Genomic DNA, 109,274 nt, shown 5'->3' with positions numbered 1-109,274 from the left:
CCTCCCACCCCAACCCCCAATCGAAAGCTCTCAGCCTCTCACAGTCGCGCTCTCCTCTCACAGTTGCGCCGGTGCATCTAGCCACTGAGCCACCCACGTTTTCTGTAGTCGCGCTCTCCTCTCACGGAAGCGAACCCACGTTCCTCCCAGTCTCCCACCACCTCGCAGCGGACAGAACGAAGCCCCAGCGACAGCTTAAACGACCCTCGTCCCTCGCACCCAGTAGTATCAGAGCATGACCCAACCACCGATTCAAGTCTCCCACCTAGTCACCGATTCAAAAACAGCACCCGCCAGTTACCGATCAACACAGCACCCACGTTCCTCCCAGTCTCCCACCCAACCACCGATTCAAGTTAGATATGGAGCCCGAGTCACCGAGTCAGGTATGTAATTTGGTTAAATCGTTGATTAATTGTTGCTGTTTGTTGTTATTGGTGTTGTTTACTAGTGTAAAACTCGATTTTGTTTAACCTTGCTATTGGTATTGTTTGCTATTGGTATTTTTTTACCTTATTGTTACTATCAATTTTGTTAAATTATACTCAACATTGGTGTTGTTTACTTTATTGTTCGTATTATTGTTTGTTGATTCATTGTTGCTGACTTGCTATTTGTTGAATTATTGTTTGCTGTTTGTTAGGTAATGTTCTCTTTGTTGAATTATTTTAATCATTGCTATTTATTGATTCATAGCTGGTTATTGATTCATTTATGTAGTTTGATGTCAGTTCAATTGAAAATATGGGCGACACTGGATTGCCGCCAGTTCCTCTACTGAATGAATCAGCAAGCATCATATCTCCAACTGCATTGCCTGCTGTGCCAGCTCCTCATAGAAACACAAGGAAGCTTGTTAGTAGAGGCCAAGGGAAAAGGCGGGGTGTTGAATAAGCTCCTGTTGATGACTCCGCTGAAACTGAGACCGACGAAGGTAAGAGAAAGCCTTGTAGACCTAGGTCTTGGACATGGGATCACTTTACTAAAGATGAAACTAGTAATCCAATACCCTATAGCTAAATGTAATTGGTGTGGGGCTAGTTATGCTTGTGATACACATAAAAATAGCACCAGTAACATAAAAAATCACTTGTTGTCACAATGCAAAAAATTTTCAAAATAGGCATTAGATCCTACCCAAAAGATTCTTTATTTTCAAGATGCGATAAAAGATGATAAGGGATAGGTAGTTCACTTTCTGCCATGTCTTTTGATGTTGATCGTTATAGACAAGCGCTTGCTAGAATGATTATTGTGGATGAATTACCTTTTTCGAATGTTGAGGGGGAGGGTTTCGTTATTATACGAGTTGTTTGCAACCCAAGTTTCCAATTCCTGGAAGGCTCACAATTGCTAGGGATTGTTGGAGGCTTTATTTGAATGAAAAAATTAAGTTGAAGTCTGTTTTTAATCAACCAAATCAAAATGTTTGTTTGACAACTGATTGTTGGTCATCTGTGCAAAACTTGAACTACCTTTGCCTTACTGCTCATTACATTGATGTTAATTGGAAACTGCAAAAAAGAATCTTGAATTTTTGTGCTATCAAGAAAATGATCCGGTGCTTTCAAGCATCATTGAGAAAATGAAGTCCAAGTATGATAAGTATTGGGGAAATATAAAATACACAAACATGATGATTTTCATTGCAGTGGTTCTTGATCCTAGGTATAAGCTTCAATTGATTAAGTGGACTTTTGAAAAATTGTATGAAAAAGAAGATGTTGAATTCTTGACTTCAAAGGTGAAGGAGACTCTTTTCAAGTTGTTTGATAGCTATAGGCTGTTTGGTGGGATTGGTAACTATCAAAGATCTACTCACCAAGATTCTCCTAAAATTGGCACACAAGAGCTTAAGGCACATGAAATTTCTTTTGCTATGGAATTTGAGAAGGAAATGCAATTCAATGAGAGTGTTAACAAGAATGAGGTGGAGTTATATCTTATGGAGACCTTAGAGAAGAGTGGCATGCAATTTGACATTCTAAATTGGTGGAAAGTGAATTCCACTAAATATCCAATTATTGGGCAAATTGCAAGAGACGTCTTAGTCATGCCAGTTTCCATAGTTACTTCAGAATTGGCATTTAGTACTGGAGAAAGTGTACTGAATAATTATAGGAGATCTCTAACTCCAATGACAGCTGAAGCGTTAATATGTAAACAAAATTGGCTCCGAAATTCTCCAAAACTTGTTCTTGAGGAACTCATCGAGGAGTTGGAGAAGTTGGAATTAGGTATAGTTAAGCTTCGACTTATAATTTTTTATTTTAATCTAGTTTTTATTTATATATATAATTTGTTATGATTATTTCTTGTTTTATATATTTTGTAGAAGTTGCACCCACTCCTAACCCTAATGAAGAAGATTATGGTGTTGAGTCTGATTGAGTACATCTTGTTATAGTATGAATTGTTCTCTTTATTATTAGAATATATAACTAAATTAGAATGTTTTTCTACTAGTGTTATATTATTATTATTGTTGTTATTATTATGTAACTACTTTTTTATTTCAGATTGGTTTGCATTAAGAAGTTTAGCTATTTTATTCGAGAAGACACCATAACTTAGCTATCTTTTAATGGAATTTTATTTTTATTTTTAGTTCTGTTGACTGTTGAACTTTTAAACTTCTTTAATTGTTGTATTTGAATTCCTTTTGTCGTTAAATTTCATTAGACCAAGACTTTGTTAGCTATTGTGTATTTGTGTTGGTCGATTTTAATGTTATGACTTTGTAAAATAGTATGGTAGTATTTTTTTGAATTGATTGAAAAAATCGAACCAAATCAAACCGCAGTTTAATTAGACGATCGGATCGGATGGCTTTTTCCTCAAAAACCAAACCAAATCGCACCGCGAACACCCCTAGTAATGGCCACTAAAAGTGAATAACATTGTGATTTTAGAATTACTTTTGGTGGCCATATAAATTACCAAGAAAATGGCCACTAAAAGTTATATACTTTTTATGGCCATTAAGAATGTCTTTACCGACAAATATTATAATTGCCGCTAAAATCTTTTAGCGACAAAGCATAAGACGGCTAATATCTAATTGCCAGTAAATGTATTAGCGACTATTTTTATTGCCACTAAAAATAAAATAAATGGCCGCTAAAAGTGATTTTTTGTAGTGTCAATAATGCAATTAAGCATTTATCTCCTCTACGTTTGCTCTCAGTTTCTCTCAATCTTAGTGTTCTAGTTTTGTTCCTTTGAACCTGGATTTAATACATTTATAGTATCAGAACTTCTATAATAGAAGGTTTATATATGGAGTTGCCACAAATTTGAGTTTTTTGTCAAGTCTTAAATTTTGGAAGCAATACAAGTACACTAAAGGGAGCATTTCGCTAAGAATGGAAAGCAACATTTGAGAATTCTAAAATTGGATTATGCTTGTAGCTTTTAAGCTGTTTTACTTCTTTTCTTTCATGGTTATTCATTGAACATTTTGTTTTCTTCAAAGCCAAAAATTATGTCATTATTTTTTGTAATCTTTCCTGTTTTGTTTATTGAACCTGAGATTTTCCTTACTAAGTTGGGTAAGCATTTAGTGTTGAGAGTCTGAAGAGTAAACCTAGTCAAATCAAGATTGGTCAAAAGTTTCATTTGTTCAGTATTGGGTAGAATTCTTGGGAATTAGTATTTGTAATCTTTGAAAAGATTATGAAATCCTACTATAATTGTGGTGGAGATTGGATGTATGCCACATTGCACAAGGTGGTTGAACTATGATACATGACTGTGCTTTTTTCTCCTCTGTTTTATTTTTGTTTCATTCGTTATGAGACAAAATTAAATTATCTCTTACATAATTCATCTCGTAGATACAACAAAATTAATGTTGTAGAATTTGGCTTACTATTCAAGTTTAAAAGCATAAAAAGAGGCCGCAGATTCAACCTCTCTAGGCCATTCAAAATATTCAACTAAAAATATTATCATATACTAAATTTAGGTTGCTCTTTATTATACTTTTATTTTTTTCAACTTTATTTACCTTTTTATGTTATATTTTAATTGAATTTCTTTTGTATATTATTTTTTTCAACTTTATTTATTTGTTTATTATAGAAGTGAACTACCAATCCGACCCTATCCATTTTTTAAAAATGATAACGCGACCTCTCAAAATAAAAACAATCCATTTTGCTCCCTGTCTTTTACTTTCGTAACACAACGCGATCCACGCGGACATTTTTCTGTCAAGTCTCGACGAAAAATGCTAACATGTCACAGTGGCACTCTAACTTAGCACGTTAGCTAGATGACGTGTTCGTTAGGTGCTTAGTTGGGCAATGTGAAATAGATAGGAGCTAAACTGTTCACATCTACGTCGTTAAAAACGACTTCATTTGCCGTGGAGGAAAACCTTTCAATTGCTTCTTAGATGGTGGATTTTCATAAAACTCCGTCAACAAAACATTACAATTATAAGAAAACCCTAGGAGAGAAACTTGTGACTGTGGAGACAGTTGTTGATGCTTGGTAGGTCGAGGGAGGCGTTGACGTCGCTGCTGACAAGGGTGTTAATGGAGCTTCTTTGACGATAGTTCGATGGAGTTGTTAACGGAATTTGATGGAGTTCGTTGACGATGTTTCGTACAGTAAAGGTCAGTAATTTTCTCAACGCATGTACTTGTCTCTTGTGCTTTGTATGATTCTACAACATAATTTAAATTTGGATAAATCACCATTATTATTTGCAATCTATTGTAATCCTGGTTATAGAAACTATAAATACAAATAAATATTGTATATTTTATTAAAAAATAAATTAGTATGCAGTTTTATGGGACAACCAATTATTTTAATAGGAAACTAAATAATGCAATCATAGTTAACTATTTGTTAAGATATATGTTATTAAGATTTGTTATTAAAGTTGAATAAATAAAATTGTGCTATTGTATTGTACTACAGATAACTGAATATATGGTTATTCTTGTGTTTTATTATGGGGGAATTGCAGAGACTTTAAGGAAAGTCTCCGAAGAAACAATTAAAAAAATGATTGGCCTAAAAAATTATAATACATTATTAATGGTCAAAATGTAACAATTGAAATTTCAACTCAGATCATAGGGACAAAAATTCTTTTAATTAAGCACTATACTATAATTCAATTTTAAAGTTAAATGCATCATTATATAATATATAAAAATTTTAAAATTTTCTAAGAAGATCATAACCTCCATTGGCCCTCTAAATCTGCCCCTTGCTGAATAACCAATTAAAATAGGAAAAGTATGAGGAGTCAATAGAATATTTGTACAATGTGTATAATGGAGGTTTAGGGAGTATTAGAGATATCATCATTAGTGTTACTTTTTTCTATCAGCGAAAGCTTTTGGGATGTTCTAGATTCGAAAGGTCAAGAGTTCGATTCTTGGTGAACCCGAAAATCAGTTTAAGCTTTTGGGAAGATGTTTATTATTCTTAGTACTCGAATGGTTATTCTAGATATTATGGAAAATGTTCATTTTGTAACTCATAGCTTATTGTACACATTGTACAAATAAACTGTTGTCTTCCTAGTGATTAAATATTAAAATGATAAATTTAATATTTAGTTGCAAATTATTTATATTATATGATCCTTTAAATACTGATATAAAATTTTATTAGACCAAAATTAAAATTAAAATGAAATCAAACATTAAAAATACTCAAAATACTCTAAATCTCACACCTTTTTTGTGACTTAGGAATTAGGACTAATAAAAAAAAAGACAGCAAGTAAAAGAAAAAATAAAACCAGACAAAAGAGAAACTCCCTAACTTCTATCTTAAATAAAAAGATATTTTAAGATAGTATTTGTTTTCAAAAATTAGAGAAACTGAAACTCTATTTTATTTGATGGTCAAATAAATTACCACACCCTTTTATCAATACCAGAGCAGATTAAAACTGAAAAAAGACAAATGTTAAAATTGAATGACAGAAAATTCAAGACATTTGTGAGGTAACGTGCTTTTGAGAACAATTGATACATGAGAGCTTAGGCAAGAGATTTCCATATATTCAAACAAATGTTTTCCTTACTAGGATCATTACAAGTGAATCGAGGACAAGTTATCAAACTATATTGAAGAGAATGGAGTAGTTTTCAAGGAGCACGAGTCTATTTTTCTATTGTTAATAAGTATAAATCATATATTGTTAGAAATTTGGGTATTATTTATGGGTTTCAAAAACTCATCTCGAATAATACGAGATACTTGATATTGTGTTTAAAGAAAATGACTTTTCCTTCATAATAATTAATTTGTAAAGTGTGGTTCTCTATTATCTTTAATAATGATATAGAGTCAGATTGTTAGAAGTACAAAAATGGTTGCTTGTGTATTGTTAATAATTTGGGTATTGCTAAAAATATTATCATATATTAAATTTAGGTTGCTCTTTATTACACTTTTATTTTTATCAACTTAAAAATTATTTTTAATATAGAGATGAAGATAATATTTCAATTGAATATTAATATTTAAAATGTATTACAGCAATGTAGAAGTATAAAAATATGTCAAACACGCATCTTACGTATTATTAGGATGATGACACATGTCCTGTGTATTGTCAAAATTATGACACGTATGTAACACGCACTCCTACAAAATTCACTTACATGTAATTATACTAAATAATTTAATTTTTAACAAAAATACTAATATTTTTTCATATAAAAAAAATGAGTCACTTTATTTACTTTTTTAATTTTATATTTTAGTTGAATTTTCTTTTATATATATTATTTTATTTTTTAGTTGCCTTTTGCTTTTATTTGTTTATTATATGTACTTTCCTAACAGCCCTCTATGTACATTAATAAGATAGAAACAAAGAACGTGTTAGGTTGGGCATGAGCTATACCAATAATTAATTCTAAAAGTGACAAATTTTATTTATTAGTTAGACGCATCTTATGGAAACTTCCAACTTAACAATAATTGGATTATACATATGCATGGTTGTTAATAATTTATGTTCTTATAATGTATCCAATTACGTAAACAAAGCACTTTAATTTCCCCCCTCCAACGTGTTTTATCTTTGAATTCTTTTATCCTAAAGTAATAAATTCTCAACATACATATATAAAGAAGTTAAAAACTTATCTACTATGCTTTCAAGTTATTTTTGGTTGAGATCTAGGCTTACAAGTTAAGAAAATTATCAGACATATTATTAGGAAAATAAAAAACATATACTTATCACTGAAATATATATGTAATTACTTAACGTATAGTACTGTTAACTTTGTTCTTAATCTTTAGATTATTGATAATAATGGGGCATCTTCAACCTACAAATGGGTCGATGCATATATAGTACGTTATTGTTTATACATAAGAGTATGATTTTCTTATAATTAATTATAATTAGATTGATTGATATGAAATGACAAAAGATAAAATTTTTTATATATACTTTAATTTATATCAATGAAAGAAAAATTAAAGGAAGTCTGCTACAAAAAAAAAAAAAAAATGGCAAAAGGAAGAAGGAAAACGGAAAAAGCAGTTGATGAATCATATATATGCATCATGCTATAACCTTGTATTATAATTAACATTCAAAAGTTGGTAACAAAGTTGAACAAAAGTTACATAAAGGAGGAAGAACGCATGACAAAGAAAGGCAGTTAGGTAGGTAGCCTAAGATTATTTTGATGCATAATTATTGGTATTAAAAAGTTTAAAATAATTATGAGTATTTGAGAAGCTAAATTTGAATGAATTCAGTCAATTCATCATACAATTATTAACGTATATTGGAGATTGAAGTGTTGTAATTGTAAATTTGGGGATGTATAAGCTTTATTTGGATAACATTTGTTTTTATAAATTGAAATTAGACGAATGAGATTCAGTAATATATTTAATGATTAGTAATTAACTAAAATTTTAGTTCTTTAACACAAAATTTCGGTCTCTTTTAAAAATTTTTAAGATAAAAACTAAAATTTTAATAATACATATTCTTAAAAATATTTTTATTTAATTTTTTAAATTCTAAATTTATTTTTTAATTTTTATATTTATTTTAAATTAAATATAATACTAATCCAATTTAATATATTTTATATTAAATATAATATAAAAACTTTTATTAATTTTTATCTTTAATCTTAATTTTTTAATTTCAGTCTTTTTTTAAACGCAGTTCAGAAAAAGATTAAAATCTATATTTTATTATAATAATATTAAGTAAATACTTGGCTAATAACACTGACAATGATATTAACAATGTCAATCAAATGATGATTGGTGAATTTTGTCAAATATGATTTATTTCTTTAATTTAAGAATTATTTTATTAAATTTAAACTTTTAAAATTTATTTGTCCTATATTATATGACTTAGCTAATAAGTCATATAATATAGGAATTATTATTATTATATAAATATTTATAGTATAAAAATTCAAATATTTTGGTAAATACTTTAGAAGTATATCCTGTTTTTTAGCATTATTGATTACTACTGACTAAACCCAACTAAAATTTAAATTACAAGAAATTTTAATTAAGTGGCACATGAACAATAATAGAAAGACCAACTAAAAAATGGTATTAATAAAAGCAAAATGGAAGGTGGACCAAAGAAAAAAAATATGTTTTTTTAGATTAGGTTGATGTAGAAGATGAGCTTTCATTATTAGTACATGGACTTTGACACACATAAGTCTAAAGAAGAAAAACCCAATCGCCTAGAAGTTATCTAGTTGTACAATATACACAATTCAATGATTAAATAATTTCAGCCTAACAAACATCATATCATATATTTTCCTATATGATACTGTAATGTGGAATATGAGCTGGAATAGTGGCAGGTGTTGGTGTTTAATTTGTTTATTTTTTGCAAAAATAGCAATATGTATTAAAGAAAATAACCAATCTAATATATAGTTAAAAATTGAATAAAATTAAGTTTTTAAAACACATATTAAATATATTTTAGAATTACACAAGTATTTCATAAATTTTAGTCTAATAAAAAACAAAAGTATAATAAATTAATTATTTAGAATTGAATTGTCTATTAAAATTTAATTACCAAATTTACCATATATTTATATTTTTTAATAAAATAATTAATCATTAGAATAAGCATACTTTTTATAACAATCTAATAAATTTTTATGTACATTATATATATATATACCCCTGTACTAATTGATAATTAACTTTTGCTATTTATATAGTATGATATTTTTTCTTGCATAAGGGAAATAAGAAAACAATTGCAACATATGTATATAACAAATTAATCACTATATTTTATGCGTATTTTTTTTGGGAAATATGTACTTAAATTATTTTATATATTTTTATTATATATTTTGTATTATAATATTTAATTTTGTATATGAATAATTTATTTGTTGGTTAATTTATACCGTGGATATATTATTTCTTATAAACAAAACTACATTAATTAATTGCATTGATTTTTATATATTATAAATATAAAATAATTTTATACGTAATTATAATTATATATTAATAAAAATAATTATTTTTTATATTGGTCGATCATTTAAAAGATCAACTACGATTACATGACTGTGTTCAACGCATTAGAATTAAACTAAATTGAAATGAAAAGTTAAAGCAATAAATAAAGAAAAAGATAAAAAAGTGAAAAGAAAAAGGAAATGGATTTGTTTTGGTGCGTCAGAAACAACCAATCTAAACCCACAGACCAAACCACAATGACGGCAAATGGAAAGAAAGAAAGACAGAAACTAAGACACTGGTGACTCCGTTTTGAAGCCTGTGACATCCTGACCGTCCATCTCCATCTCCATCTTCACTCACTCTTTCTCTTCCTTTCTTCATTTACTATCACATTTCTGCTTTTCCTTTCAGATTACTAATCACTCCTTTCGCTTGGCTTGCTTTGCTTTGCTTTTACTCTCTCCTCAATTTCTCGTTTCAATTTCCCCTGTTCCAACTTTCAATTTATCGTTCATTTCTTGAAAATCGCGACGTCAGAAGCTTAGGGTTAGAAACAGGAAGAGAGAGTGAGCTGATTTGATTCGATTGCGGAATTTCATTTGCTTTTCTTATGGTTAGTAGTTTCGGTTTTAGATCCGATCGTTGATTCGCGATCTGAGCTGAACAGTAGCTGAAAAACAGAAAAGAGAAGTTGATTTTGGAATCTTGAAACCCTAGTTTCTGCTAAATCCTAAATCTGGCAGCTTTATCAGAGTGAAGGGGAGAATTTGCCCCAAGAAAGTGTGGCTAGGGTACTGCGTCATGTAGGTTATCCCCTGCGTGGTGGGATTAATAAGGTTGATGGTAGTATGAGGGATATGCACAGGAGTGGGAGTCTTTCAAGGAATTCCACTGGTAATAGTAGTAACAATAACGGTAGTGGTAGTAATAGGCCTGCGCCATTGAGGCTTTCGTCGCCTCAGCAATCGCTGCGCCGGCTGGGGTTGTGTTCCCCAATTGGAACGGCCGAGCACAAGTCCCCAGTCGTGTTCCCGGAGAAGCGAAGCAAAGCCAAGGCTTCGAGGAGGAGTGGGGAGGTTGGCAGTGGTGCCCCTGTGACGGGGAGGCAGGATGATCAGGATATGAGCAAAGGTTTTGATCATCGAATTGATATTGGTGGTGGTGGTGGAGGAGGAGGAGACGAGAAGTCGGATTTGTTAGGATATGTTGTATACTCTGGGAAGCTTGTTTTGGATAAGAGAAAGATTGCTGTAGATAGTAGTAGTGGTTCTCAGCTTGCTTCTCTTGAGGTTGCTGACCAAGAAGCTGTGGATGCCAAACTAACAAGCAAGGCATTGGTTTGGGGATCACATGTGCTGCACCTCGATGATGTCGTTTCGGTAATATATTGCTTTTAGTGTGAGATGGATGGTCGGATCAAATATGTTTGCTATTTACTCTTATTTGGTTGCTAGGGGAAGATAATATATTTGACTAATTAGTTTTAGTCCATGTTCTAAACAGGTTTCTTATTATTCTGGTCTCAGACATTTCACGGTGCACTCATACCCATTTAAAAAGCCTTCGTGTGGCCTTTCTTGTTTTGTGAAAGCTCAAAGAAGTCGCAAGGACTATCGCTTTGTTGCTTCTACCAAAGAAGAGGCAATTCAATGGGTTGGTGGATTTGCAGATCAACAGTGTTTTGTGAATTGTCTTCCCCACCCTTTAGTGTCTTCAAAGAAGCAAGCTTCTTCAGAATTACTTCCTTCTGATACCCCTCCTGAATTGCTCTTTAGATGTAAAACCCCACCTAAGATGCTCGTAATTTTAAACCCACGCTCAGGGCGAGGCCGTTCTAGCAAAGTTTTCCATAATATTGTGGAACCAATATTTAAGGTATGACATACTCTTTGATTGTTTAAGCTGCATAGGCTTGTTGGTGCACTTATGTTTATCATGGTATGCGATGCCAAATTTAGATATGAAGTTTCAAAGTTTACTACATAAAACACTAGAGTATCCTATAAGATTGATAATAATATTAGTATTTATATTTTATATAGTTTTTCATTGCTCTGTCAATATATTACTCTTGAACTATTATTATTTCACATCTGTTTTTATCAGAATACTTAAGTCCATATGGTTGGAGTATGTGCATCATTTTATATATAAGATACAATTGGACAATGCAGCATGTATAATTTCCTACTTATTATGTTTGGCATGTTCTATGACAGCTTGCTGGGTTTAGATTGGAGGTAGTCAATACAACACATGCTGGTCATGCTAAAAAGCTTGCATCAACTGTGGACATCAGTACCTGCCCTGACGGTACAGTCTTCTACAGTTTAAATATGTATTGATTATAGTTTTCTTTATCACCTTTGTGGATTTTTTATTACTATTATCTGTTCTTGAAATTGGTGTTTTTTTTTCAGGAATAATCTGTGTTGGTGGTGATGGGATAATCAATGAGGTCAGCAGGCTATTTTGATGATTTGCCGGTTTGTTTGATGGAATTAGTATCTTCTTTGTGTTTATTGCCTCTTTTTTTTCTCCTAAAAGCCTTTTGAACATTATCTACGACTAGATTTTAAGCTGTCCAGGACTGATTGAAGACACTTGGTTATCTTCCTTGTTCATCCCAGTGCTAATAGCACTTTTATATCTAAATATACTAATGGTAGGGTTTTAACAGCCAGCATGGGGAAACTGAGATGTGTCTCCCCTCTCTAAACTGATATATTAGATCAGTGGGGTCTAGTATGTCTTTGAAAAGAAAGTAAGAAACACAATGATAATCATGGCATTCAAGAGGCGCGTTTCTTTCCCAACAATTCTCTTGGCGACTTCTTCGCTAATCTCTCTGATCTGTGTACTTTTCTCTTCTATCAACACATATCATATCAGAAATTCTTCCCCTTTTGTACTCTGTCAACTTGGTTGCTAGTTAGTATCGGTTACAATGTGTCCTTGCCCACTTTAGTCTTGGATTCCTTGTAGATCATGTTAGTCATTCTTACAAATACATTAGTGATAGGAAGCCTGCTAACTTTTTCATGGGAACTAAAGTGAATTAATAATCTAATGTGGCTCAATAGCATAAGTTTCTCACAAAGTATTTTTAAAGTTCTGTCTTTAGATTTAATATGATTTTTTATTGGATTACCCTTTCTTCTGTTAAGTGAAAAGCACATTACTTTTTAATAGAAGAAAAAATACAAATTATTATGGTTATTTTTTGTTAGAAGTAAACAAGATTTTATTGTCTCTGGTGTTACTTGAAGAATTATCAAGAATTACAAGATAGAAAGGATACTAGAGAAATTTTACTGAAATGACTATGCACCCTATCACTTCTATATATACTAATCATGTCACTAAATGATTATAACTAATTACTTTTAACTAACCTTTTCCATAACAAAAAACTTCCTTTCCATTAGAGTTTCACCAGTTACTCATGAATACATGGAAATCATTTAAAAAATGTGGTATTGTACTCTGTATTATCATGAAACGGCCATTCATAAACCAAAAAGCTTCTTAAACAAGGATTTTCAGTCATGCTCATTGCAGAAATCGAACTTCTCTTTCATAGTTTGGAACACAAATATATGCACATGTTGTGAATATATATGCTATTTATTTATATATTGTGGTTGATTTTGTAGGTTCTCAATGGTCTCCTTTGTAGAGACAATCAAAAGGAAGGAATATCGATACCCATTGGAATTATACCAGCTGGTTCTGATAACTCTCTGGTATGGACTGTTCTTGGTGTCAGAGATCCAGTATCTGCAGCAATGGCTATTGTAAAGGTAGCATTCTTTCTTTCCGATCTCAAATAATTGATGGGTGTAACTAATTCAAATATTACAAGTTGGGAATAGACAAATAGACATTGATAATTGTGAAATTTGTATCCATGTTTGGACGTAGGCCATATTTCCTTTGTATATTATCGCCTTTCACTAGATATTATGTTCTCCTGCTATTTTTTCTTTAAGATTGATCCGTATAGATTTTTTGATTTATTATAGTCCATATATCCTTGCAGTTAATATTCATTCTATTTTCTTGCTTCAGGGGGGCCTTACTGCTACAGATGTTTTTGCTGTCGAATGGATTCAGAGTAATAAGATTCATTATGGATTGACAGTTTCATACTATGGTTTTGTTAGTGATGGTAAGTCGATGCCATTTACAAAACTTACTACTTTGCATAATTCTTGTTTGAGAATCCACTTCTTATTGGTGTTCGCTGAAGTTTTAGTATAAAATAGGGAAATGGCTTGGTTTGTGTTACCTTTTCCGGGATACTTTGTTTCTTGTTGCTAATATACTCTCGGGTCCATATTTTTCTGAACATGTTTCTTTTATGAGTTTGTGTGGCTAGAATTACCTCTGGGTTTAAATGATTTGTATTGAGATCCAACCATTCCAAAACCTTAAGCTATTAAATAGAAAGTTCATGAATGATTTTTATATTAAAGATGGGCCGTTGATGCAAGAGCTGTTTGGGCTTGAGGCATGGTCAATGTCATGTTTGTCCTGCCTTGTGCTAATATATGCAATACACATGATCAATTCTCACAGTTAATCAAAATGTGGTTGTATGAGTTGGGGGTAGGGAGTGAAGAAATCACGTTTTAGGAAGATAGATAGATCGTTGTCTGACACAATCAGTAATGCCCACTTTCGAATTGGCTTTATGTACTTGTGTATTCTTTATGTTACAGTGTTGGAACTTTCTGAAAAGTATCAGCAGCGCTTTGGCCCACTGCGGTATTTTGTTGCTGGATTCCTCAAGTTCTTATGCTTACCGCGGTACAGCTATGAAGTTGAATATCTTCCAGCATCAAAAACTGAGAGAGAAGGAAAGCTGTCTGGTGAACGGGAAGTAGTTGATATTGCAGATCTGTATACAGACGTCATGGGCAGATTGAATAAGGATGGATTGCCCAGAGCATCTAGTCTTTCAAGTATTGACTCAATAATGACTCCAAATCGACTGTCTGGTGGAGACATGGATACCTGTAGTAGTACTCATGCTAGTACTGAACCTTCAGAATTGGTGCGTGGCATAGATCCAAAGTCAAAGCGTTTGTCGTCTGGAAGAGGAAATGTAACATCAGAACCTGAAGTTATTCATCCTCAACTGCCTCTATCAACAACACCAAACTGGCCAAGAACCAGGTCTAAGTCAAGGAATGATAAATGGACTGGATTGACCACTACACATGATAACTCTAGATGGGCCAACGGTGGGACAAATGATAGAGAGGATATATCATCAACACTTTCTGATCCTGGTCCTATATGGGATGCTGAACCAAAGTGGGATCCCGAGGCTAATTGGGATGTAGAAAACCCAATTGAGTTGCCAGGGCCTCCAGATGATACAGAAGTAGGACCCACAAAGGAGGTTGTGCCTCGATTTGGAGACAAATGGGTTGTCTCGAAGGGACATTTCCTTGGCATTCTGGTTTGCAACCATGCATGTAGAACTGTTCAAAGCTCGCAGGTGGTTGCTCCTAAAGCTGAGTTTGATGACAACACACTAGATATGCTCTTGGTTCATGGGGTTGGAAGGTTGCGGCTATTGAGATTTTTTGTACTTCTGCAGATGGGTCGACACCTTTCCTTGCCATATGTTGAATATGTAAAGGTATTTGCATTAATATTTTTTAAAATGAAATTGTTTAGACTGCATTATACACATCATTAGTTCTTAAAACAGTGCATATTATTGTGGTGATTAACTGGTAGAGTTGCCTTTAAATAATGTTACCGTGTTCCAATCTTTGCTTGCTTTTGTCTAATGAAATTTAGAATACTACAGTCAACAATTGCTATTAGTTCTGAGCTGTGTCATGAAAAAATATTGGTTGGCTTTATCTGGTTAGGTTCTTTAGTGTCCGGATTGTCTTATTATCCTGGTTTTTATTATTTCTGTATTTGTTCATTGTATGACTGTCTGTTTGGATGCAGGTAAAGTCTGTGAGGATAAAGTCAGGGAAGCACACTCATAATGGATGTGGTATTGATGGTGAGCTTTTTCCACTCAATGGACAAGTAGTTTCGACTATGCTTCCGGAACAGTGCAGGCTAATTGGCCGTTCTCGTATACGATAACAGTGAGTCATTTTCAATTTTTTGATGGGTTCTGGAAAGAAGCTCATTTACTTCTGTCAAATATACAAGTCCAGATACCCAATTTGTCCATGTGAAATTCCCTATCTTCGCTGTAACAGCTGAGGCTTTTTGTAAATTTTTGTTCCGGTTATATGTATCTGTTGTTGCTTGCATATCTGTCTTCCTTATTTTTGCCCTCAGTGAAAAAAGAAAAACAACACATTTGTGCATTACTTGCAACAAGCCGCTGAATGTATTGCATTTCTCCCCATTTCCTCCACTTGGTTTGGTCCATTGATTCTCGTGTCACAATCTCTGAGATGGAAAGTTGTATTGTATCTACATTTCAAGTTTATACTGAATCTTGTAGACTGCAGTTCTCCAAATCCAGCTTCAGCAGATGGTCTAAACCTACCAAAATGGTAATACACTAATACCATTCAATTAGAAAGTGGGAATTGAAAAAGTGGTAGATTATGTGAAAGGTAGTTCACTTGAAAGTATAAATATATTATGGCAGGTTCATGTGTGACTTGATGGCAATTGTTCTTGGTACTATCCGACAGCAAGTTAGGTCAATTTATATATTGAGGTAGGAGGCTCCATTTATGAATTTTAATTGGCTTCAAAACACAGTAGAAAATGATGAATTTGACTAATAAAAGAAATTCCCAATCATAATAGACACCAGCAATTTCTGCCAAACTAGAAAATCATTAGAAAGAATCAAACGTGTATGATAAGAACAACAATGCGTAGCAAAGAAAATCTCGGAAGAATAAGGACAAAAGACCATGAGTTTAGGAGAATATCAGTTCGATATAGACGAACGGGTGGATAATGGATATTGTGGGTGTGTTGCAAAATCACTCACGTGTCCCCTTCCAAAGACCATATTATAGTATCCAGAAAACGTAACTAATAGGAGATTTCTGTTATTATTATCACGTAAATTATCCACTGTACTAATTTTTGGTATTTTGGGGAGTGAGTGGTTGAATTAAAAGCAGAATCAGAAAATTATCCAATATCGCATCAGTGCCACGTGCGAATCCCACATCCTTTTATTCTTGCACAGAAAAAATACAAAGGAATTTTCAACAAATTGATATATCTTTTGATCATTAAAATATAAAATCTACACAAAATAGTTTCACTTATAATACAAAGATGTGTATCAATTTAGACAAAAGTAAATATAAATATTCTTTTCCAGAGTAGAAAAAGTCGTTGGATTATATTTATGTGTTATTTTATATAATATTGACTTTTAAGTATACAGGCAGTTGTTAAGTTATAAATGTGTTGAAAAAGGTTAAAATGGATGGAGGGAGCAACTAACAAATAAGAATCATAATAATCACAACACAATAAATCAAAAATAAAATACACAGCAAAGAAGCATTGAATTGAGCAAAGAAGCATGAACATGAACATGAGCATGAGCATGAGCATGAGCATGAGCAGCAGTAGCAGTTACCTAACAAGGGCGTGTTCGCCTTCATCTTCCGTGAGCGTCTCCCCTAACTGCACTTCCTCATGGATGATTCTCCCCAAGAACCCTCTCTCACTCCCTCAACCCTCACGCGCCCTCTCACTCCCAACCCCCACGCGCCGTCCCCTAACCGGCCTCGTCAGGTGCGAGGTCGCAGTTCAACTCTCTTCTCAACAAGACGAAGAAGCAGAAGAATCTTCCAAGGTCAGCAAGGTCGGTGCGCGCGTTAGGGTGAAATCGCCACTCAAGGTCTATCATGTTCCCAAGGTTCCGGAGCTCGATCTCGACGGAATGGAAGGTCAGATCAAGCAGTACGTAGGGTTATGGAACGGGAAGCGAATCTCTGCTAACTTGCCTTATAAGGTTGAGTTTGTTACGGAAGTTGAAGGACGTGGCAAAGTGAAGTTCTTCGCGCACCTCAGGGAAGATGAATTTGAGTATGTTTAGCTTTTCTTGAACTGTGTTATATGAACTTCATCACTTTCTTGTTGTTGTTGTTGATGATGATGATGATAATGGATGAAACTGTAGGCTGATATGATAATACGGTTCTATTTTTCTCTCAAATCTCAATTTTATTGTTGTTGTTATTATTATGATTACGATTATTATTGAGTAAATAATGACATGGCTCCTTCTGTGCAGTAAGATGATGTATGTATATAATTCAGCTTCCATTAACTTCTTGTTCTTGTTCTTGTTCTTGTTCTTGTTATTCTTATGTGCTTAAAGTTGTTAGCCATGAGCTTGAGTTTTGACCCATGCTTTCGGCTCAATTGTTGCTGGTAAATGCTACTAGTTAGAATAATTTTGTTAGAATCTGTGGCAGATAGGTGTTGAATAGAATCAATGATGTGATAGGACCGACTATCGATAGCATAGCATATCATATCAAATCATTCTGGGAACTTGACTCTAGCTTTCCATCATTTTAGTTGTATTTTCTCTGTTATCAATTGTGTGGGGTGGTTGTGGTTGTGGCTTTTAGGAGGGTTTTTCTTGTTTAATCTGATCTTGAAGTTGTAACTTTCTTCTTGATGATGTTCTGCTTCTATCGGTGCTTTCGACACCCTGGTGTTGTGATTCTGATCCTGTAGCAATATAAAACGTGAGCAGAGGCATTCCTCTTGGCCTGCGTTTTCGTTAAGGGAGGGAAGGGAAAGGGAATAAGTTATAACAGAAGAGTGCAAAATAGGGGGAAAAAGAAAAAGCATGGGAGTTTGATACTTGTTTCCGTTTCCTTCCATTTTTTGGATACGAAAAAGGAAATTGAAATATTAACAAAGAATTATATTTGCTCTCTTTTTATAGAACTTAAATTGTGTAAGGCTTTCTGGAAACATATTCTTTTTCTTTCCTTCACATCAAACATCCACGCAGACTTTTGGATGGAAAAGAGAAGTGGAAAAAAGAAGAGAACAGAAGAGAATGTAGAAAAATTAATTTGAAATATGCAGAAAATTGGATAGTGTAGAGATTTGGAAGATTATCTGATTGGCTCTCATATTCTTCCTTTCGTGAATGCTATGTTATGTACTGTGATTCATTTTCAAATCAGTAGTTTAATTAGAAGTCAAATTCAATCAATCAAAATTCATAATTGCTCTATCACCGAGTAGAAGGAGATGCACTGTTGCACTTGGAAGCTATCGATATTGAAAGGAGATAGGCCAAATGAATCTTACCATGAGTTCATCTTTTCTGTAAACTGGTTAGTTGTGCAGACTTATGTTTGTTGTTGCTAAATCCTTTCAACGTGTTCATTTTCTCTTGACAGAAGACGCCCAAATTACTTTTCTTTTATTAGGGGTACTTTTTATTCATAAAGGCAATTGTGTTCTTTGAATTTGCAAGATTGGAGTTGGACAATGAAGGATGAACTCTGAAGTTTTTTGTACTTTGTGATTTGTCTATCGTGTGCATTTTATCCACCGAAAAAGATGCAAATATTGTTTCTTTGGTTGGTATAGTTATTTTGGAGATTTTCATCAAGCAATTGAACTGGTGGTTTTCAAATATTGTGTGTACTTTTTTTGTTAGCACCATATCATCTGGCCAGAAGCGGAATCTCAGTTGGTGAGAGTTGGAGAGAGCTATCTTGCGGTGAACCTAGGCAAGAGGTTTTGCTAAGTATTTATTAAACTATCAATCGTTGTTTGGCTCAGTTGGATTAATACATTGTAGGCTTGTAATTGTTTCTAGAAATGGGTCACTCTTGCCTGACTTCTCTGCATCTTTCCAATCACAGCTCTTGTATTCGTTAGTAATGTGGCTTAATGAGTTGTGTAGTCGGGTCCAAGTCTTTCACTGCATTCTTTTCTTGAATTATTGTACTTGTTAGAAATATTGATGTGTTGTTTTATGCTCTCTTGACATTGCACATTTGATCCATTAAATCAGAAGGGAAATGAATAGAAAGCATAAAGAAACACTTCCCAAAATTTTCGTTCATTTTAAAATTTGCAATTTTAGGCATGGAAGTTTGAACTTCGTTGAAATTGTCGATGTTTCAACAGATTTGAGAACTTGTTATTTTTCCTTCCATGGGAGTTTACATATTCGAGATGTTAGATATAGTGATACAATATTACATTACATTGTGAAGCATTCTTCCAAACATTGTCTTTTGTCATATGTTGCATTGCTATTGACCGCCAACTACTTTCCCATCGGTTTCTCTAAATGTGTTCCCAATCTAGAGTTATACTATTTTTACCCTGATTTTCCAGCTTTATATTTTTGTTGAATTTCAAAAACTTTATATTCATCGGAAACCTGATATCATATTTAAATGACATGGCCCCTGGCCAACTCGCTGTCTGCAATTTTTCTGTGTTGAATTATTCAGTCAATTCTGGTGTTGGTTATTATTTGGCTTCATGTAAACACAAAATAGTAAAATAGGCATTTTACCTTGCCAGTCACGCAAAGGTTTTTTTTTTTTTTTTAATGGCTATTCCTCTTGGTTTCGTGAACAACTGCAGTGCGCATATTGAGTGAGCAAATACCCCGTTGTGGTAATGGGGATAGAAATTCATATAATCATATAGCACAAATGAAAATTCTCAACTTGTGTGTGACAATGCCAAGTAAATATCAATCTGATCCTTGCATTGAAACTATCACGCAATGATACCTAAATGAATAATATTTGTTAAGAGTCTCAACATTGGGAAGCTAGTTCAGATTGTGAACTATTTTGTGTATCAATAAGGTCAACAGACTTTGCTGAAGGTATTCTGTGACGCATCAAAATTCTAGAAGTGGCAACTTTTGCGACTTCATAGTTCAAGGCAATGACACGATCATCTTCCAAATCAAATCGCACGCTCTCTGTGCTACAGTTTTCAACAAGTTGACATAAATGTTCTAGGTTGTCAATCTCTGTTCCATTAACCTTCAAAACCTGGGAATCAGAATCATACATCAAAACAAATATTCGGCGAAAAAGGTTCTGTTCATGCGAACAATCTTAACTTGTAATAAATGGTCAAAATATGTACAAGTCATATCCACTATCCAGCATTGATGTGAACCCTAAACTGTTTAGTCGATTATATAAACAAATAAATTGGCACCTGTAGTTCTGCAAGACGCTCATATCCAGCATTGATATCGTCCATAAGAACCTTAAAAACAAGTAAAATATAATTAATAGAAGCATTCCCTGGATCAAACATCAGCATCCATATGCAGAAATCAACTAAAATGAAGAATGTGCGAGTTAAACGATGCTAACCTGAGATAGGATCACAAGTTGTTGATTTGCTTTCTTGGGCAATTCCCTCAGGGCTCGTTCACACAAACGACGAGGTGATGTATTATACCAGTCTTCTCCATACTCATGAAGGTATGGTTGAGTTAGCGGAACAAATACCAGACCAGCAAAAATGTAATAACTTGGAAGTTTATCAAACTGATGAACTGGAACTAAGGGTTGGAGCTGAAATATTAACAGCAATATATTTCCATCACAACTAAATACTAGTTAAGTCTAACGATAAAGTGACAAAATATGAATGGGGAATTAAGTTAAGCGTCCTTGACAAGGAGCATATAATATATACAGTAGCTTACAGGTCTGAGAATGATATTAAGTTCATGCTCTTTCCCATCCCGCAAAACTCTGACTATTGCGTTTTCATTTGGCTGCTTCATAGACACCAAGTGATCAAATGTTATCCGCTCTCTATTTCGGAAAGGAACTGCAGCATATATGTAATCTTCTGGCTATTAAATTGTTTCATAATCACAAAGCATAAAGCAATGACAGTAATCATATGAAGAAAGTAATTTTGCATGTTTATCCTGCTCAAAGGTTATCCACAGTGAACACTGGTTGAAAACAAATCCAGAAGAAAAGAAAAGAGCACACCTGTACCATCATTTGCTATAGGCACTCCATCAAATGAAAGTATAATATCATCTTTCTTCAGAACATTGTGTGCATCTGAAAGTGGGTTAATTTTGCTTACTAGCACCCCTGTCATGTCAGGTTGCATGCCAAAATGGTTTCTGAGGTGAACATTCTCAGTTGGCTGGCACGACAAACCCAGAGAGCAAAATCCAGTATACTTTCCTTTTTCTTCTACACCATATATAAAATGCTTTATTACAGGTACAGGTATAATGTAACTGCAACATCCAATATGAAAAGGAAAGTAGTCTAGTATGAAACATTTATGTTTGATCAGGTAAACAAATATATACTGCTCCATGATAATTTAAAGATTATGCACTTTATCATGTAATTTCCAGTGAAATCTATTATCTGTTATTGTTCTTCACATAATTTTCACTCATTCTATTTTTCTTGTCATGGCTTCCTTTTCAGCACTAGCATACATGGAAATAATAAAACAACTGCCATATTAGGAGATTCATGAATCTGCTGTTTTGAAATCCATATTCATTAAGTCGAAGAAAATGAAAGGCATACCCTATATTCTCAGCTCCTGAAAGATTTTGGAATGCTACTCCAGCAACCTTATTGCCCATAATTGCTGGGCCACCACTGTTCCCTGGATTTATGGCTGCATCAATCTGTATCGCCATCAACTGGGAGGCACCATGAACATATTGTGTAGGTTCAACCCTAGAGACAACCCCTTTAGTGACTGAAATGTTGTCACCACCTGCAAACCAAAAGCTATGTGAATTATTTAATTCATATGTGAATGCATACCTTGCATTACTTCACCGTTAATAGTTAATACCACTTATTTATGAAATGTTTCAGTATTTTTTTGGAGGATCAAAAAAATCTTCAAGAGGAAATAGAAGTAGAAAAATTTGGACTGCTGATTATTCTGCTGCATTTTCCTTTTCATGAGAACGTTTTATTATCCTTCTTTGCACATTCTTTCTTTTGATGATAGTAAAAATGATTCTTTTACTGCTACATTAATGCAAAATCCCATACAAATATGCAAAGACGATTAATCAACACGATATTGCTACCTTGAGGATATCCCACAACAGAAACTGCTTCTTGTAGTAACGGGATGTCTCCAAGCTCCAATGGATTCATACCATCCCAAAACTCTTCGCTCTCAACAGCGAGTATAGCTAAGTCGCACTCGTGACCAACAGCTTTAACTTCTGCTCTATACTTGGCGGGAGAACCATGCTTCCTAACAAGCACAAACGAATGATCAGCTATCACATGAGCATTCGTGAGAATCTTCCTGCCCGGAATCACAAACCCTACATCACCATCATGGAGAATTTTGAGAGAAAAATGATTAACCACCAAACAAACTAATAGGCAAGAAAGCCAAGAGCACAAAGATGAAATAGGTCTACAGATTCCTAGAAAAATAGGCAATTCCTCCATTCAATGTCTCCCTCTTATTTCATCAACAGAATCCACAAATGTTTTAACTCATCTCAATTAAGTTCTGCCATGAACATCATAGAAATGAAGAATGAAACTCAATTAACAAGTGAATTTTAGTTACTGCATTATGAATGCAAAGATTTTTTACGGTGATCCCCCGTGCATTTGTAAGATTGCTACCTATTGACTTGGAGATTACCAGTTTGAATTGTCGAAATTGCACCTTGACTTGCTGGAGATAAGAATGCACATATTTTACCTTCACATTCATAACCTAAGCCACACTTTTCTACAATTAATATAGAGATTTTTTCTATCAACGGATCATAACTTTTTACATGTATGATGTATGTATGCTTTAAAGATTGTCATAGATAGTCTTAACTTCTTTTACACCATGACAATACATGATTGGTTGGTTGTGCAAACACAGTTTGTTCATCTGAAACATAGCATCTACTATTATTTACATTCTACTATTCTAATCCAACTAGTAGCTACCTAGCTGAAAACAAAACTCGCAAAAATATTAGATGTTAGCAGAAAATCGTTAAATAATTTCACACTACACTACATAACAAATCACATGTTCATATCTTATCTATCATCTTCACATAAAAATATTTTCATTTGAGTAACCACCGTACAGAAAACATTTCTTAGAAAGAAAAAAATGTTAATAAATAAATAAAAAAGAATGAAGTGATGACAGACCAGAACCCATGGTTTCACGCTGAGACTTGTTCTGCCATGGAAGCAAGTAGTTGGGACTGCACAAAACGCTGAAAACCTTAACCACTGAGTTCAACGCTAACTCCACCGCCGCGACGTTTCCCTTCCTCACACCAACCCTTCTCGTTCTCCATCTGCGGTCGTAGCTGCTGGAGATTGGCGCAGAGCACGGCAACATTCTCGTAACGCCGTTGGTTTTCCCGGCGAGGAGGTTAATGCTGTTGTCGGAAATCGGGGGACGCGGCGGCGCGCGAGACGCCGAAGCATTGCGAGTGGTGGAGGGTGGCGATTTCAGGTGGCCGTACTGCGAGGATGAAGAGGCGAGCTTCCGAGCTGTACGGAGGAAGGAGGCCATTTTGCGGCGCCAGAAAACGCCGGCAGTGAAGTGTAGCTCCAATTAGGGGCGGCCGGCATCTGTCATTGCTCATTATATATACTTTGTTATTCACTGTGAAACATTTCTCGCTAAAATTATGTATTTTTATATATGAAATTCTCACTAATTATTTTTGCTTCTCCTTTTTTTTTCTTTGGGACAAAATTACCATATTATATCACTAACTAGTAATTTAATTAGGATAACGAATGATTTTTTTTATGTGAAACATTTCAGTATTTCACATTATATTATGTATTTTTGAAAGTTTATATCTAATTTTACTTAACTGATCAACAATAAAAATATATTAAATTAGGAATTTACCAAAAATTTCAAGGTAACATGCAAGTGTGCAACGATGTTCAAGAAGAATAGTGATGTTTACATAATCATATCACATGCTGTGTGATTTTGATTTTTGATTAAAAAATCTCAAGTTTTTTTTTTTGGGTTTTAAAAAATTATTTTTTTGTTATGTTTGGACTCTGGATATTGAATATTACAGAATATATATTTATATTTATATATGAACAATTCATTTAACTAAATCAATTCACTTTACAAATATTTTATCTTCCTCAACAAAATCTCCAATATTTCTTTCACTTCATGATCCAAAGTTCCCAATCATTCTAAGCCCGCAAAATTCCTCTTTTATAATTAAAAAAAAAAATCACCCATTAAATTGTTGTATAAATTAGCCATCTTACCTTGTAATAAATTAACATTATAAACAGTTAAACACAATAATTCTAGTTAAATTTGATATTTCCCCCTCTGTTTCATATTCATTTATAAAAAGAAAACATTATATAAATTGTGAAAAGATATGAATTTTAATAACACGGGAGACAGAATCTGATGTTGTTTTTTCTTAGCCACCACAGAACTCTGTATAGATAAGAGGAATTAGATTTTCAAGGTTCTTGCAATGAAGGTTCTCAATCCTTGCACTCTTGTTCTTATGAACTCCATCGCTGTTCCTTCTCGTTCTCTTCCTTTCATAAAGTCCTTCAGAGCTTCTTCAAAATCATTCTCACCATTGACATGCTTCTGCAGCATCAATAACAGTAACAGTTCAGAGTCAGAAGAGAAGAGGTTTTCTCTGTCTGGGATTGTGAACGAGCAAGTTGAGGAGCTTCTGAGCAAAGAAGAGAACAAGTCACTGCTTGATGGCTTGGAGAAGGCTTCTCTGAGGGTTGACATGGCTAAGAAACAACTTGCCATCATTGAAGAACAAGAACTTGCTGCTAAGAAGTTCAGGGATTATGTCAACAAGCTTGAAAGACAAGCTTCTGAGGTATATAACTATATACTATATCATATCATATCATATTGAATCCCATGTGCTATGTTATACCCTTTTCAAATGCATTGAATTGTTGTATCATTGCTATCTTAGCAAGTTATAAAGGGCAGGTTTCTAAATTGTGGTTGCGGTTGTTGTGATTATGAGGGTATTACAAGTGTTGTGATGCACATTGTGGCCTTCAATTTTTTGTGATTGCAATTTGAATTTGAGTTAGTTGTTTAAATGAATTGGATGCTTCGCCATGACTTTGTGATCAAAAGATTTCAGCCAAAAGGGGAGGGAGACAATATATCTTTCCATGAAAAATGTAGAAATGTATTCTTAATGAATTCCTTTTTATTGAAAGTACAATTCAGATTATTGCTTGTGGTTAAAAGTACATTGAAGCATTTCTAGTGCTTTTGAAATTTTTTTATAGGTTGGTTCATACCAAGTCTATGCTGATACAAATTGAATCACTGTAATGTAAGATTGCAGAATGTCAAAGAGAAATATCTGAAGCAAAAGCCCTGGTTGAGGAAGCAGAACGCGCACTCTTAGTAAGTGAGAGTGGAGCTGAAGATGGCGAAGAAATTGACCGGGACAAAGAGAGATTGGAGTCAGTAAAAGCAGCATCCATTGCTGCCCTTGTTGGCACCCTTTCAGGGCTCCCCATATGCCTCACTCAGGTCACAGACACTACTCAGCTGCTTCTCCCTTTGGCTATCAACTTCATCAGCTGCATATTGTTTGGAGTAACTTTTCGATACGCAGTAAGGAGAAACTTGGATGATGTTAATCTTAAAACAGGGGTAGCCGCTGCTTTCGGTGTTGTTAAAGGTAATCAGTCATACTTAAAGTTGAATTAGTAAGAATTTCATGACTTCATTAACTTACATAAAAGTTTGTTCATCATCTTCTCTTCTTTTGTTGAGATAAAGTAACAAACATGTGATGCAGGCCTTGCAACCCTGGGTGGTGGACCAGTTCTTGAACTGAACCTTGACAGCTTCTTATCACATGCCCTAGATGGAACCATTTATGTATCTGAGAGTTTTTTCATTTTTGTCTGTGCTGCTGTTGCTCTAGATTACTGTTTCAAGACAAGGCTTTTGAGCCCTTTTCCAATTGATAGATCCATTTAGTAACAATTCCAGTTTTAGACATCAAACTGACATCAACTAACTACCTACATATACAAAAAGCCCTTCTCTTTACATTTGTATATGTAGGTCACTGGTGCTATTAGGCTGTCACATTAGACTAATCCGATTTTTAAGTGCTAGTTCAAGAAGAGAAGTAATATGGTTATATCTTTTAGGCTTTGCACTATGAACTTGTGTTGTTGCAGTAGTCAAGTTACTGCAATTGATGACAACCACACCCTTTGTAAACTTCGGTTAAGCTAATGAATATGTTGTTATACTGTGACACTTCTATCATAATATGATCATTTCCCATTTAAGAATTATTGCTTTTATTCTGACTTTGTTGGTTTTGATAACTTTGTATTCAAGGAGGGCAAGAAACCCTTCAACTACATTTTTGGAAGTGAAGACCTGTTTCATATGACATTGGTCATTAGTTTTGGCTGACTTTTCTATAGAGAACTTCAAAAAATTATGACAAAGTCTTCAAAAGCTACATGAATTAAGAATACAGGAAGAACTATGTACAACAGTTAGGATAATCTTTCAAGGGCCACTTTCTCTAACCCTGTTCCAGGAATGCCAATTAAGCTGTTACCGGGCACTGGTTTTTGAACCCGCCTTTCCTGCATTGATTTTCTCTCTCTGCTCATTTCATTCCATTGACCCCTGCTTGCATACATGCTTGCAAGAAGAACATAATCACTGCTATGATCTGCTTTCAGTTCCAACAGATGGCTCCTTACCTTTTTACCAAGTAGAATGTTCCCATGAACTCGACAAGCCGCCAATAACGTCCTCCACACGACAGCATCACACTCCATTGGCATGCTCTTTATTAATCTATATGCTTCTTCAACTAAACCAGCACGACCCAAAAGGTCTACCATGCAACCATAGTGCTTCATCGTCGGTTGGAGGTTATATTCTCGGTTCATAACATCAAAATACCTCCTCCCTTCCTCAACCATTCCTCCATGGCTACAAGCACACAACACTCCCAAGAGCGTAAGCTCATCTGGCCTCACTGCATTCTGCTCCAACATTCTTGCAAACAATGCCAACGCCTCTCGTCCGTCGCCATGCGTTGCAAGCCCAAAGATCATGACATTCCACGAAACAACACTCTTCCTTCTCATCCTCCAGAACGTCTCGCACGCTTCCTCCACCACCCCACACTTAGCATACATATCAATAAGCGAATTTGAAACCTCTGTAACCTCATCAAGACCTGTTTCTTGGACAAAATCATGAACCCTCCTACCAAAATCCAGCATTCCAATAGCACCACATGCAGAGAGCGTCACCACCAAAGTCGCATCATTAGGCTGCACCCCAGCATCCACCATCCTTGTGAACAACTCCAAAGCTTCCTTATACTTCCCACAATGCACATGACAATCTATAACACAGTTCCAAGTCACCAAATCCGGATCCTTCATTTCATCAAACACCTTGCGTGCAGTTTCATCCTCCCTCAACATACCATACATGTGCATGAGGGAGTTCCCAACGTAAGCATGAGTTTCAAAACCAAGCTTGACTAAATTACAGTGCAGTTGCTTCCCCAAAATAATGGGTCCGAATGAAGCAACAATTTTGAGCAAGAACGAGAATGTAAAAGTATCCGCTAGTGCTGTTTTCTCTCTCAGCATTCTGCGATAGAAATCAAAGGCCTTTTGAGGTTGTAGGGCGTTACCAAACCCCCTGATCGTGGTGTTCCAAATGAATGTATCTGGGTTGTGGACATTGTTGAAAACAGAGAGAGCATAGTTCATGTGCTTGTGAAGTGAACAGAAGAGAATGATTTGTCCTAGGACGATGTTGTCACGGTGAAAACCAGTGTGAAAAACGTGGGATTGAACCTGCTTAATGTGCTTAATGGTGGAACATCGCTTAAAAAGGGTAATGAGCGTTTGTTGAGCCTTATAAAAGGCCAAGTCTTTAGGACTCATCAGATAATGAACCCTTCTGTGTTCCCCAATTGCACTTTCTAAGAAGAAGCTATCAGTTTCAAATATCAACGCGATATACCATCAACTCATTATAATTATGTCATGATTCTTGTTATTGGATCAGTTTTTTTTCCTTTCCAGTTAAAATTTAAATTTAGTTAGAACTTGTTTAGAAACTATTTGATATGAGAAAAAAGTTCTAACTCTTTTAGGAAAAGAATTCATTGACTTCATATATTAATAAAATAGAATTAATTTTTTTTTTTTTACAATTTTATCTTTGACAAAGTTATTTTATTAATTGTAAATAAACATATTTTTAACATTTGACATATTAAATTTGAAAAGTGCAAAATTTGATTTAGAAATCAGATTTTTCAAGTCTAATTTATAAATAAAAAAAATAAGAATTAAAACGCTACCAATGAAGCCCAGACACACTTCGTTCCTTTGGTTAAAAAATACTTTGATTAAAGAATATTGGTAACCTGGACACACTTCGTACCTTTGATTAAAAAATAATATTCTTTGAATATTTTTGTGAAATTGAAAAAATAAACAAAAAAATGTTTTCAAAATTCTTCAAAAAAAATTTAAATCATTTTTTATTTTTTTAAAATAAAAAAAATCAACTCTTGACTAAATTCTAATTTCTAACCTTCCAAATATGCTCTAGGAGAAAATTCACCCTAACAAGCAGCAAATTATTTCCCCCAGTTGGAATCTAATTCGATGTACGTAAAGTTTCATTTTTGGTTAGATATATTGTATGCGTTGCGATTGGAATATGCTCAATGCTTGGATTACTACTAACATTGGTTATGTATAAAAAATCAATAGTTTAAATGGTGCCAAAGCCAACATCCAGCTTTTAACATAAATGGACCTGGTATGGAGAAAGAGGCAATTCAATTATCACAACCCAAGAACATAATTTACCCCATGACCAAAAAAAAAACATAATTTACCCAAAAAGTAAAGTTGAATGTTGCCAACATCTTCAAACTTTTTAAATTATATGAATCATCTACTGAAATCTACCTCCGAGTATGAGAAAAACAGATGTAGTTATAGTGACAAAATCGACATTGACAAGTAATAAGACACTGATGCACACACTTATTGGACAAATTACAGGACAGCTCTCATCAATTTTAGAGAATAAGGGTATGCCGAAGGGTCTTGTCCCAACTTCCAATGTTGAAACAGGTTGAAGAATCCCATGACTATTTGAATGGAATCGAACCAAAATTTTTCACATGAAATCATAATCGTCCAAAGCCTCATATCGATCACTACTAGCAAACTCATCGTCCGGTTTTTCAACAATAAGCTGTTTTTTCTTGCCACCTGCAGACAATAGACATAACAAAAGCTTTAAAGTTGCTCAAACAAAGACAAAAACCAGCACAAACAAAAATAAGAGCTTCTTTCAATCTCCTCAAAGATATTACCTTTCTTTTTTCCAGCATTGGCTTCTTTCTCTGCTTTTATCTTCTCATTTGCAATGGCAGTAACTGAAGATGCAATGTCTTTTGCATCGGCTCCTTTCAATTGAACCATAGATAGTCTCATTACAGCCTTCAGCAAACCAATATAATGATAGCTTTTCTGCATTCATCAATGAAGTCATTAGGATGCCATTTCGACAAATATTGAATACAGAGGGGAAGAAGAAGTTTCAAAGTCACCTCAAAAGCACGAAGCCTGTGTGAGATAAGCTCTGCATACTCCAAGAAATCACTCTCTGACTTGGGTATGAAAGTATCAAGGTTCTTCTCATCTTTTCCCCCACCACCAAACAATTCTTTGGTAGACTTATAATCTGCTTCTTCAACCAATCTGTTATAGAGTTTAGAGTTAGATGAGAAACATAAGCAATCCAGCAAAAGGTACTTCATCACTATCATGACTTAAAATTAAATTCAATTGGAATGATGCATCAGACAAAAATATATATCTCGTTACACCCAGCACTGATTTAAACCATAAATCAGGAGTAAGCTTTTAAGAGTTTTTCCGTGATCATTAAGTTCAAAGGCTCTAGCAGCAGTGTGGAAAAGGTTGTTCCATGGAAGTGTGGTGTGCCTACTTACTGAACTTCTGCATTTGACTTAAAAGGAACATCCTTAATCTTGCTCTGGAGTATTATTGGTCCCTTGGCCTATATATAGTACCCACCTCATAGATTAAGGTGAATCATTTTTGTGGATTGCGTCAGGTACTGTAGTGCTCATATGCATTACAGTATTTGATAGGAAGATTACTGATCGGAAAGTGCAAATATTTTACTTCCATACTAGGATCATTCATTACCTACCCCTTTAACAATCTCTCTTATCTTCTATGGATAGTTCTAACCAAAAAGTAAAAGACAGCTCTTCATCATGTAAGCAGTAAGCACCACAGTCAGTCAAAGTACACTCTAAAAATCACCGCATTAAGTGTGTCCTATAATGAAACCAAACTAGATCTAGCTCTAATAGAATGTTCATTGTACTAGACTTACAATGAGCACTTGCTCACAGCTACATCTTCCTAACCAGTATACATGGCAAACCTAAACTTGCTACCTGAGCATTTTGTATGGTATTTTACAGCTGTAAACCAAAACAATACTTAAAAAGACACGTAAGGTAAACTAATTTAATTTAAGAGAAATACCTTTGTTGTCTAAGTTTTTCAGCCACAGGATCCAACGGTTCTTCCTTTACTGGTTCTACATTCTTTCCCTTCTTTTCAGCAGCTTTTTCAGATTTTTTAGGAGCCTTTTCGGTTGTTTTAGGGGCAGGTGCCGGTGCCTGCCAATATAATGCAAAGAATACACAAATTTAATAATAAAGGAGCAAATCCCAAAAGATCGTAATTATAAGAAACGGAGCATCACTTCATAAAAGCAATCATGACACTCAAGTACAATATTTGATAAAACTGGATAACTAGAATATGGTAGACTATTATAGAGTACATGAACTCAATCCTACCCTACCCCCACAGTTATCCTCCAAAAGAACATGGATAAGCAAAACTGAAATTGAAAATCTAATAGCAAAAAGTTAAAACAAATAAATCTTATTATGTTAATATTACTATAATATATTTTACTAAAAAACCTATTAGAAATATAGACATCTGGTAATCTGCATCATGCAAAGGATTAAAAGGAAAAATGTAGTTTTGATTGCATTTAAGTATTTAAAAAAGGGCATGCGCAGTATAAGTTACACAAGTACACAACCATATTCATGCGTAATTAAGCAACATTATTTTAAATGTTCATACTGGAGCAGGCTCATCTTCATCCTCCCATGATTCCTTTACATCATTTTCATCCACATCTTCATCATCCCATTTACTTTTAGTCACTTCCTTTTTGTTAAGGTCAATAGGTGCAATTTGCTCATCCTCTAAAACAAATACACAAAATTGGTCAAATAAACAACAATACAAAATAAAATGGGATAACATATTATACTTGAATTGAATGACTATTTATTACAGTAAATTTAGTAGCACTTAGATTAGCACTGCTTTTAGCCACACAATTTGGGAATACAATTGATCAATAATGAAAATTTCAGTTCAAAAGGATAAAGGAAAGTGCGAGATTTTAATTTTTAACGTATCTTATTAGTTAAGTCCTGCCATTTTAAAAATTCCATCTATTAGCAACAAATAAAAATTAAGATTAAGATAAGTTCGTTCAGCTTGAAGTGAGGTTAAGGTTCACCATACATGTGGACATTTTTTTTTTCTTTCCAATAAAGTACATTTTTAACCAATTAAGATAAAAAAAAAATCAAACAAAAACTATGAGGAACAGCTGAAGAAAAAAACATAATCAGAATCTTACCCCAATCGTCCATTTTGCTGTGTGCACTTCTTTGACAAAACAGAATAGCAAAATAGCAGCTGATCAACTGCATAAATACGCATGAACAAATTTATTAGTAAGATATCTGAAACAAAAACGAGAGTCAACAAGAAACACCTCCTCAAGCAAACTAAAACCAATCAGGCAGATACGGAGTAGGTGATACAGGGTCATAATTCTACAAAAGCTGGCAGCCAAAAGTTTTTTCATGATTTCAAAATCATATTTTGAGGAAACATCATTATTGAACTATTCTAGATTTTACTAAGCTTGCTCTCTTCCCCCTTGTAAACCACCAACCCCCACCCCCAAAAGAAAACAACTACTATAAAAGAAAGAACCAAAAAAATTACAATGATTCTAAAATATAGAGTGAAAAAAAAAAGAGTAGAAATTCTATAGTGCTATTGCTTCCTAGCTGATTCCTCAACGAACAAACAAGCTTGCATTCTCAATGGATAACATGAAAGTTTGGAACAATCAAATAAACTAATGAGCTTAATTACAGAGGTAGCTTGCTAATCAGGGTTCTAACAACCAGGAGGAAAAAAGCGGAATTTTCTAGCATTGAAGTTCAATTCAATACAAACATTACAACCAAAACACGTATAACAAGCAAAAACCCCTATCCCAATTCAATAAAAACACTCCAAGCAAAACCCGTATCCCAATCCATGAAGAAAAAAATTCCCCCTTTAGAAATTAAGCATCTTGGAGAATTACAGCTTCTCCTAATTTCGAGCACAAAGATCCGATCCATATTACAAGGAATCCCAACAAAACTTCTCTCTGTTAGTTTTTTTTTTTTTCCAATGGGCACCACTACAGAGACACTAGTTGGAATCGATTGAAGAAGTGAATTAAACGGAAGAGAAAATCGAATAGGTAAAACAGAGAACGCAAGAAGAAAACGAATTACTTGGTGAGCTACGACGGCAGAAGCGTTGATCGGAGAGAGTGATGATGTGAAAGAGAGAGAAAGCGAGATTAGGGCACAATTGGTTTTGAGTGTGTTTGGGAATCTCTATTTCACTTTTGAGAGGGGTTTATTATCAAAATAAATTATATCTTTTTTATCTTGAAAGATCAAGAAAAATAAATAAATTAAAAGCTATCATATCTAATTTTTTTTTTTACAGTTATCATATCTAATTTTATCTTGATTGCATTTAGATATTTATATTATTCGGTTTTTCTTTCTTCCTTTCTTTCTTTATTTTTAATTTTTGTTGTGGTTTTTCTATTTTGTTTGAATTGGAGTTGAACCTCCCAAGTGAAAATCAGCACATTTTACCTTTCTAAAATATTCTGTACCATTTAATAACAAAAATTTGGGGAGATATTTTTTTATTATTTTTGGTATTAAAAAAAGAGAAAATGCTCTCAAGACTCAAGAGACTAATATTTTGCTTAGATTTTAAGAAATATCACTATTTATGACCCCCCGAAAAAGAGAAATATCACTTTTCAGGTAAAGATAATAGCTAGCATCAAAACAACATTAGCTAATGTCTCTATATAAAGATTATTCTTGTTACTTTTATGTAAATACTAAATAGTCACTTTAAAAAGTTTTATTTCAGATAAAAATTAAATTGAATCCAAAAAAAATCCATTGGAATAACTATTTATTTTTGTATTGGTTTTTCTAAGTAAAAAAGTATTTTTTAAATAAAATATTTCTATACATTTAAACATATTTAGATGTATTTTTTAAAAAGAATACTTTAAAAAAATCAAATTATTCACTTTTTAAAAAGTCAATAATATCTTACTCTTCAAAAAATAAAAGTAAAAGAAGCTTTAATACTTTATTTTTTTAAAAGTCTATCCAAATATATCTATTTAAAAGAAGATATTTAAAAAAATAAAAAATAACTTTTTTTTTCAAAATCAATCCAAATTAATCCTACCTATCTCTAAAATAAGGAAACTAATTTTTATATAAAAATATAACAGAACTGCTACACATCCATATAATTATATAACCAAGTTGGTCCAAACCCAAATAGATTCAGACGTATTAAATGGAGAGTGATAAACACGCGCTAGACACAAAAAAAAACCTCTCCTTTTCCATTCGCGCTTCATTATGAAAGAACATTACATCTTCAACACGAAACTAATACACCAAAACACTTATTCTCTTCAAATCTGTCTGAACATCACTCAAATTTCAATCACATTCTTTGCGGAAACCACTACTGCAAAGGAATCGAAAGAAGATTTCGCAAGCAACAACTAGAAACAAACGAAAACAGCAACAAAGACTACAAAAGGTATGAGAAAACTACTGTTCATTCTCGCTTAGTTTCATTTTAGTTCTATTGGTTTGATTTGCTTCGTTTAGTAGATTGAACTATTGTGAATGATTTTTACAGTATAACTAGGGTTTTAAGATATACGTGCTTGTTCTTATTGGTGTTGATAGTTTAACTAGAGCTCTGTTACTATTTTTAGTACTTCTTTTTTCATTGAAGAACACTATTCTTGTTGATTGAAAGTTGATAATGATTTATTAACTACATGAACGTTTTTCGTTCGGTGGCCTTTATAATTTTGGTTCTGTGCATGAAAGATTTTCGGTTCAGTGGGTTGTGGCATTTTAATTAACTTTATTAAGATATACATGCTTATGGTTGTTGATGTATTGAATGAGTTTTATTTAGGACAATCGACATTAGAGACAATTCTTTCGCTTTGATAAGTCATACTACTGTCAAATTGTCTCATTATATTTGATTAAGATATATGTGGTTGTTCTTATTTGTGTGAATAGTTTAGCTAGAGTTTTGAAAATGATTGTTACTATCTTCAGTACTTCTTTTGCATGGAGGAATAGTATTCTTGTTGATTGAAAGTTGATCATCATTTATTAATTACATAAATATTTTTCGGTTCGGTACCCTTTGTGATTTTGGTTCTGTGAGTGAACGATTTTCGGTTCGGTGGGTTGTGGAATTTTAATTGACTTGTTTCACATATACATGTTTGTGGTTGTTGATGTATTGAATGAGTTTTGTTTAGGACAATTCACATTAGAGACAACTCTTTTACTTTGATAAGCCATACTACTGTCAAATTGTCTCATTATATTGGATAGATTTCAGCACGAATGGTAGTTGACCTTGATACTTAAAGAAAGATAAAATAAGTTTTAGTAAGAGTTTTTAAAGAAGCCAATTTGTAAATGTCATTTTAAAAGAACACCTAATTCATGAAATTTGAAAAATTTTTTTTTGGAAGATGTTGATTTGATTAAGATATACGTGGTTGTTCTTATTTTTGTGGATAGTTTAACTAGAGTTTTGAAGTTGGTTGTTACTCTGTTCAATAGTTCTTTTCCATGCAGAAATACTATTCTTATTGATTGAAATTTGATCACCATTTATTCACCACATAAACAATTTTTGGTTCGGTGGCTCTTATAATTTTGATTCACCAAGTGAATATTTTTCGTTTCGGTGGCCTCTTTTTAATTTGTTTAGGGTTTAGGTTTACTGTGATTGCATTTTTACAGTATAACTAACGCTTTGAATGAAATTTATTGTTATTTAATGTGATTTTGATTTAATTGATATTTAATGTGTTCAGGATTCAGGATTTAGAATTATTGTGATTGCATTTTTACAAAATGATTAGGACTTTGAATGATATTGTTCTTATTTCATTTGGGTTCATTTCTTATCTAAATAATTCATTTCAATTGAAATGTAGAAAAATATTAATGAGTTCAGATACCAATATGGTCTAAATCTTGTGTTTCATGAAATGAACAAAATTAGAGACCAAGTGATTTGGAAATCTGAAACAATAAGACTCTCCAAGCCATCTACTTTCCTCTTCACCCCCTTATTGTAAATACACATCTAGCGATTTAGATAGCAAATAGCATATAATAGTTGTAATTAACAATATTTTGTTTAACTTGTTTAAAAAGTAAAAAATGCTTACTTCAAATGTATACATGTCAATGTATGTATCAAACACTGCATATAGTAGTCGTACATATTTTGTTTAACTTTTAAAAAAAGCAAACAATACTTCTTTCAAATGTATATATGTCAATGTTAATGTATATATCTATTCTTAATATCAACGTATGTATAAATTGTTAATATTTATGTTTGATTCAAGATGGATTACAAATTTGAGATGTTAATTTATATATATATTGGAACTGTCTAACTGCTGTTTTATTCTAAGTTCTCAATGATTGTAATCACTGTATTTACCAACACAATCAAACTCCAAAAGAATAGAGTGAACCGAAATTAATACACTGGACGAACCAAAAGGTAGAAACACACTGAACTCCTAAGCCCTAAACACTAAAATCAGAACCTTGAACAATGAACCCTGAACTCATAAACCCTAAATCCCTAAAACCTAAACCCTAAACCCTACACCCTAAAACCTAAACTCTAAACCCTAAACCTTGAACCCGAACCCTAAACTCTGAACGCTGAACCCTGAACGCTAAATCCTAAACCCTAAACCCGAACCCTGAACACTAAACCCTGAACCCTGAATGCTAAACTCTAAATCCTAAACCCTAAACCCCATCGTAAACCCTAAAGTCCTAAAACCTTGAACCCTGAACCCTAAACCCTAGACCCCTAAACCATAAACCCCTCAACTATGAACACGGTGAACCAAAATTAATACACGGGGCGAACTGAAAGTTTGAAACACACTGAACCTGAACCCATAATCATAAACCCTAAAATCCTAAATCCTGAAACCCTAAACCCTAAACTTTAAATCCTAAACCCTAAACCCTAAACCCTGAACTCTGAACTCTAAACCATGAACCAAAAAACAAATTCTAATTATTCAACTTAGAAATTAATACACTAGACGAATCGAAAAACTGCATATATCAATATAGAATTTCACAAAAAAGTGACTATTCATTAAAGACTATCAACATTCAGAAATTAAACTTGCTATAACCATGGTGAACCGAAATTTGCTCATGGGTGAACAAAAATTTACATTAATTCTTATGTGTACGTAAATTCTGGTTGGACAATTTAACCCAGCTGAAGCGTTTGTCTTCAAAGTTGGAGATATCTTTGATTTCCACCTCTCTTTTCTGGAGTATACAATTAGTTGATTCTTAATCTTGTCTCCGTCCTGAGTCATGTTCCTTATTTTGGTAGAAAAATCAGCAAGTTTGGAATAATGTTTGTAGAACTTTCCAACTTCTTCTAGTGTCTTGAAAATCATTCCCACCTTTGGGACAAATTTTTTATCCACAACACAGCTGGTCTGCACGGTGAACCGAAATCTTAATTACGGTGAAACAATTATATAGTGCTTAGGGAACAAAACAGAATATATTCGTCTAATTGTTTTTAGACTCCTTTTTGCTTACCGAACCGAACACATGCACATAGTGAATCAACTCTTTAATACTTACCGAATCGAAAAGTTACTCAAAATTACTCACAGCTAGTCACAGTTACTCACACTCATAGTTACATATTATCAATTCAATTAAATTCAATTCAGATATAGATCACATTAGTCCATTCAATTCACTTCAAATAAAATTAGCAATTTCATTCTATTGAATTAGATTCAAAATTCAATAGTCCAAACCTCATCAAATTCATACATTTCAGAAGAATTATCCAAATCGCACTCATTCAACTGATTTGAAGTTGATTCATTTATTGTTTCAATTCAGAAGTGCAGATCGAAGAAGAAAACGAAGAAGAAGATGAACAACGAAGGTAATTACGTTGAAGTCAATCCAAATCAATAATGCAGAGAAAAAAATGCAAATAAAGGAGAGCAACGAATTTAATTAGATTGAAAAAGAAGAAGAACGCAAAAAAGGTTGACGTTGTATGAAAAAGTTTACGTTAAAAAATGTTGATCACACAAAACAAGGATTAGATTATATACGTTATATGAGACGCATGTACACAAACAAGTGTGTGGAACGTATATCGGAAGAAACTTGAATAACATTCATTTAATTTTTACATGGAGCTTTTTCGAAAATATAAATGAAATCGTAGTAAAATATCATCACAAAAGCATTTATCTGAAGCCGTGCTTAATTGGAGTGAAAATATTGATGATTTTTCTTTTTATAAAAGTAAAAGTATTCGTGAATAAACTCAATGCACGCGTATTTATATATAAAACTTATTGGTAAAAATTCTTACAAAGTATTTTTAATAATTATTATTAAAGTAGAAGTTCTTTTCAGCTTCCTAATCTTAATTTTTTTAAAATACAGTGAAACAAACATGATCTAAATCACATGACTTATTCAATATATTTCAATGACTTAACCTAATCATACTTATCAGCTGAATCATGAATTATTCAACCAAATTATCATCAATAATTCTTATCGATATATTAGTATAGAACGAGAAAAAAAATAGAGTATAGAGTATAGACGGAGCGAAGCTGCCATAGCCTCCCAATAATTATATTTTTCTATAATAATACTAGATATTATATTTTATTAAGTAAAATAAAAAAAAGAAGGAAAAAAGAGACAAAACTTTGGATTCGTTTTAGCTAGTCAATTTATTATTTGCCTTTTCACTTCATCCATCAGTTAACTTAAATCGCCGGTTACTAATGACGAAAAGTCTAAAATGTCTAAGTAACATAAATAAATTATAATGATTACTATATTCCATTCATTTATTAATCAATTCTACTAAAATTCCAAACAACAATGAAATGGAAATTCCCTAGTTTATTCCACTATTAATATGCGGGTTTCTCAACGTCCTTAGTCAATTTAAGTCCTCTCCAGTGCAGAAAATCGGGAACCTAGCAGTAAAAAAAAAAAAACATAATGTAAAAGCAAAGTCACATACAATATTTGATAGCAAAATATTTGGCAGTGATATGCACCAATTCAACCCAAGAACTCTACCAACAAAACATGAAAACCAAACATAGTTCAAACTTCAAAGCATTGTATTGTTTCTTCTTTTGTAGCTCCTCAGAATTACCTTCTTCAACATAAACTTTTCAGAAATTGGAACGAAAGAATTAGGAAGTTTTATGGCATATAAATGATTCATCATTGGAGCTTCTGGCCAGAGTCAATCAATTCCATTCAAATGGCAAAAGCACAACATGGAGAAGCAGAATTCACTTCTAAACCATGTTAAAGTGACTGAAAACTAGTAACATTTTGTTTCCATCCAAAAAATCTCAAAGGCAAAGACATTTCCTCTCATTTACCAAAAAAAATTCAACTTAAGAAAAAGCTAATTATAAAACTAATAAATCAAGATATATAACAAATGCCATAATAATGAAGAACACATGTGACATATATCCTGGCAGGGAAAGCAAATACCATCATGAACAGAATGTGTGCACATTAATAATTCAGGATCAAACAAAAAGTAATATAATAGTTTACAAAACAATCGTAACATCTCACATTCTACAAATCATTCAGCCACATAAGATCATCAAGGTTCCATTCATAAAGCTAGCACAGCTGAAACAGCTAGCTTATGAGTAATGACAGATGATAATGCAGCTAGCATAGCACCATTGACAGGTAAGCACACTCTCCAGTTCAAAGACAACAGAAGGTGATAAACAAAACCACCAATTCGGACACATTAACCATCACACACATAAACACAAACACATGGTGCTCAAAAGAAGCCCCAGTTCCAAGCAATGGTAAGTATCAACTAAGCTTATTCTGTTAAGCTTTCACTCCAATTATTGATTTATTGAACAATAAGATATTACATCAACACTAAAGCCTCAAGCTTTGATTATATCAATAGCCTAAATTTAAATAGGTTAGCATAAAAGAGGGACAAGATTCAAACTTTGGGCACTCACCCCTTCAAAAGCTTGGAACTTTCGCATTATTTGGCGCCGGTGGTTTCCTGGGGTGTCTTGGCGACGATGGAGATAGCGTGCAACCCTGATTGGAGCTCGTCGGCGAGGAGGTCGTACACCATACGGTGTCGTTTTACGAGGCTCTGCCCATCGAATTTTGGGGAAACGATCTTCACGTTGAAATGAGTCTCGTTATCGGAGTTTCCTTTAACGGCGGCGTGTCCGGCGTGCTGATACGACACGTCGTCTACCTCCAAAACGGTGGCTTCTAGCGCCGTTTGGAGCTTCGACTTTATTCTGCTGGCCCTTGAAAGTACCACGCTAGCTCCCCGAGAAGCCATGGGAAAGGAGAAAAAGGTTTTGAATTTGGGGTTTTGCGGGCACCGTAGATCTCGCAATTTGGATTTAGAGGATCGATTGGAAGAAGAAAATGATTAAAACGGAAGAACCTAATGAAAGAGTAGGTGGTGCAAGGTGCAACTTTAGGGAAAAAGGAAAACCCTAATCGGAAAATGCAGAGAAGAAAAGAGAAAGAAAAAATGCGGTGAGCGTGGATCGAACACGCGACCTTCAGATCTTTAGTCTGACGCTCTCCCAACTGAGCTATCCCCGCAACTTGAAAATAATTTAATGTAGTTTGATGTACTAATATAACTTAGCTTAATACTCCTTTGATAAAGTAAAGTTTATTTTTCAATCTTTTGTTTACTTTCATTTCTTACTTTTATCATTCATATCAATTCTGTCCTAAATTTTGTTTAGTTGTATAATTTTTATATTATTATAAACTAATATACTAATTAAATAACGTGATAGTATATCCGATACGGAAAAGCTCTGCATACAAGCCATTAGGGCTTGTATGCTTTACAAGTTTATTAAACAATAAAATCAAAATACGCGCTGCTCCACGTACGTTGATTACACGCGCTATATAACATCCCGCGTATATCTAACTTCCAAATTTAAAATATTTGTTTCTTTCTTCGTTTTCGTTATTTTGAGATTTGGTTGTTCTTCTTCTCGCGCGTCTTCCCTCATTCTTCTCCATCGATCTTTTCCTCTCCTTTTCTCACTAGTATGTTCTTCGTTTACGTTACCTTTTTCTCTCTGTGCAACTCGAGCTTCGTTTTCTATTTTGATTTGTTGTTTTCTGAAATCAAAGTTTGAACTCGTTTTGAAGATAATGGATCATTCAACCTCAGATTGTCAGCTGAATCCAGGCGAAGTGGATTATGAATTTGAATCTAACAAAGTTCCTGAGGTTTGATTTACATAGGATTAGTATGAATTTTTTTTTAGTAATTTGTATAGCATTGTGTAGTTGAAAAATTGCTGAACATTGACTGTGAAAGTAACACGTTAACATGAATCTGTCGATTCAATGTATTAGTTGTGATTAATTACTTGGAATTTATAGCAGACGCTCGGGTGTAGATCAATTCTTCTTTGGGTGTATTTTAGCTAGAAGTGTGGGTGTATCTACACTTTACTGGTTTTTTGTTATTTTAATTGAGTTGTTGTTATTCAAGTGTATTATATTAGACATGATTGGGTGTGTTTTTATTTTTTGACATGGTGTATTCTGCAGCCTGTGTATTTACAGTTTATGGCTTTAAAGATCATTCTGTAGTTGAGTTGTTGCGGTTCGGGTGTATCATATTAGACATGATTGGGTGTATTTGAATCATATCTATGGGTGTATTCACAGTTCTGACACGGTGTATTATGCAGCCTCTCTCGGTTGTTGATGACGAGCTTGTTCCGAAGGTCAGAATGACCTTTATCACGCTTGAAGATGCTGGAAAATTTTACAGGAACTACGCCAAGGCTGCAGGTTTCTCTACAAGAGTTAGGTGCACAAATAGGAAGGGAAACGAGATTAAGAATCAACTGATTACATGTAGCAGAGAGGGAAAATGGAAATCTAAAATATATCCAACCGAGAAGACCAATCCGACAGCCGGTGTAAACTGTCCTGCAAGAATTTATATACACACATTGAAGGATGTCGGTGCTTGGATCATTTCAAAGGTTGTGCTGGATCATTCACACCCCTGCTGTCCAAGCAAAGCAGAGATGCTCAAACAGCACAGGGAACTAAGCATGTCCATTCGTCGTACGATAGAGAATAACGATAAGGCCGGTATCAGACCAAGCAAAACCTACCAATCATTTGTTGCGGCTGCCGGGGGTCACCGCGAGTTAAATTTTATCGAAAAGGACGTGAGGAATTACATTACCAGGGAAGTGCGGAATGTTTCCGAACAAGAAGATGCAAAGAAATTCGGGAAATATTTCTTAAGAATGAAAGAGAAGAATCCGAATTTCTTTTTTGAGCTCGAACTCGAGGAGGATCAATCGATTAAGCTGGCTTTTTGGGCCGATGCAAGAAGCAGAGCCGCCTTTGAGTATTTCGGAGACGTCATTTCATTCGACACCACCTACAATACAAACAGGTAACAAACTGTCCCTGTTTATGATGCTAAATTAATTTATTTTTACGAATCCGCGGCAGAAGTGTATATTGGCTGTTTCATTGGGTGTACTCGAAGCATTTGTTGGGGTGTACCTAATGATTTTGCATTCTGGACCATGGTAATTTGTTTCAGGTATAATTTGGTCTGTGGTTCTTTTGTCGGGGTGAATCACCATGGTCAGTCAACACTTCTCGGATGCTCTTTGATGAAGAACGAAGAAATTGAATCATTCAAATGGTTATTTCAATGCTGGCTTCGTTGCATGGGAGGAAACGCTCCAAAAGGGTTTCTCACCGATCAGTGCGCATCAATGAAAAGGGCTTTAGAGGCCTGTATGCCAACAACAGTTCACCGCTGGTGTATTTGGCACATCATGAAGAAGATTCCAAGCAAATTAAACGGGTACAAGGGACATGCCGATATCGAACAAGAAATGAGCCATGTTGTTTGGAACTCTCATAGCAAAGACTCATTCGATAGGAATTGGAACGATTTTCTGCTGAATTTTAGTCTTGCGGACAACAAGTGGCTTTCAGGTAATGTGTTTTTAAAATATGCAGCAGAGGTGTAAATTGTACGTTCTTTCGGGTGTATTTTACAGTCTGTGTTTGGGTGTATTATGCAGATCTGTACGAAGACCGTCACATATGGGTTCCTATCTATCTGGATCACCACTTCTGGGCAGGGATGAGAAGCACACAAAGGAGCGAGAGCATGCATTCATTTTTTAACAAGTACATTACTCGGAACAGCTCGCTTATTCAGTTCGTCAAACAGTACGATAATTGCCTCGGAAGCAGGGAGCAATCAGAGAGAGAATCAGATGCTGCAGATTTTCATACAGTCATACCGTGTGCAACCAAATCCTCCATTGAAGCTCAGTTTCAAGATGCGTACACTCATGCAAAGTTTAGGGAAGTCCAAGCGCAATTTAGAGGAAAGGCGAATTGCATCACCAGATTAAAGAATTCCGCTCTAGGCTATTCAGTATACGAAGTCGTAGAACAAGTTTCCAGCTCAATATTCAACAAGTTCGCGGTTACCTACGACTCAGTTGCAGCCGAGGTAAAATGCCAATGCTTATTATTCGAGTCGAGAGGGATACTGTGCCGTCACGCACTAAGCGTGTTAAGCTTCGAACAGGTAAGCCAAGTGTCCCCTAGATATATAGTGGAACGATGGAGCAAGAAGGTAAAGAGGCGACACACACACATCAAGAGCAGCCACGACGAGCCACTGATGGAGCCAAGAAGCAAGAGGTTCGACCAATTGGTTTTTCGTTCGCAAAATATTTGCGAATTTGCCTCCGAATCGGAGGAGCTGACTGCAATTCTGCACCGTGCGTACGATAACACCATGACCGAGATGGAAGCATTAAAAGCCAAAAGGAAGGGGACATCTTCTTTATCCCACGAAGATGCCAACTTGGAATCCGTTAACGAGCTTCAAAGCCCGCCAAGGATTCGAACAAGAGGATGTCCAAAAAACAGGCTAGGTTCAAAGCTGGAGAAACAAATTGCAAATGCCACAAAGAAGAAGAAGACGCAAGTTTTAAGCGAGGTAAAAGTAATGTTCTTTAAATTTGTGGCGATTGAGTTTATTTTTCTCGTTAATAGTTTAGCTAATGTGTGAGTGTTATATTCAGATAAACCTGTTTGATGCTGCATCAGCGGCGCATTCAAATTGCAGCCAATATCAAGGACACGTTATAAATTATCAGTTCAAGGTACCAGCAGCAGGGGATAACTCTTTGGGTGTATAGTTATATAGAATATGGGTGTAAAAGCACTGTTCTTTTTGGGTGTATTTTTGTTAATTCACAATTTACATATAGACACATATATAGATACATATAGAACAAAAGCTGTAAAAATTCGCAGGTTATGGGCGTATATTTCATTTGATGTTTTTCTTCATATTTTAGTACATGTAATTCATACATTTTGAATACAGCACAGACAGTTGGGTGTATATTTTATTCAATCTTGGGTGTATTATTAGACTTGCGTTGGGTGTAACAGTTTATAATTTATGTTTATATATGTCTTGATTTTTTGCTTCATATTTTACCACCTGTAATACAGCTTTTGAATACATTACAGGCAGTTTACCAGCACAGATAGTTTAGCTATGGGAAAAAATATACATGTAATAGAAGTTGTTGATAAATGGCAAATATTTACATCATTTGTTCAATTTACAAACTACCCAGCAGTTGGATTACCCAGTTTCTATATCAGCAGAATTAATCTGACAAAACAGACTCAATAATACAGAGGATGGCTTCGACAGCCTTATAGCACTACTCTCTCTAATTGCCCGATCTCTCTGTTTATTCATCTCACTGAATAGTATCCGGGAAGCATACTCCACTCTATAGTGGTCCACCTCCTCCTACAATTAAAAAGTATGTTATGTTTAAACAGAAATATTAATTCAGTAAAGTAATACAGAGTTATATAGTTCTAAAGACAGTTACCTGTGGCCAATTATCCCATTCATACTTCCCCTTTTTAATGTTTTCCGGCTCAATTAACTCAAGCCACTTCATTACGTAGATAGCGCAGTCATAGCTGAAAACGAAGAAAATAAATTACAAATCTCATTTAGGAAAGTTTAATGTTCAGAGTCACAAATTTATACCTTGTTTTTTGCCCTGATATTTTAACATATGATGCTTTAATTTTCTTCTCGTTCTCCCCTTTCTCCAGAGGTTCCCCGCCGGCATATGTTATCAATCTTGAAAATACATATCCCTTAAATACCAAAACAAATGAGTAATACACCCGAATGAATGGACAAGATACACCCAACTGAATGCACAATATACAACCAACATAACTAACGAAATAGACCTATCTATTAAAGTAAAGAAGATAGAGGCAACTTACAGTGAATTTATTAATGTCCTTTCTCTCATCGCTTGGAGCTTTTTTGTGTAGCGGGTCAAGTATTTGACATTTCCGCTTTGTTTTATTTATCAGTCATAACCACCAATGCCCCGAGTGGCAAACAGGAGCAAAAATCTGAAGGATTGCCACATTTCAACAGTGTGTTATTTTATTTGGCATATAAGTAAATAAGCGAACTAACAAATTTAGCAAACGAAAACTTACATATGGATGCGAACTTAATTTTTTTCTATCTATGAAGAGAATGAAACTCGGGTAGGCTTCCACCCTGAATTCCTTTTTCGTTTTCGGGGATATGAATTCCCCCTTTGGGTGATCCGAAAGTGCCATGCTCTGCAAGAATTGCGAAACAAGAAATGAAATACTGAAAATACACAACTTACACCCAATCGAACCTAAAAAATACACCCAAATCAATACAAAAAATACACCCAAAGTTCGTAGAAGTAACACTTACCACAATATCGGGGGGGAGACAGTATATTTGTTCCTGAAACCTCTTTTCATTTTTCTGGTTTAGGATGAGGCAGATGGCAGATACAATCTAGAAATATATGCCGAAATCAATTTTAAATTAATAAACATTGCAGTTGACTTTGGTGTAAAAACATTAATGTTAGTCTAATATTACCTGAGATTCTATATCACTTTTTACCTGGAGGGATGCAAGGTGCATTCTTATCAAAATGTATTCTCCTTGGCCAATCAAAGTGCAAATCTCCTCATACTCGTCAGTATTGCCATCTGCGTCTTCCTTCAGTCTCGTCCCCCAGATGTAGCACTTTTGTTTCATATCATCTGGAATTCGATTTATTCCCCCAGGAGTTTCAAGCTTTGCAGAACTTTCTCCCCCAGTCTCCCTCTGAATTTGTAGACTTTCGTCTTTTCCCTTCGCTGCACTGCTTGCTAATTTTTGGACCAAACTGTCTAATTGTTCTAGCATACTTGCAGTTTCTGGAGATTTTTCCCTTTCTATCTCCTGCGTTGACGCCCCCTCCTGGCTTGAATCAGTCAATCCAAGGCTGAATGATGGCATTCCTGGATCTGTTTTAGAAACATAGGTTGCTGTCCGTGCCATCATCAACAGGGTAGCAGCGTCTTCTGTGGCTGGATGACTGCGTCATGATGTATAAGAATAAGAGTAAGAATAAGAATATACGAATGATAAGCAAAGATTGATTTTAGTATGATGAACTTACATTTTAGTTGGAGCTGGGGGAAGTGTGGGTGTGGTTTCTTGAAGTTGTTTGGGGGGTTCAGGAGTGCTGCACAGTTACACAAAATTAATCATGGCGTAAAAAAAAATTGATCAGGAACAATATACACCCAAACTGTTAGCAAATATACACCCAAACTCTAAACAAATATACACCCAATACTATTTCTTACGTTTCTGTAGTACCTTCAATCCGTAGCATAGGGGTTGGTTCGAAATCTGTGTCAGTGGTTGTTTGGGATGCCAGCACAAAAACCTGGATCGGGACTCTAAACAAGAAGAAAAATGAAAGGTTAACAACGTATTTGAAAATAATAAGGTTATAAGGTTGAAATATTCTTGGAAAACTCACACTGCAAGCGCTTCCGACGGTGTTTGTTCCCTCACAACTATCATATTCGAATCAATCGGAATCAACCTAAAATACACCCAAAGAAGGTCAAAAAATACACCCGAACAATTCAAAAAGAAGACGGGCTTTGTTTTTTGAGAACTTACATACTTGCAGTTTTTGCTTTTTTTTGCTGCCTTTTTTTTCTTGAATAAAATAATAAAGGGCTTTTTTTTCTAAAAAAATATATACAGAATTAGAAGTAGAAGGTAATAGAAGAACAAAAATAACGGTTATTTGAAAGAGAAATTACATGCTCTGTGACTGCTGGTTTACACTACTCTGTTCTGTGCGTCCTTGAGAGGAAGGATCATCACTTCCCAAGTTCATAGCCGATAGTCTAAACAGATTTCATGTTATTCAGACAAAATAAGATACACGTATAAAATACACCCAAATGAATGCACGAGATACAACCAACCGAATGGACAATATACACCCAACAAAACAAACGACATACACCCAACTTGATCCACAAAATACACCCAAATGGTTCACAAAATACATCCAAATCTCAAATAATAACAAGATTTTATTAAATAATAAAGCTTCTTACGTTTCAGAGGACACATAGCGACCTTCTGTCGATCGCAGGTCAGCTTGGTTCTCCCTGCGAAACAAGATACAATTATTAGCAAACAAAACACACCAAAATCTGAAATACACAGCCCAGCAAGACATACCCCTCAGCAGCAGATTTATCAACGTTTTTCCTTAGCCATTCATCGAGTTCGTCACTTGATATTTCATATCTCTCACTACATTCATAAAATAAGACGTTAACAAAAATAATTACGATGATAGACCGTAATATAGCTTACGAGGTACTGTACCCGTCAAAGTATTGATCTTCTTCAGGAGGTGAATCCTCCACAACAACTTTTTTCTTTTTTTGTTGTGTTCTGGGTGGAAAAAAAGAGTACCAATCAGAAATAAAAAATTAATTTTATCACAGAATATTATCCAAAGAAGTGCTTACTTTTTTGGTGTTGTTTTTGTTTTTTTCTTTTTCTTCTCCTTCTCCGCAGGTGATGATTCTTCGCTCCTATAAGTTAATAATAGACACTTCAGTTAATACACGAAATCTTTATAATGAAGCCAAAAGAAAGGAGTAATAATTTCAGGACATTACTCATCACTTGGTTCAAATTCAGATTCTGAATCAGAATCTGACTCCTCTTGCCTCTGCTTTCTTTTTCTGGAGTCTATTCTGGAAGGCAAACAATCATCATTTAGAACATACTAAAAATACACCCAAATGAATTCACGAGATACACCCAACTGAATATACCATATACACCCAACGCAGCAAACGAAACACACCCTGCTTAATAAGCTACATACACCCAACGTGGACAAACAAAATACACCCAACCCGAAAAAGAAATTACACCCAAGTATGGTACTTACTTTTTCCCCTTTTTGCTGGGGTGTTTTCTTCCTGAATCCTCTGAGTCTTCTTGAGCCTCAGACTCTGAGGTAGAAGTGTCACTGTCAGTAGTTTCTGTCTCCGAAGACGATGTTGGAGTCGCCTTCCTTTTTTTTGTTTTTTTTATTTCTTGTTTTTTTTATTTTTTTTATTTTTTTTTATTTTTTCTCTTGTCTCTGCCATCTTCACAATCCCCTGAAACATGAGATATTTTAGTTAGCAACATTCAGGTAAATAAAATACACCCAACTTATTATGTTTACTTACCAAAATTTCCTCTCTTTCTGCAGTCATTCTTTCCACCAACTGCTCCTTAGTCCAGTTGGCAATCCAGGGCTTTGGTGGTCTTTCAGTCCTGTTCTTGCCTTTGTTTTTTGAAAGATGAAAGTAGATTATCATCAGGGTGAAGAGGCAGCCATTAATTGCCTTCTTCTTCTCCTGGTAGTCTGTGATGCCCTTGACCATGAAGGTCAAAACATGCCCTCCCAGTTTCTCTCCGATATGCCGTCCATCTTAAAAATTGGGGCCAGGTGCACGGGCGATATTTTGTTTATCGTCGTTGGCAAAAGGAACGCCATCTGTATGTAGAGGATGAATATCCTCTTGAACATCAGACGTTCCTCTTCGTTGCCAACGCCGATTTCCATCATTTCATCGGTACGACTTTTGAGGGTCTTACCCTGGAATCTTCTATAAATTATTTTGTCATCATCAGAAAGTTTCTTATACTCAACTTTCTCAGGAAATAGATCTCCTACAAAAAGGAAGACAACAAAGTATCCAAGTCGGTTCAAATACACCCAAGCATCAACTTAAATACACCCAAGCAACAACTTAATATACACCTATAATTTTAAGCTAGTTACCTGTTGCATTGATGCCAAGCGCATGACCTATTTTTTTTGTGTTATTTGGAAATAACTATATCCTGTCTTCAGTCTGTTCTCCCCAAGTTTGAAGTTGTTTGCCAGCTCCTTTAAGAGTTGGTGATCCGCCCTTAGTGGTGGGATGTGCATCAACCCACCGAATCCAAGATCCCTCACAATCGCCTTCTTCTCCTCAGTCATATTTCTGAACTTATCACTCAGGAGATGTGTGGCACACTTAAGGTCTTTTGTTTGGTTTCTTGCTGCCATTTTCTCTGAAACGAAAAATACACCCAAAGATATCAGTAAGATACACCTATATATATATGAGTCAGATACACCCATTAATAACAATAAGATACACCCATTGATAACAGTAAGATACACCCATATATATGAGTCAGATACACCCAAAGATACCAACAAGATACACCCATTGATTACAGTGAGATACACCCATAGATATTATTCAGATACATCCATATAGATATCAGTCAGATATCACTCAACCATGCTTCAATATCAAGCCACATTACAAGGTTAAGCAGTATACATCCCCCAATCTACGGAATAAACTCCCAAAAATCAACAACAATAGCAAGAGAACTTAGAACAACAACGTAGAACGACGTAGAACTTAGAAGAACGACGTAGAACTTAGAACAGTGTAACAAAGAAGCAAGAATAATAGTAAACCCTAGAAGAACGACGTAGAAGAAAAGTAAAATATACAGGAATCTTAATGAACTTACGTTGAGTATTGTTGCTTTGTTTTCTCTTCAGATTCTTCACGGAGAGTTTGATGGTGTTTTGATGGAGGTTTCGAACAACGATTTGTATATTTTGAACTTTGATTTTCGCTCGAAAATGGGAGGGTTTCCTTGTTTTCAAAGCGCTTTGAGAAGTGGAAGAAGTGGAAGAGTCTGCCATACGTAACCGTTTGAGTGTTGAGCGCGTGATTTTGACGCGCCATGTTATCTCCCTTCATGCGCGTGAGTTCTATTTGGGCTGGGCCAACTTGTAAGCTTGTAAACTTGTATGTGTAGCAGGCCCGTATCCGATACATGGTAGTGTTCGATATTAAAAAATATACGATTGTTATACGTATATTCTTATTTAAGTAAGTATTTTTTTTGAAAAGTTTGTTGATACTTTAAATATGACTTAGATATAATGTGAAATTGTTAACAGGTTTTAGAAAAGTTAATATCAGTTGTGTGAATGTTGGTAGTAGTAAATATTTGTAGTTTAACCTTTATAATTACTTGATTATCTTATAAATTTGAAAAAATATATACATATTCTATTGCGTATTTGCATGTGTCAATCATTTAAAAAATTTGGTTTGTCTCTGAATCTCATATAGTGTGATATCCCATATCTATGTCTTATAATTTATAAAAATTGGTATGATTAAGTATTTTATGTCGTTTTTATTTTATATTCGTATTAGTATTGGTGCTTTATAGTTTCTTAGTGTTTAGTCTTCTATATTTAATCATTATTTATATATAAAGTATAAACTATAAAGAACCAAAATTCAAGCTTTTATATATATATATATATCATCGGTAAATATTTTGTAGAATACTAAATTGACCCTTAAAATACATTATGTTTAAGATATGCTATCTAATCGACAGAGATACAAGGAAGAAAGTTAAATGAATCTCAATAATCTCATCTTCTTTGTTTCTAATCCGTTTGATGTAAATAAAAATGCGGTGAGCGTGGATCGAACACGCGACCTTCAGATCTTCAGTCTGACGCTCTCCCAACTGAGCTATCCCCGCAACATGTCGGATAATTTAATGAAGCCAAAATCCTCTGTTCCTGCTTCTCTAAAAAGAAAAAAAATTAATCCTTCCTATATTGGATATATCAATCGTTATGATGGATCCATTAAAACTGTGTTTTCCTTCTGTTACTTTTTCATTAGGTTCTTGTAAAGTGCAAGCTAATTACCAAAAGAAGAACAAAGGTTATGTATACAGATAGCCTCAAAAAGGCAAGATCCATGTCAATGTTGTCTTAAGTTTTGTTTAATTTTTTATTTCATTCTCAAATCACTTATTGTATAATTTATTCAATTTTTCTCATATGTTAAAGTCTTGATATAATACATTTAACTAAAATTTGGCACTGTCCTTTCTCCCAACACAAAATATTCAGAACAAAGACTCATCATACTTAACCAATTTCATTCAAATTATTAAACATTTGCAACATTATCAAGTATCAACCTTGGCAGCACCACCACGAGGATAATGAGTATTCATAATTCTTGTTACGAAAGTTCCAAGTGTAACCAATGTGACCACCACAGCCACTACTCCAATTACAACCTTAATTGCTGTCCTCTTCCTTGTTTTCAATTCACCAATGGAGGAGGAGTAATGCTCTTCAACTTTCTTTGGCATCACAATAGAGAGCACTCCATGAGATAACTTTGCACTGATTTCATTCACATTTGTGTCTTTTGGAAGCCTAATTTCTTTGTGAAAACGGCTCCATTTGTTGTTGGATGAATCTAGAGGCCTTTCTCCAAAAATAGTTAGCAACCCTTTGTTGTTGGTTTGAACCTTAAGTTGCTCCTTTTTGAAACCTGCAAAAAATTATTCAGAAGAAAGCATATCATGTTATTATATATTTTAATAGTGACTTATGATACACTTCTACATATTTTCTTAGTACCTAATTTGACACTTGGTTATAAATTTTTTAGTTGACGATATAAAAAAGTTTTATATTAGGATAATATGCATAATATGAGGTTATTTTCTAGAAAAGAACACAGAGGGAAAAAATTTTAGTACCCTTCAAATCAATCTCAACAGTGACATGTTTTTCTTCTCTAATCCATCTGCAGCAAGGTTCAAATTCCTCATATGATCCATTGATTGTAGCCCCAGCAGTGTTATTTTTTCCCATTGCAGAATAATACTAGTTGTATAGCTTCTTCTATCTTAAACTTGTGATTTTTAGTTTCCTTATTATTCCAACAAATTTTATGGGAATGGGTTGAATGAATGAATGAGAGAACCGTGATACAGATATCTCTATTTATATCAATATATATATACAAGGCTCAATGCATATAATAATTAAGAGTGTATTTGGTAATTGGGGTTCTCTTGGTTAAGAATGATTCCTTGTTGGTTTGAATAAGTTTTGTATTGTTACTTTCTTGAATCCTAGTTTTGAAGGTTCCTTCTTTTACTTCCATCTCTCAATTTCTGTTACTTTTTCTACAAACCAAGAATTGTAGCAATGTGTTCACAACAAGCTTGTGACTTAGCTTTCTATATTCTGATATTCTATAAGGGCGAAAAGCATTCAAACCTTATCACATAAACTCAATTAGGCCGTATAAGTGTAACTAATTAAAGAATTTTGGACACATGCATTATCATAAGAATAATACAGGAAAGTTCACATCATATAAGTGTTACTACTTACTACTGTTTATATTCACAGAAAAAGTAGTTAAAAGTCCCCCAAACGTCAATATTTGTCTACTCATTCATACACTAAAGTGTTGCTTATATAAAAGATGTAACCTTTCTCCATCTTTATGACTGCTAAAGTTTTAATCTAGGACAAGTTACTGCACGGGGATGAATGATAATACCGTGTGGAATTTGTATGCAATAGCAACAAGAAATCATGATGATAGTTGTACAAGGTTTCTCTTCCTCGAAAAGTAGAAATCATGATAATATTATTTTGTGTAGCTATGGATATTTTTGCAATGAAGAGGGCCCTTGGGCATGTGAGTTTTCATTTTGATAAGGCAGAGGAGGGTAATTAATTGCCTTATCTTTGGTGGGTATTGCATAATGGCATTATAGCCCAGAAAGTCCTTGATTGGACGTTGAGTTCTTAACAAATAATAATGGAGGGTCCCCATTCTTGGAGAAACTTACTCTTCATAGTTTTCTTTACAAAAGAAGGGGTGAAATGATTCCTAAAAATTTAGTAGGGATCAAAAGTAAGTGCAGTTCAACAACACCCTCATTCAGTCTTGCAATGCTTATTAGTAGCATAACCAAGGACAAAGTTTTGTCTTAATAAAAAGTAATCAAAGTGAAACACCCTTTGAATACCAAATTCCAAAGTGAAAAATCTTACAGAACAGTAGACCCCACACGGAGCATATGAGATGATAATGCAGTTTCTGTTTTATTTCTACGTTGACTGACTTTGAGAAACTTAATTATTCAGCATTGCATCTCTTCCTTTAATCACGCATTCTTGTATATATTTTTATTACTTTCTTTTAGTTTTCTGAGACTCAACACTCCCAACATTCATACAACTTTCTATCCTTCTTTCTTATCATGCCTCTGCAATCTTCCATCTCCTCCTTTTCCACCCATTCTTCTTCTTCTTCTTCCTTCGGCTATGCATGGGAGTATGATGTGTTTATTAGTTTCAGAGGCGAAGATACTCGCTATTGTTTCACTGGCAACCTCTACAAAGCTCTTTTTGATAAAGGAGTCCACACCTTCATTGATGATGAGGAGCTTCAAAGAGGACACGAAATCACACCCTCACTTCTCAAGGCAATTGAAGAGTCCAGGATTGCCATCATTGTCCTCTCTCCTAACTATGCTTCTTCTTCTTTTTGCTTAGACGAGCTTGTCCACATCCTTCACTGCATCAAGGGAAATGATCGCCTGGTTTTACCGGTTTTCTATGAGGTTGATCCTTCTGATGTGCGCCATCAAAGAAATAGTTTTGGAGAGGCAATAGCTAAGCATGAGAAGAGATACAAATATGACATGAGCAACAAGGTGGACAAATGGAAACAGGCTCTGCAGCAAGTAGCTAATTTGTCAGGATATCATTTCAAACATGGGTAAACTTCACTTCGTATACTTCTTTCTGGTCTGTAATTGTTTTTCATTTATCAAAATATTACAATTTTGCATTGTAATAAGAATCTGTCTGTATTTGGCAGGGATGGATATGAACATAAGTTTATTAGAAATATCGTGAAAGACATTTCAAGAAAGATTAGGCGTGTACCTTTGTCTGTTGTTCTTTTCCCTGTTGGACTAGATTATCGAGTGTCAAAAGTAATTTCACTTTTGAAAATAGATTCGAGTGATCAAGTTCACATGGTAGGGATTCATGGAGTTGGTGGAATAGGAAAAACATCACTTGCTTGTGCTGTTTATGACTTGATTGCTGACCATTTTGACGGTCTGTGCTTTCTTGCAAATGTAAGAGAAAACTCAAAGAGACATGGCTTGGTTTATCTTCAAAATATCCTTCTCTCTGAGATATTAGGAAAGGAGGAAATAAAGATAGTGAGTGTTCAACAAGGAACTTCTCAAATCCAACGAAGACTATGTCAAAAGAAAGTTCTTTTGATTTTAGATGACCTTGATGATCACAAGCAACTACAGGCTACTGCTGGAAAACCTGGCTGGTTTGGTCCTGGAAGCAGAGTTATTATTACAACACGAGACACACATTTGCTAAAATATCATGGTGTTGAAAACACACATGAGGTAGAGGGACTAAATGAGGCAGAGTCTTCTCAATTGCTTGTTAAACATGCATTTAAAAATGGTTATGTTAGCAACCCAAGTTATGCAGATGTTTTGACCCGTACAATAACATATGCTTCTGGTCTTCCATTGGCTTTGGAAGCAATAGGTAGTCACTTGTGTAAAAAAAAAGTAGAAGAATGGGAATCTGCATTGAATAAATTTGAAAGACATCTTGACAATAACATACATGAGATACTTCGAGTAAGTTTTGATGCTTTGGGAAAAGAAGAGCATAGTGTTTTTCTTGATATTGCCTGTTGTTTCAAAGGATATGAATTAAAGGAAGTTACAGATCTACTTCAAGCTCATTATGGAAGTTGCATGAAATATCATATTGGAGTGTTGGTTGAAAAATCTCTCATAAAGATCAATTTGTATAATCTCAGTGTGACAATGCATTCTTTGATAGAGAACATGGGCAAAGAAATTGTAGTAAAAGAATCACCTGAAATGCCTGGAAAGCGTAGCAGGTTATGGTTCTCCGAAGATATAATTAAAGTTTTACAAGATAATCTAGTAAGTAATATATTTCTCTAACAACTTTGTTGAAAGTCTTTTTTTATGCATTTGTACCTTTATTAATTCATGCTTTTAATTTTGTGTTGAAAGGGCACTAGCACCATTGAAATCATATGTTTAGAATTTCCCTTATTGGAGAGTGAAGGAGATGAAGTAAAATGGGACGGAACAGCTTTAAAAAAGATGAAAAATCTCAAAACGCTTATAATAAAAAATGGTCATTTTTCTAGAGGTCCCAAATATCTTCCAAATAGTTTAAGAGTATTGGAATGGAGGAGGTATCCATCAAGATATTTTCTCTCTAATTTTGATCCAAAAGAGCTTTCCATACTCAAGTTGCCTGATTATCTCTACATGTCACCCAAGTTGGATAGCTTATCCAAGGTGGTAAGCGTATTAAATTCATTTTTATGATTTTGTATGTTTGTAAATTCACATGATCAGGTTTATCTACTTTTATTTTAGTTTGTTCATTAATTTTATTTGTTTGTTTGTTTTTTTCCTCAGATGTTGATCACCTTGAAGGTTTTGAATTTTGATTACAGCAATTCTTTAAAAGAGATACCTGATGTGTCTAATCTTCAAACTTTAGAAGAATTTTCTTTTGAAGGATGTAGTAATTTAGTCTCAATTCACAGTTCAGTTGGCTTTTTACCTAAACTTAAAATATTGAATGCTGAAAGGTGCCCCAAACTCAGAAGTTTTCCACCTGCTATTAATTTGGCATCATTGGAAGAACTCCATCTATCTGGATGTTCAAGCCTTGAGAATTTTCCAGAAATTCCAGAAGAGATGGAAAATCTAAAAGGAATTATTTTGATTGGCACTGGCATAAAAGAGTTGCCATGTTCATTTTGTAACCTTTCTAGATTGCAGCATTTGACTTTGAAAGCTAATGAAATGTATAGAATACTAAGTGTCATTGGCATGATGCCACGCCTGTATGCGTGTGATATTGAGTTAGAAGGAAATAAGGGTCGGGTATCAGGAGAGCAGGAAGAGGGGCTTCATGGAATACTCACTCACTCCCTCCCCTCTTCAGATATGATACATCTTTATCTCAAAAACAGCAATTTGTCAGATGACTTCTTTCCACTTGCTGTTGCATGGTTTCCCAATGTGAGTCGGTTAGACCTAAGAGGCAATAATTTCACAGTCCTTCCTGAATGCATCCAACAATTTCACTTTCTATTGGGTCTCAATGTGGAAGATTGCGAGCATCTTCGGGAGATTAGAGGGATTCCACCAAACTTGGAAGAGTTCTCAGCATTAAACTGCAAATCATTGAGTCAGAGGGGCACAAGCGTGTTACTCAATCAGGTATCGTTACTTTTTAAAAATTAAGAATGCAGATGACATCATAATTCATATTAAATTAATAATGTATGCTAAACTACTGCTTCTGCATTATGAATGAATGACAGCAAGTGCACCAGGGTAGAAGCACCCACTTTGTGATGCCAGGTGGAAGGATTCCAAGGTGGTTTGAGGGGCGCAGCAGTGGAGCTTCTATTTCTTTCTGGTTTCGTGGCACCGAAATCCCTTGCAAATTTCTTTGCTTTGCAATTCTACTCAAAGATGACTTCCCTTCCCCGTTAATAGTAACCCCAATTGTGACCATCAATGGCAACCAAGATCGACGTGGACCGCGTACCTCAATGGATCAATTATTTATGTTTAGTCTGGAGAAAGAAGATTTTTATTGGGGTCATGCTGAAACACTACATCTTGAAAGAGGATGGAATCATGCGAAGCTTTCATATGATGCATATAAGGATTATGAGGATTATGGAATGGTCCCAAGTGAGTCAATTGCAAAAGAGTAGGAGTATAATGAAAGATATTCGATTCACTGACCCATACAAAATGACACAAGTAATTATAATGATGATCATGCTCTCAATAGCATTCCCCAACCGTAAGAACCACCCCTTGCTCCTCCAAACATCCATTGGTTTGTGGACCTTGCGGTTTCTAACACACACTCTTTCTGGATATTAACTGTCAGTTAGGAAGGAGGGTAGGGAGGATTCAATATCAGCATGCACACAGCTATATGGCTGTCCCCACCTGTGTATGTCAAGGTGTAATTGTTATTAATTTATTATATTATTATTATTAAGTGTGGCACTTCCCTTGCTAGTTTTGCATCTCTTCATTTGGTTGATGAGTGCAATCCATAACAGGAGGAGTTTTTTGAAAATAAGAACTGCAAAATTGTCAATATAGCAGCCTCATTTGGTAAATTCATATGATTAGTGGACATTGATGTTTCTAACACGCAAAATTTGTCTTAATGATGATTAACGATGGGGCATCACTGGCATGTGTCCAAGGTAAATTACTCATTTTAGTTGTCCCATTCATTTTGATCAATAATACTTTGAGAATCAGTTTTACATTTATATAATATATTACTTTGAAGGGCTCTTAGTATGTAACGAAATGGGTACTAACTACTAACTAGGAATACGAACAAGGTGTATGGTTTTCTCAATCCCACGCTTTCCTGAATCCTCAGTGCAATCTCACGGCTACTGTTAGGATGATGCTGTATATACATATTATGTAACAATTTTGTGAGTCGAATGGAATGGAATCTCCTTAAAAGCGTGGACTTTAAGATAAAAGGATTTCGATTATTATATTGTAAGCAGGTCCCCTTACATTTTTTATTTTGCCTTTGCCCATTGGAGTCAAGATGTGAAAGTTGTGCAGTATAAAGTTGAGATTGCCTTTCAATTTAGCACTTAATGCAAATGGTGCAATTTCTTCAGTGATATAATGTTGAGAGAGAGATTCTTTTTCAACTGAAATGGAAGAAGTGTAACACAGTTATGGTAGAAAAAAAAAAAAATCTCCATCACAACATATTTTAACTGAGAATAAACAAGACGCATCAATGAGGATTCAGTGTACAAAAGAACAAGAAAAATAAGGATTGTTGTCTACTGTGATGTAGTCTTGGCCTCCTGAGTCCCCAAGAAAAGAACAATAATAGATGAATCCAATGACAGAACAATGTAACAGTTATGCAAATTTCAAGGTAGAGGCATGCACCATTCCTTGAATTTTGACAAAAGAACAAAACATGTGGCTGATTTTACAAAGTTATTTATTCCCATTTTTATGCGGAGTAAAGGGAAGCCCAACAGTATAATGGCATGCATAACAGTGTTCTTCTTATTTGTGAACAAGAGAGGCAAGAGAATTAGAGAAAATGATTTCTATGTTGAGTGAATCTTAAGAATGTTAATACAGAGTGAGAGCTAACTACACTAGTCACCAACTTACTCTAACTTAAGCTGACTACTCCTAACAGAATCATAACAAATTAATTTCTAGCAAATAAGTTTAACACTACCAGCTTGGACAGCATTAAATTAAGAGCTATATACAACTATACTATCTAAAATGGAAACTATCAGTTATGCAATAGCCTATTTTTTAAAGCAAATATTTATTTTAGTTAAGTAAGATTAAAAGTTGGATATTTGTTTGAGATTGGAGAATATAATTTTTGTTTATGGTGGATTCTCCTAAAAGAGTAGACATAAAGGATGTTATAATTGATTAGGCATCGTAACATTGTGTTTGTTCTATTGCATGAAGTTCTGTAGTAAGTTTAGTGACTTATAGATGTTTAAAGAAATTCTCTTTATTTATTTTATTACAGAGAAAAAAGAGGAAGGAAAATTAGTATAAGAAAGTGATAATAACACTCTTCATTCTTGTTCTTGATTTTTTTCTTGGTGGCTTGAGTCCACAAGATGAGAATAATAATAGAAGAAGCAATTAATTATGCAAGGTAGTAGTAGATATCTTTCAATGAAATTTCGAGGAAAAAACAAAACACGTTGACGCATAATTTTCAACGAGTTAACATTATAAAATATCACAGCATAAAAATCAGTCATTATATAAGAATATAATTTAATATTCATAAAAAAAAAATATTCTTCTACTATGATGAGCTTAAAAGTAATCAAAGTAAAACACCCTTTGAATACCAAATTCCAAAGGTTAGGACAGTAAATGTCTTTAGATTTCAAACTCGAGCTAATACAAATCTCGAAAAGTTGAGTCACAATAAGCTACCAAAATGAAAGTGATGCCAACGACACTCAACTCTAAACACTACTGCACATACATTCCAATTTTCCTACTCTTGATGAACCGAAAAATCCAGAAAAGTAGACCCCACACGGAGCATATGAAATGATAAGGCAGTTTCTGTTTTATTTCTACGTTGACTGACTTTGAGAAACTTAATTATTCAGCATTGCATCCATTCTCACTCTTTCTTTAATCACTCACTCTTCTTTATATTTTTATTACTTTTTTTGGTTTTTCTGAGACTCAACATTCCCAACATTCATACAACTTTCTATCCTTCTTTCTTATCATGCCTCTGCAATCTTCCTTCTCCTCCTTTTCCACCCATTCTTCTTCTTCTTCTTCCTTCGGCTATGCATGGGAATATGACGTGTTTATTAGTTTCAGAGGCGAAGATACTCGCTATGGTTTCACTGGCAACCTCTACAAAGCTCTTTCTGATAAAGGAGTCCACACCTTCATTGATGATGAGGAGCTTCAAAGAGGAGACGACATCACACCCTCACTTCTCACCTCAATTGAAGAGTCCAGGATTGCCATCATTGTCCTCTCTCCTAACTATGCTTCTTCTTCTTTTTGCTTAGACGAGCTTGTCCACATCCTTCACTGCATCAAGGGAAATGATCGCCTGGTTTTACCGGTTTTCTATGAGGTTGATCCTTCTGATGTGCGCCATCAAAGAAATAGTTTTGGAGAAGCAATGGCCAAGCATGAAGAGAAATTCAAGAGTGACTTGAACAAGGTGCACAAATGGAAGCAGGCTCTGCATCAAGTTGCTAATTTGTCAGGATATCATTTCAAACACGGGTAACTTCACTTCATATACTTCTTTCTGGTCTGTAATTGTTTTTCATTTATCAAAATATTACAAGAAATAAGAATCTATGTGTATTTGGCAGGATGGATATGAACATAAGTTTATGAGAAATATTGTGGAAGAAATTTCAAGAAAGATTAGACGTGTACCTTTGTTTGTTGCTCGTTTTCCTGTTGGACTAGATTCACTAGATTCTCGAGTGTCAAAAGTAATTTCACTTTTGAAAACGGATTCGAGTGATCAAGTTCACATGGTAGGGATACATGGAGTTGGTGGAATAGGAAAAACAGCACTTGCTTGTGCTGTTTATAATTTGATTGCTGACCATTTTGACGGTACGTGCTTTCTTGAAGATGTAAGAAAAAACTCAGAAAGACATGGCTTGGCTCATCTTCAAAATATCCTTCTCTCTGAGATATTAGGAAAGGAGGAAATTAAGATAGTGAGTTTTCAACAAGGAACTTCTCGAATCCAACGAAGGCTATGTCAAAAGAAAATTCTTTTGATTTTAGATGACGTTGATGATCACAAACAACTACAGGCTATTGCTGGAAAACCTGACTGGTTTGGTCCTGGAAGCAGAGTTATTATTACAACACGGGACACACATTTGCTAAAATATCATGGTGTTGAAAACACATATGAGGTAGAGGGTTTAAATGAGGTAGAGTCTTCTCAATTGCTAGTTAAACATGCATTTAAAAATGGTTATGTTAGCAGCCCAAGTTATGCAGATGTTTTGACCCGTACAATAACATATGCTTCTGGTCTTCCATTGGCTTTGCAAGTAATAGGTAGTCACTTGTGTGGAAAAAAAGTAGAAGAATGGGAATCTGCATTGAATAAATTTGACAGACATCTTGACGATAAAATACATGAGATACTTCGAGTAAGTTTTGATGCTTTGGGAAAAGAAGAGAAGAGTGTCTTTCTAGATATTGCCTGTTGTTTCAAAGGATATGAATTAAAAGAAATTACAGATCTACTTCAAGCTCATTATGGGAGTTGCATGAAATATCATATTGGAGTGCTTTTTGAAAAATCTCTCATAAAGATCAATTTGTATGATCTCAGTGTGACAATGCATGATTTGATAGAGAACATGGGCAAAGAAATTGCACTAGAAGAATCACCAGAAATGCCTGGAATGCGTAGTAGGTTATGGTTCTACGAAGATATAGTTAAAGTTTTACAAGATAATCTAGTAAGTAATAAATTTCTCTAATGACTTTGTTGAAAGTCCTTTTTTACACACTTGTACTTTAACTAATTCATGTTTTTAATTTTGTGTTGAAAGGGCACTAGCACAATTGAAATCATATATTTGGAATTTCCCTTACTGGAAAGGGAAGGAGATGAAGATTCATTTGAAAAAGAGGGAAATAAAGAAGTTGAAGTAAAATGGGACGGAACAGCTTTTAAAGAGATGAAAAATCTCAAAACGCTTATCACAAAAAATGGTTGTTTTTCTGAATGTCCCAAATATCTTCCAAATAGTTTAAGGGTATTGGAATGGTGGAGATTTCCTTCAGAGTGGCTACCAAATGATTTTCAACCAAAGAAACTCTCCATACTCAAGTTATGGAATAATCTCTATTTGGCACACAAGTTGGATAGCTTATCCAAGGTAGTGTGTACTAAATTCTTTTTTCTGACTTTGTGTTTTAGTAACTTGATATGAAGTTTATTTGTTTGACTTTTTTCTTTGTTTTAATGTTTTTCAGAAGTTGGTGAGTTTGAAAGTTTTGAATTTTGATTACAATGATTCTTTGAAAGAAATAGCTGATGTGTCTAGTCTTCAAAGTTTAGAAGAATTTTCATTCCGAGGATGCAAAAACTTAGTTAAAGTTCACAGTTCAGTTGGGTTTCTATCTAAACTTAAAAGATTGAATGCTGAATATTGCGAGAAGCTCAGGACTTTCCCAGCAGCTATCAAATTGCCCTTACTGAAAGATTTCAGTCTATGTGGTTGCTCAAGCCTGGTCAATTTTCCAGAAATTTTAGAAGAGATGGCAAATGTAGGATGGCTTGATTTGAAAGGCACTGGCATAAAAGATTTGCCATGCTCATTTCATAATCTTTCTGGATTGCGAAATCTGGAAATTATTTGGAATGAAATGTGTAAGATACCAAGCATCATTTTTATGATGCCACAGCTATCTTCATGTTATATTGAGGGAGGAGGCAAGAAAAGGAGGGTATCATCGGAAAAGCCGGAGGAGGATGAGGAGGAGGGGCTTCAAGGAATACTCACTCACTCCCTCCCCTCGCAACATATGATGAAAGCTCTTTGTCTCAGAGACACCAATCTGTCAGATGATTTTTTTCCACTAGCTGTTGCATGGCTTCCAAATGTGAGACAATTAAGCCTAAGAGGCAATAATTTCACAGTCCTTCCTGAATGCATGCAAGAATTTTGCTTTTTATACTTGCTCAACGTCGATGATTGCAACCATCTTCAGGAAATTAGAGGGATTCCACCTTGCTTGACAAACTTCTCAGCAGTAAACTGCAAATCCTTGAGTCCTAGAGCCTCAAGAGTTTTACTCAATCAGGTTTTGTTACTTTTTAATTAGTTAACAATGTATATGAGATCATGATTCATATTATATTAATAATGTATGCTAAACTAGTCCTTGACAGGAATTACATGAGGGTAGATGGACAATCTTTGCAATGCCAGGTGGAAGGATTCCAAGGTGGTTTGAGAAGCGCTGCAGCGGAGCTTCAATTTCATTCTGGTTTCATGGCACTGAATTCCCTGACAATGCTCTTTTCTTTGCAATTCTACTCAAAGAGGGCCTCTCTTCCCCAGTTGAAGTACTACCCATCGTGACTGTCAATGGCAACCAGGTTTCCTGTCGATGGCGGGAGACCCCAGTGGATCAATTATTTATTTTTCATCTGTCAGAGACAATTGCTTATAATGTAGTACTACGTTTTGAAAACAAATGGAATCATGCTGAGATTTCATATGAAGCACATGACTACTATACCTATGATGAGGTCCCCACTGAGTCAATTGCAAAAGAGATTGGAATCCATCTATTGAAGCAAAAGATCAGTAGCAGTATAATTCAACATATCCGATTCACTGATCCTTACAAAATGACACAACTAATCATAATGATGATGATGGTCTCAATAGTATTGCCAAACCATAAGAAGCAGCCCTTACTCCTTGAAACATCCATTGGTTTGTGGACATTGCTGTTCCTAACACACACTCTCTTTTTTGGATAAATAACTGTCAATTAGGAAGGAGGGTAGGGAGGATTCAATATCAGCATCCGCACAGCTATGTGTGTGTTTGGATTACAACCAGAGTTTGCATAAAATTGATTTTGTAAAATTGATTTTGATGATAAGTTAGTTTGGGTTAACGTGATTTATATTTGGTAATCTTTATATCAAAATTGATTATAGTAAAATAAATGTTGTTTGGATTATACTACTCAAAATCACTTTTAGATGAAAATTTACTAAAATAGACATCAATTTTATATACTTGCAAAATCAGAATACTATAAAAAATAATATAAAAAATATTTATCATATAAATAAAATAAATACAATAAAAAATAAAAATATAAAAAAGAGTACTATAAATTTTATAATGTCACACAAAAAGAAAATATTCTATAATTTTTTTTAGTATCGTCAGTACTCTTTAATTTAGTATTATTTTAGACTATAAATTTTTATTATTTATGACTCTATTGTTACTTATAATTAATTTTTTATTTATTTTGTCCTTTTTTTATAGGATCATAATTTATATTATTCAAAATTTTGATAATAAACGTAGTATATAATAATTACAATTACAATTACAAATTTTACAAATTCAGAATAAAAAATAAAAAAATTAATACAAAACAAAAATAGAGTACATCAAAGAATAGAAAAAAAATTATATAGATAAGAAATAATAAAAATTCCATAAAATCAACAACATATACCATATGAACAAAAAAAATACCATAAAACCTAAATAAAATTCATATGAATAAAATCAAATAAAAATAAAAAAAATTCAATTTGTTAGTGATTGAAATAAATCTGAACGATTTTGATGAAAAAATAGAACTAAAAAATTATGAAGAAGTAGAAAGAACTATAAAGAATAACTGTGAAGATAATAGTTACTAGTATCATTCTTATAAAAGAAAATGAAGGGTAGGGTTGGTAAAAAAGAAATATTTTAGCTTCTCCTAAACATGAAACGTGAAACGTGAAACCAGAAGCTACAAATTTAAGCTTCTCCTAAACGTGGGTTCAGAAGCAGAATCAATTCTACGTTCACAAAGATAAAAATTGCCAAACATCAAAGTAAAACTTTCAAGAAGCTCAAACGGGCTTCTCTCCTCCTCAATGTGTTTACCAAACACACCCTATATGGTTGTCACCACTTGTGTGTGTCATAGTGTAATTATTGTTATTAAGATAAGTGTGATGCTTCCCTTGCTTGTGCTTGTTTGATTCAGTATGAAATAGAGATGACCATTGAATATGTTACTTGCTACTTTGACAACTCTTTTGTATTATACATTTATATATTGAATGATTCTGAATTTGTAACGTAATGCAATTGCAAGCCAAATAGATAACCCTGTTATCCACTGTCAATTTGAATCTGTATGCTTTGGTTTATCTTAACTCATTGATTTATAGGCTCAAGAAGATAAATGTTTTTGAACCCTGATTTTTGTGGCATCAGTCAAACACATTATGTTGCATCAATTAATATAAACCAAGATTGAGCAACACTCATTTTATGTGAATTTAATATTTTAGTTTTGCTTCTCCTTGTTTGATTCAATGTCAATGGGTAAAAGTTCTAAGTTGTGAACCAGAGATGGCCTTTCAATATGGTACCTTAAGCAATAACTGATTTCATATATTGATTGATTCTAAAAGTAACATAGAGCATTATGAATACAATTTTTGTTATTTTTGTTATTTTTCTGTTAATTTGGTTGATGAGTGCAGAACATAGCAAAATAAGTGACTTATTAGTCTTATCTCAATCACTAAGCTTTCCTTCAATCATGCTAAAACTTTTCAATGAGTTGATTTTTTAAAATAAGAACTGCAAATTTGCCATATGGTACAAAAAGAAATAAAGCTCTGGAAAGCTTTTGTAAGCAGCTTCATTTGGTGAAGTCATATGGTTTACTGAGAGAATTGACATTAAACAACCATAATTAATCTAATTATTAATCCACACAAAATTCCCATGGAAGCTTTAAACTTTATTGTGAAATATTCAAATTAATAATTTCTCAAAAGGACAACACTATGGTTATTATGGTCTCAATAGTATTGCACAAGCAAAGTATAATTATGTGTGTAATCTCCTGAAAGTATTTACTTCATCTGAATTATTTCTTTCTTAATTAAATGTGCAGCAAACTTTCTTAACTAATTATGTATATTATATTGAATGATTCTGGACCAAATGAAAATAGGTAGTAGCTAGTTAGAAATACAAACAGAAGGTGAATGCATATCCTTGTGTCATGCCTCCTCAATATTCCTCAGTACTCAGGAGCAGAACAGTGTAATACCTCTGCAACTTATCGTCGTGTTTCTTATCTTTGTAAGCTCTATTTAAATCAGGGAAATGTCCGTGCTTCATAGAGTAAAACTAATAAAAACAGATAACTGTAGTTAGATTGATTGCTCGGAATCTTGGATACAAAGAACCAACATGATAAAAAGCGTGGGAAAGAAAGATTCTTTGGTAAACAGAAATGGAAGAAAGTGTTGGTGTTATTAATTTATTATCAATCAGTGGCAGAAGATGAAAATAATAACAATACAAGAATAATTAGTTTCTGTTTATTTTTCCCTCTTTCCTTGAAATTTGTATACAATACAAGAAGAAAACATGATTTAACAGAACAACTAATTCAGGACACTCGCATCACATACTCCACTTTGTAATTAAAGTTCACATATAATTACTCTTGAAAGATTTTCTGTGAACAAGTTCTAAGAACACAAGCACATATATTATGTTCCATTAAATCAAATAAAAAATTATATTGTTTCTTCTTGCGCCTAATTTGTTCTCTTTCTTCTCATTTCTCATATAGTACTATTCTCTTATAAGTAATAGATAAGACAATAATACTTCTATTCAAAACATGAAAGTTTTATTGCATCAAGTTCTGTAACGAGTTTAGATATTGAAGGAAATTCTCTATTTATTTTATTACAGAGGAAAAAAGAAAAAGGAAAATTAGAATATAAAAAGGTGATAATAACACTCTTCATTATTGTTCTTAATTTTTATTCTTGGTGGCTTGAGTCCACAAGATAAGAATAATAATGGACAAACAATTAATTATGTAAGGTAGTGGCAGATACCTTTGATTTTCAATGAGTTAATATTATAGTATATCATAGCGTAAAATATTAGTCATTGTACAAGAATATACATTTAATATTCATAAAAAAATTATTTTTCTGCTATATTAGAAATCCCTAAATTGAAAGTCCCGCCCTGAAGTTGAGTTCTTAAGAAATAATAATGGACGTTGAATTCAACCACTCAATGCTCGTAGGTGGCCATGCATTTCTATGAAAAATAAATAACTAAGGACAAAGTTGTCTTAATCAAAGTAAATATAATAAACAGCAAGTTTGCTAAAGACTTAAATACAGCAACTAATTTCTTAGTGAACTCAATCACTCATTAAATTCAGCAGGGAAAAATTAAGACCTCCAACACATTTATTGAATGAATGCAGTTTCTGCGTGGTTGCTAAGTTGACTGACTTAGACTTACACACATAATTATTGTCTCTCACTCTCTATATATATTCACTACTTTGTTTCTCTGATTTTCATCATCATCCAACAAAACATATATCCTTCTTGCTTCCGTCTCATGTCTCTGCAATCCTCCTCCTCCTCCTACTCTGCCCATCCATTTTCCTCTTCTTTCATCAGATATGAATGGAAATACGATGTCTTTATTAGTTTCAGAGGCCGAGATACTCGCTATGGTTTCACTGGCAACCTCTACAAGGCTCTTTGTGACAAAGGAATTCTCACCTTCTTTGATGATGGCGAGCTTCAAAGCGGAGAGGAAATCACACCTGCATTTCTCAAGGCAATTGAAGAGTCTAGGATTGCCATCGTTGTACTCTCTCCTAACTATGCTTCTTCTTCTTTTTGCTTAGACGAACTGGTCCATGTCCTTCACTGCATCAAGGGAAACAATCGGTTTGTTTTGCCGGTTTTCTTTAAGGTGGATCCTTCTGATGTGCGCCATCTAAAAAACAGTTTTGGAGAAGCAATGGATAAGCATGAGAAGAGATACAAGGATGACATGAATAACAAGGTGGACACATGGAAGAAGGCTCTGAAAGAAGTAGCCAATTTGTCTGGTTATCATTTCAAAGATGGGTAACTTCACTTCATATACTTCTTTCTGTAATTGTTTCTCATTATTACAATTTTGAATTGTAAAAGTATCTATGTGTTTGTTTGTTGGGCAGGCATGGATATGAACATCAGTTTATTAAAAAGATCGTGCAAGACATTTCAAGAAAGATTGGGCGTCTACCTTTGCCAGTGGCTGACTTCCCTGTTGGACTCGAGTCTCCAATGTCAGAAGTGATTTCACTTTTGAAAATGGATTCTACTGATCGAGTTCACATGGTAGGGATACATGGAATTGGTGGCATAGGGAAAACAACACTTGCTCTTGCTCTTTATAACTTGATTGCTGACAATTTTAAAGGTGTGTGTTTTCTTGAAAACGTGAGAGAAAATTCACAAAAATATGGGTTGGTGCATCTTCAAAACAATCTTCTTTGTAAGATATTAAGAAAGGAGGGAGTCCAGATAATAGGTGTTAAGGAAGGAATTTCACAGATACAACGTAGACTCAATCAAACAAAAGTTCTTTTGGTTCTGGATGATGTTGATGAGCATTAACAGTTGACAGCTATTGCGGGAAAACCTTATTGGTTTCATCCTGGAAGCAGAATCATTATTACAACACGGGACAAACATTTGCTGACGCTTCATGACATTGAAGGAACATATGAGGTACAAGGTTTGAATGAGGAAGAGTCCTTAGATTTGCTTCAATGGAAGGCTCTTAAAACAGATATTGTCAACCCAAGTTATAAGAATGTTTTAACCCATGCAGTAACTTATGCTTCTGGACTTCCATTGGCTTTGGAAGTTATAGGTTCTAACTTGTTTGGAAAAGATTTAGAACAGTGGGAATCTGCAATGGATCAATATGAAGAAGTTCTTGATAATAAAATACGTAAGATACTGATGGTTTCAGTGGCTAAGAGAAGAGGGGTTGAATCTTAGCCCCCTTTTCTGCTTGCTAACACTTGCTGGACTTAGAGGAGACTTTTCTGTTTTTAGTTCATCCCTAGCCACGAGACATTTTCATTTTGTCTTATCACTTGACACGAGACATTTTTGATTTTTCATCTGAACAGTAAAAACAGAATTGAAGTAGGAAGAGAGATAGAAGATTACACCCAGATATATCCTGGTTCAGCTGCTAAATGCAGTGCAGCCTACATCCAGTCTCCATCACAACAATGATGGAATTTCACTATAATCATCCAGATTACAAATTGTAAAGTGCTAACCCAACTTACAAGGGGATTTCCACAGAATCATGAAACACAACACAGATGTACAAAGGAACTCTAAGACATCTATGGCTTTTTCTTTTAATTTTGCACTCTCTGCCTTTTTCCGCTCTATGGCTTTTTCATACAAACCTCACTGTTTGCCTTTTTCCATGAGACTCAAGACATGACAAAATTAAACAGAAAAATACTAGACAGAATACATTGAAGGAGAAGAGAAAACTGTTAGCTCGGGTAGCTCTGAGAACTATGTGCCTTGCACTCTCAAATTTTCTCCTTGCTCCAAACAGTGGTTGTTCTCTCTTTTTAAAGAAGAGGGAAGCCTCCACACTTGAAGCCAACACCCAAACCAACTTCTTCCTCCTTCAAGAAACAGAACTGTTTCGGCCACAAAGAGAGAGAAGAGATAACCATGCAAAACCCAACATGCAATTACCTCTAGTCCTTTCTTGATCATCACTCTTCATCAATCCGAGCTCTCCATCCTTGGCTTGCTCTCCAAGATGGATTTCTGGCCCTTGATGCTTCATGATGATGATGACTTCATCTACTTCAATCTCTGCCTCAACCATCACTTCGCCACTCTAGCTACTTCCTGTGGTGGTTGAGCAGAATCAAAGACAAGCCATGCTTCAAGAATCTCCCTTGCTGGCCGAATCTTCTTCCTTCTTTTTGAGTATGAAGGATCCGAGATTACCTCACCAAATCTTACCATATTTGGTGATAATCTCAGCCACAGCATACTTTTCTTTTTCTTTTTCGTGCCATCAACTCGATGGTCTTTAGTCTTGCTTTTCCTTCCTTTCAGTAGCTCCAAGTAGCTTCCATGGCTTCCTGGTTAATGACCGAAGAAAGAAGAAGAGAGAGATGAGAGAGAATGTGAAGTTAAAGTAAAAGCAATTAAATGAAATGTAACATATTGAAGGGTTGCTTTTACTTCCCTAGTGGTTTAGCGTGTAGCATTAATCATAATGGTTCCCATCAAATCAAAGTCAAGTTCTCTCTCATGTTCCCCATGCTAGTGAATTAAATTTCAAATCCTTCCAAAGAGTGAAATGGAATCCGTTGGAAGCATTGAGGCTTTTTCTTTGCTTCATGGATTCAGATAAAGCATGGAAACATTCATTAATGTTGGGTTTGGTAGCAATAGATTTCATTTTGGCCCAACTAGTAACATTTGCTTTCCTGATGGATTTTTTTGGATCAAGCATTGAACAAATAGGAAAGCTTTCATTTGGGCTTGTAGTAACAATAACTCAATCTGGCCCAATAACAAGAATAATAATTCAGCCACAACAAATAAAACATTTTTGCATCAATGCTGAATGTACTTATAGAACACTTGGGCTTGCAATGATTTTTCTTTTATTTTCGGCCCATATTAAAAACCTGCATCACAAAATTATTAATTAACATATGTTAAATGAAAATCAAATTAATAATTTTGTAATTAATTATTTTAATAATGTTTGTTCATCATCAAAATTAAATTAGAGTTTTCCAAACTCACCAATCTCCCCCTTGATGACAAACATTATTAAAATTGAAATGGAAAGAAATTTAAAGATTGAGTAAAGAATACTCCCTTTGAATTTGAATTTCTCCCCCTTTCTAAATGTCACATAGCTCCCCCTTAATATATGCTATTTTTACCAAGGGAAGTATTAACCTGTAACATTTGAATCAAGCTTCAAGTAACAATGTTATTTAGCATTTTTATGATGCTAAATGCTTGATTTATGAGCAATTTTAATTGATAATCAAAACTTATTTATTAACATAAGCTGATTTTCTGCTCAAACATTGCACAAAACAATGTTGTAAAAATATTTCCTAGTCAAGATATCAGATCCAAAATATTTTTGAAATACACATGATCACATCAAAGCTGGTCAGTTATTAGGCATCACAGTTTAAAGGAACTGCCAAAAAATAAAGTTTCAAACCAACATGTTTATCAAGATGAATAAGAATATTCCAAGTTTAAAAAAACATGTCCCTCAATATAAATCAACAACCAGGCATTCAATAAATCAAACATCATTATAAACTAGATGCCAAGAGTAATATTCAGTAGTAATCATATTGAAACAAATATGATAACATGCGTTCCTTAAACAAGGGTGATCATGAATTTTCATCAATTGAAAATTTCATCCCCTGTTTTCAGCAATTCAATCCTTCCCTGTTTCAATTTCAATTTTGAAAACTAAAGTTTCCTCCCCCTTTTGTCATCAAGGGGAACCTGCACCAAATATGAAAAATACAACAAAATATCCATAACAAAGTAACAAGAGTGTATCAAAGTATCACAGAGCAGTGAGTATCAAGTCATGCTCATACAAAAAACAGATTGAGCCTAATGGAGCCAGTATCAAATAAAAGTAAACAAACAGACATCATTCATCAGAAAGATTGAATTTTGAACCGGAATCGGCTTCGTAATCCCCTGTTCCCATTTCATCATCAAAGCTCTTAATCATGAAGCCAACTCTGTCATGACATTTCTTCCAAGCCCTTTCCTATTCATATTCCAATTTCCTGGCAGTCTTGTGGGATTTGAACATTAACTTGGACATGTTACGCATCTCATTGAGAACCTCCCGAATTGATGCAGTAACATTTGATGGTTCAGGATGGCTCTCCAGATCACTAAGAGATGGTTCAGAAGGGACAGATTTCTTGCTTTTCTTGCCCGAAACTCCTCCTCCTTTAATCATTGAAACCTTGTTCTCAACAAATTCATTAGTCAAATCAACCTTAAAATACTCAAATATACATGTGAGGAACATGCCATATGGGAGATTTGCCTTTTTGGTACTTTTTACTGTTTTCCACATATGACGTATCATAATATAAGCAAATGAAATTTGGGAAGAAGTAAGAAGAGCAAATAGAATAATAGAATCAGAAACTGTTACTCTGTGGTGAGAACCGCCTTGTGGAGTGAGAATGTGAGTGATGATACGGTGCAACAGGGAGTTCTCAGGGCCGAGTGCTCGATGAGTTGGAATTAATCCATCCAAACCAGAGAGATTGGCACAAATGTGTTGCAAGACAGTTTGCTGTGCAATGCCAACTTGATCGTCCCACTTATCAACCATGTACACTTTTGGCCCTTCATCTTCATACCCAAGGGCAGCGCCTATGGTTTGAGGATTGAGGGTCATGTAAACACGCTTCACGTAAGAGTGAATTGAGCCATCAATCAAGCGCATGTTAGCATAGAATTCCCGGACCAGCCCCGGGTATACAAATTTCTGAATGTGAATCAAAGGAGTCCACTTCAGAGCATCAAACATGGAGGAAAAGTTGATTCCTTTGGTGGCCAATTTCTCAAGATTTACCAAGTAAGAAAGACAGAGAGGACGTTTCAGCAAAACCTCTTTATGAAATTCATAGAAAGCACATGAGTAGAACCGAGAGGGATCAAAATGGGAGTGAGTTTTGTGAAATTTGTTCTTGAAATCAAGCGACTCCAAATTTGCAGGTTCTCTTGTATCATGTAGAACAAAGCTCTTTGGCTTTTTCTGAGAACTTTTTGTGTGTGGAGTAGGTCTTTTCGGCGGTGATAGTGGTGGAGAAGTATGTGATTCCTCTTCTTCTTCTTGAACGCTAGGTTCCTTGTTCTTTCCTCTCCCTGAAGATTTGTGAGCAATGACCTTGCGGCGCATGGTTTCGGTCCTTTTGGAAGGAGGTGATTGAGTAGAAGAGGAGGAAGAATGAAGGTGGATATGTGTATGAGTTTGAGGTGATGAAAACGGTGGGCTTTTTGGAATGGTGGTTCGGCCACTTCTCTTGTGTGCCGTTTTCTTTTTCATGGTAGGATGAATGGAGAAGTTGAATATGAAAGGGTGGGAGTGCCGAAAGAGAGTGAGAAAAGAGGGAGGTTAGTGGTGCAATTAATGTGGATTGGAGAGAGATGATGGGAAGTTAATAACCATAATGGCGCGGTTATTAACCAAGGGGTTTTGAAAAAGGTGGTTTCCTAGAATTAAGGGATTAGATGGAGAGAGTGATTTGATTTGACAATAACCACTTCCAATGAGATTTGAAATGACAATCAAAAGATTTGATCATCATAAAATGAGGGATCAATAAAAAATCAATAAGGGGTCAAATAAGATTTTGTGGGGCCCATCAGAAGCAAAGTCTGCGCAGCCTCCCCCTTAATCATAGCTCCTCCTGCATGCCTTATTTTTATCTCGTCCATTCCTACGAGATAAAATTGGACAGAATCAGAACTTCACAAATTTTCAACATGATTTAAATCAAACATTCCCAAGCTTTTCCTTAACAAACAGAATCTATCTTCACAGAGGGGTTTTGTAAAAATATAAGCAATTTGTTCTTCTGATTTTACAAATTGAATATCAATAGTACCCTTTTGCACATGTTCTCTAATAAAATGATATTTGATTTCAATGTGCTTTGTTCTTGAGTGCAGAACAGGATTTTTTGAAATGTTTATTGCACTCATGTTATCACAAAATAAGGGTATACTATTGATTTTTAATTTGTAATCCTTCAATTGAGTTTTTAACCAAATTAATTGTGAACAACAAGCAGATGCGGATATATATTCAGTTTCAGCTGTGGATAGAGCCACTGTGGCTTGTTTCTTGCTTGACCACATGTTGAGTGAGCTTCTAAGGAAGCAACACATGCCGGAAGTGCTCCTTCTATCCACTCTATCTCCTGCATAATCTACATCACAAAACCCTACTGCACAAAAATCATCAGATTTTGGATACCATAAGCCATAATCAAATGTTCCCTTAATATATCTAATGATGCGTTTAACGGCTGATAGATGGGATTCTTTTGGGTGAGATTGAAATCTTGAACACACACCCACACTTTGAACTATATCCGGTCTAGAGGAGGTAAGATACATTAATGAACCAATCATTCTCCTATACCGTGTTTCATCCACATCTTTGCCATTATCATCCTTTTCAAGTTTATTGTTTGGATGCATTGGTGTTCCCATTGGTTTGGATTTTTCTAAGCCAAATTTCTTTATCAATTCTTTTGCATACTTGCCTTGGTGAATAAAAGTACCACTAGGAGTTTGTTTAATTTGGAGGCCAAGAAAGAATGTTAGCTCTCCCGTTAAACTCATTTCAAACTCACTAGTCATGAGTTTTCCAAACTCTTCACACAAGGACTCATTGGCCGATCCAAACACAATATCATCCACATAAACTTGAACAAGAAGGATGTCATCATTAGAAACTTTAATGAACAAAGTAGTGTCGGTGGTTCCCTTTTGAAAATGATTTTCTAATAGGAAGGCACTAAGCCTTTAATACCAAGCTCTAGGAGCTTGTCTAAGGCCATAAAGAGTCTTTGAAAGTTTAAAAACATGATTAAAAAAATCTTTATGTTCAAAACCGGGGGGTTGAGCCACATACACTTCTCTATCAATAAAGCCATTAAGGAAAGCACATTTAACATCCATTTGAAACATTTTGAAACCCTTATGGGCAGCATAGGCAAGAAGCAACCTAATTGCTTCCATTCTAGCTATCGGAGCAAAAGACTCATCAAAATCAATTCCCTCTTCTTGATCGTAACCTTGGGCCACTAATCTAGCCTTGTTACGAACAACTTGTCCATCCTCACCAAGTTTATTTTTAAATACCCATTTAGTACCCGTTACCTTCTTACCATCCGAATGAGGTACTAATGTCCAAACCTCATTCTTGTCAAATTGAGCAAGCTCCTCTTGCATGGCCTTGACCCATGATGGATCTTCAAGAGTTTGTTTGACATTGTTGGGCTCCATTTGTGACAAGAGAGCAAAGTTGCTAGGTTTGGTTTGCCTTTTGGTGGAGGATCTTGTTGTTACACCTTGAGAGGGATCACCAATGATGAAGTCATGAGGATAACCCCTCATAGACTTCCATTCTCTAGGCTTTCGGACAGGTGTAGAGCTTTGATGAACTTCTGGTGGTCTCTCTGTTTCAGCTGCTCGTGCCTGCTCAGGAGACAAAAATGGAAATGTCTCCTCCTATCTGACGAGACAAAACTGGGCTGACAGATTCTTCATTTAGCACAGATTTGGAAATTTCTTTACTTGTTCCATCTTCTTCACAATCTGAATCATTATCCTTTACAGTGCTGGGAATTAAGTTAGAATCACAGAAAGTAACATGTATGGATTCCTCTATGGTTCTATATTCTTTGAGATAAACTCTATAGGCCTTGCTTGTGGTGGAATATCCAACAAACATTCCCTCATAGGATTTTGGATCAAATTTTCCAAGGTTTTCCTTATTGTTAAGAACAAAGCATTTTGCATCCAAAAACATGGAAGTACTTAAGATTCGGAGGGGTTCCTTTCCAGAGCTCATAAGGAGTTTTCTTTAACCCTTTTCTAATGATTGTTCTATTCAAAATATAACATGCTGTGTTCACAGCTTCAGCCCATAAAAATTTAGGAATTTCATTCTCACATAGCATGGCCCTAGTCATTTCTTGAAGGCTTCTTCCTTCTTTCAACCACCCCATTTTGTTGGGGGGTTCTAGGACATGAAAAATTATGAGAAATCCCTAATTCATCACAGAATTTTTCAAAGTCTTGATTTTCAAATTCTCTTCCGTGATCACTTCTCAAATGGGCAATTTTCAAATCCTTTTCATTTTGAATTTTTTTGCAAAGGGTGGAGAAGGCATAAAATGCATCATTCTTATGAGCAAGGAAAAGTACCCAACCAAATCTAGAGTAATTATCAACCACCAAAAGACCATAATGTTTACCTCCTAAACTTTGAGTTCTAGTAGGACCAAAAAGATCAATATGTAACATCTCCAATGGCCTTTTGGTTGAGATTCCATCTTTTAATTTAAAAGAGGATTTTACTTGTTTGCCCAATTGGCAAGCATCACAAGTAAGATCCTTATCAAACTTGACGTTTGGAATTCCTCTAACCAAATTCTTTTTGACTAGCTTAGAAATTTGGTACATGCTAGCATGACCCAACTTTCTATGCCAAAGCCATTTTTCATATTCAAGGGAGGTAAAGCATGTTACATTTTGTTCCTTTAAATCCTCAAGAGTTAATCCATACACATTGTTGCATATTTTAGCTTCAAATAGAACATCCCCAGTTTTCTCACAAACAATTAAGCAAACAAACTTCTTAAAAATAACTTCAAAACCCAAATCACATAATTGACTAACACTAAGTAGATTATGCTTCAAGCCATGTACAAGAAGGACATCATTTATACAAGATGAGAGATTTTTACCCACTTTCCCAACAGCCACTATTTTTCCTTTTGCATCATCACCGAAAGTGACAAGTCCTCCATCATATTCATCAAGCTTTATGAAGAAGGTTGTCTTTCCGGTCATATGCCTAGAGCATCCGCTATCCATGTACCACATATTTTCTTTCTTCTTGGATGCTAGGCATACCTACAAAATAAGCTCAAGTGACCTTAGGTATCCAAATTTTCTTGGATCCTTTCACGTTAAACCATCTCTTATGTCCCAAATCATTGTAATCAAAAACAACTTTGTAAACTTTATCACCAATCATTCTTTCACCAAAGAAACATTGAACTGGAAAATGACCACTATGATTACACAATCTACAAAATCTTGGAGTTGCTGTTTTGTTAAAGTAGGTGGGATCTTGAAACCTTGTGTCATTGGATGAAGAAGGTTTATTTTTAAAAAATGGTTTCTCATCAGTTTTATAAAATCCCAATCCAGCTTTATCATAAAGAGGTTTTTGACTAGCCAAAATTTGATTAAGATTTTCAGAACTTTGTGTAAACTTGGCTAAGTCTTCCTTAAACCTTTTAACCTCTTCAAGCAACTCTTCATTTCTTTTAAAACAGTCTACATATGCAAGGACAGAATGGTCACTTTCACAGCTTCTAATTTGGGCTCTTAACTGCTTATTTTCTTCAACAAGATCATAAGCAGTTTCGGCCTTCCTTAGTTTTTCTTTGAGAAAATCATTTTCAATTTTAAGAATGAAAATTTGTTGTTCAAGATCTTGATTTTCAGTCAGAAAATATCTTATTTTTTCAGAGAGGTGATCTATCATGAGATGAAGGTCTTCGGTGTCTGGGTTTTGAAAAAATACCTGATCTACATGATCTGCCATGAGACAAGGCTGTGACTTAGTCTCAGATTCTTCATCACTGTCCGAGTCATTTTCTAAGTCTTCCCATGAAGCCATCAGACCTTTCTTCTTTCCTCCTTTTCTCTTCTCCTCCCTTTTTAACTTGGGACAGTCAGATTTGTAATGCACCATTTCCTTGCAGTTAAAACAAGCAACTTTGCTAAGGTCTTTCTTCATTTTCTTTGAGCTGCCGCCTTTGCTTTTGTGCTTCATCATTTTCCTGAATTTTTTGGCAAACAACACCAATTCACTTTCAAATGAGTTATCACTGGATTCATCATCCAGAGGATTAGTGACAGAAGAAAATGCAATTCCTTTCTTTTTTGATTCCTTTTTCAAATAAGTGTTTTTAAAAGCAAGAAGATTTCCTCTCAAATCATCAAGTGTCATGGAATCAAGATTACTGCTTTTAGAAATAATTAAGGCTTTTGTTTCCCACTCTTTAGTGAGACATCTCAGCACTTTTCTCACAAGCACAGAATCTGAATGAGTAATTCCCAGAGCATCTAAGCCAACAATGATAGTGTTGAACCGCTCAAACAGTTCAACAATGGACTCTCCTTCCTTCATTGCAAACATTTTATATTCTCTGTTCAACATGTCTGTCCGAGTCTTCTTTACAATGGTGGTTCCTTCATGAGTGATTTGTAGCTTGTCCCAGATTTCCTTTGCCGTTGTGCATCGTGATACCCGTCGGTACTCCTCCAAGCTGATAGCACAGTTGAGCAGGTTTACTGCCTTTGCATTTAGCTCAACCTTCTTCCTATCTTCCTCGGTCCATCTTGCTTCTGGTTTGAGGGAGATCACTCCTTCAGCATTTGTGGTAGTTGAAAATTGAGGCCCTTCCAGGATAATCTTCCAAAGTATGTAATCCACTGCTTGTACAAATATCTTCATCCTCTCTTTCCAATAGGTATATTTTTTCCATTGAAAAGAGGAGGTCTGTTGCTTGATTGTCCTTCGGTCAGATTATAGGACACCACATTTACGCCACTGTTTTCCGCCATAAGGATCTTTACTCCAAGCTGCAAAGCTTGATCTCTTTGAGACCAAGCTCTGATACCAATTGATGGTTTCAGTGGCTAAGAGAAGGGGGGTTGAATCTTAGCCCCCTTTTCTACTTGCTAACACTTGCTGGACTTAGAGGAGACTTTTCTGTTTTTAGCTCATCCCTAGCCACGAGACATTTTCATTTTGTCTCGTCACTTGACACGAGACATTTTTTATTTTTCATCTGAACAGTAAAAACAGAATTGAAGTAGGAAGAGAGATAGAAGATTACACCCAGATATATCCTGGTTCAGCTGCTAAGTGCAGTGCAGCCTATATCCAGTCTCCATCACAACAATGATGGAATTTTACTATAATCATCCAGATTACAAATTGTAAAGTGCTAACCAACTTACAAGGGGATTCCCACAGAATCATGAAACACAACACAGATGTACAAAGGAACTCTAAGACATCTATGGCTTTTTCTTTTAATTTTGCACTCTCTGTCTTTTTCCGCTCTATGGCTTTTTCGTACAAACCTCACTGTTTGCCTTTTTCCATGAGACTCAAGACATGACAAAATTAAACAGAAAAATACTAGACAGAATACATTGAAGGAGAAGAGAAAACTGTTAGCTCGGGTAGCTCTGAGAACTCTGTGCCTTGCACTCTCAAATTTTCTCCTTGCTCCAAACAGTGGTTGTTCTCTCTTTTTAAAGAAGAGGGAAGCCTCCACACTTGAAGCCAACACCCAAACCAACTTCTTCCTCCTTCAAGAAACAGAACTGGTTCGACCACATAGAGAGAGAAGAGATAACCATGCAAAACCCAACATGCAATTACCTCTAGTCCTTTCTTGATCATCACTCTTCATCAATCCGAGCTCTCCATCCTTGGCTTGCTCTCCAAGATGGATTTCTGGCCCTTGATGCTTCATGATGATGATGACTTCATCTACTTCAATCTCTGCCTCAACCATCACTTCGCCACTCTAGCTACTTCCTGTGGTGGTTGAGCAGAATCAAAGACAAGCCATGCTTCAAGAATCTCCCTTGCTGGCCGAATCTTCTTCCTTCTTTTTGAGTATGAAGGATCCGAGATTACCTCACCAAATCTTACCACATTTGGTGATAATCTCAGCCACAGCATACGTTTCTTTTTCTTTTTCGTGCCATCAACTCGATGGTCTTTAGTCTTGCTTTCCCTTCCTTTCAATAGCTCCAAGTAGCTTCCATGGCTTCCTGGTTAATGACCGAAGAAAGAAGAAGAGAGAGATGAGAGAGAATGTGAAGTTAAAGTAAAAGCAATTAAATGAAATGTAACATATTGAAGGGTTGCTTTTACTTCCCTAGTGGTTTAGCGTGTAGCATTAATCATAATGGTTCCCATCAAATCAAAGTCAAGTTCTCTCTCATGTTCCCCATGCTAGTGAATTAAATTTCAAATCCTTCCAAAGAGTGAAATGAAATCCGTTGGAAGCATTGAGGCTTTTTCTTTGCTTCATGGATTCGGATAAAGCATGGAAACATTTATTAATGTTGGGTTTGGTAGCAATAGATTTCATTTTGGCCTAACTAGTAACATGTGCTTTCCTGATGGATTTTTTTGGATCAAGCATTGAACAAATAGGAAAGTTTTCATTTGGGCTTGTAGTAACAATAACTCAATCTGGCCCAATAACAAGAATAATAATCCAGCCACAACAAATAAAACATTTTTGCATCAATGCTGAATGTACTTATAGAACACTTGGGCTTGCAATGATTTTTCTTTTATTTTCGGCCCATATTAAAAACCTGCATCACAAAATTATTAATTAACATACGTTAAATGAAAATCAAATTAATAATTTTGTAATTAATTATTTTAATAATGTTTGTTCATCATCAAAATTAAATTAGAGTTTTCCAAACTCATCAGATACTCCAGGTTAGTTTTGATGCTTTGGGTGATGATGTGCAGAGTGTTTTTCTTGATATTGCTTGTTGTTTTAAAGGATATAAATCAGTGGAAGTTACAGCTATACTTCAAGCTCAATATGGGAGGGGTATGAAATATCATATTGGAATGTTGGTTGAAAAATCTCTCATAAAGATTGATCATCTATTCAGAATAACATTACATGATCTAATAGTGGACATGGGCAAAGATATATGTCGAGAAAAATCGTCAAAAGTGCCTGGAAAACATAGTAGATTATGGTTCTACAAGGATATAGTTAAAGTTTTAGAAGATAATCAAGTAAGTAATAGTTTTTTTTTACTTAAGTTTATTAAAGAGTTATTTTAACACGTATTTTAATTAATTCATGTTTTTACTTTTGTGTGATGAAAGGGAACTAGTGCCATTAAAATCATACATTTAGAATTTCCTTTATTTAGAAAGGAAGGAGGTGAAGATCTGTCAAAAAAAGAGAAAAATGATGATGTAGAAGTAAAATGGGATGGAACAGCTTTTAAAGAGATAAAAAATTTCAAAACACTTATTATAAAAAATGATCGTTTTTTCAGAGGACCCAAATACCTTCCAAATAGTTTAAGAGTATTGGAATGGAGGAGATATCCATCGAGATCTTTTCCCTCTAATTTTGATCCAGAAAAGCTTTCCATACTCAAGTTGCCTGATTATCTCTACATGTCACCCAAGTTGGATAGCATATCCAAGGTAAGCGTACTAAATTCATTTTCATAATTTTGTATGTTTGTAAATTCACATGATCAGGTTTATTTGGTTTTATTTTAGTTTGTTCATTAATTTTATTTGTTTGTTTATTTTTTTCAGATGTTGATCATCTTAAAAGTTTTGAATTTTGATTACAGCAATTCTTTGAAAGAGATACCTGATGTGTCTAATCTTCAAACTTTAGAAGAATTTTCTTTTGAAGGATGTAGTAATTTAGTCTCAGTTGACAATTCAGTTGATTTTTTATCTAAACTTAAAATATTGAATGCTGAAAAGTGCCCCAAACTCAAATTTTCCACTTGTTATTAATTTGTCCTCACTGAAAATGTTGGGTCTATCCGGATGCTCAAACCTTGAGAAATTTCCAGAAATTCCAGAAGAGATGAAAAATCTAGAAGAGCTTGATTTGATTGGCACTGGGATAAAAGATTTGCCATGTTGATTTTGTAACCTTTCTAAATTGTGGCATTTGTATTTGGAGGAGAATAAAATGTATAGAATACCAAGTGTCATTTGCATGATGCCAAGCCTGGATTTTTGTAATATTAACTTAGGAGGAAACAAGGGGAGGGTATCGGAAGAGCAAGAAGATGGGCTTCACGGAATACTCACTCACTCTCTCCCCTCTTCAGATATGGAACACCTTTCTCTCAAGAACAGCAATTTGTCAGATGACTTTTTTCCACTAGCTATTGCATGGTTTCCCAATGTGGAATTTTTAGACCTAACAGGCAATAATTTCACGGTCCTTCCTAAATGCATCCAACAATTTCGCTTTCTAGAGATACTCAAGGTGGATGATTGCGAGCATCTTCGGGAGATTAGAGGGATTCCACCGTGCTTGACAGAGTTCTCAGCAGTAAACTGTAAATCATTGAGTCCGAGGGGCACAAGCGTGTTACTCAACCAGGTTTCATTACATTTTAATAATTAAGAATGCAGATCACATCATAATTCATATTAAGTTAATAATGTATGCTAAACTACTGCTTCTGCATTATGAATGAATGACAGCAAGTGCACCAGGGTGGAAGCACCCACTTTGTGATGCCAGGTGGAAGCATTCCAAGGTGGTTTGAGTGGCGCAGCAGTGGACCTTCTATTTCTTTCTGGTTTCGTGGCACCATATTCCCTTACAAATCTCTTTGCGTTGCAATTCTACTCAAACATGACATCCTTTCCCCACCACTTCAAGTAAAACCCACTGTGGCCATCAATGGCAACCAAGTTCAATTTGGACGGTATGGCCTTATGGGTCAATTATTTATTTTTAATCTGAAGAGAGATGATTATTATTATGAAGCACCACATTTTGAAAGAGGATGGAATCATGTGAAAGCTTTCATATGAAGCATATTATAAGGGTTTTGAGGGAAAGGTCTCAAGTGAGTCAATTGGAAAAGAGATTGGAATGCACGTATGGAAGGAAGAAAGTAGTAGTATAATGGAAGATATTCGATTCACTGATCCATACAAAATGACACAATTAATTATAATGATGATCATGCTCTCAATAGCATTCCCCAACCATAAGAACCACCCCTTGCTCCTAGAAACATGCATTGGTCTGTTGACATTGCTGTTTCTAACTATGTATGATTTGGATAATGAGAGTGAATTAGGGTCAGAAGGATCAGATATCAGCCATGGTTCAATGGCATCCACAAAGCTAGTGGGTGCAGAACTTGGGTGTGCCCAAGCGTAATTGTATTTATCACTGTTTTTGTGTTACTCATTTTAGATTTTATTTATCTCCCTCTCCCAATTTTACTTTTATCAATAATATTTTTGTACATAAAAGGAGCCCTGGGAGTCTGGGACTAGAGTGATTCATTGAACTTGTTATTGTTCTTGAAAATAACATAAAATGAACACAATCTTGTTTATTTCATTAGTGACAGAAAAGATAAAAGAATGTGTACTTGAGATATCCATTCAATATGGTACTTGCTACTTTTTTATCAAACAGTTTATATTGTATGTTACACTGAATGATTCTGAATTTCTAACAAAATGGGTACTACGACACTAGTTAGGAATGCAAATAAGTAGTTTATTAGTCTTATCTCAACAAGAATGTGGAGCACAGACCATAATGGTTCTAAAATAACCTTATGCAAAATATTGGAAGGTATGAAAATGAGTTACTTATTATGGAATGTAAGAACAGGGAATTATTTGATTCAAGCTACACTAGACCTCCTTATCAGCACTCACTAATTCTCAATCACGTCCACAACATTAGAGACACTTCATAAAAAGAACATGACCATAGTTTCGAAGGGCAAAACAGAGTAAACCTTCTCTTCGTATTGGCAGAGTTACCAGGAACTGGAATGAAAACTGGATCACTGGATTCAAACAAGAAAAAAAAAGGTTGAGATATGTGACGCTATGCTAACCATAGCCACCAATCAGCAGAACAAAATCTCAATCCAATCATTAACAGGATAATGGAATTCAAAAACAAAACGAAGACATACCTTGCTTATTCTATGTTATTGTTTGAAAATTCTTTCTCTTATTCTTTCTCTATAATAAATTAATAATGCTGTGGATTCTAAAATCATTTCTATAATTTTATCTCTTTAATTAAATGAATATCATCTTTATATATCAAAAAGCATGAAATTGAAGTAATTCTAAACAGATAAATGTGAATAAGGAGCATCCTCCAATCCAATTATTGAGTGGGCTTGGCACTAACAAGTAAAAACATTAAAAGAAGCTCAATTTCCCTAGTTACCCACAATTGATTTCTATTTACGCTTTTGCCCCTACTTTTCTCCCTCACTTGTTGGCACTTCCCACGTTCTTACGCTCTACTCACTTTCTCTCTCTACCAAACCTTTCTCTTTCTCTCTCATCTTTCCATTGACATGTCTTCTTCCGGCGGCGTCACCTCCGGCAGCCCTCAGCAATACTTCTGCCACCAGTGCAACCGCACAGTCTCCATCGTCCCTTCTTCCTCCGAGCTCCTCTGCCCTAACTGCAACGAAGGCTTCCTCGAAGAACTCGAAACTCCAATCCCTAACCCTAACTTCAGCAATCCTTTCTTCTCTTTCAACTCTGACTTCGCCGGAGGTCCCTCCGCCGGAAACCTCCCGTTCTTATTCTCCGGTGGTGGCGACGATCTATCCACGCTGCTTGGCGGCGGCGTTGGTAACACCGCCGCCTCCGGCGAAGCCTTTAACCCCTTTGTGTTCCTCCAGAACTACCTCCAAACCCTAAGAGCTGGCGGCGCCAACGTCCAGTTCGTGATCGAGAATTCCGGCGACCCTACCACCGGAACGTTCCGGTTTCCCGGAGGGAACATGACTCACGGCGATTACTTCTTCGGCCCGGGGCTCGAGGAGCTGATCCAGCAGCTGGCGGAGAACGATCCGAATCGGTACGGGACGCCGCCAGCATCGAAGTCAGCTGTGGAGGGGCTGCCGGACGTGTCGGTCACAGAGGAGCTGCTGGAATCGGATTCTTCTCAGTGCGCGGTGTGCAAGGACACCTTCAAGCTTGGCGAATCGGCGAAGCAGATCCCCTGTAAGCACATATACCATTCTGATTGCATCTTGCCATGGCTGGAACTGCATAATTCGTGCCCAGTTTGCCGTTACGAGTTGCCTACCGATGATCCGGATTATGAGCGGAGGGCTCAGCGTGGTGGGGTTCCTACGCCTGCCCCAGTGAACCGGTCTGTGGGAGCAGGCGGTTCAGCTGAATCCTCTGATGGAAGTGGTGGCGGTGGTGGTGGTGTTGGCGGTGACAATGATGGCGGGGATAATAGGCAAACGTTGGAGAGGAGGGTGTTTAGGGTTTCTTTGCCGTGGCCGTTTAGGCAATTCGGTGGTTCTCCTGCGGAGACAAGCAATGTTGGGAACAACAACAACAGCAACAGTGGCGGCAACAACAACAGTGGGCAACCGAATTCCGAAAGTAGGGGGAATCGGAATTTTGAGTCAGAGACCAGACAGGAAGATCTTGATTGAGAGCAACTTGTGTTTCATAATGTAAGTTCATATCATTTTATCATATGGTATTTTGGTTCCGAATTTGGTGTTGAATCATGGTGTTGTCTAATTCGAATACATTGAGTAACACGATGAAGGAGCACTAAAGTGTCAAGTTTAGCTCTGGTTATTGTGAAATCCTTTTGCTTTTCCTGCTTTGTTTTGAGTCCCCTGAAGTGAATACAATTGTACTGTGAGAGCTGAGACACCTCTCTTGATTAGAAATTTGTGGTATGTTAGGTGGCAGGTTAGATTTAGGTGGTGATAGCTTTGAGCCTGCAGCTATGGAAGAATGAGGTTTCTGAACTTATAGTTTGTGTTAAACATATGGATTGTACAGCTGCTACTTCAAGGAACCTTCATTCTTTTTCTTTGTTGCTTGGACAAATTTGAACCAGAGTTGGAAATAGTTTGATATTTTTTGGTCATGTTTTTTTGGATGCAATTGCTTTATTGATCAATGTCATCACAGCAAACATTTATAGGATGAAGAAAGGATTATGGTTTCTCTTATAGCAAACTTTGAAAGAAAATGCTTCAGTTCATTAAAATATTTATGCCACACTTCCAACCCGTCTAGATAAATACAAAAGGTCATTACAACAACAGAAGCTTCCTTATCTCTTCTATTATTTATATTGGAGGAATTAGCAGCTATTGCAGTTGTTTTCAATGTCTATGAGCCTCAACATGCCTGTGATTCTGTGATTAACGTGAACAATTTTTGTATGAAGATTTACCTCTGCTAATGCAATATGAAGTCCCCCCCATAGCTGCACAACTAAAGATATATAAGTAGTGTAATGTCACTAACGTCCCCCCATAATTATTCTGCTAAGTGATTTTCTGCAAGAAATGTTGTTGTTTACAGTGATCTCAGACTCAAAGGATGAATGGAGTAAACTTCCTTAATCTTATGTAGACTGAAGAAGATTTTTGATGTATTAACTACTCAGCTCAATTGTTTCTTTATGCACGCTAACTGAATGAATTAGCTTAGTTTCTCTTCTGTTTAGAAAGACTTGTATAAAGGAAGGAGGATAAAAAAAGAAGGAAAAAATATTGTTACCAAATGAAATGTATAAGCATAAATGGGCTTGTGTAGAACTACTCTTAACGATTGTGGCAGAGGATAATTTTAGATCTATTGAGGGATTGTAACTACGGATGAACAGCGCTTATTCGTTTTGATCTTGTTAATATACTTGCCCTTTGATGGATGCTTTACTATCATGGATATAGGCTTATTATATTGTTAGGTAGCCAAATACGATGAATTTAGTATGTATTTTACCACTCGTGAAACATGGCTTCATAAGATTTTGTATTTCTATTTTCTATATGAAGGACCATGTACATATCAATTTTCAACAACAATAATTGTGGTTCATCTGTTTGTTATTTATATTTGTTGAAATAATGCTTGCTATTTTTAAGACCTTCCTCACTTCCTTGAAAGACTTCAACTCTGGGATGTGTTTGCATGATTAATCTTTATCTAGTCTTCAACTTTTCATACTTATTGTTGAACGTTACAAAGGTTGTGCTTGTTATAATTTTATTACATAATCCTGGAGTGGGAAATTCTAAGTATCATAGACATAGGGGCTTATTATATTGTTTATGTAATCTCTTAAAAGCAACTCCACCACTGCTTAGTAGAGGGGTTGGCCAATGTAGTCATGGGATTTGTATAATTTGGGTTTGGATTCAGGAACTCCTTTATTGTTGAAAGCTCGATTGTAATCCTATTTATAAATCTACCTTTTTATAAATCTCCTTGCAGTTTTGCACTAAGCATTGTGAATTAAAGAAAAACAATGTGACTGCAGTTAATATTTTGTGTTTTTAGGTTCAAGTCTAGCTTGTTCCATTCTCAAGCCTTTATGCTTAGATATCAGATATCCTGAATTGATTTTTTGCCTTTGGGCTTTGGTCTTATGCTGCATGCTGTAATATTATGATTCAGATGCCATACACTTTCGGAGATTTTCACATAGTTCTGTTTTGTTTTGGTGGCAGGTATGAAGAGTGTTTCAAATCTGCAGCCTTGTTTAATAGAAATGATCTTAAATGTCAATCAGTGAATGGTGACAGTTGCAAATGTTATGTTCCATGATGCTAATAAACACACGTAACTGTCAAATGCCCATTACCATTTTCACACTTAGAATTTTATACAGATTCAAAATTTTATGTGCATTTTCAATATTTGTGAAGTTTTGATTGTCTATGTGTGGCTCCTTTTGACTGGTTCATCTCTTAATATACTGCCATTGGAGAGCTTCTAAAGATCAAATATTGAGCCCTTTTTTTTGGTTTTGGAAGGGAGGGTGGGGGTGTGCTTTTGCAGTTGGCTTCTAATGTCTGTTCCTGTTCTTCATTTGTTCAGTCTCAGTTACAGCAGATAAGCAGGGGATTTTTCATGATATCTTGTTTTCATAGATTTTCCCTAGTGAGTTTTGTTGTGGAACTTTGAACCATGTTGAGAGTGTTTTCTGAGAATGGAAGGGTTTGAAGGAAGAGATTTTCAATCCTCCTTTTTCTTCCCTTCCCTCTAATTATCAAAACTTACATACATCTCCTGGAGTTTCATCGATTTTCTGGTTTTCAGAAGTTTTCCTATATATTATAATGGACAGCATTTTCATTTTGATCAACCATAATCAGGAAGGATTGTTATCATTCCTTGTGGCTTGTGGGGATATTCAGCAATCTTCTTTTCATTGTCATTCATTTTCATAGTCTGTGTTGTTCAAATGGATGTAGAGGAATGTATTATATTCTATGGTCCTATGCTGAATGATAGGCAACGACTATTGGCTAGCTTGTGTGTTATTTTCCATAGAAATTAGATTTGCACATCCCATTTGTCACGCTCACATGTGTTGACACAACTCTTGCTCTCTTGATTTTTTTTTTTCAATTTTAATTTTAATTTTGAAGATATGGGTTGCCTTGGAATGTTGAGTAATCGGTTTTCTATGTTTATCTGGGACACGTTGCTCTTGAATTGAGACTTGGTAAGTGGCATGTGTTAATGTTCCAAGGCAATTGCCGAATAGAGGCAAGTTAGTTTGGTAAGAGAAAAGGTCAACTAGCTCATCTCCCAAAGTGGTGGCACTAACTTTGGCATCTGCTACTGGAGCTTTGGTTGATGGTTGAGTGCTTTTTGGAGATAGTTAACTCTTTGTTGGGAGAATTTTCAATATGTTCCCCAAAGTTGTGGCAATAACTTCGCATTCAATAACTGAGTACAAGTTAATGGGAAGAAGATAAATGTTTGTAGATTTGTTGAACAATAGTACCACCTTGACCTTAGCATCGCTTTCACTCCCAGTTTCCTGAGGGATCATTTCATGTCTTGGAAGTAATCCGGTCTAAAATTAAAAATACTGTAAAAAAAAAAAGAAGAAAGAAAAATAGAAAAAAAAATAAAGGGTAACGGAATTTTTGTTTTTGTATTATCCTAATAGCTTACTTTAAAAAAAAAAAAACTGATCTAAATAATTGTCTTTCACATATCTTATTATTTTAATTGTTGATTTGGTAAAACAGGATTTCAATATTTCATTTAAAATTGAAATATCTAATGTTTGTTTTTTACTCTCTATACACAATATTTTCTAGAAAAATATTTCAATCCCTTGACTATGTAGGTGAACCCAAAATTTCTCTTCTTAGGCTCTTATCCCTTGCTTTAGGTTAGGCCTCCTAGATTATTTATTTTAATAAATGGTATAATATAGCATATGAAATCAATGTGTAAACTTAGATAGTATTCATAATTAACCAAAAAGTTACATTTCGTGATATATGTTTAACCAAAAACGATAATGAGGGAAAGAAGGGAAAGGAATCTGTTCGGTTTGCAAATATTGATGATAAAATCCCGAGAAAATTGTAGGTTTTTTATTAAGTTGTTGACTGCTTTGAGTATACATCGTAAAACAAGAGGGAATCTTAAAACAATGTGAATGAATTATGAATCCATTGACTTGCATTTTGCCAGCACACTTTGACTTTAATTTGTTAGATTTGATATACTTTATTAATGGTCTATGACAGAACTATCTCCTATTTTTACATCTTAAAGTAATGATATTGAGAACTCGCCAAACTTAACTAAGATACATCCCTTGGAATTTATTTTATTTAGTTTTTTCTATAGAAGCTAGATACTATAAATAAAAATAAATATTTATAAATATTTAAATATCTTAAACATTTAAGTATTTGTCATTTAACTAATGAATGAAGACATTGAAGGAGGTTGAGATAACACGGAATTGAAGTGTGATTTACACTAATCCGCGTTTGATTATCACTAATTACGCTTAATAGTTTCATGTTTCTTTCTAATGGAAGACTCAAATTGCAAAAAGAAAATAAAGAAGGGGCTTCTTTCTAATTTAGTATGGCGTTTGGGAAGTACAAGCATCACGTGGTTAGGTATTTTAATAGAAAAAACGGAGAAAATTGAACAATGAACATGAAACTCTTAAATTGTTGTAAAAGTCTTTTATAATATTTAAGAAAGTTCTTAATAGCAAGTTAATTTACTCTGATTATTACCTTATTAGGAGTGTATGATTTTTAGAAACTAATACTAGCACTTAAGCACTCAAAATTTTCTAAGCTAAAGGAAAAAACTGCAAGAGTTGGATAAAATCACATGATAACAATAAATGTTTGCTGATTAACATAATAATGGGAGTGAGTGACAATTAAGTGCACATGACCTGATTCGTCATTCGAGTGATTTCATATTAAGCATTTCTTAACCAACCTTAGAATATCCAAAAAATAAAAAAATAGAGTGAATCGTATTAAAATAATTATGTAATTAATCAAGATAAAAAACATAAAAGAAAAATTCTATGTGCACTTTTTAAACACGGCTAAAATGAAAACTTGGACTTGCAAATGACAAGAATTAGCTAGTAGAAGAAAAAAATTGGCACAATATGAAAATGTCATAAAATGAACATTCATTTATATATTAAAGTTATAAGAATACTTTGCAATAAATATTATCATATACTTTTATAAATTTAATTTTAATATACTGTTAACATAAAATAAATTTATATATATATATAATTACATAATAATATATTAATAAAAATAATTATTTTTTATATTAATTATATAAATAATTATTTAAAAATAAATATAATTATATAATTATATAAAATATTTTATATTATTAATACATCAAAATTAAATTCTACTTATATGGCATAGTAGAGCACATCAACCATATACTACTATTAGAGAATAGAATTTAATGGTTAAAATTTGATAAAGCATAATTTTAAGAGAAAAAAAAAATGAAGCGTAACAATCATGAGAGGGGCCACATGGCTCGGTGCTTTTGGCTGTGTTTGGCTGTGTGTCGGTGCATCGCGCTCTCTCTCACCGCGTTACTCAATTTTATAAAAATTGATTTCATTGATTAATATTTTAACATAAACTCGTGCCTCTTTATTAGACTTTACAACGTAAGAATTTCAATGTATACCAATCTTTTCAATATAATAAATTAAGAACAGAAATATATATACTATCCCATACTATATTATACTACTACCATTACCACTACCAACACCACCAAACATTTAAATTAAACAAAATAAGCTATACTACAAATGAATAAAGTTAAGAAATTGATAAAAGAATAGTGAATCTCATAATTCGCAGTGATTCCAAATCCAAAAGTGGTGTTAGAGGTTTGAAGAGCTACGCTGACAAAGGTACAAGGAATCCATTCTATCATCACCGGTGTGCTTGCACAATCATTTGACTTTCCTTCTAAACCAACTTTATTTATTTCTTTACTAATATATAGTATGGAATTATGTTTTCAATTAATTAATATTACCAGTATATCTGAATACTACTTTTGTGTATTTTGTTTGAAAAATTTGCAATGCTATTGTCATAGTAATTTAAGCCATATTGAGAAAAAAATGGTGCATGTAAAGGATCAAGACTCCAAGAGTGTTGACTCACTTATAATGTATATTTATATTTATATTAATTAGATTACACTTCAATTTATCTTTATTCGTATGATAAAACATTATTCATATTAATATATTGTTAGTGTGATAAATTAAATTTTTTATACAAGCAAAATATTCTATATTTTAAAAGGAAAAGTCTAGGAGGCAGCAATTTTATTACATTTTGGCCAGCAAAGATGAGTCATTGGATGAAATCTTACACCAATTTCAGACCATCAAATCATCATTGATGGTTAGTTGATGACTATCAATCACAAATATTGCTGGCCTCTAGCATTATTTATTTTAAAATAATAATATTTGTATGATAAAAATTTGTAATATTTTATTATTTACAATAAATTGCTAAATTTGTTATAAATACGATTAAGGAACAACAAAATTGAATTAAAATATAACAAATTTTACAAATAAAATTTCAACCATAGTGACCTAATACATTTAAAACTAATTTCCATTTTTATATTTTTGGTTCAAAACCTTAACCCCCAAAACGGGAAAAAAAGGATTGGCATGTTACTTAAAAGAGGAATTAACAAGAAGAAGAAGAATCCATTCCCATTCTCCACATCCAAAATTTTCAATCTCAGAAGAAAGAGAGAAAGAAATAAAGAAGAGTAATGGTAGTGTGGAATAAAGTCAAATCCCCTATTGAACTAGAGGAAGAAGAAGAAGCTTAGGAAATAAAGAACCCTATTTTTCATTTCATTTTTGTTTTTTCTCTTTTCTTTTTCTTTTATTTTCTCACTCTCTTTACCAACATAATACAGAGTTTTATTTTAAAACCCTTGTTTTTCTTCATCCTCTAATTTCCCTTTCCCTTCTTCTTCTTCTTCCTCCTCCTCCAAGATCAGATTTTTCTTTGACCCTTTTCATCTTTAGGCGCAATTCCACCCTCCACTCTTCCACCCACTTCACCAAACCCTCACTTTTTCTCGAATTAATTGGTTGCCCCTTTTTTCTGTATATGTGAAGAAGCTATTATTCCTTTGGTGTGAGATCGTAGATCTTTGGTGTCGGCGACCGATCGGAGAAGATGTCGCCGTCGAACGGGTTGCAGAACGGCGGCGGCGTCTGTGGCGGTGTCGGCGGCGGTGGAAGTGGGTTGAATTATATTGAGCACCAAGTCTCTAAGCTCGACACACTCGCTGGTGTGGCTATTAAGTATGGCGTTGAGGTATATAGCTACTTCAATTTTTCTTTTTTCATGATCTTATTGTGCATTATTTTCTTATGATTCTGAACTTGGGGTGCCTTAAACGTGGTAAAGTTTACCCTTTTCTTCTGGGTTTCATTCTGAGGTCCTATTTTCATTTTGTTTACACCCTTTTCTTCAATACTTTTTGGTGTCCTGTGTTGTGCTTGTTTAAACTTATTTAACTCTTTTTTTTTGGGAATGATGGAAGGTTGTGTATGTTTGATTTGTTTTTGTTTTGTTATTCCACCAAACCGATCTGAAGGAACCATTTAAGTTAAGTGGCTCGATTTCTGATTAGTTATTTAATCAAAGTTTTCTCCTTTGAGTTAATATTCTCCACTTTTGGGATTTGAGATTAGTGGAATGGCTATGCAGGTGAGAATAAGTAACGATAGGTAGAAATTGTTTTGAAGTTGGGGCAGAACTTGAATTCATTTGATTTCCAACCTATTTGACTTTTCATTTTCCAAATATTGTTTATTTTTATTCATTTCCAGTGGCATACAAATTACTATTAGAGATACTGCATTATCATGAAGATATGGTAATATACAAAGTAGATGATTGTATAATGTGCAGAAATGCCTATAAGGCTATAACAATGAATGCGTCAGAAATTTTTTACTTCTGGCCAGCAATGCATGGATGATTGCTTTTTGGGCTGTGATATCATGATACTGAACTCTCCTTATTCAGGTAGCTGATATCAAAAGGATGAACGGGTTAGCCACGGATCTTCAAATGTTTGCACTGAAGACATTGAAAATTCCGTTACCGGGACGACATCCGCCATCCCCCTCTCCCACTCCGAGTGTACCTAATGGACATGCAAAGTTGGGGTACTACCATATACTCATGTATTGTGTTTTCTAATTCTTCCCCATGTCATTGTGCAACAATTTATTATTGCTTTTCAAGGATGCTTTTGCAAGTTTGTGGTGCATCATCAACCCATGATATTTACAGTTTGATGAAAATTCTTGCTGCTACTCTACATGTTTTGGCTTGTATCTTTTTTCTTTGGGGATGAGTTTTGTTTGATGTTCTAGGCTGTTGCTTCAATTCAAAATCTGCTGGTTTCACAAACTAATCTTTTTAGGTTAAAATCATTGCAGGGATAATAGCTCGGAAAGAAGACCCCCACGTGCAGGTCAATACGGCATGAAGGAACCTCTACAATCCTTAAGATTTAAACCACCCAAGGAGAAGGTTTCTCCAGCCATGACCATTTTGCAGAAATACTATGGATTGAGTTCTTCTATAGCTAGAGATACATCTGAGACAGAATTGGCAGTTTATGCATCTGATAATTCAGATCATTCTGGAGATGATTGGTTTCCCAAAACTTCGCCAATTTCTGACCTTCGATCAAACCATTACCCCAGGTCAACAAATATAGTGTATGATTTATTGACTGGGAATGATGAAATGCATGAGTATGTGCCTCTTGCGGACATTGGAGATGTGGGAGGTGAGAAATCTGATGAGAAATCCGTTCGCAGACGGCAGAAAGCTGAAGTTGATAGCAGACCTGTTACACCAGAAAAGATTCTGAAGGAAGGAATTAACGGGGGGTCAAATGGTTTTTCTTCAAATGGAAAAGCGTTGTCTATGAGGCCAAAATCAGCTAGTCGAGCAAATCTGCTTTCAGAATCAGAATCAGGATGGTTAGATTCTATTGCAGTGGGGATGGGCGAATCCATCTTTACCGATACTCTTTCTGGAGTACGCAAATCATCAAGTGCGTCAAGCCTGAGAGAGCAGGAAAAGAACAATTCGGCCTCAGCTTGGCCAACCACAATGTGGAATCTGAAACCGGATTTGCAAGCAGCTATCTCCAAACCCATCTTTGATGGCTTACCGATCCCAATAACTGGTCGGAGGAGCAAAACTGCCCTTGATTAGTTGAAACCCTTCCCTTGGAGAAAAATTATTATTTTTTTTTGACATTATACAAATTACAAAACATAAATTGCAACAAGATGCAAATCTTTTGGGTAAGTAAGCATGAGCCAAAGATGTAGAAAGTTGGAGAAACAAAATACATGGTTAGGATATTTATTCCAGGCTTAGAATAACAAGGGGATCAGTGACCTCCCAAAGCAGCTAAAGCTGAGGAACAGGTGCAAGAAACTTGGTATGCAAAACTGGTTTCTGTGAAATGCACCAGGTTGCCCCACCCACCTGGATCACAGAAGTTACTTACAGATCGATAGCCTCATTTGTTGAATGATTGGGTCAAGCAAAGTGCAAGTCATTCTGTCCAGTCATCACTTGTATCAAGTCATTATATTTGTGTATGTATCTAAGGTTTATTCTTTTTCTTCAGGCCCTTTACTTTATATACTCTGCATTGACAGAAAAATGTGCAAACCATGTTACATGGCCTTTTATATTGGATTTATTTATGTCTTATATTTTATATTACATGGATTTGCGTACCCTCAATTAGATACATCTGGTTAGTACAAGAGATCAGGCTATATCAGATTATTTTATTCTTATAAAGTATGCATTCTATTTACTATTTAGGATAAAAAATTATGTGAAGTGGTACGTATATCTGATTTGCAGAAGTTCTAAGAAAACCTATGGTAGTGCTCATGTTTAAGGTAGGGTAGGTGCACTGTTCACGTGAATGTGTTATATACTTATACTTATATATATCACGGCCATAAAATAATAAAAGCAAGGATTGTTTTGTGAAGGAGAGATACCGGTGTGAATGCTTGTTTTAGTTGAGAAAAGCAATGCTAAGCAATGATTTATTAGCAATTAATATCTACTATTGAGACACCAATATAGAGATTAATGGACATGCATGTCCCCTTTTTTCATTTCTCGAGACAACGACATGGCACATGGCTTGAATCACGTTTGCCGGCACAATGAAAATGATGGGTGTTGTTGAATTTGAAAATGAACAATCATGAGGCTCTAAATGTTTGGACAGAAGCACCAGAGGATATTCCAAAGGCTTTTTTTCTGTCTGTCTGAACATTTGAGGCACTTCTAATTGAGTGGCCTAGCACAATTTGATGTTATCACACCTCATGCTACGCGTGTGTTGTTTTTATCAGATAAAGATTCACAAGAACATTAATGGTATACTTAGTACGAATCAGATGACAATTTCCATTGACAAATTTCATATATAAAATTACAGCGCTTACTCAAAAAAAAAAAAAAAAAAAAGAAGAAGGGGGGGGGGGGGGGATCTCTAATAATCCAGTTAATTATAGGGGAAAATTTGTATCGTTTAAGCAATCATGCCCAAACAAGTAGCACTTACAGCACAAGGTTATATCGACCAGTTGGAATGCAATGGTACCTTTTTTTCTAAAAAGAAATGATTCCAAAGCTTTAACTTAAATGTATTCTACATGTAAATACTTCAAAAATCAGTCCACAATCTGTAACGTAGCTAAACACGTTTTTCAATTCTCAAGTTCACTCACTACAATGCTCTATCGTTCCCGCAAAGAAAACAAAGTCTAACTTTAACTTCTTTTTTTCCTTTCTAAAAGTTACCACCTGTTTTTAGGTGGTTTCACTTTATAAATACGAACTATCCAGTTTTGGGTAGTGAAGGCCTCTTCCAAGTACTCGAGCTTTATGTCCTTATTCCCAATTTCAACTCCTCGAGCGCGATCAAACCTGTCATTCCACAATACAGGCAGTTGTAAATAAGGTATCAATTATCAAGCAAATACACTATATTCACAATTTGTTGTGCCAATTTCAGAACTTCAATCATTAATCTTTGGACAAAGGATAACTGGCAATGTCAGGGGCCTGAATCAGAGTGCTATGTGTAGAAAACAAGGTGGGTTTAGCTGAAATAAGATAGCGAACAGTGAAAACTGCACATCTGACCATCTGTTAAGTGATGCACATGTGCGACTGTTGGGGAGGTGAGGGCGGCAATAACGATTCATTTTCCAAGCCTAAAAACGCAGGTCACACTTGTAAAAAGGCACCAAGATTTTACCAGGATTTCAGATTTTAGGGACTAATATCAAGTGTTACATGGGTTAGTCTCAATATACTATATAGGGTTGGTCACCTCTTCCTTAGAAGAATGAATAATATCTAATAGGAATCATCAAAAACCCATGTAATTCCAAAATTCAGATGAACTATGACTTTCAGAAAGCTAATCAAGTCATAGATTCATTAAATACCCTAGTAAAAACCACCTACATGTAATTGTACTTCCCCCTCGTGTCAATGACAGGGTGCATATATAGATTCTATGCATAATATCTTCATAAATATCATTGTCAATAAGGATATATACCAATACTAATTGTTCATTATAGTCTTATATGCTCACATGCATAGAACAACATAAATAAGATTCTTTAAAAAAAGAAAAATAAAAGAATATAATGATATAAATAACATTGGCTACCTGTCAGTGAAGATACAAAATTTTATGCTGCGCCAGTGTTAAATAAACAAGTATAAACCGTAAGGGATATGGAAACTTACCCAGGTGGTTTGCCATATTCTGTAGTGAGCTCCCCAAACCGATAATAAGATAGTTTGTACCTGATAATCACCGGAAAAAAAATGCATAAGTCACCATGTATCAATTCATCACTTGCCTTTACATGTAAATAACAAATAATATTGTGCTTGTTTAAGTGTTATTAAGTTGTTAGAAAAATATCTTTTTCCAAATGAAAAAAAAAATTTATTATTTTTTATTGTTTTTGGCAAAATTTTAGTAGTTAAAATAAAAACACTAGAAAAATAAAAATAAAACATCTCTTTTAGCAGCTAAAATTTGCATTTTTAAAAAAATCTTTTTTACTTAAAAAAAGATGTGTTTAATATAATAAATATACAAAAAATACTTTTATATTGTTGTACCCAAACATAATTGTTAAATAAAAAGATGTTTTACATAAGATACCTAAACATGAAATTCCTTTTACTTTCTAAACGATCTTTTAAAAAAAGATCACTTGAAAAAAAATCTTATAGAAACACATCAAACAAGCCTTTACATCTTTTTTTTAAAAGATCCTTTTTACTTAAAAAAATGTTTTTAACATAGTAAATAAACAAAAAATTACTTTTATATTGTTGTATCCAAATATGGATCTTTTCTTATTTTTAATGTCTCAAGGGAAGAATCCAACAGATTTGTATAAATATAGACTTCTTGGAAGTAAACAGTGATTCAAAAAGCAAAGCCCAACTCGAAGTTGAAAGAAACTTACATAAGACAGTTCAACATCTTGGGAGCTGCACCTTTATCTACACGATACTCTCCATTGACAAGGTAATCAGGTTCCTTAATTACAGGAAAAACCCCACCACCGATTCTCACCATCCAGAGAAATCTATACAAAATTATGAATATCAGTACAAAAATGTTGCAAGGCCTTATAGGAGTTAAGATATAGACTACTTGCTCAAATGATAATTTTTTAATTTTATTAATTATTTTAAAAAGAAAATTGAAAGATGGCGACAACTATGAAATGATCAAATATGCATCAATTTACATATTCACAAGTAAAGAAAATATAGCAAAAGGAAAATCTACTAGCACAGTGTCCAAGCTCATTCTAGTGAGTCAATTATAAAACAAGATATATCTTTTATTGCCACAGCAATGCAAAGTATCAAACCATGAGAAACAGAAGTATGCTTGACACAAGTGTTCATAGAAATAGACTACCGATGTGTACTATCTTAAAATGGATTGCCAATGAAACTTATTTTTTAAACAATATGAGGGCTATCATTCACAATACAATACGTATGGACAAGAAACACAAGCAAGGATGAGGAGAAACTAGAAAAACGATTTTTGAGAACAAAAACAACCAATTGCGATAAATGGAACTCTTGCAATCATTAAGCATAACAATGTAACAAAATGATTCTAAGTTCAGGTGACAACCCTAAAACTTTTATATGCTAAACAACTCAAATGAACATAGAAAAGCATTGTATATTACTTCAGATGGACTTACTTATTAATATCATCAGAAGAATAGCCAGTAACACCGCCGAACACAACTAATACATAGTCAACATCAAGCGATCTCATTATCTCATAGGCCTCATCCTCATACGATGACATTGCCCGCCCAACAGTTGCTATATGTGTATTATTCCAGGTGTTATTGTCAACAATAACTGTCCTGTTACCCATGGCTGTTATTTGATAACCATAATCCCACCAAGACATCACCTTGGCATCTGGTGGGGTGTTCTGGCGAAGCCAAAAGTAAGCTTCACGATAATCATCAAAGATGACCCTGTTTCCATGAGCCCCCCTTGCAGCCAAGACAATCGAGGGAGATGAATAAGCCTCTGATGTGACCCAGGTGCAGTGAATAGCATATCTAGTCAGTAGATAGAAAGCACCCAGAAGCAAGAAAATAGCACCATTTCTTTGGAAAGGCTGGGAATTATCAATTACACCCTGCATGGAAGTAACCATAAAGTGTTAAAATTCACATTAGCAATTGCCCACTAATTCCATTGAAAGTTCTAACCTTGGAAGAACTCTTTGCAGTGCTAGCTCCTTTGCTAGAACCACTTTGAACAGCTTGGCTTTGGGACCTCACCAACCGAGTCAGATTCTTCACAGTAGCAGAAACCGCAATAGCACTAATGAGGCACACAGCAGGGGTAGCAACAAGAATCAAACGAACCATCACACCAGCAAAGTACATGCTTGTAAGGCCATACATAACAATGAAGATCGTGGCATCTGACAAGCGCTTGAAGCAGAAGTAGAGCCCAGCAGGGAAAAGTATAAGCAAGATATGGAAATCGAACATGAAGGATGACCAAGCAGTTGGCTGATGCTCAGAGACAGATGCAATGATTGGAATGTGATCCTTAGCATATGTTGGATCAAGCAAGGAGTAAAACCTTCCTGTCCATGGAGAAATGTAGCCGGATGCTGTGCCTACTCCCAAAGCAATGGCTCCAACACTAACTGCACCAGTTACCGTGATCCTCAAAAATGCTTCAAACAATTTTGCATCACTGAGCAAATGTCTTACCCAATCTAGGAAGAAAAAAACCTGGGAAAACAATGAGAATTGGCGTCACAAGAAGATCACATGCATTCAGAGGGAGCAGCAATTCACCATAAACATCATTCTGATATTTTGTTGTAACAATCAATTCATAATCCTAACTATCAAAGATAAATTCAACTTGAATGACAAGGGAAACAGAGAATAAAGTATTGCAACTACAGATCAAATCAAATATATAACAAGGCAGGCCACCTGGGCGGGAAAAAACAAACTAAAACAGCTAGGTTGTAAATGCATCCATCAAAGGTAATTTCCTCAATGTAATTACAAAAGACCTATAAACTATGAAGTGCCAAACACAGATCACTTCACAAGTTCACATCTGCATTGTTCATGATTTGATTAAATCCAGTCTGACCTAGTTTTCAGCAATCCTACAATTTGATTCTGCCACATATTCTACATGCAAGGTGATGTGCGAGCACAAGATGAATAACAAGCAACGCTCAACTCAGTAACTGATTACTATAACAATGATTTTAAATTGGACTCAACAACCTATGCTATATTTTCCATAATGCAGACACAATTAAAACCAGGAATGCGAACAAGAATGCAACTCAATCAATAACATATTATCAACTTGCTCGAAAATCATCTGTCATACGCACAAAAAGCAATTCAACAAGGCAACATAGAAAAATCTCAACCTGCATCAAGAAAAACACGCCCATAGCAGCCATGTGCTCTCCAGACTGAACATGCTGGAACCCAACGAACCTAATCTGCATAGCAAGCAACATTCCCACTACATACATACAATTATAAGCTACATACAACCTCAACGAGTACCTCCCAGTAACCAACAACACCAACACATAAAGTGGCACCAAATTGATGATAAACACATAACCACCCCAAGCCGAAACCATGTAGAAGTATCCAAACGCCGAAGCCAGAGCCCAAGCCAACGACCCAGTGTTAACAGCCTTAACAAACAAGTAAAATGTCAACAAAAGCGCGAAAATAGCAACGCCTTCATTGTCATAGGACCCTGCCACAGACCGCGAAATATACCCAGGGCAGATTGCAATCAAAGCCGCGGCGACGATCCCTGCGCCGGAATCCCAAATCTCCTTGCCGAAGAAGTAAGCAACGAGGGTGGTGTTGGAGGCGAAAAACGGCGCCGTTAGGACGCAAACCTCGCGGATGTGGACTGCAAAACGGAGGAAGCGGAGGACCCAGTAGAGCGCGGCGGCAGTGAGCATGAGACCGGGGTAGAGGGTTCCGCCGATGATGCGTCCAAGTGGGTACCAGCTCTCCGAGTCGAACCAATTCCAGAACTCGGCGAAGCCGTTTTTTGTGAGGTAAAGAGTGGTGCGGTAGTTGAAGTAAGGGTCGAACTCGTGGATCATGGACTCGTAGCGGAGAACACTGAAGAGGCGAGTGATGAAGGCTAGGATGTAGATGAGTGTGAGGACAGTGACGCGGATCAGAAGCTCTTGCTGCTTGGTCTTGAGCTTGAGGGTTTTGGAGAACGAGAAATTGTTGAAGAGATCTTGCGCCATTGATGACGACGAGGAAGGTGGCGGCCGTGGTGATCCGGGTTTCGAGCTGGCTGCCATGGTTGAGCGGATCGGAATGGTAGGAAATTTGATTTCTTTTGTATGGGAGTGGAGAAAACGGAGTGGATTTTGTTAGGGTGTGGGGATTTCCATGGAAAATTTGAAAAACCCTAGTGTGAGTGTGTGTGTTGCAGTTGGGGTGTAATGAGAGTGTGGATCTGATCGAAGAAGAGAGGAAGAAGAGTCAAAGTCAACAACAAATATGAAAATGGTAAATAGAGTGAGTGAATCAAACAAAGTGAGAGTTATTCCTTATTCCAATCCAAACCCAAATGAGGGATCTGAATAGTGTATATACCAAACACTAGACAAGAGCTAAAACCAAAGGTTGGTGAATGAAATCCAAGATACTCCAAACTCCAAAGTCCAAAATCCGCAGAACAAACGAAAACGAGGTACCCTTAATAGTTAATACTACTACTGGCTTGGAATTTATTGCTTTCAAGTTTTAGGACTAAGTAAAGGAAACGAGTTTATTGCTTGGATTTTTGGACCACAGCTTTGAGCTTATGAGCTACAGAGCACAAGGCCCAATACAGACGGTGACAAGAAAACCATGCACATTTAACCAAAAATAGAAATAGGAAAAACAATCTCAGCAGAAAATACTTAAATTGGTTCAACGAATTTTAATTTGGATATGTTGGTGTCATATAAATTTTTATCTTAGAAATCTTTGATACTTCGTCGAACATATTAATTTTTATATTGTTTTCAATCAAATTTTAATGTGTTCGACAAATAAATTTTTAGTAAATTTTATTATAAGATAATTAAATTTTTAAAAATATCATTATAAGACAAAGTTTAGTTTTAATGTATTGTTATGTAAAACGTTTAATACAATTATGAAATCATATCTATTTTTTGGATGACTATTTAGTGGTCAATATAACAAGTAATTATTTATGCTGATGTGACGTTATGTGATTAAATACACGTGTAAAATTATTTTACGTCGACGGTATATCAAAATTAAAATCTAAGACAAATTAATTCCCTTTAAAAATAATAAAAAATACATTTTTTATAAGTGAAAATAACTTTTGTATTTGACAAAATGTTAATACATATGATTCAAAATTTTGTGACAACATTTAGATAATACTTAAGAGTGTACCAAAAATCCGAACCAAAATTTGATTTTTAGATATCCTTTCTTCATTTCTTAAATGGATTTTTTTCATTAACAAAAAATAGTAAACATCATCAAATTTTTAGGATAAATCTATTTCATTTTCTAATCATATTTATATCTAAGTCTAATTTCTAAAATTCTTTTGAATATATATATATATATATATATATAGCGGTTTACTCGTCAAAATAATTTTTATGGATGGCACACTAGAACTAGGTGTTTAATGTCACACAGGCGATGAACTTCATCTTCTGGACAAAAAACTGCCCTTTTCGACTAATGGTAATTCTTCAACAGCAAGAGCTGAAGTGCAATTTAGAACTTAAAGATTGAGATATGTAGAACGAGGTTTATTTATCGTACCAGTCAGCATAGCATTTAAGACTAGTCTTACAAAATTCCTGATTTTTGCATCATCAGGTTATATCATGCATACAATCCATAGGCTAATATAATATTGTTCCCTCTTGTTCAAAACTTATGGATGTTCTAAAAAAAATAGCTACCTTAATTGCCAATGTTCTAACCAATAATAACTTGCTAAATCTGTTTTTCTTTCTCTTTTTCTTCTTTTTTGCCTCTTTGAACGTTACTATCACTTTTTAGTTTCTAGTCCATCACTGAATTACAATGACGTACCAAAATATGACAAGTGACAACATATGTATGCCCAAGATTATCCACAGCGAATCATAAGACAAACATTATAGGTGACCAACTTTGCAGAACAATTTTAGGTAGTTCGAAAGTCACTGCAACAGGGTGAGTTTATATCATAATGCGTATTGATAACAAAGCTACCATAAACATGCACAGAAGTACCCAGTTGCAGGCTACCGATGCAGAAACAGCAATTTTAAGCTGCTGGAAATTCACTGCAAATGATAAATTAGATGTTTACAAATCGGTGCCACAAAACTGGTAGAGACCATAACAATCTTGCCGGAAATACGAAGAATCTTGAATGACTTTTTAACCTTTTTTTTTTATTTTAATGCACCTCTCAGCCTTTCTTTGGGGGAAAAAGGAAAAAGTCCCATTGCTATCAATGGGGATCAAGTTTTCCGATTGTGTTATAGACAACAAAAACCAATATGGTTTGATTAAAAGTCAAATGAACCCAAACTATTGCACCAAACCCCTCTGCTTGAAAACATCTAGCATAGCGACTCCAATTTTGGCAGGGGACTCCACAACGGTGACACCAGCTTCCCTCAAGGTTTTGATTTTGTCTTGTGCGGTGCCCTTGCCACCCGAGACAATAGCTGCACAAACGAGCACAAACAAATTCAGGATGTATGGTTGATTTAATACCAATCATAATAAAATTACGTAAAATGAACATATAACTAAGAAGTATCCCAAAGCTAAATGGCCAAAATATCAACTAAACTCCTCCAATCTATAGTGCAGTTTTCAATGAGAACTTCAGTCTTTAATAGAACAGTTTCGAAATGAACGATACTTTCTCCCCTCAACAAACTAAGGGTGCCTCCTCTGTATTAAGCAAATTGTAGCACATTAAGGCTTAAGCATAAGATGCTTTACATGAACTCATTCATATCAAACAACACAGTTCTTGGTCAAACTAAAAGGGAAAACATATAGTAGTTAATAATTGTCACTTGTTAACTAAACTAATAAATTCAAAATCCCTTGGCTTGCAAAATAAAAGGCATCAACTGACATTGTGGCATTTAAGGACATCCATAAATATCAGTTATAAATTGTAAACTAAAACCCATGGCATGGAGAGAAAGGAGCAAAATAAGCATGCATTATGCTATCTAATTCTCCAAAACAAGCAACAAGCCGCATTGGTATGTTCCATTACAAGTCATCAGTTCCACATATATATAAAATATCCTTACCTCCAGCATGGCCCATACGACGGCCAGGGGGAGCAGTTAATCCAGCAATAAATGCAACAACAGGCTTCTCGGTACCACTTGCCTGTATAGAATGCCATTTCAAAGTTAAGAACCGCCTAACATCAACATGGTAGTCTAAAATAACATGATAACTGAGCATGTTTATGATATGTAGCATAAATATCACCGGGCAACACTTTATAACATTTAATATATGCACAACAATATATGGACCTTTTTTCTACTACACATGATCATATATAACAAAATGAATGAACCAAAAGCTTTTAGACCTAGTTAATACAAGCAGAATAACAACAAAACATAAAATTTTGAAAATGTTGGACCAAGAAGAAGATAACATTTAGAAGTGATGGCTAGCAATGAATTGCTTTAATATCCACTCACCCATAAAAAGAGTAATCTATCACTTAAAAGTTAAAACATTTGGAAATTTGGAACAGAATACTGCAGCAGCAAGTTCTACTCATATTATAATTCAGCATAACATAAATACTTTCCTCAAAATCATAATTATAATGTAGGAAACATATTATGAAAGCCTAGCTGTGTTCCTTACTCACAAGATCAAAAACATGTTTTAATTTCTCAAATACTGATAATTAAGTAAAAGACAAAATCATATGCACAGCTAATAATTAAAAACGAACCTTGATTAATGCAGCAGCATCCTCTTCTGCAGTTCCTCCAATCTCTCCAATAAGAATGATACCTGAATTAAACAAACAGAAAGTATTTACAAATGACTCTACCCCATAATTCCCAGAGGAAAACACTTCACGATACAAAGAAAATACTCACAGAAGTCACTGCCAAGGATCAGAAGATAGTCAAAACATGCAGTAATATAAATGACAATAAAAGAGATAAAATATGACAACGTACCTTCTGTCTGAGGGTCTGCAATGAATTTCTCAAGGCAATCAACAAAGTTTGTTCCATTAAAGGGATCTCCTCCAATACCGACACATGTGGATTGTCCAAGGCCAACAGCAGTCGTTTGGAAAACCTAAATAGTTAAGAACACATACTTTATCCTTTGTTAAACAATGAACATCATTAATTATGAATCAAAATGAACTTGAATATTCAAATGATAATAACTCCCAGGAATAAAAGCCAGCTATTTGGTAACAAACATGAATGCTGAATCAGTGTTGCTAAACTAAAATTATAAAAGATGCATGCAAGTAGAGGCATTAAATGTCAAGAAACTGAGCAAGAAAATTGATCCATTGAAACCTATAGTTGATTATCGTGCTCCAACTAAGAACTGGAGTGAACCAAAACAGATGATAATTCAAAAAGTGGCATATAAATATTTTATGAATGGTATAATCACAAGTGGAAAAGCAGTAGGTCAATGAACCAATTTTCAACTGAAGAAAAGTGGCAAAAGATACATCAGTATCCCAAGTAGTATGTGCCAATATTTTCCTCTACATACTACCGATATCATATCCCATGAAAAATTTGGGAAAAAAAATTAAAAAGAACCCAATCCAGACAAACAACACTTACCATTTAGCCAAAAAATTCAATTGCATCCACTATTGAACAAACTATATATTCAACTCGAAATCAAAATAATGACTCACCGCTTCATATGTCAAGGTACCAGAACGAGATACAATTCCAATACGGCCAGGTTTATGAATGTAACCAGGCATGATTCCGATTTTGCATTCCCCAGGCTTGATGATACCAGGGCAGTTTGGTCCTATCAAACGAGTTTTGGACTGCTGGTTAAGAGCAGCTTTAACTTTTACCTAGCATAAACACAATAACTTTAGTAATATTTTCAGCAGCAGTGAGCAATATGTAAACTACACTAGTGTAATGGTGCTTAGCAATCGCTCAAGTTCAAACATAAGATTTCATATGATATTTTAATATTAGTCCATAAGTCCAGATTCTCATATCCATTAATACTACCAATAGTTTTATGCGTTTGTCAAGCTAATCTTTCACTACTAAACACTACAATATCAAACCTATAAATAGAACGAAATAGATTTCAAAGAATCAACAATTGAAACCTCTACATGTAATAAGATAAACCTATCTCGGAATAAAAAGGAAAAAAAGTTCTATTTACATAGGTTGTTATAAGTAAGTTCCAAATACCGTTGACCTAATAGAAGAGATTAATTCATAATGCCCAATTAAGCATATAATAACAACCAAACTCTTTCTCACTAGGTGGAATTTCCTATGTATACTATCTTTAGACACATATATTGTGACGATCCCAATCAGCTTCTCTCAATGTGGAATAACTGATAATAACTATTTATACTGAACTACATAGATGGAATAGACATGCTGTCTTAAGCCATGTAAATGCTAACATAAAAAAAAAAAATATAACAAAACCGATGAAGCATCAACGCATCATTTGAGTGTCACACACACATGAATCTTGCATTAAACATAGACAACACATGTCTATACATGTTTACCTCAAAAATTGTTTCGTTGACCGTGACATACTGACACAACATAGACAGTCATCTAAAATTGAAAAAGGAAATAACATATAACTTCCAAGTTCATTAGAAACTTCGAAGAAAATTTTCATTATTGAAACAATGAGACTTAAGGCAAGGCAAGGCAAGGTGAAGCTCATATACTTAGGGATTATGAATAATGAATCAATCTCTACAATTCTACTATATATCTGGTGTACTAGTATCCTACAAATTTGACATTATAGAGTGAGAAAATTACCATATCATGCTGGGAATGCCTTCAGTGATGCAAACAACAAGATCCAATTCAGCCTCCATGGCTTCCATAATTGCTGCCGCGGCAAAAGGTGGAGGAACATAGATGACTGAAGCATTGGCCTTCGTCTCAGCCTTCGCCTCCGCAACAGTGTTGAACACAGGTAGACCCAAATGCTCCGTACCACCCTTCTTTGGTGTCACACCACCCACCTAATCACCCGCACATAACATCAAACACATAGAGATCAGCCACGTATTCAGTTCAATCCTTCATTTCACTGACACACATTATTTCATTTCAAGTTTCAACATCACACACATAACAAACGAATAGAACCTAAGGATCGCTAATCCAAATTCAAAATGGGTCAACAAATTCAGCTGATCGCGGAAATGTTGGAAGGAGGAAGGACGGGGAGATTACCATTTGGTGCCGTATTCGATAGCTTGCTCGGTGTGGAAGGTGCCGTTCTTGCCGGTAATGCCTTGGCAAATGACGCGGGTGGTCTTGTCAACAAAGACGGCGGGGGAGGGAGTGGGACTCGCCGTGAAGTGGCGGATGGAGTGGCCGCGACGGGAGGCGAAGGTGGCGATCAGCTTGGTTAACGCTTGGCGACCCATCTTGTTCGTCCTTGTTCACTGTCTCTGTCTCAGATCTGTGTTGAGTTTGAAACTTTGAATGCAGTGAATTTTCTTCTATGCTCGCTTTTCTGCAACTGATGTTCACTTGTCTAATTTGCTTTCCTTAGGGCAAGCGCAATTTTCTGTGACAAAAAATTAAAATAAAATAAAAATTCAAAAAAAAAAAGAAATAATTGAAGTAAGAATTTTGGCCTAAAAGGCTAAAACATTTGGGCTTATTGATGTTTGGGGAAGAATAATCGAATTCATGTATAGATATTATTCATGTTCCAAAAAAAACTGATATGTATTATTTTTAATTTAATTGTCTTGTTAAATCTATTAAAAATATAAATTTACGACCTTATATATATGTATAACGGATATTTATGTATTGAATTTTACCTTAACATCTGATATTATAATCACATCTTTCATCGAGTTATAATTCAAATGGCATAATCTCTTCATATTCACCTAGAAGTTATGAATTTCAATCTCATTCTTAACTTAAAAAAAAAAAATTTCTAATCACATTTTGTCCATTATTAAATACTAATTTATTTTTATGTTATTATCTGGAAACAAAATTATTTTTACTTATTCGGTAGCACATAATTAAATGTAATTGCATGTCTATTTTATCCCATGTTTCACTATCTTTTCTATTATTTATTGGACTTTTTTTATTTAGGTGTTCAATGTCTCATAAGAACATGATTCTTTTGGTACTGATTACTCTATAATTTATAACCAACTTAGATTGATTGAATTGTTAACTTACTTGTTTTATGTATAGAGCTCAAATTGGCTTATAGTTAATCTTTGGTTTGGTCAACTAGAAATGATACTAAAAAAATCAAAATTACTCTATAGTCTATACATTGCTATAGTAGCAATTAGCAAAATGAGACTTGGTCAATCCATAAATTTTCTTAATATATAATTAAAGTATAAGTGCTCAAAGTACTAAATTCACCCTAATTTTTTCACGGGAAAAATTGTTACAGAGACCGAATTGTGCCAGAAATTTACTGTTTGAATAAACTTATTGGCTCTGAATCGGATGCAACCACATATTTCTGTAACATGTATCTAGCAATCGCATTTTCAGCAATCTATTCAAGATGCATAGCATCAGTGTTTTCATACTTTTAGAAGAACCTAGAGTTAGAATCATTTAGAGCGGGGATTCGTTTGGACAAAATATATCCATCCTTAAGTTCCTAACCAGTTGCGCAGATACAACTCTCAAATCTCACGTTTTTAGTTGTATTTGCTATTCTTAAAATTCTGCAGAAGAAATAATAAAAAGAAAAAGCCTAACTAGAGAATATTTCCTTGTCATGAAAAACACTGGTAACACTATAATATATTCATTAACATAGAAGAAAAGATTAACTATGGACTCCATAATAATTTATTTTCACATTACTTCGTTAAAAAAAATTTTATCAGGAATTTTCTGCTCACTACAATGAATTGTCAATCATATCGGTTCTTTACACTTTAATCGACAAGAAAAAGGGAGGGGTTGGAGGACAGCTATTCATCTTCCTTATAATATAAAGTAAAAGAGAAACTGTTTCTTACCTTTATACAGTATACACTGAAAATATATGTAATCATCTGCCTAAATAAACCAAAGTTAGCAGCAATGTAAGTTATTTCCTGGTGTGGGTAAGCCAAAGATCATGGTGTTCGTATATCACCTTCACAGAACTTCCATGATCCATCTTTCTTGCCTCTTGAGGATATACTTAACTTTATAAGTGCTGTAATTAATTAAAAATTGAAAGTTAATGAAAAAATGACAGAAGCAGGAAGTAGTGCAAAATGTTACAGGGAAAAGGGGGGAAAATTGAATGGAGAAAATAATGAAGGATTAGCAAAAATGATTAGGTCTGTCTAGCCAATAGATCACAGAAAATACAAGGTTATGCAAGTAAACTATATACCTGTAGTAATTTGGGGTTCTTTTGCTGAGAATCATCAACTAGTTCTGCTGCTTCCTCTAGGAGAGCCTCTATTTCTGCCATGTCTACTCCACTCCATCTGATAGAATGTCCGCTCGTAGGACAGACAATTTAGCAAAA

At 34.8% G+C, this 109,274-nt stretch overlaps 12 protein-coding genes, 1 long non-coding RNA gene, 3 other non-coding genes and 2 pseudogenes across 20 annotated transcripts; 9 read left to right on the top strand and 9 right to left on the bottom strand.

The window, feature by feature from the left end:
* The first annotated feature begins 9,591 nt into the window (after nt 1-9,591).
* On the top strand, nt 9,592-17,736 carry LOC112801883 (sphingoid long-chain bases kinase 1). The gene is made up of 8 exons (XM_025844830.3): nt 9,592-10,856; nt 10,981-11,352; nt 11,697-11,790; nt 11,898-11,935; nt 13,134-13,280; nt 13,549-13,648; nt 14,202-15,130; nt 15,454-17,736. Exons 1-8 carry the CDS (start codon nt 10,326-10,328, stop codon nt 15,595-15,597), a joined length of 2,355 nt encoding a protein of 784 aa, XP_025700615.1. The 5' UTR covers nt 9,592-10,325; the 3' UTR covers nt 15,598-17,736.
* LOC112801885 (ferredoxin-thioredoxin reductase, variable chain) lies at nt 17,027-17,539 on the top strand. The gene has a single exon (XM_025844834.3). It carries the CDS (start codon nt 17,027-17,029, stop codon nt 17,537-17,539), a length of 513 nt encoding a protein of 170 aa, XP_025700619.2.
* Nucleotides 17,737-20,089: 2,353 nt separating the features above from the next.
* Nucleotides 20,090-24,161, bottom strand: LOC112801884 (protease Do-like 10, mitochondrial). The gene is made up of 8 exons (XM_025844833.3): nt 23,646-24,161; nt 22,553-22,798; nt 22,032-22,227; nt 21,468-21,727; nt 21,170-21,297; nt 20,832-21,035; nt 20,671-20,721; nt 20,090-20,498 (listed from the first exon to the last, which is right to left on the bottom strand). Exons 1-8 carry the CDS (start codon nt 24,016-24,018, stop codon nt 20,256-20,258), a joined length of 1,701 nt encoding a protein of 566 aa, XP_025700618.1. The 5' UTR covers nt 24,019-24,161; the 3' UTR covers nt 20,090-20,255.
* Nucleotides 24,162-24,588: 427 nt separating this feature from the next.
* Nucleotides 24,589-26,801, top strand: LOC112801882 (uncharacterized). The gene is made up of 3 exons (XM_025844829.3): nt 24,589-25,342; nt 25,825-26,173; nt 26,294-26,801. Exons 1-3 carry the CDS (start codon nt 24,974-24,976, stop codon nt 26,476-26,478), a joined length of 903 nt encoding a protein of 300 aa, XP_025700614.1. The 5' UTR covers nt 24,589-24,973; the 3' UTR covers nt 26,479-26,801.
* A 213-nt stretch (nt 26,802-27,014) lies between these two features.
* On the bottom strand, nt 27,015-28,436 carry LOC112801881 (pentatricopeptide repeat-containing protein At4g21065-like). The gene has a single exon (XM_025844828.2). It carries the CDS (start codon nt 28,434-28,436, stop codon nt 27,015-27,017), a length of 1,422 nt encoding a protein of 473 aa, XP_025700613.1.
* An 892-nt stretch (nt 28,437-29,328) lies between these two features.
* On the bottom strand, nt 29,329-33,597 carry LOC112801879 (uncharacterized). Its single transcript, XM_025844827.3, has 7 exons — nt 33,230-33,597; nt 32,290-32,356; nt 31,719-31,843; nt 31,101-31,237; nt 30,128-30,278; nt 29,891-30,047; nt 29,329-29,786 (listed from the first exon to the last, which is right to left on the bottom strand). Exons 2-7 carry the CDS (start codon nt 32,300-32,302, stop codon nt 29,692-29,694), a joined length of 678 nt encoding a protein of 225 aa, XP_025700612.1. The 5' UTR covers nt 32,303-32,356; nt 33,230-33,597; the 3' UTR covers nt 29,329-29,691.
* A 5,357-nt stretch (nt 33,598-38,954) lies between these two features.
* Nucleotides 38,955-40,762, bottom strand: LOC140184537 (uncharacterized). Its single transcript, XR_011881567.1, has 2 exons — nt 40,162-40,762; nt 38,955-39,117 (listed from the first exon to the last, which is right to left on the bottom strand). It is a non-coding gene; the product is annotated as an uncharacterized lncRNA (long non-coding RNA).
* TRNAF-AAA (transfer RNA phenylalanine (anticodon AAA)) lies at nt 40,702-40,774 on the bottom strand. Its single transcript has one exon. It is a non-coding gene; the product is annotated as a tRNA-Phe (tRNA).
* A 10,401-nt stretch (nt 40,775-51,175) lies between these two features.
* On the bottom strand, nt 51,176-51,248 carry TRNAF-GAA (transfer RNA phenylalanine (anticodon GAA)). Its single transcript has one exon. It is a non-coding gene; the product is annotated as a tRNA-Phe (tRNA).
* A 231-nt stretch (nt 51,249-51,479) lies between these two features.
* Nucleotides 51,480-52,506, bottom strand: LOC112799755 (inactive protein RESTRICTED TEV MOVEMENT 2). The gene is made up of 2 exons (XM_025841786.3): nt 52,272-52,506; nt 51,480-52,060 (listed from the first exon to the last, which is right to left on the bottom strand). Exons 1-2 carry the CDS (start codon nt 52,384-52,386, stop codon nt 51,687-51,689), a joined length of 489 nt encoding a protein of 162 aa, XP_025697571.1. The 5' UTR covers nt 52,387-52,506; the 3' UTR covers nt 51,480-51,686.
* Nucleotides 52,507-53,337: 831 nt separating this feature from the next.
* LOC112801872 (disease resistance protein Roq1) lies at nt 53,338-57,781 on the top strand. Of its 3 annotated transcripts, none has more exons than XM_025844821.3 (5): nt 53,338-54,316; nt 54,419-55,532; nt 55,626-55,919; nt 56,043-56,855; nt 56,960-57,781. In XM_025844821.3, the coding sequence occupies exons 1-5, from the start codon at nt 53,796-53,798 to the stop codon at nt 57,359-57,361; spliced, it is 3,144 nt and encodes a 1,047-aa protein (XP_025700606.1). In that variant the 5' UTR covers nt 53,338-53,795; the 3' UTR covers nt 57,362-57,781. The 3 variants fall into 3 exon arrangements, with proteins under 3 accessions (XP_025700606.1, XP_025700605.1, XP_025700607.1); XM_025844820.3 differs by having other exon boundaries at nt 55,626-55,922; XM_025844822.3 differs by lacking the exon at nt 55,626-55,919.
* A 2,051-nt stretch (nt 57,782-59,832) lies between these two features.
* On the top strand, nt 59,833-63,903 carry LOC112801874 (disease resistance protein Roq1-like). Its single transcript, XM_029298419.2, has 5 exons — nt 59,833-60,456; nt 60,551-61,672; nt 61,766-62,095; nt 62,193-63,023; nt 63,112-63,903. The coding sequence occupies exons 1-5, from the start codon at nt 59,941-59,943 to the stop codon at nt 63,709-63,711; spliced, it is 3,399 nt and encodes a 1,132-aa protein (XP_029154252.1). The 5' UTR covers nt 59,833-59,940; the 3' UTR covers nt 63,712-63,903.
* A 3,410-nt stretch (nt 63,904-67,313) lies between these two features.
* LOC140184718 (disease resistance protein RPV1-like) lies at nt 67,314-69,196 on the top strand (annotated as a pseudogene).
* Nucleotides 69,197-80,237: 11,041 nt separating this feature from the next.
* LOC112801876 (uncharacterized) lies at nt 80,238-82,891 on the top strand. Its single transcript, XR_011882237.1, has 4 exons — nt 80,238-80,482; nt 80,752-80,905; nt 81,023-81,833; nt 81,938-82,891. It is a non-coding gene; the product is annotated as an uncharacterized protein (transcript).
* Nucleotides 82,892-83,549: 658 nt separating this feature from the next.
* Nucleotides 83,550-87,226, top strand: LOC112801871 (E3 ubiquitin-protein ligase RING1-like). The gene is made up of 2 exons (XM_025844819.3): nt 83,550-84,927; nt 86,950-87,226. The coding sequence occupies exon 1, from the start codon at nt 83,803-83,805 to the stop codon at nt 84,904-84,906; it is 1,104 nt and encodes a 367-aa protein (XP_025700604.1). The 5' UTR covers nt 83,550-83,802; the 3' UTR covers nt 84,907-84,927; nt 86,950-87,226.
* Nucleotides 87,227-91,413: 4,187 nt separating this feature from the next.
* LOC112801870 (uncharacterized) lies at nt 91,414-94,581 on the top strand. Of its 3 annotated transcripts, none has more exons than XM_025844817.3 (3): nt 91,414-92,133; nt 92,851-92,993; nt 93,270-94,581. In XM_025844817.3, exons 1-3 carry the CDS (start codon nt 91,993-91,995, stop codon nt 94,057-94,059), a joined length of 1,074 nt encoding a protein of 357 aa, XP_025700602.1. In that variant the 5' UTR covers nt 91,414-91,992; the 3' UTR covers nt 94,060-94,581. The 3 variants fall into 3 exon arrangements, with proteins under 3 accessions (XP_025700602.1, XP_025700603.1, XP_025700601.1); XM_025844818.3 differs by having other exon boundaries at nt 91,427-92,133; nt 92,851-92,987; XM_025844816.3 differs by having other exon boundaries at nt 91,427-92,133; nt 92,851-93,011.
* Nucleotides 94,582-95,265: 684 nt separating this feature from the next.
* Nucleotides 95,266-101,025, bottom strand: LOC112801869 (dolichyl-diphosphooligosaccharide--protein glycosyltransferase subunit STT3B; the record flags this gene model as incomplete). Its single annotated transcript, XM_025844815.3, is given in 6 exon segments — nt 95,266-95,811; nt 96,649-96,708; nt 97,386-97,508; nt 98,148-98,602; nt 98,676-99,212; nt 99,881-101,025. Coding segments are annotated over 6 exon segments (2,220 nt in total). The 3' UTR covers nt 95,266-95,681.
* Nucleotides 101,026-102,703: 1,678 nt separating this feature from the next.
* LOC112801868 (succinate--CoA ligase [ADP-forming] subunit alpha-2, mitochondrial-like) lies at nt 102,704-107,322 on the bottom strand (annotated as a pseudogene).
* Nucleotides 107,323-109,274: the final 1,952 nt, after the last annotated feature.

Source organism: Arachis hypogaea, chromosome 5 (assembly GCF_003086295.3).
Source record: "Arachis hypogaea cultivar Tifrunner chromosome 5, arahy.Tifrunner.gnm2.J5K5, whole genome shotgun sequence".
NCBI lineage: Eukaryota > Viridiplantae > Streptophyta > Magnoliopsida > Fabales > Fabaceae > Arachis > Arachis hypogaea.
The sequence above is the reverse complement of the archived record's forward strand: the minus strand, read 5'-3'. Positions and strand labels throughout refer to the sequence as shown.

Excerpts from the sequence above, each read along its gene's own strand:
- LOC112801883 (XM_025844830.3), top strand. The coding sequence starts at position 10,326 with ATGAGGGATATGCACAGGAGTGGGAGTCTTTCAAGGAATTCCACTGGT. Across the intron at positions 13,281-13,548 it reads CAGCAATGGCTATTGTAAAG|GGGGGCCTTACTGCTACAGA; the intron begins GTAGCATTCTTT and ends TTCTTGCTTCAG. Across the intron at positions 15,131-15,453 it reads CATATGTTGAATATGTAAAG|GTAAAGTCTGTGAGGATAAA; the intron begins GTATTTGCATTA and ends GTTTGGATGCAG.
- LOC112801885 (XM_025844834.3), top strand. The coding sequence starts at position 17,027 with ATGAACATGAGCATGAGCATGAGCATGAGCATGAGCAGCAGTAGCAGT.
- LOC112801884 (XM_025844833.3), bottom strand. The coding sequence starts at position 24,018 with ATGGCCTCCTTCCTCCGTACAGCTCGGAAGCTCGCCTCTTCATCCTCG. Across the intron at positions 22,799-23,645 it reads GCGTGAAACCATGGGTTCTG|GGTTTGTGATTCCGGGCAGG; the intron begins GTCTGTCATCAC and ends ATGGTGATGTAG. Across the intron at positions 21,728-22,031 it reads TCAGGAGCTGAGAATATAGG|TTACATTATACCTGTACCTG; the intron begins GTATGCCTTTCA and ends TGGATGTTGCAG.
- LOC112801882 (XM_025844829.3), top strand. The coding sequence starts at position 24,974 with ATGAAGGTTCTCAATCCTTGCACTCTTGTTCTTATGAACTCCATCGCT. Across the intron at positions 25,343-25,824 it reads TTGAAAGACAAGCTTCTGAG|ATTGCAGAATGTCAAAGAGA; the intron begins GTATATAACTAT and ends CTGTAATGTAAG. Across the intron at positions 26,174-26,293 it reads TGCTTTCGGTGTTGTTAAAG|GCCTTGCAACCCTGGGTGGT; the intron begins GTAATCAGTCAT and ends CATGTGATGCAG.
- LOC112801881 (XM_025844828.2), bottom strand. The coding sequence starts at position 28,436 with ATGAGTCCTAAAGACTTGGCCTTTTATAAGGCTCAACAAACGCTCATT.
- LOC112801879 (XM_025844827.3), bottom strand. Across the intron at positions 31,238-31,718 it reads ATGAAGATGAGCCTGCTCCA|GCACCGGCACCTGCCCCTAA; the intron begins GTATGAACATTT and ends TTATATTGGCAG. Across the intron at positions 30,048-30,127 it reads ACAGGCTTCGTGCTTTTGAG|AAAAGCTATCATTATATTGG; the intron begins GTGACTTTGAAA and ends TGATGAATGCAG.
- LOC112799755 (XM_025841786.3), bottom strand. The coding sequence starts at position 52,386 with ATGGGAAAAAATAACACTGCTGGGGCTACAATCAATGGATCATATGAG. Across the intron at positions 52,061-52,271 it reads TGTTGAGATTGATTTGAAGG|GTTTCAAAAAGGAGCAACTT; the intron begins GTACTAAAATTT and ends AATTTTTTGCAG.
- LOC112801872 (XM_025844820.3), top strand. The coding sequence starts at position 53,796 with ATGCCTCTGCAATCTTCCATCTCCTCCTTTTCCACCCATTCTTCTTCT. Across the intron at positions 55,533-55,625 it reads AAGTTTTACAAGATAATCTA|GGCACTAGCACCATTGAAAT; the intron begins GTAAGTAATATA and ends TTGTGTTGAAAG. Across the intron at positions 55,923-56,042 it reads TGGATAGCTTATCCAAGGTG|ATGTTGATCACCTTGAAGGT; the intron begins GTAAGCGTATTA and ends TTTTTTCCTCAG.
- LOC112801874 (XM_029298419.2), top strand. The coding sequence starts at position 59,941 with ATGCCTCTGCAATCTTCCTTCTCCTCCTTTTCCACCCATTCTTCTTCT. Across the intron at positions 60,457-60,550 it reads CAGGATATCATTTCAAACAC|GATGGATATGAACATAAGTT; the intron begins GGGTAACTTCAC and ends TGTATTTGGCAG. Across the intron at positions 61,673-61,765 it reads AAGTTTTACAAGATAATCTA|GGCACTAGCACAATTGAAAT; the intron begins GTAAGTAATAAA and ends TTGTGTTGAAAG.
- LOC112801871 (XM_025844819.3), top strand. The coding sequence starts at position 83,803 with ATGTCTTCTTCCGGCGGCGTCACCTCCGGCAGCCCTCAGCAATACTTC.
- LOC112801870 (XM_025844816.3), top strand. The coding sequence starts at position 91,993 with ATGTCGCCGTCGAACGGGTTGCAGAACGGCGGCGGCGTCTGTGGCGGT. Across the intron at positions 92,134-92,850 it reads CTATTAAGTATGGCGTTGAG|GTAGCTGATATCAAAAGGAT; the intron begins GTATATAGCTAC and ends CTCCTTATTCAG. Across the intron at positions 93,012-93,269 it reads GGGTACTACCATATACTCAT|GGATAATAGCTCGGAAAGAA; the intron begins GTATTGTGTTTT and ends AAATCATTGCAG.